The following is a 123,669-nucleotide window of genomic DNA, read 5'->3' on the forward strand; positions in this document are numbered from 1 at the left end:
TCTGTTCGTTCTTACTATATATTGAGGCAGGGAGAAGCCTCTTTTCCATCTAAAATCTTATGTCAAATTAGGGGAATTTTATGGAGCGATATAAAATATAATTTGAATATTCGCAATATTAAGATGTAAAAGCTTTTGGAGGAGATATTATTTATGAAATATGAAAGGAGTTTCGGAGAATCGATTATGAAGATAGCTTATGAAATTTTATAAAAATCTGTTACAGTTAACTTTGGTAACGATATTAAATATATATTACGTAAATGTTATTAAATATTTTTATATAACCACTTGCTGACTTTTCTATGTCTACCGGTTTCGAGACGTACCCGTCTCTTTGTCAGGATACCAATTAAACCAACATGCAAAACCCACTATACACCTTCATCATAGTTGTTGCACAAAAATATAAAACCACTATTTAATCATTTAAACATTTATAAATCAACTCTATTTAATCATTTCAAAGATGGTGAACGGTCATTTACATTTTTAGATGATAGTGCTTTCTATGTTTACTTTTGTATGGGTACTATTGTGTACCATAATTACATGTATACTTTTTTTTATTTTTTTTTATTGTTATTATTATAACTATTTTATTTTTTTTGAGATAAAAGAATTTTATTGTATTTAATATACTTATATTTTGGACCTCTTAAAGAAAAAAAAATCTTTTCCTTTTTAAATTTTATCTGCACACGTTTAATTATTTTTTTTTATCTAAATATGTTATTTATACAATACTGCTGTGTTATAAATAGTATTTATGTAACATAATACTTTTTAATTTAATTTTTAAGTTTTTCGCATTATATTGAAATGTTTATTTTATTTTTAATTTGTATATTTTTAAGGTAAAAGGCACTGCGTGCCGTGTATATGAATAAATAAATATTAAAAAATAATTTTGAAAAAATTTGGTGTGGAAAAATTTTGATAGAAAATTATAATGTTATACTAGTTTTTAAGATGTTGTGAACGAACTGAATAAAGCGTAAATAAATAATAATAATACTTTATGTTCTAACTCAGGTACATGAAATATTACAGTGTACCACCTTTAAAAAAATATTTCACGTTGACACGGCCAGAAAACGAACCCGGGACCACAATCACGATTAGCGAACCACTACAACACGAGGTGGAGCTACCTCCACTCGATTTCAATTTTCAGAATTTTTATCTAAGAGTAGTCGTAAACACTCGTCCTAGGTTCTGGGTCTATTTCACACACGGATCTTTATTCCGTAACCGCCTGCACGCTGAATAAAACGAGCAATGCACATTGCACATTTATATGTGAAACATTTAACAAAAAAAATTATAGTCTTGATATATTAAACAATCCATACAATATGTACAGAAGAGAATTAATAGGCTTGATTCATGCTATTCATTCATAATTCATTTAATCATTAAATCAAATGCAATTTTCCACTCTCGCTTTCCTTCAATCATCCTTCTTTTCCTTTCCACTATCTCCTTGTTTTGTCCATATTTATCTTATTTTAATATATAGTATATTTATTATTTATATAGTTTAAACTTCAAGCCGTCGTCGCTTAATTACAGTATTATTTAGTGAATCCATATAATTGGATGGCAGGCCCTACTATGTATACATTTTATATAGTTTTTTTAAAAAAATATTCATTTAATCTGTACATCTGTTTGTATTCGAAATAAATAATATAAAATAATAAATAAATAAATAGGAAAGATGAAGTAAAAGGAGAGAAGTGTTTAAGAAAGGACATAATAAATGTTTTTTCACGCGTGATATAAACAAATTATACTATCGGAAGACGCAGGAAACATTGAGATAGAAATGTAGAAGACATTTTATCCTAACAGGGGACCAGGCATTGGCCCATTCCACACCATGGTAAAATTCCACACGACGCGATAAAAAAAAATCGGGTGGATTGATACTTATTTTATTACATTTATTTATTTAATGCCAGGCAAACGCGATAATCAGCACACGATGAGGCCGACTATCGATTCCCTTTTGCAGGATTTTGTTTTATTTTATTTATGATTTACCGCTGAATAAATTAATAATAAAAACAGTTTATCAATTTGCAATCTTTGTATACTATGTAAAAAACATCATTCTGCCTAAAAAGGTGCGTAGGTTTTTACGGTCACTGTTTTCAATATGTATCTTTTTGGGTAATCATGTGTAAGTTGGATACGTTCCGACGTTTCGGCTACCATCACAGGAGCTATCTTCAGGGTAAACTGGGTGTTCTGTAGAAAAATAAATGTGTTTAGTTTATGTACTGGTTAATTGTACCGTGTCGCAGATGGCAGATGGCTCCTGCAATGGTAGCAGAAACGAATCCAACTTACACGAGATCATCTAAAAAAGACACATATTAACCATTATGCATGTGTTAAGATTTCACTCATCTCTACAGTTTTGAAGTCTTAAATATCTCTAAAACCTTACGTTGTTTCACGGTTGCATTTCAATCACTTGATATTTTTTTGGAGAAAACAGGGTTACTGCTTTCTTGAACCGGGTTGTGATCCCGTGGTAATGTCGGAGACGTTAAAAGGTCTGTTGTTAACAACCATCTTTAGCGACGGATGATTATCCGTTTTTTGCGCCGGACCGTTGTCCGTCAAATTGTGTTCTATGGGCAAGTCCAGCGGTTCCTAAAAGTTCGGTAAGTTTTCTATAAGTGCTATTATAAGTAAAACTGTGTATAAATTTCGCTCTTCACATTAAATATGCTCAGTAAAGATTTTAAATTTAAATAAAATCTTAATTTTCATGTCAAATATTACAACATGCAAACAATAAGATGTCATGGGTCATAAAAAAATCGTACATTTACTTTTTTACTGTCGAGATTGAGTTCCACAAAAAAGGTAGATCAATTGAATGTGTCCATGTTAAAGGGGCACAAGTCCATATACTCGGAGGTTGAGAAAATCGATAAAAACTGTCTCTTAATTTATTTTTTAAGAGCTTGTCATATTTTTAATTAAAACTCGTAATTTGGTATAAACAAGTAATACTGATTTTAAAGTTTATTAAAAGAATTATTTTATTGGTTGGTTTTTTGATTATACATTTTTTTAAATCCACGGACTTTTTCCCTTTTAACATTTATAAAAAAAAAAGAAATTGAAAACATGTTTTTTTTTTCAGTAAAAAAGTATTAAAATTCGGTGATTACAGTATTTTATTTAATCTACTTCCTGCAGTTAAATATTTATTTAATAAAGAAATATTAAAATATCTTAAATAAAAATCAATAAATATAAAGGAATTCAATATTAAAATAATAACAAATGATTTATAGTTCTAGGTTACCAAAATTTCATTTCCACTTTCTCGTCGGATTCTTCTCTTTATCTCTGTTGAAATTACTTAAATATCCTGCAGCGTGTCACGTTGGATTTTCAAGTTAATATTACTAAAGTGACAGCTGTCGTATTGCCAGAAGACTCATAAAATGTTGCCACTAAATAAGATGTTTTATTCTAGTTCCATTTTAAAGGGGAGCTAGTCAATGTACTAGTCTTCTTTTAACGTGAAACTAAAATCGCTGTGACAATTTTCTCCAAGTAATTTGTTAGATTAGAGCCTTTTTGTTAGATATTGAATGAGGACTAAGGGGATATGTATTTTTTAAATAATCTTACACAAAAATATCAAAATCACCGCAGCAGTCAAAATAGCAGTCCGTTGGTTGTTTTCGCATCGAAGTGTTGTCCTTTGAACAGTGTTCTATGGGCTAGTATGAATGTTTGTTCACGCATCGGACTGTTATCCGTTGAATAGTGTTCTAAGAGCTAGTATGAATGCTTGTTCACGCATCAGAATGTTATCCGTTGAATAGTGTTCTAAGGGCTAGTATGAATGCTTGTTCACGTATTGGATAGTTACCCGTTGAATACTGTTCTATGGGCTAGCATGAATAGTTGTTCACGCACCAGATAGCTGTCCGTTGGCCATTTTCACGCTGGATACGCACGCATTTTTCTCGGCGCGACGGATACCGGCCCATTGGTAGTGAACAACACTATTCTATAGGAGTGTGCTGACGACAGCGGTAAGTAGACGTTGCGTTATTCAATCATAATCTTTACATTAATATCGAACTTTATCACACTTTAATAAACGCGCATTAGGGATATTATTTAAACCATTGATACCTATGGAAATAAACAACATAAATTCGCTGGAAGGAAGTCTACATAGCTTTGACTGGAAATTTAGAAACGTAATCATATTCATATCAATAGTTTTTAAAGTTTCTTTAATCATACGAAAGTATTATTTTAAATAAATTGTCTTTCGTAAAAACTTATGAAAAGTACCATATTTTTTTATTGCGCGTTTTTACTTCATTCAGATGCTATAGCAACCTTTTTTTTTGTCGACATTTGGAACCTGTTGTCCACTCACTTTTCATTTTGAAACTTATACTATAATCATCATTATTCCCTTTCCGCACCTAATGATGCATAGGGCACTGCATTGGTACACCAATCGTAGAGTGTATTGATTATTTTTGTTACAAGATGATCAGTCTTACGCTTCTGGAACCAGTCCATATGAAATGAAATATTCTAGTGGGAAAACACCCTTTTATATAAATATTTTGTATCAATCATGTCGGGAATCGAACCCGAGACCTCTGGCATGGTAGGCTAACGTGCTAACTGATACTATGCACTACATTTATTTTGTCGACGTAAGCTTCTCCGTTGAAATAAACGAATCGTCAGGACTCGTAAAGGACTCCCATTTCTCACCGATCCGTTTACACAATACAAAAGAAGTCGAGGATCTATCTCCGCTCTTCCACAACTGGATTCCCATACCTTTGAATTATTTAAAACTACGTATGATAAAATGCTCTCAAAATTAAAAACACTTCTTTAGGTCAATTCTAAATTCGTAAATATTTATTTTTCAACCAATGATAACATCAATTTTTTTTTTTTTTGGACTAGGAGATCTTTGACATCTACACTGACCTTAGCGTTTAATCAAACTTACATATATATTCAAATTATTAGTTGTATTTTTGTTCGGCACATATTTATCAGTGTTTCTTTTTCTAAGGGGAAACAGAGGGGTTGAAGAAGGAGAAATTGTATGAACAATAAATACCTCCCGGCTCAAGATTTATTACCCCCGTGTTCCGATTCATATATTCCTAGTAGGAAGAAACCACCCCCTTACACTAACAACCCTGTCGATGTACACACCGATACATATTTGTCTTAATTCAGATGGAAGCACCTCTCACCCAAAGAGGTTAAATTGTGACTAATGGTGTTTTGAATATCTTTTATTTTTCCCCTTAGTTTCTATGATCGATAGGGGAAAATGTCTCGGGTTCAATTCCTGATATAATTTGTTTCATTGCTTTTTTTTTTTTAATAAATTATTTTTAATGTACCATTATGGCTGTCACCAAAATTCGAAATACTAATAAAACCATATACTTTTTAACAATCGGGCTAGATGCAAAAAATAATGTCGCTAGATTCTGCCCTATTAACATATACGAGTAGCTAGGCGTAGGAAAATTGCCACCATAAACACACATAGACAGACAATCGACATGAACAATTCATATCAACAATTTAATTAGCAAAGAGGCGACATTATCGAGTCTTTTTTTTAAATCAAAAACTTTTTTCCGAAAACGGAAAATGTACGAAGCCCATATAAACACTAAAATATGTTATATGCAACAACTATGGGGAACAGGAAATCAAAATGACATAAACAGACCACAAAGACAGCCAAATAAAATATTAAAGTTAGCATATGACATACCCTATCTAACAACAACTAAAGAACTTTTTAACTAAGTAATTAAATGTAACTGAACTCTTTAAACTAGAATCCTTAAAATTTATTCATAAATTAGCCACTGATGTATTTGTAGACGAAGAACTAAAACTTGAAAAAAAAATGTACTAAACACGGACACAATACAAGAATATCAGAAAAATATCATATATAACCTTCTAAAACGAGACAAAGACAGTCGAATCTAATAAACCATTTACTAAAGTTATACAATAAACTACCAGACAAAACTAAGCAAAAGACTCAGACAACCTTTAAAAAAGATGTTAAAAATATTATCATTAACAGTAAAATGTGAATTTTAAAATTAAAAATATTTTGTTAAATGTATGTAACCCGTAAGGGTTTATCAATGAAATTTTTAAAATAAAAAAAGAATTAATTATTATACTTTTTCCGTCTGTTTTACTATCTTCCAAAGTGTGCGTATCGAGACGTAAAGCGGGCTTTGTAGTCGCTTGGTAGATAAATACAGACGACCGTTAAGCATATCGCCTTAGCAAGTGTCAAAAAACTTTTAAAATAATGGTCCAGAGAGCACTTTTTGCGTGAATTGGGATTTATTGGAGTTTATAATCGCTTTGAAGTAGTCACATTCTATTATAGAAGCATATTTAAAATATAAATAAGAACTATTTTAAATGTTAATGAAGTAAAGAACGCGGACTAATTTTAGCGGTCATTCATTGGTTCGTTTCGATCATATGATAGTAGTATTTGGCAAGTAGGTAGAACATACCGAGGTAGATACAGATAGTACAAAAGTTAAGTATACCGTCTCGATATATACAGATGAAGATAGGGTTCATAATTGAGGCCCAGGAGGCCTCCAGAAACGCTGAAGATAGAAGCGGATGGAAGCGGTTTGTAACGATGTGCTTCTGCTAACGTGACCACGACTGCTCTGCCAAGAACAAACGACTAGGAAGAAGAAATTTACTTTCATTTTTAAATGATGACTTTGAACAAAAGTCAAACCAGCAAAGGGCAGATTCCAGACATCCCCAAAACATTTTTTTAGACAATATTTTAAAAACGTAAAAAGTAAAAAGACGAATGCTAAAATTTAACCCTCTAAATAGATTTTACTCTCTTTCAATCTTAGAATCAAGTATTAAATAGCGTCTTTCTTCCACTGTACAAATTCGTGTTCTCGGGTACTTTTTCCACGTTAAGAGACGAAGAAATAACATGGCAAAAATTGTGGTGCAAGGACGGGAAGAGGGAACTCGATATAGCGGAAGAATTCTTACAAGATTCCTACCAACGTTACCGCGATTGCTCTGCCAAAATTGAACGAGTAAGAAGAAGAAGAAGTTTTAATAAGAATTGCCCCGATAAAATGCCATTGTTTAATATTTAATTAAATCACGCAATGTTTTAGTACAAAACAAAAAGCTAAAAGCAAAATACTACTTCTTCTTTATTTGATTACTTATTGTTTGATGGCCTATTTGTGTTTTCAGCCTATTGTATATCCGAGAAATACTCCGAAAGCTACTTTCATTTTAAAAATCCTTAAGATTGTTTCTTTCTTTACTGTTTTTGTGCGTGTTTTACAAGAAACTTGTTGGTCAACTTTATCTGCTAATACATCATTTCTCCTTTGTCTCGGGATATATCCTGCGAACCACTTCAGAATCCTACTTATGCTGCGTTATCCTTTCTTCTCGTTTAAGTTTTATAGCCTACCATCTCTCTCAGTACTTGTATTATGTGAGTTTGGGCGCGAATCAGCTCGTTGTGTTTTCGATATCCTTCGAACTACAATGTAAGTAATCCATATACGCCGTACTTCATGGTTTATCACCGTGAACAGTTAAGGGGTAAGAATTTCACCCCCTTTAAGATCTTGTAAAGCATCGTTATCGCCCACTGTTTCCTTACGATCTATAAATGAAAAGAATGAAATTATTACGTACGTTTCATATGCTATTCTATTCTTGTCTCTTTAATAAAACAACTTGAGAAAACAGTAAAAGATTATAAGATTATATAAAGACGAGTCAATAAAAAGTTCATTTTTTCTAAAATCACTATTTCAATGTACATATTCACATATCGTGCGTGTCCCTAACGAGTTTTTTTTTATTTTAATCAAATGTGTTCTTAAATTTAAAAAAAAAAACCTTATTTAAGCCATGATGTAGGAACTATCGTGCTCAGAAACCGGTCGGATTATCAAATCGATATTTATTATTTTACACAAAATAATTACGCCATTATACATAAAATATTTTCATGTCTTATGTTAGTGCTTCAAATTTATTATAATATAGTTTTAATTTTATTGAATATTAATTTATTTCGTAAAAATCATAACATTGAAAAACAAAACAAATTATTTTTAGGCAGAATTAATTAAAGTGATCACTTAAACCTGATCACTTAAACGAATGAATCCTAAAACATTTGCATAGATATTCGTATTCTCTTCTGATGAGTTAAAGCTTATTTAAGTCAAACTTATTTTAATGTAAAAAAATCCTTTATTAAATGAATATCTCAGTAAAGACAAGTGCCTTTGCCTTGCTTTTCTCTTCCTCAATCTCTAATTTTTTCCTCTCCCCTTTTTTTCCTTTTCCCCTTGAAGACTAGTATCGGTGTTATTTAATTTATATGCGCAAATTGCTAGTATTTTTTTAACTTCTATTTTATTTCATTTACCGTAAAATCTCGAGTATAATACGCACCTTTTTTTCACATTATACACCGCACAAATTAGGGTGCGTTTATACTCGACTACCAAAAAAACATCTTTTTGAACATTGAACAAACAAATGTATAGCAGAATAAGTACTTTCGACATGGAATGAATTAGATCAGTCTATTATTAAACAAGGCTTCCTCGAATGTGGCGAGTCGAATAATTTTGACGGTGGTGAGGACGGCATATTATGGAATGATAGGCAGGTGTCATCAGACGAGGATGATGATGGCGATATTTATTGCGACGGCAACAATAATTGTGAAATAGACGCAACAACTCTAGACGAGCTGCATTCTAGTGAAAGTGATTAAAAGTGTGTTGCTTAATTTAAGTTGCATGTCTACCGAATTTGACTTATTGTTTTTTTAACTATAAACTTTAATATATTTGTATTTCGTGTGTTTATAAATATTCATTATTTTTTAAATAAAATATTGAAAAGTTATAAGCGAGTACCATATTCTAATTTTAAATTTTCGCAAAATTCTACGCAAAATCAAGCATGCATAGTCGAGATTTTACGGTAAGTATTTTTTCTCACATACGTTTTGAAGCTAAAACTAAATAAATAACTTGTTAATTTTATTAGTTGGTTGGAATAAATTGCCATTTGGCAACAAGCCCGGCGTATAAACATGCGTGCACAAAAAGTTTAAGATTTTTTTTTAAATACTATATAAAATCGATAACACGTAATGTAAAATTACGTTAACTGAATACCCACAGACCTGCATAATATATACAATGAAAGCATCCACCCCTTTCCCGAAACTGTTCATAAAGACTTGAGTCTTTCTTCAGTTTCGCATATTAATATCTATTTTTTTTTTTTTTTTTTAAACTAATTAAGCGAAAATTTAATATTTCTTTACAATCAAACCGCGAAAATAACAAAACAAATAAACTTTAAAAACTTTCATTGTACCCCTCACTGCAGTATTGTCAGTTTGTGATCAATCAAATACACATGGTCAGCACAATCACCTTTTTCTAATTTCCCAGTATTACAGTGGAGGAATACAGTGTTAGTTCCAAATTGAGACCGCGGCCGCACGCTCCAGATCCCGCATCGGAAAGGAAGAAAAACTTAGTAATACAAACAAATCAATCAAACGACACGAAACCCAAATACATATAGGAAACATTAAAATAATTTTCCCTTTACAACATGCACTCAATCAACAGAAGAAAAACAATACGTATCTATAACAAATCACAGTGGAACATCAAATCATCAAGACACTACCGGCAAAATCCTAACACAGATCCTAACATGATCCCTATCGAACTCAGGCATAATATATAGTATGTTGTACATACAAAGAACATATGAACATCAACGCATGACGCTGACACCGACGCCGACGCCGACGCCTGGTGTCGACGCTGGCGCTGAATAGAAAAAAGAGTTTTAAAAAAAGCACCTTTTCCCAGGTTATACGATCAATATTTTATTCGATTTTTTCATAAAGTCATAATATCTGGACATTCTCAAACAAAATATATTTTTGATGAAACAATTTTGAGCGCAAAGCGTGGGGAGACATTTGCCAGATATTTTTTTTTACCAAGGTAAACCAACACCAACCGTCGTTGAAATTAGAATTTTTCGAAGAAAAAAAAAAGATAAATTGTGGCTTTGATGTACAAATTTAAATATAAATTTAGTTTTGGAATACTTAAGCAGGTAGTGTTTCTTTGTAAGCCCGGAGCGAAAAACATAATTATATTTAACGTGAGAGAAATGAGATTAGGTCCAATTTCTCATATGTTACTCTTTGGTTTTCAACTTACTTCACAACTTGTTTAACATATTTTTTTTTTTAAAAACGAATATTCGCGTTTTTATGATTTACCTAAATATGTAATTTAGAGGCCCACAAGAATTGTGAATGACTTACTATTAGAAAATGGGAATTAAGTTTTTGGACAGAGTGGGATTCGAACCACAGACCTTTGAGCCGTGAGTCCGAGATACTAGCCACAAGACCATAACCCGATGCAGACTTTGACTGTAAGAACAATGGAAATAGAGAGAAATATCACAAATAAATAATATCAATTAATTTTTAATCGTCGAAAAAGCTGAAAGTTAAGTCAAACTATATGTTTTTATTCGATTTTTTCAAATACATTCCAATATTCAATGTAACATTGAGTTCTATTATTGTAATTATTTATTTTTAGTCAATACAACTATATTTTTTATATATTTTTCAAATATTTATTTACCTGTATTTTTTTTACATTATTATAAAAATCGAATAAACATTTACTTATTTTTTTAATAAAACACATATAATTCATGTACTCAAACTTTGTTTTGTTACCTGTAAAGAATGAAAAACTTTTAAAAGAGTTTCTAAACGAAATTATTTTGTTTAGTGTCAGATAATTTAAAAACGGTATTATATTGTTCGTTTGAAGTAAATTTCGAAGAAAAAAGTTTCGAAAATGCCTGGCATGCTTAAAATTAAACATAATACATTAAAATCCATGAAATTTAAAAATATTTCCTAACCACGTTAAATAACATTAATTAATTTTGGAAAAATACCAAAATTTTGAAATTCAAAGCCGAAAATTGTACATTAAATCATTGAATAATTATTTAATCATCATATCATCGAATACCAACGGTTTGAGACGGATTGTCGTCCTGTGGTAGAGTCGCGATCTCACAGATCAGATATTCGTGATAAGAACTTATTTTTGATTAAATTATTTTCCCATTTTCTAACACGATTATTTACGATTAACAGAAAGTGGTTCAAAATTTAAATATTTGAATATCATACGAAAACGAATATTTATTTTTTACTTAAGCTCTTCGCGTCCGGGTTGATAGGAAATATAATAATTCTGCGTGAAATTGAACCAAAATCCTGTGCGAGCCTTTTTGACTCGATAGCTACTCTCAGGTAAAAATCCTGAAAAGGGAAATCGAGTGGAGATAAGTCCTCTTAGTCATATAGTCAGTGGTTGGCACATTAGCCTACCACACTTGAGGTTCCGGTTTCTATCCTTGGGAGGGTGGGCATGTAATATTAATTTTATATCTTAAAATCAATTCCGAATATTAAAATATTAAAATTTAATATGAAAAAACACATGAGGCTCACCCTATCCTGAATTTCATACAGTAGAAAATTACGTTCCTCTCAAAATATAATGTCTAATTTTAAGGAACATTTTTAGATAATAAAAATGAATATAAAACAAACTCCCTCTCTAAAAACAAGTTTTTACTATATTAGAGAGCTGGAAACGTTATTATAATTTATGTTTTTTTTATTTATTTATATATTATCATATTCCATACATAAAATTATACATGTAGATGCTTTGACTATCTAACTAGGGTTATTTACCCCGTTCTAATTTTTAAGTTTGTCAAAAAAATATATAAAAAACAGTAATCAATACATAAAAACAATAAATAAAGGTAAAAACGTGGTGAAAAACATAATAAAAATACAAGGCAAAATAACATAGTAAAAAATGTAGTAAAAACATTGTAAAAAAAATATTTAAAAAAAACAATAAAATAGGTAGTTAAAATAAAATACATAGTAAAAAACAACATATTTAAAACCCAATAAAATCCGTAGTAAAAACAAAATGCATATTTAAATACATAGTTAAAAATATATATGTGCATAGCAAAAAACAACATCTCCAGCCAACATTTTAGCGTAAGCCACAGCTGTCCGCGTCATTCCTCTAAATAACACTCCGACCGACCTTACTGTCGACTATGCCGCATCGGGTTAAACAATTCAGATTTTAAATATAAAACTTGACGCAAATTGTCAAGATTTGGACAGATGTAATGACAATCTATTATAAAGATGGTAATATACCTTATATTTCAAATATAAAAAATGAAATGGGGTTTTTAGGAAGCCTATAGTTATGGACAAAAATACATCATTAGATTCCGTGTTCTGGCAAATCGAAACAACAATACGATTACAAATTCAATTACATAGTACTTACATGCCGTAAGGCGATGCTCCAACGTTTATAACAAACTACTTCTTAGCTTTTGTTAAGCTACGCGTTTATTCACAAATTCCGCTAGTCACGCGCGGTCTTTGCTTTTCAAAATGCACGGTCTGCCGTGGTATTGCCATGCTTGAATTTTAACGTCCCAAAAAATATTATTTTGGACCCGTGCTTAGTTACGCGCTGCTTAAATGGGGCAGGATCAAATATAGTCGTTACAATACACTAAGCAATTTTATTCTTATTTTGCAAACCAATATTATTTTTTTAAATGTGATTTTACACTGCAATATTTCATTGTTCCTGAACTGGCACATGAAACGCAAGACTGATCACCTTACCTTCATGTAACAGAAGATCAATTTACGGTGCATTTAGTGTATCAATGCAGCGCTCTATACACCACACATTGCGAATAATAATATATATTTTTTAATAAGGTAGACAGAAATGCTGAGTTTCATTACAAATGTTTCTATTCGGTTCCCCTAGCGTTTTTTCCGTCTATTATACTTATTATGAAACCCTACGTTTTGTGTATAAAGCAATCATATTGCATGTAATCAATCCGGATTATTTGCTGATATTTACCCCTTAGAAAAATTAAGCCACGGATTAGATATCATTACATTTGAAATATAATATCCGAGACCACGTTTCAAATATATGTTGGCAATTTTCGTACATTTTTTTCTAAACATCAGTCAATAGCCAGGCGGAATATTTATGTGTATTGTAATACCTACATATATGTTGAAAAAAAGTGTTTTTAGTAAACGTTTGTATCGACATTATTTATTTGTCATTTATTTATTTAATTGTTCTATATTAACATATTTACTACAGCAATTTACATTTTTATACAATACGTTAATTGAGTAGTAAAAGTATACACACATATTTTTTGTTTTTGCTGGTGAGTCAATTAAACTGCCTAGCTAAGGATAGCTTCACCGTTCTAAGGCAGTAAATAATGTATTTTCAAAAAAAAATTCTCATAAATATGGTTCATTAAATGTATTTATTATGCAATATATTTGTAAATAAAATATCTGAATGAAAAATGATAGTTAGATTAATTTCCTAACATAAAATTTTGTTTACATGTAAAGGAAATGTATTCCTATAAATTTTGAATTTTACAGGGTTTCGCGTTGTCGATAAAGCAGTGCTTCACAGTCAAAAGGTAAAACATAAAAAAACCAAGATGGCGATATTACGTCAGATTTTTACATGGCCGAAGTAAATAAAGAATATAGATTGTTGGAATAAATCATTAAAGCAAATTGGAAAGCGATTGACTTAATGAACTTAAAGGTCGTTTCTTTGTGTTTTACGGGTAGAAGTGTTCATGGTTTGTTTTGTAATGTAAAACTGATAAAAAAAAACTTTTTTTTACAGTCCAACACAAGTATTTTATTAGTCAATCAATTGAAAGGAATTAACATTTATTGTACGATTTCCGTCATTTAAATATGTTTATGCTTTGCAAAACATCAAGTATTTAATAAAAAATATTTCACTTATGCAAATATTTGTAGATACCTATGAGATTGTGAAAATTCTTTCCATTTATTTTTTTACGTGGCTAGTAATAACACAATAGTATTTTAATACATAAAAGCCTTATATTTCGTTTATTTTGGATTTTAGGAATGATAAAAAGGAGGGTCGATGCATGCAGAGAGTTTGATGCATGCCGTGGACTGGAAATTCTCACTGGATGACGAAAATAAAATATTAAAAACATATATTAAAACAAACGAAAAGCAAAAAGTTTTGCCTGTGTATGTTGAGTAAAAAGTTTTGTATCCTTTTTAAATATACAAAAATATATTTATATGTCCATATATATGTATATATGACCCACAGTATATATGTATTTTAGCAAGTTTATATTTTATATATTACTTCTTTTATTAAATAAAATTAACTTGCAAATGATTTAAATGGGGTATACTCTTGTAAGCTGCGCAAAGCTTTTGATTTAAAAGAAGGTTAATTTGGTAAAATGTATAAATAATTTAAATATAAAAGATAACCAGTCACTCGTCGGGATCTCGAATATTTTATCTTGCCTAAACTTGATGTTAAATAATGTCATTTCATAGAACAAAACAACCAATTTCCTTCGAGTACCTATTAGAAAACTCCAAAATTGATGTAGTCAAGTCCATCAGAGATTTAGGAGTTGTTTTGGACTATAAACTGACATACAACGAGCATATAGATAATACAGTAAATAAATCACTGAAATTAACAGAATATCCTCTGATTTTACTAATGTCCGTACAATCAAAACTCTTTATTGCTCAACTGTTCGCCCTCTTCTTGAATATGCCTCAGTGGTCTGGTCTCCATTCTATGTCAATCGCATAAATCACATTGAATCAGTCCAACATCGCTTGCTTCGAAAAATAGCGTGGATGCTCGGACTAGAGAGAGATAATTATTCTTATGCTGAAATAGAGTCAATGTTAAATATTTCTAGTCTACAAAAACGTAGAACTAATATTGACTCCATATATATGTTCGGCATACTAAATGGTATAATCGATGTTCCATCATTACTGGGACAAGTAAAATTCAATATTCCGACTCGTAGATTGAGAAACAATGAAGTACTGTTCATCGATCAGCATAGAACAAACTATGGCCTAAATTCTCCAATGACCCGCCTTTGTCGTATTGTTAACTCAAGACAGGATCTGGACTTTTTTGGTTTAAGTTTACAACGATTTAAACGAGCACTAAATAAATAGTCCATATCTTGTCTCGATGTCCCTTATGTTTGTCAATGCTTCTTTCTTTTTTCTTTAAATGTTTTAAACTACTCTTTTATTGTAATATTTAAACCTTATAAATTGTATACATGGACAATGTCCGTTAATAAATAAATAAATAAATAAATAAATAAATTGCTTCCGGGTTAAGGGAACGATATTATTATTTTCGAATGTATTTGGTAGTTACAAAAATATTGTTGATTTTGAAAGAAACTGAGATTTCTATAGATTCAAGTTGAGAAATAAAAATATTTAGATGTTCCCACAACTAAACGGCAAAAACTAAATAATTTATTTTACCCAAACTGCACACGATTCTATAATATTAACAAATTATAACAAAGATGGAGAACATTTTAGGGGAGAATTAATGAATAACCTTTTGACGTTCGAGCCTTGTCAACAAAGAAATTAAAGAATGTTGTCAAGCACAGGCTGTTTTAAGGGGGTTATTATTGAGTCTCAGGAGTATTTGCAGGACAATTCAGCTTGGTAGTAGATTCATGGTTTCTTATTTTGTTTGATTTAATTATTTGTGTTATATTGTTCTTTTTCATTTTTTATTAATTGTTGTTTAAATTTTCCGATCGTTAAATTAAATCACATCAGTTTAATGTATTGACGTTTACAAGAAGTTGAAGGAATTCTATTTAAATAAATAAAAAAATACAAATTACAAATAGTTACAAATTTCAACCACGCCTTACATAATCGTAAGTTCCCATTTTACGTTTAAATTATTTAACTATTTTTAATGAAATAACGTACTGTTTAGTACTGTGTTTCATGTCCTCGGCACGGGATTTTCCAGTGAGGAACGTATAATAACCAAATCATACAGATTTTTATAAATTTGAACTTTACCATGTCTTCCCTTTTTTAGGTACTTTTTATTTTATTTTTGGAATATTTTTTTTAGTGTTTAAATTTTTTCCCCTCTCCTTCTATATTCTTAATAAATTAATGTGAAATTTGTAATTGGCCTTACTTTTTAAATGTGTTTTCTTGAACCGTGAGTTTGTTAAAAAGACTGTTTGATTTCCATAATAAATAAATGAATTAATAAAGAAATAAATAAATATTTTTAAAAAAATAGGTGTACGATAATACAATATTTAGTTTTTTTTTTTTAATATTTACGTTCTCATAATTTACCTAAATATTTCAATTTGGGGGACGTTTTCAACGAGTTGTAAATAACTCACTATTAGAAAATGAGTATCAAGTAGCGGGTTTCGAATTTCGGACCTCTGTGGCTTTATTTTGTGATTAATACGTTTCGTAAATTAATTCTTACCATAAAAAATCAGTCAATGGTAGAAACTTAATCTTGATGGAGGGTGGGTATTCCAATTATTTAAGTTGTACTTGTTTCACCCGTTGATGGTTGCAAAAACTCCAAATTCAAGGAGGAAATAAAAAGTATATTAGTGAATAGAAATGCAATTTACTTGGGAACTATAGTCACACTATAATCCAAGCTACCTTCACTTAGTTGAGATTTGTAACAATATATAAACATATTACAACAGAGACAAGGAACATTTAAGAGAGGGTAATATAGAAGTCCAGGCATCTACAGGGCTTATGACCTGTCAATGGCTGGTTTAAGTGGCCACTTTACACACTGTGTAACATTCACCATTCTGCCTATATTTGAACATTTTTATTCCTTAAATTCTTTCATCTGTTGATGTTTGTGAAGTTAAAGAGCTGAAACCTTTATTTATGCGAATGAGATTCATCTAATTGAATTATTTCACCTACATACTAGGCAACGCCTGAAAATATTATTTTTTCAATTTCTATACTTCTTAATGGACCAGGTAATTTATCAACAATATTTTGAGTTTGTCCAAATTTTTGTAGACAAGGAGAATTGAAGGAATATAGATGTTCAAATATAGGCAGAATGGTGAATGTTACACAGTGTGTAAAGTGGCCACTTAAACCAGCCATTGACAGGTCATAAGCCCTGTAGATGCCTGGACTTCTATATTACCTTCTCTTAAATGTTCTTCATCTCTGTTGTAATATGTTAATATAAACAGCTCCCCGGGGAGTTGAATCCAGTCCTTGTCTACAAAAATTTGGACAAACTCAAAATATTGTTAATATATAAACATTTATATTTTATGTATATCTATGGAAAAAGTCTATTCTAAAACGATTAATTGTGTAAAATATACCTATAACTATTTATATATATATATACTCGTACACAATATATGTATATATCAGACCAAACTAAAATTGTAAAATGTCTTCCTGGGCAAGGATTTTCCCGATGAGGAATTCAGTGTTAATTAAATTACATAATACATATTTTTAAAAATTAAATACATACAATTGAAGCGCAATTATCATTGTTATGTCCCGATAAGTCGGTTACAATAATAATTCAGTAATAAGTTACAAAATTCCGTTTTAAGTCGGGACTCTTCTGTATTAAAATAAATACCATGACACATCAATATACAAAAATACATCATAAAAATGTATACATGTCAAAAAATACAAAAAAGACAACATATATTATAATACATGGTGTAGCAAAGTTAAGATAATGTATCTAAAATTTTTATTTATTTCTTTAATAATTTTGTAATTCAATTTATCAATTAATTTGATGTTAAAAATAAAATTCAATAAAACAGTATTGATTAATAAATAATTTTACGTTTCGATCAGCAATAGTTAATAGTAAAACCACAATTGTCACGAAGTTTTTATTTTTATATGTTTATATTTGTAAAAATAAAATAAGTGTTCAGTAGACTCAAATCAGTGTTTGATTTCTAATTATAAGTTTAAATATGGAGTTCTACAAAATAAACACCAAATCAATAAATAGTTAATAGTATTCATGTGAAGGAAATAAAAGTAGTATTCATGTGAAGTATTAAATAAATGAATAAAATAAATGAATAGCTAGTAATTTACTATACAACTCGTCGAAAATATCCTCCAAAATTTAAATGTTTTGATAAATAATAAGAACCCAAATACTTCTTTAATATTTTTAAAATAATCAATCTATCTACACGTGCTAAGTTATAGAATCAGTAAAAATTACCTGCATAGACCAAATTGCTTTCATTATCGATCCGGGGGATTAAATATCGTTGCAATCAAATTATTCATCCGAAAATTTATAGACTTCCCCTAAAGTTGGTAGCGACCGCCCTCCAAAACCCGAAAAGTTACCCCTAAAAGGTACATATTCGTTTTTCATTAGACTTAAACCATTTCACTTCTACTTCCTCCGACCCTAGCAATCAAAAATGAAAATACGAGCACCTACCTGAGTTCAAAAAAATAATTTTTCACCACCCATAACATTTCCGGCGTTTTTTTTCATAAATGTGTAATTAATTAGCCAATTACTTATATTTTTTAATAAGTTTTCCAATCCCACTTGTATATTTGACTAATCAGCGCTTTCATTCTATAACCGAAGTTTTCACACTGAAACGAGAAAGTACTAATAAAATTGGTCAATTAAAAAAGTTGAAGAGTGCCAAAGTATTTTAATTTATAACTTATATGATAGTATTAATAATTACAATAAAAAAAATGAGCGCTACGGGAAACTAGATATAAAAAATATTTTCTTAAGCGCGTTAAAAATTAAAGTATTATATTCTACGACGAATCTTTTTGAAAATGTATAAAAAAATGTTTTTTCAAAAACAAACTACTTTGACAGACGTCCCTAGTTGTTCCGAATCAACCAATGATAAGAGTACCGTGATATAAATCATATTTAGTTTAGATATGAATAACTCCTTAGGAAGGAAATCCAGCCAGTCTGCAAGCATTTGGACATACTCAAAAGATTGTGATATATTTCAGGTTTACGGGAAGTCATTTCACCAAGCAACAAACAACAGCAGTGGTGCTATTCTGAACCGCTCTCGCGGAAAGAAAACAATTTTATCTCGTGTATTTACATACAAAATACGCGAGATCATAGTGTTTTCTGCGGCCGCGAGAGCGTTTGGAATATCACCCCTGACCTCACCAGAGAGACGTCTCACGCGGAGTAGTAATTTAAAAAATCATAGCGCCGATAATCATCATCATTCCATGTCCACTCCGTAGTTGGAGCATATGGTGTCCACAAAGAGCCCCCTGCATCTCTATCAGCTGCCAGCTCCTGTGCGTCAGGTTCGCGTTTCGCAGTTCTGACATAAACTGCAGACGAACAGTCAGCAGCGGACGGTCAGAACGTCGAGAACCTGATGCCTTGTAAAGTAGACAAGCGTGGTTAAGGCTCTCAGGAGGCAACCGCAGTATATGGCCCAGCCACCCGTATCGCCTCCGCTTGATGACATTATTTCATTCTTAACTAAGTCAAAACGAGCGCTAATAATACGATGCATTTTTTTAATTGGCTCGGTTTGATAGTCAACAAGTATTAACAAATAAAAATATGAATGAAAACTGCTGAACTTTTTCATTGAAACGTCAATAATAATAACAAACCTCGAATTAATAATTAAGATTAGTTTTATCATTATGGCTACTCTCTCAGGTAAAAATTCTGAAAAGATAAATCGGCGAGAGATAAGTCTGCCTCATAAGCGCTAACGCAGCACGCATAAGTTTTCGGGTTCGATCCCCGATGAGATCGACGTGCCATATTTTATAGGTGACGAGCTGAACCCGGCAATGCGTTGCTTTTGCTAGATTTGAGTACATACCTACTCGTTTATATATATATTTTATTTATTTATTTATATTTTTCTCTTACAAACTATAATTAATAATAAAAATAATGTGACCTGACTGGGGTTACCCGTTACAATATACTTTTTTGAAATGTTTTTACATTTGAGAATAAACAAAGAATACTAACTTAATAAACAAAGATAATTAACAAAATATTCACAGTTTTAAAAACTAGGTATATATTTATATTACAAAACGCACAATGAAAATAACAAAAACTTAACATAAGCCATATACTTGTGGAGCAGTTGATTCAATATTGGTTTGGGCGAATGAGACAATTCATTTTACTTCTACCTAGCTCTACTATCCATTTTTTTATAGCCTTTTAAAAAAAATTCTCGTTACTAATTGTTTTAATAGATAGTGGAAGAAGGTTATGGATTTTAATTGAATAATACTAAAAATCCCTTTGTCCGAAAGTGGTATTAGTTTGTATTAAATGAACGCAATCGATAATTTCATATCAATTATTGTATTTAGCTAAAATTAGATATGTACATAAACATTCATATTTTTGTGTTTCGGATTACATAAATTGTGAGGATATGCGGTGACAGGGAATTTTGATAAATAGGTATTTGAACATTATTTTCATGTTACTGTCTTGAAGATGCCTCCCCGATGTTATGCAAAAAAGACAATTGCATTTCGGACTTTTTATGCTGAAATAAAATACACAAAATCGACGTTTCGTTGTCATGAAAAAAGATGGTGTAACTTTTCATTGATAAGTAGGAACCTTGGTACTTGTTTAAGGTTGAATTTCAAATCTAAAAATAATCAATATTCAAATTTTTCATTTGAGTAGGTACCTGAATTAAATACAAAAAAAATAAATTCCAAAACATAATATAATTCATTTTCAAATTTAGAATTCTCTCTCTCTTCTCACCAACAGGGGTGAATTTTTTTGGGAATGCGATTTTCAAAAATGTATCGAATGTCAGTTGATATTATTTGAATATTACCAAAAATTAAGTTAAAAGAAATAAACAGGTAGAAATTATAAGGAATTTAAGGAAATAATCTGATTGGGATCTATTGAAAACGAATGTTGTTTGTAAACATTCAAAAACCAATATTCTTTATGCACTGAAAAATAACATTTTCACATATTTTTATTACATGCATTCTCGCCGAATGTAACCCTGGTAATTGTAACAACCTTTTTTCTGCTTAATAAATTGAAGATTTTAATAGCTTTAAACACGCTCGTAGCAAAGATCTACATTTTGCTGAAAACCGCACGTAAATCAGTCCAGTAGCTATTCAGTCCATCGAGGAAATACAAACGAACATTGCTTTTTATATATACAGATAGTGAAAATTATCATTATTCCCCTATCCGCACCTAATGGTGCATAGTGAGCATTTCAGGTAAGTACTATGAAATATTGCAGTGCACAACCACCTACTAAATCAATACTGACCTCGCCAGGAATGCAACTAGGAACCTCAGAAATAGTAGGCAATAAATGTAACAAGTAGGTATACCACGAGTCAGACTAAACTGAACATGAAAAAAAATCCATCTAATCAGTGAAATTTCATTTCTTGATAAAAGTTCATTGTAATTACAATCTCCCCACGATTTCCTTTTTCAATATACTAAGGCTAACCAGTTATTCAAAAGCACTGGTTTAGAATTCAATTCTACGTATTTCACAAACAAAACTAAATGACATAAGATCGAGTACTGTAATAATACTATCTATGTTCATGGGAATAATAATTCTTACATTGTAGTGAAATAATTCAAAATGATATTTGTTTCACAGGATGTAAATAAAACGAATGAACGGATTATATTCACTCCCACTCGAAGTAATGATTTTATTGGCTATTAAGAGGTCATAGGAGCGGGAAACTGTTTGTTTAGTCTCAACAGTCCACAAATAAGGCGCCATCTTGCTCTAGGCCGAAGACAATCGAAAATGTCAATAGAGTTACATAACGAGGGTTTAATTAAAAATCTAACGGAAAGATATCTTACTGTAGATATTTTAGAAAATCTTTGCAGTAGAACGGATACCGTAAAGGACTAAAGGATATGTTATTAGGACAACCTTAAATAAATTGAAACAATAAAGAGCGTCGGTATTTTATGTAAAATAATCTCGATTCAGCAAAATAAATTAATGTTGAAATGAAACTCACCTAAACGACGTCAAAATCCTTGAAGACACAAAATGTTTTAGATACTAGTGATCACTAAACACCAAACACTAAACACAAAATTAGCGTCTTACAAAAACTGCACGAAAATAGCGATAAACAAAAAATATAAAGAGAAACGACACTTCACCTGCAAACAAAATTATGTTTGTAATTATTTTAACTCACTATTTTCTTTCATTCTTTGGCATTTGAGCAGTGATTGTTCGCACACTATAGGTACATATTGACCATTGGCGTGTCTCTATCGTTTTGATTTTTTTAATAAATTGATTCTTATGGGAGCTAGGATAATCCAAAACCCAAAAAAACGCCCAGTTTTATCTGCCGTTTACGGACGTACGGAATAGATTTGGATAAATTATTTTGGAAAACAGAAAGAATACCAACACCGAAAATTTTACTATAATAGTTCTTTCTAAAAAAAAACATTAAAATCGGTTCAGTTTTTGGGTGCGAAATCGAAACAGCGATACGTCGATTTTGCCGATTTTATTTATGAAAAAATTGTCCGTCGCGTCGTACAGTTGTCTTTTCCGCATTGTACCGGGGAGACATCTGCGAGAGAGTGGCAGAAAGACAATGTTTAAATACCTATTCGTCAAAATTCTTACCTACCAGAAGAATTGGTAGTAAGAAATTATCACTTTGAACACTGCGTCGCGCGTCGCGTCGTCGCTCCGCACCGCCATCGCCACAAAAAAAATGCGTGTTACACGTTTGTAGAATTAATTGTCACAGTTCTTTGATTTTGGTGCCTTTAAATGTAGTGATATGTAAACCAACAGGCATTGCGCAATCAATATGAAATATTTTTAGTAAGAAAATAATTTTATATTTACTTTTAATAGGTAGGTACTGATAATGACGGTGATATTATTTGTTTTATTCGGTTGTAAATTTTGTCAAAATTAGTCTTGAAAATTATAAATCACAAACAGGTTGATAAGTTGATACAATGAAGATCATTTTCTTTTTTATGTCCAAATTTTCATACGAATAAGTTTTTAATTCATACCATTGGGTAGTACTTTGTACCTTGTAGGTATATAAATTGTATTATTACCTAGTATTTTTGTTGTCTGTATTGGATAATGTTAGGGGTCGAAACTTCCTTTAATTAAGCGTACCCATTATTTCATTATGTAGGTAGTATGTAGGTACATGCAATTCTAATTATTAAACACAATATTAATCTTATTTCGTTCCGATGCAGTGTGAGTTTTGTTTTAAGCTGTTGATGTTATTATTGATTATTATGCATTTTAATACTTTTGCTTAAATAATCCTTTAAAATTTACTAGTTCGCCTCTCCTCTTCTGCCAATATGGCATATCTTTTAAAGATTATAGATGTGTAGGAACAATTTCGTAGGTATTCATACTTTCATTTCCTGATCCCATAACTGTTATTAAATACGAATCATTTAGTAACTCTCCAGACGGAAATACAGGATTAGGGAGGAGCGTGGAGAAAGGGCAATATGGCCAATTTACACTTCAATTTACTTGGCTCGTTTCACGTAATGACGCGTTTAAATTAAACTGAGAATATTTAATTTGAAAATAAATATTTTAGGGGGACAGAAATGCCTGCGACGCGACTGTTACAGAAACATGTCGAGTAAATTTGATTTTAAGGGGAAAATAAAATGTATATATATATTTATCACTTATTTTTATTTTCGTTAAATTTGGCTTAAGTACCATTCAAACCATAAGTTATTAATCCAAATATACCTTTGTAATAATTTTCCGTATCTAGACCCATGAAAAATAGAATAGTTCTGCCTGTGAAATAGAACCACTATCCCGTACGAATGTTTTAAATCGATGACTGCTCTCAGATAAAAATCCTAAAAAAAATAATTGAGTAAAGATGAGTCCGCATTACGATGCAGTATACTACGGTAAAGCGGTTGGCTGTTTGCTTAGCAAGCTTTGTGGTCCCGGCTTCAATCATTAGGAAGATCGACATGAAATGATTGTTTTAGAGGTATTATTGCACTTCAATACATCACTGTCTACCTATATTACCAAAGAAACTAAATTATTTTCTATAATATAAATATGAAAATGATGGCAGTCTGCATCTACAAATTTACATTCTATTTTATGATATCTATAAACTGATGAGTCATCATCAACATTCGGACCTGATGGTGCATCTCTATAATCTGTAACAGAAGGATAAGGTAAAAAAATCTCTTAATTGAGGTATCAGCTCAGAACATTAAACTGTTGTACATTGAGGGGAGATCCTTAAGCCCACCATCCACCCTCAGCTGTTATAGAGTCCTGGGGGAGGAGGATGCATGGACAGAGGCCTAAACGTCGTCTCCACCCCTCAGAATCCCCTCAATCTCTCTGTTTTTTTTATTTAAAAAATATGTATTTACACAAACAATTTACATAAATAAACGTATCCAAATATACAAAAACAATTTCTTAAAGCTAAAGTAGGTAACACAACAAACATAACTTACACAACAAACATAATTAAAAACACGAAAATTTACAACGAGAAAACGGCTTTAAATAAAGAAGGACTTTCTGGGCGGTCAGAGGCACAGGATCCGAATACCACCCCCGTAAGGGGAGGACAAAACAAAAGAACATGTGCGTTCCGTTGGGAAGGAAGCACAGTTCCAACTGAATTAGCATCCAACAGGAACAGTTGCCTGTCCCACCATATTTTACCCACCTAGGCGCCCGCACATCTGAGGAGCTCCCAACGCGATACCTAAGTCTGGACAAACTGACGGAAGAGTGTAAAATTCGTACTGTTGGTCATCAGATCCACATTCCACGCTGGTCGCATGACCCCTGTCAGACCATTCAGCATCTCATCTCTGGCATCATCCAATAGCACTTAGTGCCACAGGATGTGTTCGGCCGATTAATGGCTATCTCCGCAAGCACAGCTCGAGACAGGGACAAGTCCAAACTTATAAAGCTTGTCTCTAAACTCCGCATGTTCCGAAACCATTTGTGCGGTATGATGGTCATACACCCAAGAACTTACTACATATCCTGTGTCTGATGGAAGGTAAAAAAAACCACGTCCATCTTCCCGTACATGCCCATCTATTCTGCCGTTGATTGAGTTACGCCTCGCATAATATCACATAGTACGCTAAATCTTATCTCGCAAGGGCGCAGCTCAACACCAAAGTATTTTATATTCTCTCCTCTCTTTACAGAGCGTTTTACTACTACCTCTTTTGTCTCAAAATCTATCGGGAGAACTCCTGCAAGCACAGGAAGAGTCTCAGACGCCACAGCCCGATATGCAACATAGATATGAACATTAAACTGTTGTAGTGTAAAACCACATTTCAAATCAATGTTTCATGTCAATCTTGCAAGGATTCAAACCCGGAACCTCAAAGCAAGATAAGTGAACGCGCGAACCACATACTTCGAGATGGACTTGACTCCACTCGATTTCATTTTTCTATGACGTACGAGTAACTATGACATCAGAAACGCTCGTCCAAAGTTCTGGTTATATTTCACATAAATTACTGTGTGAAATATAACCAGAACGTTCGTTCAGCCCGGACATAGACAAAACAAAAGAGAATTCATGTAAATTACCAAAGTATCTATTTACCCCGATGAAATCTTTTTGACGTAAGAACTAGATATATATTTTTATATAAGGTACACATTCCAATGTTATCATTTTTGACAGAATTTGGCATAGATTTCGGCATTTTTGAAATTTCAGAAAATATTCTCAAATTTATGTTTGCAAATTTTTTACATTTTATTCCGAAATCCAATACTTGAAATTTGAAAAAGCCATAAGAGTTCAATAAAAACATTTTGTTAACCAGATAAGTGTATTCTGACATTTTTCCTCATTGACACCTGTGAATTGCTTACTCCGTAAAATCATTTTATTGTGATTCTTGCAAAGTAAATATTGCACCATTATTTCACCATGGTTTGTCATGAGTCATGACTATAAATGTATTATCATCTGACCACAACGTGACCACAACTGCATAAGCACAACCAGTTACGGACGTTTTGGTATGTTAATTCACCGAAAATTTTCATCCGGGTGTATTTTTTATGCAACAAATATATTAATTTATTAGTGATTAGTTAACGTCTTTGAGGACTTGTGTGTAAGTATTAAGTTTCATTATTTATGTGTAAATCAAATTGAAAAAAAAATGCGTAAGTTCATATTCAGAAAATGGAATTCAGAGTTAAAAGAAGGTATCAATTATTATTTTAAAATGAAATATCTAGTTAAAGTCAAAATCTCTGGTTAAAGTTAATATTGTTCCTTTTTTAGTGCATATTTCAAAAATATGTGTGGATGGTGTGAATGATTGATTCTGAAACTTTTATATTTGTCAAAGTGGTATTATCCTTAGGTTTTCTCAGTTGTACCATATATCAACTTTATTTTATACTCACCCTTGTACTGATGTATTAGAAATAATTATTACAAACTAATTTATACAAAAAAGAGATACTATCCTGGAGATATGATCCACGTTTAGCAGATTAAATTAAATTAACTTAATTTTAATGTTTTATGATGCATATTAAAATTTATGTACTGCATAATTCAAATATGTTTCTCTTAGCTCCAATACTAGGAAGTAAGAAGAAAATAGAACTCTTTGGATATAAAACACATAAATGTTTGCAATGGAAAGTACTAAAGAATTTCTAAAAGAATGTTGTCTTATTAAAAAACCTGGGGCAGAACCAGCTACATTAATTTACGATGAACTTCTTAACAACAGCGATCGGTTCCCCATTAATTTTCCGATCCAAACTACCAGGTAAATATTATAAGAAACAATATTATAATACATGCATACTTTTTTAATTCTGAATATCTGGCCTAAATGTTTATCTGCAACCATAGAATTAAGAATAGTCTCTTAATTCTATGTCTGCAACTTTCATTTACAGCATAGAATACCCAGGCTTGAGGGAAATAACCTTTAATCTTTATGATCTTACTAGGAATTGAATTTAAACCACTTTTTTGTGCCTAGACTTCGCTATTACATTCTCAGTGGTTCTCTATCATTATTGAAATATCTGTCAAACTTTATTAGTTTGTTAATTTCTAACAAAGCATATTATCCAACCAATTGCTTATTTCTTATGTTTCAATACCTTTTATTTGTAGAGTAATTAAGACTTATGTGTTGTAATGTCTGTATGTTTCTGTCTCCAGGCGAATGAAGAATAGAAAAAGCTTTGTGTGTGAAATAGAACTAGAACTCTTGATGAGTTTTTTCGACTCAATGGCTGCTCTCATCCTGAATAAGAAAATTGAGTAGAGATAGGTCCGCTTCGTTATGTAGTAGTAGGCGTGTTTGTTTGCCATTCATGAGGCCATTTCAACTTGTTGAAAATGGCCCGTGAAATGAAATATTTTAGTAAATCATAAGAAAGCAAATATTTGTTTTAAAAAAAAACATTCTTTTTCAATATTGAAAATCCTTATTATTTTTTTATATATTTATGCTATGCTATATTTAGTTCATATGGATCCTATTTAAGATTAGGAAGATTTAAAAAAGCCTATAAAATGTATTCCCCTCTTCACAGGATTTCCCATTGCATTATTACCAAATGATGTTTATAATTATGTTAAAAATTGTTAATCAATACATTGTTTAATCATTATTTACTTTACATTTCATGGCTTATAGTATAGTTTTATTATAAAACACATAAAAAATATTATTCCAGGTGTAAAAATCTGCGTGAAGATGTGCCAGAGTCAACTTTGCAAGAAAATATTGCATTCACCTACCCACTAATCCATGAAAAGGTTTTACCTTTATTATGTAAATTTCTTCTCTACAAAAGGTATATACGAGTATATGTATATAAATATATTCAAAATGTAAATGCAGATTATGTGTTATTTTTTTTATTTTATTTAATGCACAAAATAGACAATTTTACATAGACACAATTATATGTTTTTTATGTCCCGACTTTAAATATTTATTTACATATTTAAACAATATACAGGTAATCAAAAACAGTATGCAAAATAATCAAAACAATATACAAAATAATAATAGAAAAATATACAAAATAATAATAGAAAAATAAAAATAATAAAAATTTATAATACATGTCGAAAATGGAATCAAAAGTTATATAATAATACGTATGACAGTGATGACATACACATATACGATATACGTATATGGATAATAATGAAAACAGCAGCGATGTTATGCATTTATTCCCGAAGCAATCTCATACAGTGGTCTCTACCCCTCGATACAATCCAATTTTGGATCTTCATCTTAAATATAGACGTTGTTGTGGAGAACTTAACACACCTAGGGTTATGTTAGAACATATTTAGCTCTTAAATGACTGTGCTAAAAGATCTCTCTGCAAACGATGCTGTAACGTCGTCTTACATTTAGCAAAAGATGAAGTATTTTAAAATACAGGTATTTAAAAACACTGATATTTGTAAACAAAGATTACCGTGTATAATTATTTATCTTAAATTTCACAGAATTTTTTTTTTTTTTTTTATTTGATTTAATAGCATAATTATACATTTTTACAATTTAAAAAAATTTCACTTGTTATATTTTTACTAAAACTAAAATCCCACCAAGCCACTTTTTGTAGCTTGTTGGTGAAGATTATATTTATACTGACTTAATAATATTATTTACATTTACAAAAACAATGAATAACATCTAAAAATTAACAGCCGGAAAGATCAGAATAAACATGTTTATACAAATAATAATATATAAATTTATTTTTTAAATACAAGAAAATACATGAAAAAATAAAATATTTACACCTAAGCTACTATTCATATATATACTCTTGATCGAGTAGCCACTCTCTTATTTTGCTCTTGTTACAATGTGAGTTAAATTTAAGTTCTTTTGGTAATAAATTAAAAATTCTAGATACTAAATATTTGAGAGTTCTATTTCCATATTTATTGCATACTTTTGGTACTACCAAGCCATCATTAGACGTGAAGCGTGTATTATGGTTATGTTTGAGAGGAAACTTGAATGTATTACTATGAAATTGTTCCAAAATGATGCAAAGCCACAGTAGTCCTCGAACAGGCAGAGTTTTGATTGTTTTGTACAGGAGATCATTATTACTTCTTTGTTCGTAAATCTCTGCAGGTACAATTTGCTTAACTATAGAATACTGTAGACCCTGGATCATTTTAATATTAGTTTTAGTCGAATGTCCCCACGACTTTATACCATATCTTATTATTGATTCTACTAAAGAAAAATAAATAATTTTAAGAGTGAAGAGTTAAGAGAGAGAGAAAAATAACAATATTATTTAGGCCTGTTATAGCAAAATACGACTTAATTATTTAAAAAAATAATAATATATAACAGCTTGTATTCTAAGTAGACTCGTGTAACATGTCATGTAAGACGCACCAAGAGTTAACAGTGACTATTTTGAATTCAAACATACCTTAAAAATTCGTAAATGGTTTATCACAGTCTAGAGTTTAATCTATAGGTAGATTAAAATTATTTTTTAATCAAAATGTATATATGATCAACTGGAGCTCGGAGAGTAACTTGTAACAGTCGGTGTTAGCCAACTAGTCAGGCTTTGTTATCACGGCAGGCCCAAAAAATGTCAAGGCAGGGTGAATTTTTTCACATTTTATACACATGTATGTATGTATAGGAAAATATAATTTTCATCATCTGACCGCACATCATTTTGCATAGGGCGCTGCAGTGAAATGTGACAAAAATGATGAAATATGAAATATTGCAGTGAAGAACGTTTTTAATCAATATTTCAATGGTATTCCGGAGATAAATACTGAGCATTAACTGTATTAAAAGCATTCCGCATGTTTAATTTATATTCTAAAGGACTGCCAAATAAACCAGTTTTGTGGTATTCCGCGATATATACCATGAAATGCTAGTTCATTTATGGCCAAAAATTGAGAAAATTGGGTATCCAACTTTATGTAATATCTATGGTGTTTATATGTGTCGTTGTTAATATTCAATGAATAAATTAATTAGATTATTTTCATCTCTTATTAGAACAAATGTTCAAAATAATAAGTTCTGACTATCGGCTAGGGCAGGCACAAAATCTTCCAGGACAGGCAGAGCCTGACTTGGCATACCCCTGGCTACGGCCCTGCAACTTGTGTTAATTGCATGCTAGTTCATATTTATTAAATGGTGACGCAATCTGTTTGTCATTTTAGAAAACATGGATCGGTTAAAGAACAAGAATTGTACAAAAATATGGGAATAGAAGCATTTGTAGAACGACTGCTACTGAAAAGATCTGTAGTTTTCTGTGGTCCAAGAGACTTCTACCATCTTATTAATGGAGAAACAGGGTAGGTAAATATTTAAATACAGTATTTTGAAAACAGGTGATGAAATATGTTTTGTCAGATGTAAATTTTTTTTTTTTATTTTCAATTCATATCTATGATTTTGTCATCTGAAAAAAACTCTTATTATAATTTTAATTCAATTTACATGCAATATGCCTAGCCCAGTGGTTGGCAAACTCATTAGTCAAGAGCCAAATTTATTTTCTTATAAAAAGGCTACCTCAAAGCCAACGGGCGTTATTATGTGGTGGAAGATTTGCATATTTTCTCTCTCAACTAAAAAAAATTTTAATTGGCAATAATTGACTAATTGTGGTGACAATCTTGATTACCAATTCCAAAATATTGAATTTCTTCTTGAGATGTCTTTGCTCAAAGCGCTTTTTGGTGAATGATGCAACAATAGACAAGTATCTTGTGATGATAGAAACAGAACTTTTTCTCTTTCCAGTCGCACTTTTTGTCCCATCTGTTGAAATTAAAACAATTTTATCAAATGTAAGAAGATGTTTCTCTGACCATTTAATGACAGTGTTTGCAATATCCTCGCCACGTGTTTGACCTTTCAGTGGCAATGATCCTAAAAATTCTTCATTAGGACCCGTTGACAAAATAAGCGAAGAATGAAATTTGGGTTGTGTGAGCTGCACTCAAGTGGCTTAAGAGCCACATGCGGCTCGCGAGCCACGGTTTTCCGACCACTGGCCTAGCCTAACCCAACCCTTAATTATTTACTCAATGTATTATTTACAAAATAATAACACACAATATTTTTTTTCTTACTTATATTTCATTATCAAAGCATGTACGATTTCATTCTGGCGGATTATCAAGCCAGATTCTAGATGTCACATATTAAAAATACCTACTATATACCCTCTAGATTTTTTTCCATAAATTTAGTGTCAAATATTTTATCTTTGTAGAATGTTTGGTTGGCAAGAAGTGGGCACGGATAATGAAAAGGCTCCATTACTGTTAAAGGACTGTTTAAGTTATCATGAAATGAAATTATCCGCCATGCTCTATGTATCTGGACCAACAGTATTCATCAATGATGGGTCTAGGATAAATATGGGTGTGGTAACTTCTGACATTAACAGTATTGAGAGATTCGGAATCATAATAGGTATGTATTGTTCATCATTTTGATTGAATGATTCATTCATTTAAATATTTATATTACATTAACTATAGGTTTGATTGGACCGAGACTTCCAGTTCGAAATGTGATGGAATTTCAAGAAATGTTAATTAACAAAGAACAGAATACATATTTAAATGGATATGGCAGTAAAAAAAAAACAGGATTATTTCAAAAGTATGATCAAAGTAAATTTTTATGGAGAGATATCTGGGCTGAGTTTTATAATGTAAGTTTTTGTGACAGTGTACCCACTCCTTTATTCACAATAAGTTATATTATATACAATATTTTGAGTTTTTCCAAATGTTTGTAGACCGGCCGATGACAGGTCAGACGCCCTGTGAATGCCTAAACTTCCATATTCTCTTCTCTGAAATGTTCTCCATCCCTCTCGTAATCTATTTATATTATATTCCATTACATTTTCGTCATTTATGTGCATAGGTCAATAATTGAAAATGAGGAAGTTTTAAAAAAAAATTTTTAATCAATTATCAAACTCTATTTTTTATATATATAATGATAATACGATACATATGTACATGTGTCAGGACGTCTGTATTCATAAAAGATTGACAGTTTTTTGTTACTAATGAAGCGAGGTAATAGGTATAATATTTTTAGGTCCCCAGCTTAACGTATGAAGATGCCTTTAATCTTTATCATGAAGAAGACTCAAAAGTTGAAAATAAACTTGCAAAGAGATTTGTTTATGACAGAGAAACCTTTTTCGACAACAACGTATATTCCCAACATATATCTATTGCATTTGACTGTGCACTTCTAGAAGCTAACAAAAGAGGCTCAAATCAAGGAAAAACTGCGTATCTCCATATTGTAGGAATTGGTAACAATATTTTTTAATGTTCTTCATTTTTAATGGCCTTTTATCTTTAAATGTTGAAATGATAAATAAATTATTATTGTATATTATATATATATACACCGCAAGACAAATAAATTTACGAGTTCTCAAAAAAAACTAAAATTGACATATAATGAATTATTCTTGATATTTAATTAGTTTTTTTAATATTGTTTGACATATGTGATGACTACTCGTTATTTCAAGGTTAAAATAAAAAATCTTACTCATGAATTGTACTTAGAAATTGCCATTATATATCAGGTATCAGATTACCCGAACCTTAGAGACCCATAACGGTTCATTTATGGTCGAGTGTTTGTGATGGAATAATAAAAGACATGTTATTTTTTAATTCATATTTAAGAAGTAGGTTCTTATCGCTTTATTTTAAATTAAAGTATTTTACATTTAAACATATTTATAACATTTAAAAATATTTAGTACTTAGTGAATTCACCTTTATTTTTTATAACATGTAAAATTCTATTATTTAGAGAAGCGTAAAGCGAATCTAAAATTTCTGATGTTATTTCTTCTTCCCAAACTTGAATTAAGTTTTTTTTTAATTCCTCAATGTTTTTTGATTTTTTTTTCCCGACTTTTTTTTTCATAATCGCCCATAAATTTTCTATCGGGTTCAAATCAGGGCTATTCCCGGGCCACGTCAACGATTTTAAGCCAATTTTCTCCTTGAATTCATTGATCTATAAAAAAACAATAAATTATTTATCATGTGGTCACAAAATGCGTTTAAAAATATATATATTTGTACTCACAGTGCGGGCTCTATGGCACGGCGCAGAATCGTCCTGAAAAATTGGGTCCGCGGTATACTGCGTAATGTCCTCGATTGTTGGAATAATATGTTTTTTTAACACTTTTTTGTACTGAATGGCATTCATCGTACCCTGTACAAAATTTAGAGGTCCTAAACCGTATGCTGTCATGCACCCCCAAATCATCACGTAGGGTGAATGTTTAACGGTTCGAGTGACGCACGACGGATGATATCTTTCCCCACGTTTTCGTCGAACTATCTTTCTGCCGTCTGGACCAAAAAGGTTGAATTTTGATTCATCAGAGCAAACAACATTTTGCCAATCCTCCAAGGTCCAATTCTGGTGCTCTTTCGCCCAATCCAGTCTAGCCTTCTTCATTTTGTCCGTGAGTAATGGTTTCTTTGCGGGACTCCGTGCTTGGAAACCATGCTCCAACAGCCGCCTGGACACTGTTTTTACTGAAAATGTTGATATGCTGGTAGACTGCACCTCTGCGTGTATTTCAGGTGCCGTTAAAAATCGATCGCGCATAACAATTTTTTTTATTAAGCGATCATCTCGGGCAGATGTCACGCGCCCCCGTCCGCTTCCTTTTTTCCGTTCTATGGATCCAGTTTCTTGGATTTTTTAAAATAAAAACCTCACTGCACCTTCTGAATACCCAACTCGACGAGATATTTCACAATTAGATATGTTTTCTTGCGACAATGTGATTATTTTGGATTTTATCGCAATCGACATTTGCTTTGCACTTTCCATGATTGTTGTGTTATGTTCACTCAAACGCGGGTAAAACAAGACTGTTGAGACATTTTAAAATGTAAATATTGTAGAAAGGTGACACATAGTGTCCTTAATTTATTAAACAAAAGAAAGAGGTATCGATAAAGGATTTCTTAGAAAAAGGGTTCAGTAAAGTCAAGGGGCGCGGTAGCAGGTAAACTCGTAATTTTTTTTGTCTTGCGGTGTATATTGTATTGTGGAATGCAGATAATACTTTTGTTGTAGGTTTGGGTGTTTGGAGAGCTTTTAAACACCAAGACAATATATTTGTCAAAACGTTTTTGGAAAGGATTAAGTTTCTTGCCCATCAGCTGACATGTGTATCAGATGTACATTTTTCATATATGAAAGATATAAATGAAGGTAAATTTAAAATATTTATAATAACCCTAGTTTTTTTTTTATAGATGATTTTATGGATTCTAGTCCTAAAACATTACCGGGAAACCTGAACCTTCTATTGTAAAGGAATTTTATTCCTTTATTATTGAAAAAGTTTACTTTACTTCTCCATAATCTTTAATTAATTTTATTGTTACATGCCATTCATGTTTTGTGAGAAAAAAGTCCCTGTTTGCTGTCTTTTAGGAATGGCATTAAAAAACAGAATATTTGATTAACTATATTACCCATTTTGAAGCTCCATTTCAAACTACTTAAAGACGTATGTATTTTACAAATGTATCCAACGTATCCTACCTCTTTTGACACAGCGCGGAGATAACTGTGACCAAGCAGTCTTCTCGTAAGTTGCAAGTTGCGCACAGAAAGTATGTAATGCGTTATGCTTGGATATTTGTAACATACCTAATTAATTTACATTTATCTTTCAAAGATAGTAAATAATTTATTACAAAATACAATTCGTCATCTTGGTAACACATATAATTGCTAATTCAATAAATATTTTATTTATAGAATTATTAAGTGAATCTGGAATGGTTATAGAAAGTACTGGCCATCCGTGCGGTAAGAATAATGATTTACTATCTTGATAATATGCAACATTTATTTTTCTTTTTAACTTTTTTTTACTGGTTATTCAGGAGGGATAAAAGTCCATTTATCAAATAGACAACCGTCTTCTAAGTTAACTGGTGAGAGTGAAGGAAAATTGTTGGTAGAAACATATGCGTGGGATGGAAATGCACAACCTGGAAATGAATTTTGGTAACTATCTATCAGTTTTCTATGGTGGTATTCTGAATCTTTTCTCTAGAAGATCCGCCCTCCTCAAATTAACCACTCTCTAGAGTGGTTAATTTGAAAAAACTTCTGCAATATTTTAACAAAGACAGATCTTTTGTAAAATTAAGATTAGAACAAGATAAAATACTTGTTTATCAAAGTAAACATTGTGCGCTGTGCAATATACCCATATAATTGCTAATTCTACAAAAATGTGTTTGAGCTATTTGAACATTAAACTGCTATTTCAATTTATTTTATTTACATTATATTACATCTTAATTCGTACTTATAATAATGTTAAAATAGCAATAAACCTTTCGTAGAAAAACTCTAGAGACATGGAAAATATCAATATCCAGAGTAATATTGTTCAACATAAATGCAGTTTTTTTTTCATCTTCCCGATCTGCTCCTATCGGAGGTTGGCGACCATCACTTAAAACTCCTCTCGATCCCGGGCCATGAAGATTGCTGCAACTGGTATTCTAAACCACTGCCGGATATTCCCGATTACGATGTTCTTTTCACATTATATAATGTTTTGACTTGAATTCACTAACAATATGAGGCAATGAGAGCCATAGAGGCTAAGCAACATTTGACAGCAGCAACGTATGTTAGATGAAAAAAAGATCTCGAGTTTTAAGCCACACTAACTTGAGCGCCAATATTAAAGCTGGGAACTAAATAAATAAAAAAATATGTTTGGCTAATTTAAAGTTTCACAAAAAAAGAACGCCAAAGAAACATAACTGCCAAATTTATGTTCTTTTTTCTTTTTACGTTTAGAAAAAAATGTTACATTCGTAGTTTTAATCATTTGGTATTTAAAAAAAAACCAAAGTCATAAATGTTGGGAAAGAATTTTCCCATTTTTTTTTTAAAGGAACAACCCGCTAAGCCTCTATTTTGAGGCTTGTCAGCAGGTGGGATAGAGGGGATACGGAAGGAGGTAATGAAAAATACACCACAACCGCCAGACCAATTGAGAAAAAAATCTTTCTTTGATTTTTTTCTTGCAACTGGTGAGAATCGAACCCGCGACGCCAATTTCACAGTTGGCCATCTAACCAACTGTGCCACGGCGCCTGGACAGTCTAATGTCACTTAAGTTTTTCTAGCTCTTTGCGCCTCATATAAAGATTTTATTACATGTAGGTAAAGTGTGCTATTTACTAAAGTATTTTATTTTTAGGGATGGAAGTCTACAATCTTCTGGAGACCCAGCAGCCGCATGTTCCTCTCAAATAGCTGAGCTCCATAATTCACACATTAATAAGAGATTTGTTTGTGGCAAGAACTTGCACATTGCTGGCAAATCTGGTATTCAGCACATAAGTGAATATGTCAAGAATCTTTTGTAATGTAAAACAGTATTATTAGTCTTTCTGTCAAAACATTGAAATTAAGAAAATCAACTAAAATGTAATTTCGAAATGAAACATTTTTTTAAAGTTTCTAAGCATCATCATTCCCCTTACCGCACCCAATGGTGCATAGGGCACTGCATTAGTACATCAACCGCAGCGTATCTTGATCATTTTTATTTATTTATTTAAAACTTCAAGTATAAAGACTTTGGCGGACTTATTGCTAAAAGCAATATAATTTTTGTTACATGAAGGTAAAGATGATCAGTCTTACGCTTTAATACCAGAGACTAAGAAATATTCTAGTGTAAAAACATCCTTTTAAATCAATATTTCATGTCAACTGTATCGGTAATTGAACCCGGGTAGGCAAACACGCCGACCACTACACCATGAGGCCGACAAAAATAAGTTTCTAATACTAATTATTATGAATTAGTGGTATTGTATTGGATTAAATAGCCCGTAAAGAAATGCTGACTACAAATAATTTAATAAAGCAGAAAGCAGGCAGCATTCAAGTGCAAATGGTTAATATTTATATTTTTTCAACTAAAAGTATCAATTTAAATTGCTTCATTTATATGATTTTAAATGACATATTAGGTAAAAATATTTTAATGAATTCAAAGTTGAAACATAAATATAAATGTATTTAATACATGTTTTCACTGCCTAAATAGATATAAATGTATATGTCTGTATGTAAATTAATGATTAGGTTAAAAACCAAAATAAAATTTATACCAGTTTACAGGAGTTATTTTTGCAACTTTCTTCCTCATTTTAGGGAACCATTTTTCTCACAATATGGTTTATTTGGCAAAATATTTTATTAATAAATACAAAAATTTGCATTGATCAAATGACAAACATCATGTGTTAAATTTTAGAAAATGTGTTAAATTGTTTGAACGAGACACATTTCCGCCTCGTAGAAAGGATCTCAGATTATATTTTCGGCAGCCTGTAAGTCAAAGTACGGTCAGCCGACAGTGCCAACTAGGAGGTCATAAATCTTCTTCTGTATTCTTCGGCACTATAATTTTCTGGCACCTAAGTTATACAACTTTTTATGTATGGATATATTGGTAAGCAAAATGAAAAACAATGTTTTCAAAACTCTAGTCCATAAATGGATTACTCAAAGGACTAGACAGGAAGCTGAGAAATAAGTTTCATATATCAGAATATAATTTTAATTTCTCGAAAGTCCTTTCTCATTTTATTAATGTAGGTATGTTTTAAAATCTTTTTTAATATTTCTTTTGAATTTTTACACAACAATTGATATGAAAATATGTACTATTATGTATAAAATCAATAATCACTGACACTCCAGAACGTGCCTGCAGGCCAGTGGAGTGGCTACATCAATAAATAAAAAGGAAATTATATTGAATGTACCTGTGAATAAACATTTTTTTAATAAACTATGTATTTGTGTTATTATTATTACAGGCCAGGAGCCCAATTACAGTGGTGAATCACATCACAGAACACCCAGGCTTGAGGAAAATCACATTTGAATTTTTGTGTTCTCACCGGGAATCGAACCCGGAACCTTCCGTGCGTGAGTCAAGCGCCTTGACCACTACACCACGGAGGCCGCCATTGTGTTGTATATTGGATTAAATAAATAAATTTTAAAAAATCTTAGATCCAGTAAAGATCTAAAGGGGAAGTGCAGAGTAATTGGACGTTAAACGAGAGTGTTTACTGTTTTGATAAATATTTAATTTTTTAATTTGCACGTATTTATACTAAGCTACAAAATCTTATCGTACAGTTTTATGAGGCATGAGAATTGTAACGGTCCCCTTTTTTTCCATATTCAAAGCGCACAATGTAAAAATGTGCCTGCTAGCCGACGTAAAATCCACAACCCTTTTTACCAATCCCTCATTGCACAACTGAGCACCAACCAGAGTCAGCGTAAAAGGGTCGTTTATTCACTATGTATATTCTGTTTCTAGTGTACATGATATTTTTATCAATAGATTTTTTTAAAAAGAAATACTTGCATTCTTATAATTTACACAAATATTTCAATTTTAGGGCCATTTTCTTTTAGTCGTAAATAACCGTGTTAGAAAATGGGAAACAAGTTGCGGTAAAGCGAGGTTTGGACCCCCAACCTCTGATCAGGAGTCCTCAATACTACCAACAAGACAACAACCTGTCACAATAGTTAAAATTAACAATAAAACGTTAACTAGATACTAATTATTATATATTGATTTCAAAATATTATAATAAACAATACATTTACTCAATCACTCGCAAACGAGTGGAGGCGTATAAAAAAAAAAAAAAAAAAATACATTTACTATAAACTCAAGAGAGGATGACATTATCAGTAAAATTAAGAAAGTGGTGGGCATTGATAGGCAATGGTTTGTAGCGAATGGACAATTAAATAAAGGCTTCGAAAATTTAGAGTGCAAATGTTAATGGATGCAAAAAACAAGGAAAGAAAAAAATCCATGAACAAATCCAACAAATATTTAAAGATGGACATTTTGTTTCTATTTTTTTACTGCAAGAGACCCAATTACAGGCTTGAGAAAAATTTCTATTCATTTTTGTGATCTCAAAAGTCAAAATATTTGGAATGCTGGCATGAGAAGATGTATGAGAACAAAGTGGTGTAGCGTTTAGGAAAATATTATTTTTGTTTAGTTAGGATAATTTGCAAAAACATGAAGTGAACAACAAATCGACCACGGGGCGTACTAAGCTCTCTATTGGCATTCATCCTCTACAATTCTTGAATATATTGTTATTTTTATGTTTTCCAATGAACTTATTTTGTCAACATTCATTATTTATAACTTTAAATATTTTTTGTTTTAATAACACTTTTAGCAATAATTCAAGGCAATTTTTATTTTTATTAAAAAATACATGGCAGTTAGTTTTAAGATCACCGAAATTTTATGATTTTTTTGTAAACTAAGTCATTTTCAACATTTTGTCTGAACAAAATTTGTTTGAAAATAATTTTCAAATATGCTGTGAAAATATTAAAGGACTAAAGTTACTAGCTGAACAGCCGGCGTTGTTTTGTATTGGGATTGCGTTTTCGTGGATATTTAAATGTTGGATTGGGTCTGTCAAACATGTTGACTTTATGAACATTGTAGCGGTGAATTTTCATTGTAACTTGATGACTAAATGCTTTGTCACAGTCGGGACAAACATAAGGCCGTTCACCTGAAAAAAACACATTAAAATCAATCACAGAAACTTCTGTTACATTTTAATTGGGAAAATCAAATACAGGTAAACGTCGTTTTACGCCGGGGTTCCGTTCCGAGACACCGGCGTAAAAAAAATCAGCGTAAAATAAACCCAAATATAGTGGAAGATATAAGGTTAGGTTCCGTGTCAAAATTCTAAGAACAATCCAACATGTTTATTTAATAAATATCCTATATATATTCCAAATAAATTATAAATGTATTTTATAAATACAGTTTAAACTCGTTTACAAAATAAATGATAATGTCTTGATATATAAAATGATTTTTTTCATAATAAATACTAACTCACCAGTTCGTCAGTACTAAATTAAATTCTCACACTTTTTTGAAAAAAGCATTCAATTTAATTTGTTTTGATTGTTACTTCCTTTCTTACAGAATCATAGCATAAACTACAAATATTTTAATATTCTTTTAATTTTAATAATAATAAAATAAAAAATATAATCATACCTTTTTATTTTTCTTAAAAACAAAACGAAAACTAACTCAGAAACAATTTCACACACACAATAGGCTGATCGTATACACGGTTATAGAATAAAACAATGTGTAAAAGTGTGTCTGCTATTAGAATCGCGGCGCCTACTGTCGTCTGGTGTCGGCCAAACCGAGGAATCCCACCTCCACCAACCGGCGTAATTGTAAATCGGCGCAAATCGAACCGGCGCAAAACGACGTTTACCTGTATACTATACTGCATTTTATTTTTTAAAGAAGCATTTGCATTCTTATGATTTACCCAAACATTTCGATTTTGGGGCCATTTTCAACGAGTTGTAAATAACTCACTATTAGAAAATGGGAATCTAGTTGGGCTAGAGTGGGGTTCAAACCTCAGACGTCCGATCCATGAGTCTGCAACACTAGGCACGGGACAGCAACCAGATACAAATATCTGATTCGATTTTAATTTTAAATATTTTATTTGCATGTAATATTTGTGTCTTAAACATTCAAATATGATTATTGTTGGGTAGTAGATAATTATTGTAAAAATAGAATATTGTTAATGCATTATATTGGTAAATTGAGTTTAATATTTAGAAATTAAATTTATCATATTCTCTTTCCGCAGCTAATGGTGCAGCGCTTCTTGATCATTTTTTTGTTACATGAGGGTAATAAGATGATGAGTCAAGTCCATGGAAAGTGAAATATTGCGGTGATAGCACTCCTGCCGGGAATCGAACCCAGAACATCAAGCATGGCCACCTACACTACTACTCATTTCTAGCTGAGAGTAGCCATCGAGTCGAAAACATTCATCCGGGATTCTGATTCTATTTTGCACACAGAACAGTTCCACCTTTACATAGGTACAAGCAGAACTTGCATAGCTAAATAGTTTTTAAATATTGTTGCTGTAATGCTAACATACCTGTATGTGTTCGTAAATGAATTTTTAATTTAAAAAGCATTCCAAACTCTTTACTGCAATATGAGCAGACGTGGTGAACTTCGTGTACCATTTTAGTATGCTGACGAAAACGAGAAGCCATAATATTTTTACCACATTTTGGGCATATTTTATATTTTTTAGCACAGTGTACTTCCGTTATGTGCCTTACGAGGGCTCTCTTAGAGTGTAATTTAGACCCACAGGTGTCACAAATAACGCCAGTATTAGTTTTATGATGCCTGATGATGTGTGCTCTTAATTTTGGTCCATTGTGAATTTTAAGCCCACAAAACTGACATAGTAAATCTCCATGTGCCAGTGTTGCATCTACATTGTGTTCCTTTACCTGGTGCTTCGATAATTGTGATATGTATTTAAATTCAACCTGAAATATTATTTGTTTTATTTAGTGACAAACACTTTTAGATTACAATTACAATGTAAGATAAATACATTTCAGTTTAACAACATATTATGTATATATAGATGTTAAAAAGGCCAAGCTAATGCACCATAATGTGAATTTTGCAAGAGTAACCTCTCCTTAATCAAAGATTTTTTTCAAATGAAAAATTCTTTACAATCATTCAATGCTAAAATACAATCGAAAATTGACAGTTTGACTTTCCTTTTCTTTTTTTACATATTTTACTGATAATTTATAAATACTCTTTAATTCAATTTTGCTTTTACTAATAGCTGAGAGAACCCATATAATCTACAGTTAGCTTAGCTAAATGTTTTATTCATAAGACTTCTTGTGATTTTTTAAACTTCTTACATTATTGATGGTAAAAAGCATAAATAACTGAAGATTTTCAATGAATGAAAATTGAGCACAGCTTTTTTTTCTGAATAAATTTTATAACAATGTAGATAAGACAGATGTTATTTAAAAACAATTAGGGCTATGTATGACAAATGCCAAAACAAGATTTTAATGTAAACTTAAACAACAATTCATAAAAATAAGAACATTGTATCAGAGGGTTTTTGGTGTAACTGCCAAAATTTACACACGATTTCCCATTGTTATAGCGGATTCTAGAATCTAACAAATTAGAACAGGCTGAGCCATGTTAGATGGAGACTATTATAAACAGAGAACACTATGTTTTAATTTTACATTAATTGGTTTTATATAGATTCCCTGTTATTAAGTATGTATATATATTTTTTTACAATAAATTTATAAATAAAATTTTAAAAATAGGTTTGAGAATTGTTAACTAATTGTATTTTGTGATTTAATTTGACTTCTGTAAAGTATCAAAGATTCCTCTATGTCAATCTTTTCTATAATCTATGGTTTCTAGCATTTTGGTGGCAATTTGGTATGCATGCAAAATATCGCAGATTCAGGAAGTAGATTTCTAAAATGTCTCAAATGTTTTTTTTAATCATCCAATCTGATACACCGTACTGTTGCAATTTGGCATATACATCTCATGGCTCATGGGTGTCAGCAACGCAGCTTAAAATTATATTTTTATATTTATAATTTACAAAACTCATTTGGATTATAAGGTTTAAATTAAATTCAATTAGTCTCCTATATAACTTAAAGTAGTTAGGTAAATCATTGTAGTGTCCAAACATTTGTAGATAAGTATGCAAGGATTTCACTCCCTGTGGTGGTATTCTGAATCTTCTCTAACCCCTAAAGAGTGATTGATTTAAAAAATAAAATGCGACGACACTTTGCTTCATATAACAGCCACACTGATGATTAAATGTCAAATGGTGTATAAAACTGCTTCAAAACTAATATATTTTGGTCAATTCAACCTAATTAAGTATTTTGTGTAATGCTTAAGGTGGCAATAATGTTCTAAATTAAAATCATCGTGTTTTTGATATCACATGTTCATATTTTTTTATGTTTGATCATCAGTGTGGCCATATATGAGCAAAAATTAGTCGCATGGAAAAAATAATATCCTCAAATTAACCACTCTCTAGGGGATAGAAAAGATTCATAATTGCACCCCTGGGGAGTTTATAAAGATTGATAGATACATATATTACGACAAAGATGGAGAACTTTTTATAAGAAAAAATGGCTAGTTTAAGTCATCACTTTGAACACCGTGTAACAGTCACCATTCTGCCTATGTTTTCTTTAATTAGTCCATCTCTCGATTTATATGAAATAAAAAAGCTAAAACCTTTATTGATGTGGATGTATCATATAATAATTCGGATGGATGTTCATCCGAATTATTTCAAACATCTATTTTTTTTTCTTAGACCAGTTGGTTTAATCAACAATACTTTAAGTATGTCTAAATTTTGGTAGACAGGTACTAGATTTCACCTTTCTCAAAAGGGTTTTCCATCTCTGTTGTAATATCTTTCAGTCAGTGCCATTTTTTTTCAAATAATATAATAATCATAACACCCTTATCTGCATCCCATAGTGCATAGGCCACTGGATTTTGCTTAACTTTTTATTAATATTTTTGTTAAGATGCAATTCATAAAAACTCCAAAAACTTACATTACAATAAGAGCAAATATATTTGTCATCTTCAGGGCTATATTTCTGTTTGTTGGATATCCGTTTGTGGGATCTGAGATGTTTCTTTTTCTCTGATTTTTTGTAACATACCATGGGACACTGTTTACATTTATACACATACTTTTTATTCTCTATGGTCACTAAAAAAAAACATTTTTTTAAAAATATGTTAACAAGTTACACAAAGATGGTGGGAGAAACATTGTTATAGTTTGAAACTCGCTAAGCGCTCTTAAAAAAGGTTTCATGTTAATTGCCGCAGATCATATTTGCATACATTTTAAATATTTTTTTAAATTAATAAATAAATTTGACAAATATTTTTGAATGACTTATTTTTGTCGTTTTTGTCTTCTTTCAAGTCGGTCGCTCGATGCTGAGGATCGTGATCACCATGAACACTTCTGATTAGTCTGTTCCACTCCAGTCTGTCCTCAGCCCAAAGAACCGACTCATCAAATTTTAGCCCCGTAGCCACCTTTATTTGATCAATCCATCTATATGGGATTCTACCCCGGCTTCTCCTACCTTCAACTCGGCCAGACATAATTGCCTTTTCAGCAGCAGCCTTCTCCAACACCACATCTTGAATGCATCGAACTTCTTCTTCTCCTACCATGTTTTTGGACATTTTTTTCTCTTAGGATTCACTCGTATAAATACATTTCATAACTTTATATAAATATTGTGATTTTTTTATTTTTTTGAATATTTTACTTCCGATAAGACTTGTTGGTGGTTTGAAGTAAATCTTATTTGACCAACATAATCCTGGATCTATGTTTTTTGTAGAGATACGATAATTCCTCCTATCATATAATTACTTAAGTTTCAAGTAGGCTATAATCATACGTCTTTTGACTACCAATGTCTTTCGGTCTGATGACTATAATGCCCGCCATTTTCTAAATGACAGACACAACTTTGACATCTATTTAAATAAAACAAAAAATATGATGGTTTTTTCATTTTCATTTCCCTCTTAAACAATATACAGTAATTCCCTTACAGCATTTAAGATTTTCGTTGATAATATCAATTTATTTCAATTGATTAAAAAAAACCATTACAATACTTATACAACAGCGTAGCTTAGATTCTTATTTTGACAGGGACTACGAGTTTTCTGTTTTTAAAGCGAGTGATGAATAAAAACTATTGTATTTACATCATGAAACATAAAAAATATAAACGATTTTTTGCTTATGTAAAATTGAGATTTTTCTCACAATAAATTTGATGGCAACAAAAATATATGGACAATAATTACCAGACTTTTCCAAAGATACATCTTCATAATTCAAATCGGAGTTATAAAAAATGTAATCGTCTTCATAAATGTCCTCTTTTAAATCATTTTCAGAATTGGTTTCTGTAAAACTCTTATTTTTAGTGTAAATGTTTGCACTTATACTTTGTTTGTGTAAATCTACATTTCCAATTTCTTTCAACTTTTCATCATTCATTAGACACATTTCTTGGAATTTCGAGAATATCTCTAACTTAAACAAACACTTTCGACAAATGTAAATACACGGATCATCATGCGAAACTGTTATTGAACAACATTTATATATTTTATCATAGTAATCGTGACAACTTTCCCAGATTGATGTAGCATCACACAGTAATATACTCTCAAGACATAATCTGCAACTCAATTCATCAGGTCCCAATACAAGATGCGTTCCGAGTTCTCCCTGTAAAAGGCCATCGTAAAATTAAGAGTTCCGTACATAATAATAATACAATTTAAAAATGAAACAATTAGACTTGAATAGGTAAATACATTTACATCATCGTTTGGTGGATTTGAGTTACTGCTTTGAATATTCGCATTTTGTAGATTTCCATCACTTACAGAATATTTTTTTATAGTATGATACTCTAAAATACTGATATCGGTCATGATACTCTAAAATACTGACAAACTGAAAACCCTTGCAACTGTCAAAGCACAAATTACTCGTCCCGTTGCCTGCGGCCTCGTCAAAAACGTCAGTTGTCAGTCAGTTATTGTCGTTACTGTCATAGATCATCGATGAATGATAGTTTGTCTTAGTTGTCAAAACAACGATTATAAATTTTAGTTTGTGGTGAATTTATTTTTATGATTTTTGTAACTAACATTTTGTCTATATTTGCGCTTTCTCATCTGTACTTCATTGTCTGTGCTTAAATCCATAGATTAATTTGATGAGATCTGAGCGAATCAGCAAATTCTAACCTAACCCCTTCGCTTTTTTCCGATATTTGTATTTGGTTTCACAAAAATGTGCATTTACGCTGGGCAGTAATACACTTTGCCTTTGTGATTTCATTATTAGTCGATACGTGCTGAAAATGTTGAAAATCGTTCGTTGCCAGAGTAAATGCCTCAGTGTATATCAGACGTTTGAGGTTACAGCTCAAAACACACACAAATTCAATTATTTCAAAAGAAATCATCACTTTTGGAATGGAAGGCAGCAATATTATCTCTGTACAAACTGGTCCGTCTTAAAAAAGGAAAATGGTCGCTGTGCGCAATATTCAGCGCCCCTCATCAATAAACAATTCGCCGCTGGTTTCGCCAATTCTACACTACCCGATATTCCTGAGCCTCCCCCCACTATTTCAGTTCCTGATATTGTAGAACATGTAACCAGTTTATCGGCTAATGGAGAACCCACATTAGCTAGCATGGGTTTAGGCGGTTGGAGTCCAGTTGGCATCGTACAAAACTCTCTAGAATACTTGCACGTCACTTATGATATTCCTTGGTGGGGTGCCATAATCATAGGTACAATTTGTGTGAGATTACTAGTATTCCCTATTGTCATAATAGCGCAGAGAAACAATGCGCGCATGAATAATAACTTGCCTCAAATCCAAGCGATTCAGTTAAAAATGACCCAGGCTCGACAAACGGGTAACCAATTGGATTCCGCACGCTACGCACAAGAATTGATGCTATTTATGAAGGAAAAGGGTTTAAGTCCAGTTAGAAGTATGCTGGTACCTTTGGTGCAGGCACCGTTCTTTATTTCTTTCTTTGTGGGTCTCCGAAGAATGGCTAACTGCCCTGTAGAAAGCATGTCAACTGGAGGACTCTTTTGGTTTACGGACTTGTGTGTTCCTGATCAGTTTTACCTTCTCCCTATTATCACAAGTCTGACTCTGTTAGTGACTATTGAGATTGGCGCTGAAACTGGACGCATGAATGCCAACAACATGGTACTGATGAAGTATGGATTACGCGCACTGCCAGTTATCATGTTCCCCTTCATCATCAACTTCCCGGGAGCCATATTGTGCTACTGGACTTCCTCCAACTTTATCTCCTTGATTCAAGTATCTATCCTGAAGATACCCAGAGTGAGAGAATATTTTAAAATTGAAAAGATCATCCGGCACACACCTGATACGCTTCCTATAAAATCAAAAGGTTTCGTAAAAGGAGTAAAAGAATCTTGGACTAACATGAAAATAACCAGAGAAATCGAAGACAGAATGCGAGTGGACGAGATGCTGTTTAATAAGGCTGGGAAGGGTCCCCTGCAGAAAACCTACAAGTATGATCCAACAAAGCATCCTGGAGCCATTAGCGCTAAGAACAAGGACATATAAGCTTAACATCTTCAATAAACTTTGTATATAACTTTATTAAAAAATATATAATGGTAGTTAATTCATCAATTATTTTAATTTAAAAAACCCTTTTTAAAGCAATTTGCAACTTCAGTTATGAATATTATGGATAACTTATATTATAACACATGATAAGGGATTGCCAAATCCAACAAATACTTAAAGATTGATGTCAGAATAATCAGTGTGCATGTAGTGTGGCTTTCCAACCTCTGCCTACCCTTTTAGAGAAACTGCATGTTTGTTGTTTTATATTACTTTTTTTAAACATTTGTTTGAGTGTTTTATTCCTTTCTAGAGAGATTTTCTAAATAGAGAATCTCTAGAAAAATATATTTAAATAAATATCTCTACATGCACATGATTTTGATTAAATAAGTTAAAAGAGTAATGACCATCATACAAACTGAATGGGAGTCGTAAAGCCGCATGAATTTTTTAAGTATTTGTAATTCATATATATGTATATATCAATAAAAAGTAAAACACTTCAATACAAATTAATGCAATTGTTTAATATGATAATAATTATTTACATAAATTGAAAAAAACTTGACACTCTTGGTAACATTGTATGTTTATTATTCATATAAGGAAATTTTCCCGTATTACTATTACGTACGTACTAGTACGTAAATTTAATGTTACTTTTACGATTTTCTATAATAAAAAGCCATTCGATATAACATTCCTCTTAAGATAACCAGCATTTTTTAAAGCTCATAGTTTTTAATTAAATCATATATTGCTAGAATATAATATATAGCCTATATTGGTAAAAAGATCACAAAATGAATATTCAATAAATATTGTTTCCTTACCCTTTTTGGAATATATACTAGTACATGAAAACAGTGCAAATATTTACATGCATATTCAGGACCTATTGGTGAATGTTTTGAAACTTTTTTCTAAAAAAAAAGTAGGTACTTAATTAAGATTTACTTCAAATCAATATATTTAACTGCACGGCTACGAAATATTTACAGATAAGTAATTTTGTTATATGTATAAAAAAATTAATAACCTAGGTCTTCCTGATTTTTTAATGAGTTTAATTTTTCGCACCAGAAGAGACTCAATTTTACTATGATGAATCGCAGCAGGCTTGAAAAAAACACATTTTAAGCTTTATACGTAACTGGAAATCAAAGTTAGGGTCCCCAATTAATATGGGAAGTTAACAGAGTTATCTACACTTGTCCATAAAGAAAAATCTAATTTTCTGTACGAAAATACGTATATTTGTATGATTTTTTCGAAACATCCAATTACAAGTTACCAACTAAGATAATTAAAAAATTTATACACATTTTTACACAGAAAATATGATTTTACTAGAGACAATTGAAGAAAACTGTTAATTTTGCATTGTAATCGGGGCCCAGAACTTTAGGCGTGAGGCAAGTGTCTTAGTTATTGGAACACAAGAGTAATTTTATAATTTGCACGGGCAATAATTATTTTTAGTTGAAATAATAATAAAAAAATGTATTATGACATGCCTGTATGGCACTGCTTTGAGCTCATTTAAAATATTCATAATATAATAACATTTTCTAATGCAACTGACTTATATACCAGTATCAAGATGAAGAGATAATGTGTCTTAACTTTTTACAAAATTACAAGTCAATACGGAATTTGTTTCTACTTTTTAAAAAATGAAACCCTTCGCTACTACTCTTATCTGTCACCACTCCATAGGTTGGTTTTCTTGATCTATCACTGCTACAGGAAAAAAAACAGTTATTTTGTTCAATTTAACAAATATATCAAGAGTATTTAATAACATACATATATGTATATTGTAATGGAAACAAAACAATTTCATTTAGCGATGGGACCACACCCCGTGTAGCGCACAATTGTAGTACTACATTGTGTTGAAATAGGCAGTGTGCACACTTTTGGCTGTGTGGACACTACAAACGTGTTACAAATTTAACACAGTGTGGCATATGAAGATAGCCCCGAGGTGTAGATTCACAGTACCAACCTAATAATTTTGTTTTGTGCGAGATAATAAATAACAATAAAATTATGATGAATAATATTGGAGAAGGCAATTCGATTATTACACGTTTGTAGTGCACAATTGTGTGCGTGGGCACATTTTAAATTATATGATTTCCCATCGCTAATTTCATTCTAAAATTGTGTTTTGTGGAACAGATGTAATTTTCCTACATACAGCGCAATATTTGGAATTTTTCTAAAAAATATAGGCAGAGTTGTTTATGCTCTTCTTTAATCAAAGATTAAAATATTGTAATGAAAGGATTTTTTTCACTAAACAGGTGTTTTTCTGTGAATGTATTTAATTGGGTAGTCCATATAAAAGGCAATCCATATAAAAAATATATATATTAAATTCTTAGCTTTATAATTCCACCTTAATTGTCAATTACTAGGATCAGACAATTTCATATGTTAAAAATGGTCAGTAATGATAACTAGCCTGATTTAAAAAATATTAATCCAAGTTATTTATAAATTAAAACAACAATGTACATAAATTATTTATTAAACATCTATTTACACATTTATGTACCTATCTACCAGCCAGATAAATATTTTGAACTTTGACATTTTAGTTTTATGCATAGCACTAGATTAATATAATAATTTAATACTGACAATAGATTAAGTAACATTTTTAATTAAATGTAAAAAGTGTACTACACAGCACGTGTTAAATAAAACTTTGCGTTCTTAACACAACACTGGCATAAAAAAATAAATTATTTTGTTACATCAACGTGAGATAAACATTTAAGAAAACAATGATTTAAACATGAAAAGAAATGTGAGCCAAAAGAAAATGTTTAAATTCCAATCCTCTGTGGCTTGGATCTAAAAGAGCCAATTTTGTAAATCGCAATATTACAGGAGGGTAATTTTTCAGCCACTTTGTGGTGTTATAATGAACTGTTTGAAACAAATATGAATAAAAACACATTATCACACATTATGTATGTGTATATAAAAAAGTCATTTATGTTTTTTTCAATAAACATTGCCCCTCTACAAAATGGTGGTCACATAAAAATGAAATCTGACATTGGCCCTTTTAGGTCCAGGCCACAGAATAATCGATAGCAAAGAGTTATATTCGGTAAAAGTTATTAAAAGAATTTTCATCTTGTTTTGTAAAGTGAAATACAAATTTGAAAAAGCAGTCCTACTTAACAAATAACACATAATTTCATGTTAACGTTCAGAAAATCATCCGAGATAGAGAAATAATAATAAAATGTGTATTATGAAATTATAAGGAATTGTCATAAATAATTGTAATAAGATTATTTAGTACTCTTCTCTCATGAGAGCTAACTTGTGACAAAACAAGGAGCTAAGGGACAAAATTGGGGACCTAAGGAAAATAACATATAATTTTAGTTTACATTACATCACATTTAAAAAAATAAATCTTTACATTCTTTGATTTAGCAAATATTATCATTTTAGGGCTATTTTCAGTTAGTTGTAAATAACCAAGTTAGAAAATGGAAAACAAAATGTGATAATGTAGGATTTTACCTCAGACCTCTGATTCAACGACCTCAACACTGCTACAGACACTTCAGCGTATCATAACTTTATTTCATATCATATACAACTCTCACCCTGATGCTATCAAAATCGTACATAACTCTCGTTTATATTTATCTCCACTGTATGTGAGCGAACAGTGCCCCATATAATGTTTACACTTTTAATCAGTGCGATATTTTAATTTTAAATGAATCGTTCATATCTAAAATTGTCTTACCCTGATCTTATTTGTTCTTTCAAGATATGTATGGAACACACACACACACACACACACACACACTGCTGTATTCCCATTTGTTGTTGCTCAATTAACTATCTTTTTTGCTCACAAATTTAATGTTTTGCTAGCAGAATAAATCATTTGAAGGATACTTCAATACTTAAAAATAACAATGATGTAAATAATGTTACAGATTTTGGGGAAACTTCTGCTTTGAAGAATTTCATATGCATATTGAAACCATCCCCCTTTTATTTTTGGATTAAATTTTAATTCATTACATGTGATATAGTAAAACCACTATCAGGTGTGAACAAAAATTACAAATTGATTAATAATAAACAATATTAGTCATTCTTAAAATGTAAATAAAACATAAAATACATTTTATGAATTATTAATATTATCATTAAGAAAAATATTGAATTTTTTCCAAGCTTTCATTTTTTGTGGTTGTATTTTGTTTTAATCATACATGTTTATAAAAAAACTTATAATGTATTTTATTATAACTAAATTGACCAAATGAGTCCGTAAACAAATAATATGTATTAATCTTTCAATAGTATTTATTTATTTAATAAAGAAAATAACAAAATAATATAAAAAATAATTATCTAATTTTATAATACTATAATATGTAAAATAAAATTTTATTGTATAAATTCATACTAGTATTATATCAAATAATAATCTTTATTTTTCAGTGAACTTTAAATTTCAAATCAGCCTCATGGTTTATCGTTGTGCCTTAATCTCAAATTCTTATTTTTTTATTTTTAAATACTATATTATGTACCTACATTTCATACAGATCACATTGTATGGCAAAGTCGGTGCTACACTCTTCAAAAATTATTATAGACACGACATGTGGATTTGTATGGATGTGATTAATTTAATTAAACGCAATTTATCAACAGTAAATGAATAAATATAACAAATACATGTTTAATAAATAACAAAACTATGGGACATACACACAATGGAATAAAAAACCTAAGAGGACAAAATAAAACAGAATAATGAAAAATATAATGAACACTACTAATAATCAAATCCAATGTAATAATTATGAAAGTTAAATTGAACAATATTTTTTTAATCAAATTCAACGTTACAATATTTGAGTTTGTACAAATGTTCGCAGACAAAAGACTGGATTTCACCCCCTTGGGAGTCATTAAGATTAACAAATTACAACAGGGATGGAGAATACCCTAAATATAATGAAACCAACTGGTCCAAGAAGAAGTTTAAAAATTGAAAAATTGTTTTCAGGCGTTGCCTAGTAGGTGAAATAATTCAGTCAGATGAATCTATTCACAACAATAAAGGTTTCAGCTCTTTAACTTCACTAAAATCAACAAATGGAACAATTGAAGAAATGTGGATGTTCAAACATAGGCAAAATGGTGAATGTTACACAGTGTGTAAAGTGGCCACTTAAACCAGCCAATGACAAGTCATAAGCCCTGTAAATGCCTTGACTTCCATATTCCCTTATTTAAGGTATTCTCCATCCCTGTTGTAATTTGTTAAATTCAACGTTGTTTATAAAAACTTTACTAGCAACAGTCATTCATTTTTCCATTTCTCTTGTAGTTGTTTTAAATGATCATAAGCTCTCACACTAATATTTAGACTTGGCATAACTTCATTCAAATAATCTTCTCCAATTAAACTTAGACCTCCTAATCCTAGATATGTATGTAAAGGGTCAGAGTTTGTATCGGGCCATTTGGAAAATCCGCCAACTATTGAGTCTTGAGTGTCTAGAACATATTTCTTGTTTGATTCAAAATCTGTCAGCTCAAGTGCACCCAACATTTTAAGAGTGGCGCCGATCCAAAAACTGTAACACGTATCCACCGGTTTGTTTGGTCTTCCTTGGAATCCATCAACCTGTCTGTTGACGAGCCACCGTTTAAGACCATCTACTTGTTGCGTGGACAGTTTATCTAGTTGATCACTTAAACTTAATGTGGCGATTGCGCAAAATGTTGTGCCTCCGTGTGACTCTAATTCTGGTCCTTGACTAATTCCATAGTCATAATTCTAAAATAGTAAAATAGAAATCAATACAAAATTCATTTAGCTCTTGATTTTTTTATTAAGTGGTTAAGTATCAATAGGTATATATTAAATAACCAAATAAAATGAGGAGCAATACATCAAATAGTATTTTGTCCACATTAGTCCTTTTCTTTTAAAACTGAAAAAATCCTCGAAATAGCGTAGAAAAAATGTACAATTAAACAAAAAGATATACTAACTTTTATTTTAGGAAATAATTAATGAATAGTTATGGACAAAACGTGTTTTGACGCAACCACGTGGACAAAATACATTTTGGTGTGACTCAATGGGGACAAAATGTATTTTGAATAAACCACTTTTAAGAAAATGTATATTTTATTATCAAAAAGCTGTTTTATGGTGAAAATATTTTTTTAAATTATTATAATTAACGTAAAATATGACATCTGATGATATTTCAATAAGTTACAACTGGGTAAACACAAATTATAAAAAAGAAGTCAATTTGATTAAGTCCGGGTTCTTCATCTAAGCAGTTGCATCAATACTCTTCATTACTTTTATTGCAACTGTTATTCTTATAAGTATTGAGTATTCCGCGTAAAATTGAAATTCACATTCTTATCTCGTAGACAGTAATTTTATGAAGTCTTTTTTTTCCAAATTAAATTTTATTTTCACTACGAAAAGCAATTCTTTCAGGAATGTCTCTTTAAAGCGTATTGTCCTTTTTGTCATTGATAAATATTTTCAGGTAGGGTCGTCAAATCGTTGGCTACAATTTAATTCTGACATCAGGCTCGCCTGTTTTTCCAACTCTGCGTAAGAATATTTTTTTCATATCACTGATACCAGATTTCTTTGTCTAAACTTCTAACTTATCCCATTTCTTTATGCATGTATCAGTATACTGTATGTTAGAATGATTAATTCATTTTTCCTCCTGATTCATCAGCAAAATCGCTTACACATGGACCAAATTCATTTTGATGTACCCACATAACTACCCAGCTAACTTTGAACATTATTTTATGTGTGTTAAAATGCGATGTGTCCCCTGTCTGTCCTTGTCACAATTTTTTCAAGTATTTTGATGTCATGTAAAAAATTGAAGTACAATGAATAACAGTAAATAATTAAATTTTTCTAAAATCCCGGATTGATTTTTACACAAGGTAACCTATTGAGCATTGTTATTTTTTAGTGTACTTTTTATGGTACTTTGTAGAACATATCCTGCGTGTAAAAAGAGGTTCCAGTGCATATGGATGGTGTTATGCAAAAATGTGTCAAGCTACAAAATGGAAAAAATCTGTTAGTGTTAGAACCATGATCTAAAACTGATATTCTTATTTTGAAAAAACAGTTTAATGAGTTTAAACTTCACAATTCTCTGTAGTAATACCTCGATGTGTTAACTAAAAACCACGCAACTGGACTAAAAACAATGTAACACTGCTTTACTGTGCTTAATGTATTGTTGGGAATAAAGATGAATATGTGGCTAACATGATAACAATATTGCGACAATGTGTTAACCCTACAATATACGCTTTCTTTGCCAGAACTGCCAACAACTTTTGTTTATTACAAAGGGCAGTTAACTTTTTTGTAATTAGGGAATTCATATTGTTAGTAAATCCCAAGGTATTTTTAACATCCGGTTTAGAAAATGAAGCTTTTATTTCAATTTCATTTTTTACTTAAAATTTTCCATCACAATAAAATAAATTCTATTGATAATTTTACATTAAAAAAAATATAAAAATTATAGATTTACATATTACATATTTTGGGAAGCAACATTGTTTAAAACATTTTTGAATTATTGTAAAGGTAATAGTTTTTAAGGTGTTCTGTAAAAATGTGTTATGCAACTTTTTTGTTAATTTTTTATATTTAAAAATAAGAAATGTAAAAATTTTATCACCTTTTTTCGTTCTGTTAAGTAATTTTTATATATTAAACTGAACAGCCAAGCTAAATTGGTTATCATATTGTTGAAAAATGCGCCTGATGTTAAACATCAATTATAAGGTTGAGGTTGGCGTGGTCAAACACATTTTTGCATAACCTCATGCATAAAATTGTTGCCAATATTAATTACTTAGACAAAAGTTTACTTACAATGCTAGTGATTATATAATTTGTAGCTTTCTCCACATCAAATCCTGACCAGTCATTCAGAATATAACTAATGCACGCTGCACAATACAAAAAACGCATGTCTGCTTCTGTTCCCGATAATGTTGCAGAATAATTCCCTTCTGGTTTTTGTAAGCATTTTACTCCTGTTAAAAATGCTTCATGATTACAAACACAATTTTAAAATGTGGTAATTTTCAATTTATAATATATATAATTTTTAATTAATAGAAAAGATTTTATTAATAAGGATTTAACGCTAATGCTGCAGTTTTTTTTGTTTTTTTTATCAAGTAGGTATGCTTATTTCAGAAGACAAATCCAAGATTGAATACAAGATCTTGACTATGGGTTCTTAACCCATTCAGCGTGTCCCAGAAACTTTTTTCTGAAATCAGTTTACTCATCTATATTTTATCAATCCAAAAGTTGGTTCTCAGGGTAGTTGTACTTAAGAATTTGGATTTTTTATTAAGTACTGTTTTGTTGGTAAGATTATTTTTCTGTATTGAGCACACTGCATTAGTGCCTATGTTCAAAAACTGAACTATTGATGGGATAAAAATGAAATATTTCAATATTAGAAAATAGTGTATAACTAACCAGCTATGATGGCTTTTCTGTGAACTCTAGAAAGGTCATCTCCTAAAATAATAAGACAGCAAAGTCCTGTATAAGTCATAGTAAGGTGACCGCATCGGTAATTTTTGGTACAGTCATCCAAATCTATGTTCAGTGTAGAGGAGCCTTGAAATCCACAAACACTCATATCATCATCTAAAAAAATATATACATTAGGTAATATAAAATTAAAAAATCTTTTTTTCAGTTCAATGCTGCACAGTAGTATTTATTTGTTTTAAAAAATTAAACAAGGTTATGTGTGTTGTTTATATATACAAGGTACAATATATATATATATATATATATATTGTACAATACATGCAATAATATAAAAATACATTATGTTGGAAATAGATTTCCTTTTTGTTTAAGGAATAACCCACTAAGCCAACTGAGAAAAAATATTTCTTGGATTTTTTTCTTGCAACTAGCAACGCAGGTGTAAAAAAGAGGCAACATGGGTTTAGGTTCTCATGAGGCATGCGCAGCACATGTCCAAGCCAGGTCCACTGCCTCATCCTCAAGAAGCTCATTATAGGATGCTGCTGCGTTCGTTCTCAGACTTCAATGTTAGTTATGAAATCGAACCACTATGTGCCTAATATTCTCCTCAAGCACTTACTCTCAAAACTCAGAAGTTTTGACGTTTTGAGCTTTGGTAAGGTGCCAAGATTCGCACCTAAATAGGACTACTGGCATTATACCAGAGTTGAATTATCGGCATTTCGTTTTGACTGAGTATAGACATGAGTTCCAGACAACACGCATCATGTTCAAAGCTGCTCCAGCAATTCCTAGGTGTGTTGCTAGCTCTTTGTGCATGCTTTCATATTATCAGTTAAGTGAACGCCCAAGTATTTAAAGCTGTCAACTTTCTCAATCTTCTGCCCATTATTATAGATAGGTTGATTAAGGTCAGGACAAGATTTGCTGCATATAATCTGAGTCTTTATGGGGTTTAATGGTGTTAAAACTTAAATATATTTACTGTTAATTAAAATAAGTGCTTTCTTGTGGCCCTTTTAAGTATACTATCTTTTAAGTAACAATTAAATTTACTTAATGCTAATTATTATATCCCTAGATAGAGAATTGAACATACTAAGGAGAGCAACTGGTAATGATCTTTCACCACAATAATTATATAATTATGATTATTTTAGATATTATTATTAATTTAGAATTTCTAAATTGTATTAATTTATCAACAATCGATTTTGAAAAAATACAGTATATTAACAGGTAAATGCCAACTTACATATTTTAGTGATTTTTGACATTAATTTATAAGCGTTGATATCCTTTTTACTAATATATTAAATTCTAGGCTGAATACATAATTACATATTTTTAGCTTACCTTCATTTTGGGGTAAGATCTGAAGTCTATAAATCCATTCAATTATATTTGTTGATATATTTGGTGAAATAGACGACAGGGCCGATAGCGATTTTAGCAAATCCAAGCCCGATATAGAAAAAAATGCCAAAGTCAATCTGAAACAATTACTTTATTAGTTTAACTGAGATCCATTCGAAAAATTTGACATCTTTTTCTTGCATCCGTTTTTCTCTATATACCTAAGAAATTTAGAATAATATATTATAGCTCACCTTGTCGTATCATGAGAAGATAGACCCGACGGCAAAACGTTTAAAAGTCTTAAAAAATATTTTACGTGTCGTTTGAGAGCTATGTCAGTAATTGTTTTATCCATTTTCGTTCTATAACCTTAACGCACTAACGCCTACGCGTTTGAATCCAATTGGAGAAGTTTATAACCAAGCTAAATAAGTGATAATTAATTTGTGAAGATACGCGTTCATCATTTAGGTAGATGATTAAAAATGTCACCCCCAAATGAGTCAGATAACGTTAGAAGAACTTTGATATTCCTAACAAAACTAATTAGCATTCTAACGTAGAGCAATGTCACGGACACAATTTTGACTTTTGACAATCACCTCAAATTTTGACAGATAAATATTCTTCACCTCTATACTGCCGGTGTTGAGAATATTGGAATTACCGATCATCCATTAGTGATCTATGGTTTACATCAAATTGCATTTCTGACCCGATTTCATACATCCTCGAATATTTGCTGGTATGCTCCTATTTTATAGATTCAATCATTAGAACAATGATTAAAAGTAATATGAGATTTATAATCCTCTCAGCAAATTGGCTTTCGAGGCCGAGAAAACAAAGAGGAAACCAATTATTTCGTTCCAAAATAGATAGCAAATGCAAAGTTGCAAAGGAAACAAAGTTATCAGCTATACAAAAATGAAAATAATTTCAAATTAACTGTCACTTTACTATTAGAAAAAGGGCTTGATGATAATAATTTGATCATTATTAGTAAAATAAACTTGTTTTATTATGATTAATCAAAAATACAGTTTATGCAGAGCAAAAAAAATCGGCTGCTGCAACCGCAACGTAAATACAAAATAGCAGGTTTAACTTCCTGACATTTCAGGATTTTTTAAACTTATATTGCAACACTTTGGGCGATCGACGCAACCCCCTTCACCATTAGTGTGTGTTTAATCAATTTAATGTATTCCCTCATTCCATAAATATTTTATTTTACTTGATGGATGGTTCTGTTCGTAAAACTTGTTATGCAAGCGTGTCTTTAATTTATTCTCACTCCCCCAGAATAATTAAATTATGATTATTTCATAGTGCCTTTTTTAAGTTAATTCTAATATCAGTTAGTGTCTAAAATATTTCAATCAATGCATTTATTTTCATCTAAAATAACCAGGTATTCATTGTTAATCACCAACCATGCTTAATAATAATATTAGGAAATAAAACAGGTGATGTTTGAAAACATTAAAAAAGGTAGTTTTTGTTTTTTGCAGTTTCAATAAATATTTCAGTAAATAGAAATAGAAAAATGAAAAAAACGACATCAATATTTTAAAAGATAAATAATTGAATTGAAATTTGGAAAAACCCTAAAATATTTGAGTTTGAAAATTTAAATAAAATCGTAATTCAGCTCTTTCAAATATTTAAAAAAACAACAGATGGTACCTTTTGCCATAATATGACTACCGAAATTTCGCCTTTATTTCAAACCACTCAGAACTCATAAAACGGTAACGGTGATCGGTATTTTTATTAGAACGCCACACTCCATGATCTGTCAGCTGTCACTGACATTAAAAGTTTAAATAATCTCTGGTCATATTTGTAATTTTGTGATTTATTAAAAATCAAAATAGAAAACAGGATACAGGAAATTAAGAAAATATAGTGGTTTTGGTTCATATTATTAAATTGATGGCATTGCAAAATGCGGAACCTCCTATAACTGCTAATATTTGAATCGCTTTTAATTAATATTCAATTGAAATTGGTTTTATAAAAAAAATAGTCATTGGTACAATTATTATTATTATGGAATTATGTTGGATAAAAGTTGCAGCTGGGTAAGTGTCATTCCTTTTGTCAGCAAAATTTTTACTTAGCAAAAATACAAAAGATTTTCAATTTCAAACGGAAGTAGTTTCGATTATTGTAACCTCTCCATAGAACATGAATCACAAGACTGAAATGTAGACCCTAAAGTTAGCGGATGCACCACCAAATGGGTTTGTCATTTTGGTACCCATTACCTCATTATGTACAGTGTTTTTATAGTAACTTGTGAGATAACATTTTTATATTAGAATTGTGTTAAATTTCAGATTGCAAAATGGAATTGAGTTAATTAACAAAACTGATAAAGTCAAGTTTGACCAGCTTATATCTCATATCGTAGGAGCTATTGCTGGAAAAGCAGAAGCAGGTCTCTTTACTGCCGATGAACTTCTTGCTTTAGAAAAAGTTTTGAATCTGGACACCGACAATGTCACTCTATTGATTAAAAGCATCAGACATATAATGAAGAGAATGGTAAAATTCATAATGCGCCCGAGCTTCATTTTGAATGACCTCACAACTGTACTCAAAATGAATGAAGATAAAGCACAAATATTTATTGACAATTATAAGATCCTTACTAAAAAAACGATGGAAGAATACAGCGTAGCAAATATTGGTAATATCGATGAAGTGACTAAAGCTATGTGGCAAGTTAATCTGGAGATGACGTCGAGCAAAAACCAACTGGAGCGAAGTACGAGTATTCTATTCAATTTGGAAACTGGTGAAAGTGAAAATAACTCTGAACACTGCATTGAATTTGACATTGATGAATTGAAAAGTTTTCATTTACAACTGGAAGTCATCCAAAATGAACTAGATGCAGTTATCAACACATAGACTATGAACATAACATCAATATTACAATAAATATCGTCAGTTAACTGATAAAACCCTCTAAATGCATTATTGCCTATTCTGAAAAAAATCTATTTGACTCAAAAAAAGTATTTTCCAATCTTCGTTATGCATATTTTGGACATGATACATACCACATGAAACCGTCTTAATTTCTTTAAATGGTTTCATTTTTTGCGATTTCAAAAACAATATCTGGTAAATACAATTAATGGTTTTCAATTAATTTTTAGTTGTCTTTTATTCATAATAACTTTGAAACTTAACCTCGGAGGATTTTATCGGTTCATGAAGCTCAAAAAAAAATCTCAAATTTTGTCATTTAGAGAGTTTTATGTTTTTATGCCGACAATATATTGTGTAAATATTTACTATCAAAAGGGTAAAAAAAATATTCATATTTGTATTTATTATTGTTCAAATAAAAAAAAATTCAGCAAGTTTTTTATTAAATGTAAATAATAGGGAAATATCACATACTACGAATACCGATAAAAATATGTGAAATGGATTTAGAAACAATAATTATATTTTTATAATCAATATGGATATTGTAGAAATATGTTTTCATTCTTAATTTTAAAAATAAAAATGTTGAAAAATACGCCTTTACAAAAACGCCATATGATTGGTCGTGACGTCACAAGCCGCTTTCGTCTTCAATGGCTGTTATTTTTGCATACTGTTGGTACGGGTTGTCAATGTCGCGTGCGTTTTATAAAGGATTTTGACGTTGTGAATTATGTATTAAGTTATAAATGTAAATTATAATTACTCTACAGTGATAAAGAAATAATTCAAAATAATGGAAGACGGAATTTCAAAAGCCCAATTGGATAATTTGCCGAATGATGATGCGATTATTTTAGCGTCTTTTTTTGCTACAAATATGCAGTATAATAGTGCGAAAATTCAAGGAATCAAGGCTGCAAAGTAAGTAATTGTTATAAATATTTATAGATTTAATGTATTTATCAATTATATGTGTTGATGTTTGACATGAATCATTAAAATAGTATCTTAAACATTCCCCGAATACAAGTGTCATTCTAACCTCGTTTTGTGTTAGGAAACCAGTTGGCATTATAAATTGTTGATATATTAAACACCCTAAACTTAAAAAAACGAAGGCATGTAAATATTTAATATAAAATAATATCGATGTGTATCAATTATTATGTAAAATATTAATTAAAATATTACTTGACAAGTCATAACCTAATTTTTGTTCCCGATGGTTAAGAACGAAGTTTATGCTTATTGTATGTGTACATTTATAATCCGTGTTCTTCCTAAAATGTATGATTTGCTTTTTAAATCCATACTTATTATTAGCAATAATGTACTTGGCATCAGATAAATGTTATATTCAAGACATGAATGTTTATAATATTTTATTTTAATCACTAGATTGATAGATACTAACGATTATATATTTTTTTACACAGGTCGTCCTGGGAAAATTATGGCAATAATGCAATTGGATACGTGCACGTTCAACGAATTGGATTAGTAAAAGCACATGTCACACCGGAGCACAAAGTACGCCAAATTCTGTTACTTTGATATGAAATGAAAGGGAGGAAATAGTGGAGTCTTGTATATGTGAAGATTGTCCAGCGGCTCAAGGTTAGTAGCAATGTAACAAAATGTTCATCATCTGACTTGTTCTTTGTTTTGAGAAAGCAAGAATATAACTGTTTTATTGTAATTATTTTTGACCTGTCTTCAGTAGTAGTATTCAGAAATATCTAATATATTTTTAATGGGCAACTAAAACTTTTCGGTATAAACAAGTATTTTGTCCATCATATTAACTTATTTAATCTAATATCTCAGATTAATATTTTATAATATGAAGAAAAGAAAGGTGTAAAATGGGTGCAAATAGTTCTATATTGAAAACAACAGTATTTGACGCCTTTTACAGTTTTTAAATTGCATACCAGCTTTTAAAAAGGAGTTAAAAGATTTTTAATCCATAGAATTTCAACAGTTTAGCTAAAATAAAGTAAGATAATATCAGAAAAATCCTCTTTTTGAAATATATACCTTGTATATTATAAGCAAAGTAAAAAATTATGCAACTCCCATATGAAAAAATCCATAGAATTGAACTCCAGCATCATATTAAGATGGTATGACCAGTTATATAAAAGTCAGTAAAAATACTCATTTATTTTCAGGAGGTTGCAAGCACGCTGTTGTTCTTTTGTCATGGCTTCATCGTCGAAGTAAGGAACCAGGAACAGGAGGGTGAGTGCTGGGAACAGAGTGAACTGTGAACTTAAATTAACCTCGGCAAATAAATGTTTGCCACAAGAAGCAAAATTATCAGTTCACAATGGAGTCCTGGCCCCGACTCTGATGTATGGGAGCGTAGAGTAGGCTGAAATGTGATCTCTCAGGCGAATGTGTACTGAAACTATGTACGATAGATGCACAAATGTCGATATCCGTACATTATGTATTGCTGTGGTAGGCATTATCGACAAAATTAAGAAAGGAGATGTGCGTTGGTTTGGATATGTAGAGCGAATGGACAGCGAAAGAACAGATAAAAATATTTACAATGTGAATGTTGATGGATGCAGAAATAAAGGAATACCGAGAAAGACATGGCATGACTAAATTCAACAAATACTTGAAGATAGACATGTCAAAAGTCATCCATGCAATAAATAATATGATGTTATGAACTATAAATACTTACGTAGAACTGTCCTGTTTCCCAAATAAATTTAATTAAAAAAATATTGTCAACGTACCCTGTTTCTTCTTTTTTATTTATTCTGATTGTTTGTAATATTGTACCTTTTTTACAAAACAAATAAAAGCTGGTTTTGTCAGCATTGAAATTGAATTGATTTTTTAACTACTTATTTCATTTCTCTTTTACTTGCAATCAATCACAATTGGCTGCGATGATGGTTGTTACCTCTTAAAATATCTGAGCGTGGTCCATTAAGTTGAACTCTATAGCAACAAATGCTAAGTAAAGTTTGCTGTAATGGTCAACGTGGAGTAAAAGATTCAGTTTGGATATCATTTTTTTATTTCAAGAATATGATACGGTCATAATATGTATTAAGTACTGTTTTTTTTTACGCCCAAGGGGCATTTACAAAAAAACATACGAGGAAGAAGTCCAGCAGTGCTCGATCTGGACTGTAGGGAGGGTGAGGCAACCCTGTGCTTGGTCAGAAACTCCCTCACCAACAGCGTGGTGTGGCATGGCGCGCTATCGTGGTGAATCTTTCAAGAATCGGCGATGTCTGGCCTCATGGGGAAGACGTGTTTGTGCAACCTGTCAAGCACGTCCACGTAAAAAATGGCATTCACAGTCTATCCAGGGGATACGAACTCCTTGTGAGCCATACCGCGACGGTCAAAAAAGGAGATTAGCATGGATTTGACCCTTGACTTGCTCATTCTGGCTTTCTTTGGACGCGGGGAGTTGTTGGTGTGCCACTCGGTGCTCTGGTGTTTGGTCTCCGGGTTGTCACTGGTTATCACATTGCCAAGGAAATTTGGGTTTTCTTGGACACAGTTTCGAATTTCCTGGGAAATTTGCACACTTCACATTTTCTTCATCATTTAGGACTTTTGGCACACTCATGTTATTCTCCAAATACTTTTCCAACTGTAATAAATAGAAACCCTTAAATGAATAGCAATATATTATTTATACACTTGAATAAATATCGTTACAATACCGATATGATCCGAGACTCATTGGATAAATAAAAATACTCGCTATGAACGTGGAAAAGTATAATATATCGATAGCGTAGCGACAAAATAAATTTTAGGTTATACGAAATGTCAGAATTTCCGTGATCAATGACAAACTAAATACGCATAAAAACAAACGAATACTTTAAATAATACTTACATTAAAGTGATCTTCACAACAATAGATAACGGATTTGAAAGTAAACATCCTATTTTTCTTTATATCTCTTCATAGCGAAGGACTATTTTCTTCGTATTGATGCATCTTTGGGCACATTTAAAAACATTTTTTCTGGCGTTGTCTTCAAAGTAATCCTGCATTTGGGTACTATACAGTATTAAAAACCCTTTATTCCAGATATAATGCAGAAAAAATAGTTGTAAAATCACTAATATATGTAAATAAACTCGGATGAAATAATACACAACAGTTTCTGCATACAAAAATGGCAGAACGTCAAACTTAAATGCGGCTTGTGACGTATGACGGGCGTGGCCTATGAAATGAAGTGTTTTCGCGGGAATTCAAAATAATCAATTTAAAAATATTTTTTATGCTACTAATAAGTGCAAAAAAAATTTTTTTTTGACTTTGAAGTATTTCATTTCCCCTTATTAATTCATAATTGTAAAAAAAAAAAAACGTGATATTTCCCTATTATGATTATCAAAAATATGTTTTATTCATTACTACCTAAACATAACAAGTACTTGATGTTTTTTTTTGATAAGTTCACATTTTAAAATTATTTTTGGTATCAATAGGTTCGTTGTTCTTATAAAGTGTGGAGTAAACATCGGTTCTGCGTTGTTTTGTGGTTGGAATTTGACTACGGACCTCATCAACCACAGATAAATCTATAAAAAATAAACAAATGAGAAAATAACATGTAAATTTTCTATATATATATCAGTCACAATAATTAAAATGTTTTCAATCTTAAAACACAATTTAGGCAAAGGAATTGTTGCGCGCTATATGGGCGCTATGTGAATATACAGTATTCATAAATATTTTGAACAATATTAATATTAAAATCAAACACCGATTTGAGTCTTCTCAAAATCGTTCATTTTATTTTCAACACATGAACAAAAAATCGGACTATTGTTTCGCCTTGTTAGGGCATTTGTTTTGAAAATGTCCTAACAAAGAGAAACTATTGTCCAAACATTTTGTATTTGTGTCAAAAATAAAATAAATGATTTTAAGTAGACTCAAATCAGTGTTTGATTTTAATATGAACATTATAATATGGGGTTCTAAAAAATAAACACCAAGTCAAAAAAAAAATATTTTTGACAAATTAAATTTTCTACGGTACCCGAAAATAAAAGCTTAACAAATCAAACAGTTTAGTTGAAGGACTATTTTAAATAACAAAAAGGCTTTTCAAAATACTTTAATTTTACATAAATAAATGTTCTTCTGAAATAATTGCATTGAAAAAAAAAATAATGTGACTTTAATTCAATATGGTCCCCAAAATCATACTGATTTATCTAATCAAAAAAAAAATATGTTTAAAAAATAATCAAAAAAGTTGCACAAAAGTGATTTTATTGTTATTATTTATACAAGTTTTTTTTTTACTTACTTTTTTTTTGCACCACAACAGGCCAGGAGGCCCAATTACAGTGGTGAATTACGACACAGAATACTAGGACTTGCGAAAACACGCATTAAATTTTTGTGTCTCACCGGGAATCGAACCCGGAACCTTCCATGCGTGAGTCAAGCTTCTTGATCACTACACCACGGAGGCCGTAAAGTTACATAAAATATTTTAATTTTTAATTATTTGGTAAAGTATGTGTGCAGTTATGTCAATAATTATATTTTATGACTGATATTTTAAGATGAGCGAAAAAGTTGCAGATTATAATGGGATTTGTTAACCAGTTTTAGCGGAGTTTTTATATGCATTATTTATATTTGTATTTATTATACAAAAAACTGTGCATAAAAATATGCTGATAAATAATAATCAATTTCTTACCAACGTCGGCTATTAACAATTCATCACCATGATCTGCTTTTGCTATAATTTTTCCCCATGGATTCACAAGTGTGGAGTGACCCCACGCTATGTACCCCGACCCGTGAACTCTCGCGGGACTAACAATGCCCATGTATAACTGAAGGTCGTTAGCTCGAGAACGAGCTAAGAGTTCCCAATGTAGAGGGCCAGTGGTCATATTGAAAGCACCGGGATAAAGTAACATATTGCAACCTGAAAAATGCAATATTTTTCCCATATTAAAATAGTAAATAGAATTTGATCAGTGAGAGATATTTACAGAAGAAGTTACAGAGATACTTCCAAAAATTGATAACTATTTATTTAATGACATACACCACAGAACGACATAGAATTACTAGATCCTCGACACAGAGACAAATCAAACAAATACATTTATTTATATGACTTTCCTTCAAAGGGACTATATTTATTATTCATAAACGCCCAGACGGCTTTTATTATTAACAGTTTAAATGTGCATAAAATATAATCATTATTATGTTGAGTAATTGTAAACAAAGGAAGTAAGGAAGAATTAAAAAAAATAAAATTTGAAAGTTAGAGAATTAAGATCATGGCCATTCGGCGGATAGGACAGCTGATTTATTTGCAGCAGGAGTAGTGACAAAAAGACTTGAAAATATTTGCTTTCATTTAAAAACAAATGGTTGGAATATGCAAGTCTTTGCATTTACAGGCCTTAAGACCTGCCAATGGCTGGTCTTTTTACTTTATACTCTGTCTATATGTCGTCGCCAAATAATTAAATCAGCCCTTAGTCCGAAGGCTAAACTTTCATTAAATGCCGGCACTTAATTGAGTGGCTAACAGACGCTTGGCCAAAATGTTCAAAGCAACATTTTACAAAAGGGCTGAACATCGCTTAGCCTCTTTTATTTTAATACAACAATAACAACTGTTTTATTTATTATTTTTATTTTTGTCCTGTTAGGTTAGAATAGGTTGAGTTAAGTTTAACAAAAAAAAATACTGTCTTTTACATCACTTAATTCAACCATCCTCACCTAACCCGGTGGATTTTGGTTCAGCCGTGTTTGAAAAGGGTAAGCTTTCAACCAGCCAATAGATTGAACAATGAGCTATCGTAATTCATTAAAATCAAATCATGAAGCCATTCAATTGAATGCCGGCATATAATGAACAGCCTAGCCGTCCTATTGAGCGGCCGATTAAACGATTTGGCGGCAACATATATACCATTCACACTGGTAAATATTACATTTTTTTAAACATTTTCAAAGTAATAAAAGTTTATGAAATACTGTCCGGTGAAAAAAAATATTTTTTTTCTAATTATTAGTAGCATAAAAAATACTTTTAAATTTGTAATTTTGAATTCCCGCAAAAACAGTGATTCCATTGGCCACGCCCCTAATATGTCACGATTCGTGTTTATTTGTTTCTGCCATTGAAATTTGTGTAGAACAATTTCATGAATCTTGATGTCACAACAACCAAGGCCAAACATGTCGCGTTTTTCTACTAACATATTTTTTATTTAATTAATTTGTTACATCTAAGTATGAAAACATTTCTCTACAATATCCAAATTGATTTTGAAAATACAATTAATTATGCTAAATCCATTTCATATATTTTTATCGGTAATTGTAGTATGTGATATTTTCCTATTCAGCTATTTAAATTATTAGATTATTTCATCTCTTTTCTTCATACAATTTATACAAATTCATTAATTACCCATGTTTGCGTAAACTCTTGCCATTTCTTCAAATCTCAAATCGTAACAAATTCCCAGTCCAACTTTAAGGGAACCAATTTGAAAAGTATTCAAAGTATCTCCAGCTGATAACACTTCAGACTCTTTGAATGTTATTTTACCAGGAATATCAATATCAAATAAATGTACCTTAAAAAAACAATTGAAATGTGACATTTTGTATGTTTTTAATATAGTTTTACTTGAACATCATCTAAAATTAATAAACGTACAATAAAAACATTATTTTGAATTTTTGAAAACTTTATACAAATTAATTAGCGCATTTGCCTAACATGCGCGCTTGAGGTCCCGGATTCAATGGATTCGACAAGATTGGCATGAAACATTTATTTGAAGTGATTTTTAGCATAAATATTTTATAGCCCTGGAATGAGAAAATTCAGTGGTTTTTTAAATATTCTTTTATTTGTTAATAGACTATTAAACTAAGCAAAAAAAATGTTTTTCAATTTTTGTATATCAGCGCTACGATTTTTTAAAGTTTTGTATTTCTGAAATAACTTCGCATGTGAAGTCAGAGGTTCTCTTCCGCTTATTCTCAATCAGTTCTGTCCATTGGTTGATTCATATGAACTAGTGACTTCGTTCAAAGTAGTTAGTTTTAATTTAAATGTTTTTTAAATTTATTTCAACAGAAGGAAAAAAATATTTTGAGAAGGGAATATGGAAGTCTAGGCATTTACAGGGCTTATGACCTGTCATTGGCTGGTTTAAGTGGCCACTTTACACACTGTGTAACATTCACCATTCTGCCCATGTTTGAACATCCACATTTCCTCAACTCTTCCATCTGTTGACTTTTGTGAAGTAAAAGAGCTGAAACCTTTATCACGTGGGTGAGATTCATCAGGCTGAACCAAATCCCCTACTAGGCAACGCCTAGGTAAAATGTTTTTTATTCTTTTTTTGTACATTTTCAGGAAACTTTGCCATACAATTGAATGCTTTAATTTTTACCTCGCGCTAAAAAACATTTATTGTATCCAATTTCCCGTAGGGCTGAAGTATCTCAAAGTAACAAATGATCTATTTATGCTTGATTTGGTGCACCAATGCAATGCTGCTCTATGCACCATTGTGTTTAAACAAAGGGATTGTGACAAAATAAAAATAAACCCTTAATCCAGTCGGAATAAAACAAAAAATAAAACGGAAAAAATGCCCTTGAAAGGATTGTGACAAAAATAACCTATTTAAATGATCTAAAATAATAATACCTTTCTGTGTTTTGCAATAAGTGTTCCTTTGTCATCCCAAACGGTACATGTGTTGTATAACTTTCCTTCACTCTTTTCGGGAATGGTTCCTCCTACAACAACCAATCCAGTTTCTCGGGCGGCTTTGGATAATGCGGTGCATGTTTCTCCTCCTGGGATTTCCTCCGAATATTCTTGGAAGAATTCTAGAAAAATTGAAGATATCTTCGTGATTTCAAATATTCCAGGCAGCCAACTACACTGATGAGTAAAAAATATTTACACTTTTTCAGTGCTGGATGTCGTGTTAGATTAAGCAAAATAAGACATATTTTATACAGATATTTAAAAACAAAAATTTAAATCATATAATATTTACTGTTTAATAATCTATTTCCCGTAATTTGTAAAAATAATCATATAATTTAGGCTTGTTATAGTCAAATACGACTTAATTGTTTAAAAAAAATAAGAAAAATAATACATCAAGGTTTGTATTTTAAGTGGACTCATGTGAGATCACAAGGTTTAATAAAGCCTGCAAAAAAGTATGTGACAGTTGACCAAGTTTGGAACACTCGCCATAATAATTCATATTTCAATTTTAACTTTAAAAAAAATTTAAGCTTAAAATAAGTATAGTGAATAATATAAGATTTGTCTAAAGCAGGTTTTTAACTCATCGTCTCAGTGGAAAGCCCTAAGTTAAAAATAAGCTTTATAACAAACGTTTGAAATTTTTTGACGGTCTATGGTGTATTAAAGATGCTTGACTCACGCACAGAAGGTTCCGGGTTTGAATCCTAGTGAGAACACCAAAATTAAATGTGATTTTTCACAAGCCAGGGTGTTCTGTGCTGTAATTCACCACTCTAATGGGTCTTTTCAAATTTTTTTATCATTACTATTTTTATATAAGCAAAAAATTATGATAAGAGTAGGTATTATTATTTTTTCTGTGTGACGTTAAATTAATTGTCTAAAATGGTTTAAAGTATGCATATTTTAAATTGGCTGACAACAAGACATTTTGTGACCTATGGAACTAACGGTTAGTGCGACATACTTTTATGCAATGTTTGTTAGAAGCGCACTCAGTGAGAATAATGTGTAATGTATAAGTGACATGATCCCAACTGCAAGCTATTTTGTATGTACTGGATGCTTTTTTGAAGGAAAAAGAACTAGGACAAAAAGCAGTACATGAGATATAGGCGCATCAGCAAAAGCTGCCTGCCTATAATGAATAATAATAATAATAATAATTTTTAAACCTTAAAATTATTAATGAAAATTTTATACACTGATAATTACATCATTAGAATCTTAAAAAACCGATCTCAATATTGAATACATTTTCAAAGTTATTCCTGATTTTTGAAAATATTTATTGAGCCTTCTGGCATATTGGGGTGAAAAAAAATGTTCCGATAATCAATATTTTCTTAAGGTTTCATTAACGCTGAATAAATGTCAGCACTGCAACAAAGATATGTAATTTTTGTTAACCTATAAATTTCAAAGTCGTTTTTATCATAACTATGATTATAATGGCATAGTTTTCACCACTAAGATAACAATATGAATTCTATTATGTAAATAAATTATTACCTGCATTTAGATAAGTATTTAAACTTACTTGTTCCATAAGGAGAATTAAAGCATTCAGGGAGTGCGACAAGTTGAGCTTCCATGGATTTAGCATTATGAATTTGTTCAACGGCCCTTGCGATATTCTTTCCTTTGTTTTCCCCCACAGCCATCTGAACAAAAGCAACACGGCATCCTAGAACAAATTTTTACCTTAGTAAAAAAAGTTATCTCACATCTTAACATCTCCTACCTGCTTTATAAGTACACTGGAACCTAGTTTTGACTCAGACCAAAAACTAAATGAAAAGTTTTTTTGGACATTGATTTAACAATGCGTAATAGTAATATAGTTATATAATGGTTGCTACATAAGTTTTGAGATATGGCAACAACAGTATGAATATGTCAAATCTGACATTGTCATCGTAAAGTTTGCATTTTTAATGGTAAACGTACTCAGAACGTTTTGTCTTACGAGTGATATTTGTGATGTTTACATATACTTGAAAAATTATTGATTTTATTTAAAAAATGGAATTAAATTGTGAACATTTTCATGCAATGATTTTCTATGACTTTCGACGTGGATTAAACCAACAACAGTGTGCCGATCAACTTGCTGCGACTTTTAGCGATGAAGCACCATCTCGAGCCACCGTGTTTCGCTGGTTTTTTAAATTAAATCGTGTTCGTACTTCGTTATAGGACGAATTTTGTGAAAGTCGTCCAAAATCAGCTGTTGTGCCAGAAAAAATCGATGCTTTGCGTGAACTGATATTGCAAGATCGTCATGTGACATAACGTGGGACTGCAAACATTCAATATTCCACTCGCATACATTCAAAAAGATTTGTTCACGTTGGATACCGCATAATTTGATAATCGCTCAAAAAAAGGCTCTTGTCGCATGTGCAAACAAATGTTTAAAAAATTCAATTGCGGTGCTTCAAAAAACGTCTATAAGATCGTGACAGGCGACAAATCATGGAACTATGCATATGAACCCGAAACTAAACAACAATCGACTGTATGGGTCTTTCAAGATGAGCCAAATCCAACAAAAGTTGTCCCCGCACGAAGCACTTCGAAGCAAATGGTCGCCTGTTTTTTCGGAATAACTGGACGTGTCGCCACCGTTCCATTAGAGCAATGTAGAACGGTCGATTCTGAATGGTACACAACCATTTGTTTGCCAGAAGTGTTCGGAAAAATAAGGGAAACCAATTGCAGATGACGAATCATTCTCCACCACGACAATGCAAGCTGTCACCCATCAGCTCAAACAAGTTAATTTTTGAGCATTCAAAACATCGAATTTATGGGTTATCCGCCGTACAATCCTGATTTGGCACCCAATGATTTTTTCTTATTCCCTCATAGCAAAAATAAATTCAACGTCTTTCGACGCCTGAAGAAGCGGTTGACATGTTCAAATCACATGTTTTGGAGGTACCTCAATTGGACTGGAAAAAGTGCTTCGAAAATTGGCTCAAACGCATGCAAAAGTGTATTGATCTTCAAGGAGAATATTTTGAGAAACAATAAAGCCATTTTCGATTATAAATATTTGTTTTTACTTGTCTATCTCAAAACTTAAGTAGCAACCCTCGTACTATTACATGTTGGAATGCCCTACAATTCTTTTTTACTTACTTGGCGTATAATATTATGATGGGTATAGTGAATAATATTTTTTTATGATTTTTTAAAAGAATTTTTATGTCATGTTATTTTTAAGATACAATAAAAAGTAAACAATCACCTATCCCCCCTGTAAAAAGACGTTCCAGTGTATTAAATATTTGACCACAAAGTAAATGCTTTAAATGCTAATAATTAATTATAAGTACTCGTACTTAGATCATTAAGCGATGAGGATTAAATTATACGTAAGAAAATATCATTTTTTCAGTAGTATTACTGCAATATTTTTTTCCTCAAATTTATATGTTGCTCTCCTGTATGTGAGTTGCTTTATTCGTTAAGCGTGTTAATATTGAAGTATCGCATAGCCAAAAGTAATTCCCGCCTAAGCAAGTCGCCTAGTGGTAATTTTTATGTTTACTATCTCCGCTCATAAAAACAACAAAGGCAAAATTAAAGTATTTTTACTTCAGGTAGCATCATCTTGGTGATGCAGAGGACACTGCATTGGCACACCAAAATAAAACGTATCTCAATCATCCGCTACATGAAAATAAGGAAAGTAAAGGTGTTATTAGTCTTATTTGCCAGTTCCAGGGGCAATAAAATACTGCAGTCTAAAACATACATTTTAAACAAATACTACACTACAAGGGAGACTTATCTATACAGGATTTTTTTTCGGAATTTTTTCCCAGAGAATAGCCATTGAGCTGAAAACATTCGTCCAGGATTCTGATTCTATTTCACACACAGAACTGTATTAATTTTACAGATTTTATCAGTATACACCAGGGTAATGCCCAGGCATTCAATTGGTTAGAAAGTTTTTTTTTTAAAACTCGATCCACATTACTAATTATGTTTGTATTCACATTATAATTCTACCATTCAAACAGATTTAAACTTTTCCTAAGTGTCGGCTTGAGCTGCATAGTATAAATAAATACAAAATTTGCAGCTTTCCGTGATTGTACTGTTGGCTCGACATTATTGTTACATGAATATATTATATATAAATCAATAAACTTCTAAGAAAAGTATCAAAACCTACCGTCCTTAAAGTTACTGTCAAGAGTATTCTTTATTTTTGGACAAAATCTGGGATGTGCGGCGTCGGTGTAACTAATATCTTGATATTTTGACTCCATTTCAAATAATGTTTTTTTTATTTTAAGTATATTGTACAATTCACACTAAATTACCTCGCAAAAACATTTGAAGCAGGCAGGACAAGTGCTCAAAATCAAAATGATAAAGACCAAATATACCTATGCTTAAAGTTTACACAAGAGACAAGAAGTAAAAAATAAACGTAAATTAAACATAATTAACACTTATTAGCTTTTCGTTATCAATGCAGATTTTTCTAGATTTTTAGTTATCAAACCTGCCTTATCTATTTGAAATTTGACGTTTGACGTTTGACTTGACTTTGACACATTCCATGACTTATCAGTTTACAAAACTGTGCAAGGGTAGCGTTAAAAAACTAAAAATGATCAATAACTTTGCAATTTTTGAAAAAGTTTTATTTTATAATATTTTCGATATCAGGTGATCTTGCACTTTTTAAACAAATGGGGTTGCAGTCTCATGGAGTGTCGTGGACTTACGAATTGGATATCTATAGTTCAAACTCCACTTTACTATAAATTGACTCCTATTTTCAAGCCCAGTTATTTAGCAAATGAAAATAGCCCAAAAAAATATTTGTCTGCCTACCATTTGTTATCTGTGTATATTATAAAATGTATTCATTATTAACTTATACCTTTTGGTGGGTGGTGAGCGCATTTGGTCACGATTCCCAACAATTTATTATTTTTTAGTCCCTGTAGGGATATAATTTTCCTTTAAAGTTAATAACATTAAGATGTCCTACAATTAGAGTAAAATTCAGTACCCTATGCACTGGTATTGCTTTGACTTTTCCTTTTACAAAAAAACAGCAGTACTAAAATAGAATGTGATGATACCTTAAATTGCTTTGTTAGCAGTGGCTAACAAAGCTGGACAGTGGTCCTTCCATGGTTTTGTTGTTCCAATGCTGTCATCTCATTGCAATTTTTAAGTAATATGTAACTTGTTTTTGGCTGATATTATCATGGTAGAAATAAGCCTCAATAAAGAAAAGAAAAAATGTGTATAAAAACGTTATATTTTTTTTGCGTTCTTTTTTCTCGCTACTGGGACATTGCAAAACTACCCACTTATGATTTGGTGTTGTCAGCATAAAAATCAGTTGTATTTCGGATTTTTACTATTTTTGGACAGACTTTAATATTTTTTGTAATATTATCATTGACATATTAATACATAAACATGCCCTGAGCCCTCAAAATCGATGACACTTAACTCATGTCCAAACGCTCAGCCAGGCCCAAGGCATATTTAGTCATTTTTCGACCGCCAGCTAGGCGTGACGTTTAGAATTGAAACAAAAATGCATACTTTTGCCATGAAAACGTGTAAAAACCTTTTGGATAAACATAGCAAAAAAGATTGTTTAACTTTTCATCGGTAAATATTTGTTCATGAGTGATTAACATTAGCTTAAAACAATTGATATTTTAATATGTATTTTATTTTATTATTATTATAATTTTTTTGTTTTTTTACAAAATGCATAAGAGGTAAAAGAGAGTATTCAAAAAATACAGAGTAATTACATAGCAGTGAAATACATTTTAACAGTAAAAATAGTGAACAAAAAAAAATCCCACAAAGACATGGTCTGTTCGTGGGTAAACAAGAAATGTTAATGAATTTTTTGCTCTTATAATAAATAGACAGGTATAATATTTTTGTGTAATATAAGAGAAAAGAAAATATTCTGTAAAAGATTAGAAGGTGCTTTTTTATTTTAGAGTAATTAAAAAAGGAAATAAAAATATAAAAAACACAAAAATATTCCTTATTATTAAAGGGCAACATAGAAAAAAAGAGTTAATATCTTTAGTTTGAATCTAGGAAAGTGCGTGTTTTTTCAAAATGAAAATTTTGAAAGTTTGGGATCAATGAAATAATGTCGAACTACACCTTGTGGCGCAATTGCGAAGATCTTCTTAGTTACAGTGATGCACTGATAGGAATACGTTTTTAAAATGTAATAAACGTGAGTTAATACTATATTTGCTTTCCCCAAAATCCTGTGAAAAGAAATAAATGCGTCGAAATTAAGAGAAATTTAAGGATATAATGTGATTGGGGTCCACCAAAAACGAATGTTGATTTTTAACGTTAAAATACAAACTTTTTTGAACCAAAAATGAGTATCCTCGAATTTTAGTAGCATACGCATGATAGTTGAATGCAGCCCTGGTGTAAATAAACAAACTTAGTAACTATGGGTGCATTTTCGTGTCACTACTTTTAAAAAACATTTTACTCTCTCTTTTATATGTCAATTTAATTTAACAATATATATATATTTTTTTTTTAATTTTAAAATTTTAATTTTATTTTTTGCACAACAACAGGCCAGGAGGCCCAATTACAGATGTGAATCACATCACAGAACACCCAGGCTTGAGAAAAATCACATTTATTTTTTTGAGTTCTCACCGGGAATCGAACCCGGAACCTTCCATGTGTGAGTCAAGCGTCTTGACCACTACACCACGGAGGCCACCTTGTTATTATAATATTATTGTCATCTGCTCCCGGCGATACATTTGGTGTACCAATGCAGTGCCTGATGCTCCATTGCGTGCGGATAAAGGTTTAATAATGATGATTTACATCGAGATATTTCGAAATTACTGATCATATTTACGTACTGACAAATTGAATATAAAAAAAAAATTGTCCTCCAAGAATGAACTAACTTTCATTTTTACCTTAAAAATATCTGTTTTTCAGTAACAGCGAAACTGACCATGCCTGGACGCACAAAAAATACAGTTTTTTATGTGAAATATAACCAGAACCCTGAACTAGACTTGATAACTTACTTGCAGGTAAAAATCCTGAAAAGAAAAATCAAGTGGAGGCAAGTTCACTCATAGTGTAGTGGCTGGCGCATTCATCTACCATGCTTGAAGTCCTGAGTACGATTCCTGGTAGGATGGGCATGAAATATTGGTTTTAAAGGTGGTTTTGCACTGCAATATTTCATTGTTCTTAATCTGGCACCTGAATTGTAAAATTGATTCACCTTACCTTCAATGCAACATAAATGATTCAGATACATTCTAAAACTTAAAAAATCTGCATTAAAATAATATTTACTGTAACAAAGTCAAATGAATTCTCAACATGGTATGTTGCTCATCATATTTTTTATTCTAAATAGTATGTATCAAAAATTTCAGGTATAATAATAAATATATTGTATCAAATGTGACATTATTATGTATATGTACGTATCTTCGTAATTTGTCATTGCACAAATTGGTAAGGTTAAAAAAACCAGTAAATTAAATGAACACAGTGAAATGGTTAATATGTTTTTTATTTCCTCTATAAGTATAATATAATGTAATATAAATCCTTACTTCTGGACCTTACAACTGGAAATGTAATTTTGAAACAACGCAGATTGTTTTGGTAAAATTTTCTAGAGTATCAATGTTTATGCTCCATGAATTACAACATTTCTCATCTAAACAAATGGTACTATGTAAATTACACAGGTTATGTTGCAGTCTTTAAATTAAATTATATTCTTTATAAAACAAAAATATTAACGGTTAGGGAAGGTCTAAGTAATTTCAAAGATTCCGTACATCGCCTACAAGGAAATAATATCATATGACATTTTTGAACAATTTAATTAAAATTTAGTAAAATTTGAGCCATCTTACATCTGTAGTCGGTTAATTTTCATATGAAATTAAACTATTGTACAATAATATTTTGAGTATTACCAAATGTTGATAGACAAGGCAATGAAAATGTTGGTGGACAATGTTAATTTTTACTCTCTTTAAAATGTCCATCCGATGACTTTAGTTGAGGAAATATGGATGTCCAAACATAGGCAGAATGGTGAAAGTTACAGTGTGTAAAGTGGCCATTTAAACAAGCCGATGACAGGCCCTGTAAATATCTAGACTTCTATATTCCCTCTCAAAAATGATTTTCCTCTCTGTCGCAATAAAAAAAAATATATATTTACATTGAAAAGAGGCCAATTTTTTCCAAGACATAATATTATGTAGTACTAAACAAAATCTCATATGGATGTTTTAGAATTGAAACTGTTTACTTAAACACTTCCCAACAACTCTATAAAAGACTTAAGAAGATTTTAAAAATATAAAAAATCTGTATGCAATGAGGAACTTCAGCCCTACGGGAAACTGGAAATAGTAAAAATATTTTCTTGTGCGAGGTAAAAATTAGACCATTAAATTGTAAGGCAAAATTTCTTGAAAATGTACAAAAAAAATTATGAAAAATATTTTAATAAAAATGCACTACTTTGATCGACGTCACTGGTTCATATGAACCAACCAATGATATGATAGCTGTGAAAGATATCCGGTTGGCTTACCGTCAACGAACCAATCGGAAGAACTAACAGAGAACAATCTCTGACGGCACACGTGGAGTTATTTCAGAAATACAAAACTTTAAAAAATCATAGCGCTGATAATACGATACATATTTTTTGAATATTTTTTGGGCTTAGTTTAATAGTCTATTAACAAATAAAAAAGACGCTGAACTTTCTCATTGGACTGGATCTATTATAGAAAAAAGCACCAACAGACAGAAGTAAATATATTTTTCAATATCTTTAATCAATAATTTCTAGTGTGGGAATACCAGTAGTTAAATATTGCTAAGTACATCCAAATCAAAGAATGATATATCGTGGAGTAATTACTACAACTAGGTTACTTCAAAATCAGCATTTTTTAGTAAACCATTTCTTTGTATCCTCCTCCTTGGATGCTACAAATAGGCAAGTTGTGATTCATTAAAACCATACTATAATGATTTGAATGCATGACTCGTCTATTTACAAATGCTACAGCATTCATGGAGGAGGATAAAAAAAGTGTTAGTGAGCAACTCACAAATGCTGACTTTAAAGTTACCTAGTTGTAGTAATTACTCCGCGATATGTACCTTTATATAATGTATATAATTAAAATGTTGAGATTTTTCAAATGGCTCTTATTATATTTCTATGATGTTTAAGTCTATTTGAAGTTTGGAATCTTTTTATGCTTTAAAAATATTAAAGTTAAAACAAAACAAATGGCCTTCATGTGCCGCATATCAACAACGAACTTGTATAAAAGTTTTTAACATATTTATACATTTAAAAACTTATTGAGTTTTAAGGCACAAAATTTATCAGCAAAACATTGAAAGTGTACAATATGAAACAATTCTAATTAAATACTACATTATTATACTATTTTTACTGTGATCACAAAAATATTGAAAGAAAATATTTATGTCTTGAAATATGTTTACTAATACAATATTGCCTATCGAATATATTGAAATTAATTACACATTTCTGTAATAAGTTTTTTTACACAAAGAACATAGACACATATTTAGCTTTTATTCTGTCTTTGATGGCACATAAATTAATGCCTTTTCAAAATAAAAATATTTAATACAAAATGTGGAAACTTATTTACATTTTTTGTGTTGTATATTTTACATTGTACACTACTGCATATTTAAAACAGTGTGGTAACGGTTTTATCTCGGTTGAACGAAGAAGTTCAGTGCTACACGAAATTGGATATAAAAAATATTTTCTTAAACGTGGTAAAAATTAGAGCATTTAATTGTACTGCGAAGTTTCTCTAAAATGTATGAAAACAATAATAAAAATGATCTGCTTTAAATGAGGTCACAAATTCTCCTAAATTAACCAACAATAGAGTGTTGTGATAGTCTTCCGGCTTCCGGGAAGCTAATCCATCAATCAGAACAAATCAGAGTAGATAAGTGACGTCACGTACAGAGTGATTAAAAAATTGCAAAACTTAAAAAAATCATAGAGATGATAATATGATACATAAAAAAAATTGGCTGAGTTTGATAGTCTTTTATCAAATAAAAAAAACCACTGAACTTCCTCATTGTAAATAATTTGTACATACATAGTTATTGCGATAATTAACATGGTGGTTATACTTGCTGATTTAAGCCTTTCTAACTGATATGCTGATTGAAACTTATTTTAGATGCAGTTTTGTTACACATGTTTAACTCTTTAAAAAACATAAAAATACAATTTAAAAAGTTAAATATTAACTATGCATAGGTCTATTGAATAGGGTTCATGGTCAAAAGATGCTAAATTATATTAAAATAGATTTAATGGTGTAAATACAATTATTAAAAAAATATTGTTAAATTATATCTTAACATTTTATTTTGGTATGTATATATGTATTTTATATTTGTTGACTTTTTTTGATAAGGTAACCATTAAAAAATAGAACTGTTACTCAAAATAGTACTACTGGTCATATACCCTTCAACTAACTATACAATGTAAATTTCATGTTCTGCCAAACATTTTATTTGAATAGATAAAAACCCAACGTGTTGTGTTAAAGTTTAAGATCACAATATTAAAATCTTTTAATTCTCAATGTTTTTAGTAAATATCAGTTTTAAAAAAAACTCAAAATCAACCAGCATCATATCTCTATTAGGCAAAAAAAACATACATATTTACATATTATTACAAAAAAATTAAGATATGCTTTTAAAATAAAAAATGAGATTAATCTTTAAAGTTTTATTTCCCTTGACAAATGCAAGCATTTAAATAATAATAATAATAAAAAACAGTGACATCAATTGAGACATTATGTATTATATTTGTTTTTTCACGTGTGTTCTATCACATCCATAATAATACATATATCAGGCATTTACATAAATATTTATATTAGTAATTCGATTCTGTTTTCACCTCATGAAAATAATAAATTTAAGATAATCATACTTAAGGGTGCACAATTATCTTTAAAAAATACTGTAGTGTCATCAAAAATAATAAACAATTAACAAATAATATAATTTTTAATGTAGGAAAGTTTTCAGTAAAAACTATTGAAGCTAGAAATATGCGACATAATTTGTTTTGGTCCTAGGATTGGGGATATATTACCAAGAAACATATTTTAATAAAATAATGTGACAGGATTGGTATCAGATAAATTATTAAAACTATTTTAAGCAAATAAAGACTTAAATACCTATGTAATGGTTTTAAAATTAAATAATGGTCTCAAAGATAATAAAGAACAATAGGTCTAACAAGTATAAAATACAATTGAATTTTGATTTACCAAGAATGAATCGCTATCACGGGAGTTGTTGACAAAATAAAGACACAATTTTTTATAGATATTAAAAAATCGAACTTTATACATACATACGATTATTAAAACTACGGTCATATTTTGTCTATGTTTAGGTGCCTTCAACTGCTGTCATCACTATTAACATAAATACAATGAAATATTTTAAATTGACTGCAGAAATGATAAAAGAAACGTTTTTCGATGGGTACAGATTCTGAGCATTGAATAACTTTACAGTTAAAAGATTTTTTTACATAATTATCTACATCATATTACCAGATTGATAAACTATTTTGAGCATTTACTCGGTAAATCAAGAATCAACTGCAGTAAAACACACGCCACTATACTGAAGGCTTAACTTTTCTTAAAAACTTATTTAGATTTTTAAGTAAAGTTTTCCACGTAATAATAAAGGTATAATATAATACGTAATTGTATAATGATTTGGTGTATCACTCTTATCTATGTAACTATCAACTATTTTCCATACTCTAAATAAATAATGTCTTGATAAGTATGGATTAGTGGTGTGATGAATCAAACTACGTATGTATTATATATTATATTTCGAGAGAAAAAGATGCACTAACCATATATGTAGCTACCGAATAACGAACATGAAACAAAATATACACATTCAAGTATAACAGAAATGGTACAAGATATTTGAAAAAGTAAAAAAAGATTATTTTATAGGTGCATATCAGACTTACGTCAAGGTAAAATCAAATTGAATTCCCTATCAATATTTCAATTACTATGCATATTAATTTGACCTTAAATATAATTTGTTTATGGTATGTGTATACTATATAATTAAAATAAGTTTTTAAATTATAATGTTATCTCAGTTTAAATTGCCAATAAAAATATCTTATCATAAAATTTAAATTTGGACCAGGTTTTTTGTTATACCTGAATAAAAATGTAAAAAAGAAATATAATTTATGCAGTAAAACTAGGTGACGTAAATGAAAATAAAAAAGGGGAGAAATCTTATAATTAAATCCATAAATGATTTCAAAAACAATTTTTTTGTACTACTCTTTCTTGGAATATTTTTATCATTAAAATTTCAGACTTCAAAAAAATAAGATAGACAAAATACTTATAGAAGGTAAACAATCTTATTACATATAACACTAATACTAATATTTTCTTTGTTATATTTTTGCTTTGTACTCAATTGAAAATAATTAGGTATGCCTAATATACTTTTTTATGAAACAAACAATCTAATTTTTTATTTTTTTTAATGAACCCAGTATATATTTAGAAAATATTAAAAGATAATTAAATTTAATGAAGAAAAAGGTTATAAAAGATATGATCTAAAAGGTTATTTATAAAAAGTTGTTACTTTATACTATTGTTAAGTATAATTTTATTTTGGTATGGTAATTTGATGGATGAAAAAATATTTTATTTAATTTTTTCATCTGAAGGTTTCACTGCTACACTGTATAATATACAATACTGTATATATACAGTGTGGCAGTGAAATACTGTATATATTTCAGTGAAATACAGCAGTGAAATACTGTATACAATACTGTATATATATGTAATCCTAAGTAACCCAATTTGATATAAGATACCCCTTTTAGTTTAAAAATAAAGTCAGAAAAGTGTACCAATGTGGCAAACTGTTATTAAATTGAAAGAAGGTGATGATTTAATATGTCAAATTCGATCCACAGAATATTAAAAAATACAAAGCCCTTCTCATTTAACCCTTTATTACTCAACTTCTCTAAAATAAAAAACACCAGGTGTATTGATAGGTTTCTGCAAATAATGAAACACATATTTTTTAGTTTTTCAAAATGAAAAAACGGTAGAAAATTTGAGTGTGACATATTATGTTACAATGCCTCAAAGTATTCTCAATCGTCAAAGAAATATGAACTATGTTTAAATAACTGTTTTGCTTATTTTAACGAAGTAATGTACTAAACAAAATATGTACTAAATAGCAGTTATAAATATTTTTTAATATTTCAAATATGTGTCCCTGTTAGTTTCATGGCGGTCAATCTCAATTGAACTTACTAGCAATCAAGATCAACATGTAATTATCCGTTGATGAGAAAATGTCCTTTAATTGCATTGAATAGTAACATTGATTTAAAATGAACTTTGGTGTTTATTTTGAATTTTGTAAGCACTGAAATAGTTTGTAATAGAACTGTCAAATGATGCTATCAAGGGTTAAGGAATTTTTAATATTCACATTTGTTACTGACAATTTTTGGTGGAAGTTCATTTTCATTAGACGACAACTTAAAATTTTCATTAAATACTATAAATAAAATAAAAATACTGGGTGCACACTTGCTTATAGAACCAATTAGCGCTGAGTATAGAGTCTTAAGATACCGTTATGAAAGCAAATTGATAAGTTGTCTAATAAAAAGTAAATAAAGAAGCAAGTTATATATTTTCAAAAAAAATACAAAGAAGTAATATACAAATTGTTTATCTAAGAATTTAAACCTAGACTCGACTATATTAGCGCCATAGTAAAATCTCACTTTCAAATAAAACTAAAAGAAGCATGCTATTAAATTTCCAAAATCAAACATCTTATTACCTATATTTACTAATGCGAATGAATAAATATTATACTTTATATTGCGGATAATTATGTAATTAATAGAAAATCAAAAATAAAACATATATTTGCAATAAACTTTTGAAAGCAAATCAACATTTATAGATTTATCTTCATAGTTTAATATTTGAACTTCAGTATGTAGTATATATGTAATATTATACATGTTTATGTTTTTATAAGGAAGTACATACGCATGTTGTTATTCCGAATTGGACATGTATTATGATGACCCATTAACTAACATGTATGTCCACATAATAAAACAGATAATATGCTAAAATGTATACATGCACAATATAGGAATAAGATTTGCAACAATTTTCTTTCATTCCAAATTTGCAAGAGTCGGAAGATGATCAGCAACCCCTAAAATGGAATAAAAAATATTTTTTTAGCTGAGGTAAACATAATCGAAATTACGATAGGTAAAACTTGTAGTTTGCTATTGTAATTGAGCATCTTGGTCTGATGTAGTGAAAAAAAATGTTTTAGAATAAACGTTAACGGTTAACAATGATAAGGTTGTTCAGAAGGTGGTTTGAGAATGGACGCAGCAGCTCCCTATAATGAATGTTTTGAGGGTGCAGCAGTGGACTTGGCTTGGACACCTGCTGCAGATGCCTCAGGAAAGATTTAACCTTACCATTTATTCACACCTAGGGGCTCCCACCGATGCGGGATTGATGTGGGATTGATGTGGGAGGAGGCGAGAGTGCTGGCTAGCTATAGGGTCTTCTGAAGGCATTTGGTGATGTCCACATCCGCTCCGAAGTGGAGCATGTGGACATCACCTCCATGCTCTACTTTGGAGCGGATGTGGAAAAAGAAGAAGAACAATGATAAGTATTGCTCTTACCTCTAGTCTGGTCCATTTAGCATAGATTGTGAGTCTAGCTGCTGGTCACTTATATCCAACCCATCTGTAGAAGTGGAGTCCGGCGGTGGGGACATGTGGTGCTCTAGAGAAGGGACTCCGATGAAAGGAAAGAAGGCTCCCACAGTTGAAGGATGTGGACATTTGACTTCCTCGGCAAAGTTATTCTCTTTTGTACCGTTGGATTTACGTATAGAACTCATCGATGACAGCTTATCTTGTAAAATGTGAATCTGTATGAAATAATAATATTATTACAAAAAATATAATCAACTAACTAACCATCATCATTTCCTTATCCGCACCGATAGGGCACTGCATTTATACTCCAATTGCAGCATATCTGAATAATTTTTGTGTTGTTCTCTCAATATGAGTTTTTGTGTTCTTTCATAGATGACCCCAAGATACTTAATTGTCGAAACACGCATGAGTTGGCGGTTATTCATTGCGTATCTGTGATATTATAATGTATATTTTTACATCCCTAAAATCAAGTACTTATTTTGGTCGATGGTTACCCATTTGCATATTTAACCATATAGCGATAACTGTTCAAAGTGCCAAGCGGCAGGTTTTCGTACTAGTGATTGGATGGGTTTTCTGGAAACGTACTAAATCTATAAAAAAAAAAACATCAAGGAGTGGATGAGTATTAAATTAAGCGAAATGTAGTCACAAACAAGACCGTGGAACATCAAATTTGGCTTGAGTTCATTATATTTCTATTTTGCATTTTATAGATATTCTACCATTTATTTATATTTTTTATTGGCAAATGCAAGAATTCAATATTTTACTGGGTGAAAAATTATATTATTATGTTATTTATGTGTCAGATGTTTTTTACATTCATAAATTTGTATGGCACGACTGGGTTTTATTTCAAGTATTTCTTGATCTCATGCGCATTTTACAGATAAATCTAATATATTTTTTTGTCATTTGGTAATTGCAATTTTGTTTTATTCTCTTTAAATTCTTTGAGGGTTTCAGGTCTCTTAGCTGAACAATGCTAGTGTGGATGCAGTAATGATTATCCTAGATTGTCTTTTTTGTAGATATAGTGCACTGGAGCAGATCTTGTAGAAGATTCTGGAGAGACCACATAAATAGAATGAGCAGCTATAGACTGGTGTCCATAGCAGCCAAAGAATTGCCTTCCATACGGCGCGCACCTGGAAGACCCCCTAAGCGATGGAAGGATAGTTGGGCCTCATCACGGGAGACTGAGTAGTCTAAGTAAAACAGATCATATCTACAAGAAGACGAAGAAGAAGTCTTTTTTCTTTCTTTTCATCTTTTTTTTCTTTTGGATAATTAAGTAGAACAATCCTTTGGAGGACAATTGTTTGATTGTCCTGGATTTTTTCTTTTCCAATTTTTTTTTATGGTTGAAAAGAACAATCCGTTAGAGGATAACTTTTTGGATGTGTTGGTGCTTTTCCACCGCATTACTGTGTCATAATACGCAATGCTGTAGTGAAATATAAAATTACGCATTTTGAAATATTGAAATACATTTGGTTGATATTACTTCAGTCCAGGATATTATTTATTGAAAGCGCAAGCAGTCGACTGGGTTTCTATTTCCAAGAATAATTTCAAGTCATCGGCAAATGAAAGAAATTGCGAGAAGTTGATAACAATGTTTGAGTATGTCCAAATGCTTGCAGACTGGCTGGATTTCCTCCCTAGGGAGTTATTCATATTTAAATTTATTTAAAATTAAAATATGAAAATTGTTTTCAGGCGTTGCCTAGTGGGTGATTTGGTTTAGCCGGATGAATCTCACCCACGTGATAAAGGTTTCAGTTCTTTTACTTCACAAAAGTCAACAGATGGGAAGAGTTGAGGAAATGTGGATGTTGAAACATGGACAGAATGGTGAATGTTACACAGTGTGTAAAATGGCCACTTAAACCAGCCAATGACAGATCATAAGCCCTGTAAATGCCTAGACTTCCATATTCCCTTCTCAAAAATGTTTTCCCTCTCTGTTGAAATAAATTTAAATTAAAAAAAAAAAAAGTTGATAACCTTCACTATATCATCTATGAAAATGATAAAGAGTAGTGGACCAAGGTTTGACCCTTGTGGTACTCAGGAATAAACTGAGAATGGTTTCGATTAAAATATTCTGTTTGAAGTAAACTGTTTTCTATTCTCTAGGTAGCTAATGAAAAACATCACTAACAGAAGAGAGAAACCAAATTCTGTTAATTTAACTAGGAGTATACGGTGATTAAATATGAGAAGAACACTATAGCATCGGAATTACTGCGTTTATTTTACTCAATTGATTTCAAAGAGTGATGCAGTTTGTGGTATACTCGCTCAAAAAAAAAGTAGAGATAGGAAAGAGTTTACCTAAGAAAGATAAAAAATGTGGTTAGAGTGCATTTATAATTCAAAACATCCAAATTTAGACTCAGATATTGTACTTCTGGGGATGTGGCTTTTCTACAAACATTTCAACATTGTAAATATTCTAAATTTATAGCAACAGAGAGTGAAAACATTTTTGAGAGGGGAATATGGAAGTCTAGTTCAGCCAGACGAATCTCACTTATATCAATAAAGGTTTCAGCCTTTTTACTTCACAAAAGTCAACTGATTGAAGAGGTGAAAAAATGTTAATGTTTAAACGTAGGCAGAATGTTGAATGTTGCAGTGTGTAAAGTGGCCACTTAGACCAGCCAATGACAGGTCATAACCGGTATAAATGCCTAGATTTCCATATTCTTTTTTGTAAAAATGTTTTCCCATTCTGTTGCAATAAATTTAGATCTTAATAACTTCTAGGGAGTGAAATCCAGTCTGTCTACAAACATTAGGACATATTCTTGACATTTCTAATTCAAAATATTCTTTTAAAAAATTAAACCTCTTTGTCGATAATGTCTCCTCACAGAGTGTCGAACATCTGTTATTTCGATGTCCTGTTTTCAGCTTGCATCGCCATAATCTTGAAGCAGAATGCAGAAAAGAAGGAATATGCCTAACATTGGTGATTGGACACATCAAACTAACCAAAATCAATAATCAATTTTCCTATTTCCCAGAGAACAAATTGTGATTTTTCCAGAATACCGTAGCCTTGTACATGATGTGTAAAGCTTCTAACTACAGGCGTCCCAGGAATACAAAAAAACAAACCTCTTTAACGATTCTCATGTTATGGAGAAGGAACTGGATGTCTCCCGACGCGGGCTGGTGGAGTGGAGGAAGCCAGCGCATGTAGCAGGTTCTCCACAAATCCAGGGCGGGGAGTGAGGTGTTAGGGCAGAGCCTGGTGGGGCCCGGGGCTAGCCCGATGGACTCGGGGCCGGACACCCGTTGCGGGCTGGCCAAGCCCGGTAATCGGATGGCAGAAGGTGGAATTACTAAAAACAAAATTATTTATTTACTTTATTAATGTAACGTAAAAGAAAACACACCATTTTGTATAGCAGAAAATCTTCTTTCGAATGACGTTTCGAATGACCTTCACCATTTTGTTTTATTTTTGATGCTCACTTTAAAGTTTGGAAAAAAACGGACGCAACTCATGTTAACATCTAATACAATAAATAATTTATTTTAAATTAAAATATATTGTAACTAAGTGTAGTTAGCTCTTTAATACTCATTTCATACTCATTCAGTTGTACACAGGAAATAGGTACTACTGACATAACAACAATAACCAATGAACCAAAAATTGGCTACGTCCATTAATAAATAATGTGAACTAATTGGCATTGTGGAATTTTTTCCGTAGACTAGTTTTCTAGCATAGTTATTTAAGACTAACTGAAAACTGAAAATGTTCAACAAATAAAAACATTATAAATCGGGTTGTGGTCCTGTGGTTAGTGTCTCGGACTCAAAGGTCCGTGGTTCGAATCCCACTCTACCTCAATTTGATTCCCATTTTCTAATAGTGAGTTATTTACAACTCGTTGAAAATGGGAATCAAAATGAAATATTTGGGTAAATCATAAAAACGTAAATATTTCTTTTTAATAACAAAAAAACAATAATGTAGAGGATATTAATTTATTTTAATTTAGATTATTATGATTTGTTCTTCACAACATAATATGTTATGTGAATCAGAGCTTGAGATGAGTTTTAGAGTAAACGACAAAAAATTGTCTTAATGTTAATACAATATTACCCCTATTGCTTTAATTTATAAAGTAAATCTCACTACCAAAGTTTTGTAACAAACACATATACGAAGGTGTGTTCAGATATTAACGGGAATTTTTCAACTTCGCGGGTTTGAAGAGTCCGATTATCATATTTTTTTATTATGTTGGTATACAAGCCCTGAAGTATGCAAAAATTTTCAGCCGCATTGCTTACTTTGTATGTGGCAGACGCTAAGGTTAGACGTGTTTTTATGAGCTCTGCATTTTTTCTTGTTTAAAAAAAATGGATCAAAGAATTTTTATCAAATTTGTGTAAAAAATTAAATAAAGTGTAACAAAGTGTGTGAAATGTTAACAAAGGCCTATGGTGAGTCTGCTATATAAGCCTTTCCAAGATGGCCGTGAAGACGTTGAAGATGATGAATGGCCCGGACGCCCCAACCGATGAAAACGTAAAAAAAGTGCATGAAATGGTTATGAGCAATTGCCGAATCACAATCAGAGAAGTAGCTGATGGTGTTGGCATATCGATTGGCTCAATTTTTTCGAATGTTTTGGGTATGAAATGAGTGGCAGCAAAATTTGTTCCAAAATTGTTGAATTTTGAACAAAAACAGCGGCAAATGGAAGTTGCTCATGAAGTCAACGACGATGCAGAATTACTAAAATGTGTTATAACAAGTGACGAAACATGGGTTTACAGATATGACGTCGAAACTAAGGCTTAATCGTCCCATTCTGGATCGCCAAGACCTTGACAAGTGCGGTCGAACGTGAAGGTAATACTCACTGTGTTCTTCGATTTTAATAGAATAATGCATCATAAATTCTTGTCACAAGCTTGTTTGTGAATTTTTGGCCAAAAACAATATTGTAACAATGCCCCAGCCTCCATATTCACCAGACATGGATCCGTGAGACTTTTTCCTATTTCCAAAAATAAAGTGAACCTTAAAGGGCCGTCGTTTTACAAGCATAGATGACATAAAAAGCGCATCGCTGAAAGAGCTACAGGCTATTCCAAAGATCGAGTACAAGAAGTTTTTCGAGGATTGGAAGAAGCGCTGGCACAAGTGCATAATATCTAATGGGGACTATTTTGAAGGCGACAACATTAATGTAGATGAATAATTTTTTTTTTTTTTCAAAAAACGAAAATTCCCATTATTTTCTGAACACACCTTGTACGTTATATAGTTTTACAGCTTAATTTTATATTATAAATATATTGCATTTTAAATAAAGTTCATTTAAATTTTATTATAATTTTGATAATTTTACTTCCAATAAAGAAGTTAAGTATTTGAACAAAGGTGAAGCCAGTTAGTAATATAAAATTAATAAAAAAAACAGAGGGAGATTAATATTTTTTACTTACCAGACTTTGGAGGATGTGTTGGGTGAACTGGAGTTGTATAAAGAGGATTATAAAAGTACTGAATTTCCTCTTCAGTAAACTGCTCTCGCCAATCCCACACCGGGCGTAGATTTGCATACTGAAAAAAAAAAACAGATAATAAGAATGTTTTCGTATTGTGAATTAATATTTCCCGAGCCCAGGCAGGATAAAGAATACAGTCCGGTGTATGAAATAGAACCAGAACCCTGGACAATTTTTTTCGATTCAATGGCTGCACGGTAAAAATCCTGAAAAAATAAATTGAGTGGATATTAGTCCACCATGTAGTCTAATGGTATGCGTTTTTTTATAAAATTTATATTTGAAGCACTAACTTTGTAGTTAATAAAAATATAAAACAACCTTGTTTTTAACCACTTATTTTTCTACCGACCGGTTGCAAAGCTACATAAGCTTCTTTAGCTTTTATATATGCATAACTGAAACAAAAATGTATTTACCATATTTTCGGATCATAAAACGCACTTTTTTGCTCTGAAAATTCAATCATAAATTGGGGTGCGTCTTATGGTCCGATGTGTCTTATCGTCCGCAAAATACTGTAATGTCTTAGAATCTGACCCTAGATAGGCAGTTTAGGTGACTCACCAGCAAAAAGAAAAAAAAAATGTTTGTATACTTATTACACATTAAACCCACTTCATACTACAAAAACAAAAATGTAAATTGCTGTAAAAAATACATACAAATAAAATAAATAAATATGCAATAAATTTATAAATTAATGATGTGTAACTAAAAAAACAAATAAAAACCCGGTAGTCAGACTGTGGGGACCAGAAAGTGAGAGACTAGGATATGTTGTTGTCTATGGTCACAGTGCCCAATGGACCTATATAGGGGCGCGCAACACGTCACTGGCCCTTCTCTGCCTCCACCAGTATTCAAATTCACTTTGAAGTATTCTTTGTTTAACCTCTGTATTTTCGTGTGTAATAAACCAAAAATCGTAAGTAACTTAAATTATTTATTTATTCCTTGAGGTTAAATAGATTAAATGCATTTAATCATATGTTTTTACATAAAATAACAAATAGCTACTATCTAGTAGAGTATAATAAGATACTTCTACAAGACGAAAATATACAAATAAAAAATTTACTTTGGACATTGCGATCTCTCTGTCTCGGGGGCAGTTGAAGAGGAAGGTGTGGAAGAGCTGGTTGTGTGCCGAGTCCCACAGGGTGGCCAGGTAGGCATCCGTGAACTGAAAGGACGAGGGAAACTGTTGCAGCAGCTGCCAGCAGCAGTCCAGGAACAAGAGGAACACGGGAGACATGGAGCGATCACACTCTGCAGTGTCCGACTCATCGAGAGCCAAGTGACCGAGTCTAAACAAACAAAAGTGGTTAAGGTTAGGTGGCTAAGGTAGGGCGAAATGGTACAAGAGCCTTCATTTCATAAAGGCATCTAAGCAATGCCTACTTCTTATTAATTTATTTTATATATGAATTATACAAAAAAAAATGTACTCCCAGGCTCATACAAGTTAATTTTGGGACAGAACATAATAATATACAGGGTGTTATTTAAACCCTGTCACATCCGAAACCACGATGATCAGTATGAGCAAGAAGACATATTAGCATATTTAAAAAAATATTTAGAACAAAGAAAATTTAAAAAAAATAAAATATTTGAAAAAACAAATGGTTGCTTACTTCTGCAGGGGTGAAGTGAGGGGAGCTCGGCGCAGTGTCAGACTCCCCCCTTCTCCCTCCTCGTTTCACCCCTGCAGAAGTAAGCAACTATTTGCTTTTTGGATATTTAAAAAAAAAAAAAATTATTCGTTCTAAAAAAATTTTTTTATGTGCCAAAATCTCTTCTTGCTCATACTGATCATTGTGGTTTCGGATGTGACAGGGTTTAAAGAACACCCTGTATAGGTAGTGTTATACAATACACAACATTGAAATACATCAAATTAAGTATAACAATACGTGATTGGTGTACCAATGCAGTGTCCTATGTACCATTAGGTGCGGAAAGGAAATGATGGTGATGATATAATGATTAAATAACAAGCTTAAATTTCGACATTTAAATATAACATATAGGTAGTATTACTTAAGAACATTGTCATTTTTTTAATGTTCTGTAGTACTCTGGTAGCCTGTTGTAATTACCACTACTATACCCTACTTGATTATCATAAAACATATTTACAGCCTTCGGAGTCAATGAAATTGAGGAAAAGTTAAGTGCTTGGATTCGTCACGCGTCGTTGTAAACATTGTTACATTTCATAGTGCATTTCATCATCCAGTGCCCGAAATTGAAGAACATTCACATCATATCAAAGGTAGGTGTCCATTCCATGTTCCTATCCTTTTTACAAATATTCCCAACCTATCACAAAACTGAATGAAATTAGTTTTTCCATAAAAGTTCGTCTTTTCGTTAACATTTCACAGGTGGAAGAATAACCTTACCCACAATAGTGGGTTTCAAAATAATTGCTTTTAAAGTAATTTAAGTGTTTTCAAACAATGCTTGGAGTTTTTTTAAATATTTTGTTTTCTAAAAAAGTTGTATTTGCAAGTTGCAAGAAAAAAAAAATTTGACGGATGTTTCCTTGCAACTTGGGAATTAAACCCGCGACACCAGTTTCACAGCTGGCCGTTTAACCAACTGAACCACGGCGCCTGTCTTGGTGTTGTTAACAACCTAGAGTGACCGTTTTTTATGTGATGATAGCTAAAGCATGCAGTATACTAAATATGCATTAGACGGACAAACAACGTAATGGACGTTACGTTGTTCTTCCACCTGTGTCCTCATTAACATCAACACACAGTTTATCTGCATGAGAAATGTGGGTAAAGCATTGTGTATGAATACGATATGTATCTACAGAGCTCTGCCTATATCCTACATTCGTCCCTCATAGACTTCAGATATATTCAGCCGATCCGATAGTATAATATCACGTTGGGGAAAAAGTAATTTCGTATTTTGCGCCCTTTTTTTTCCACTAAATATATCTCGTTCATTATTGTTCACATCGAATCATACGATACGGCGTTGTAAAGGTGTAAGTGTATACTACAAGCGCTTCTTTGACAGTAATACTGGGAGCTCGGATGGGAAGTTCTTAGGCATCCACCCTATAGTCCGGACCTGGCACCAAGTGACTAGTACCTGTTCCTGTTTATGGCCAACGCGCTTGGGGGTACAAATTTGACCTTAATAGAGGTCTGTGAAAATTGGTCGTCCGAGTTTTTTGCCAATAGGGACAAGGTTTCTACGAGAGGGGCATTATGAAGTTGGATTCTTGCTGGCAACAAGTTATCGAACAGATTTGACGCATATTTGACTTAAATCTGATGATTGTTACACTTTTTTTAAATCATTGAAATAAAGCGAAAAATACGAAATTACTTTTACCCCAACCTGATATTTATTTATTGTATACTGTAAGAGGTCTAGGTATGATGATTGGCAACAACAAGATAACTACAGTACCTGTATACTTACATATTCTGGCAAGTTCATTCCACGATAATTTCTTCCAGAATTTACAACTAGAATTAACAGTCTTTTGAAATAAAGAAGTATAACAAATCTGGGTTATTTACTTCTAAGCTACAATTAGCTAAGTACCCCCTCACATTACACAAACCATCTGTGCAATGAACCAAATAGTTAGTAGTTAAAGAATCACTCAAAGAATACCTTCATCACCAAAGGGTAAATATATTTTTATAATAATGAGATTTAGACAGTAGGCACTGCTTAAACACCCCAGTGGCAAATTGGTTAGATACGGCCTTGAATACGAATGTTATATCTGATGACATCCTAATTTTGATATAATTTTTCGAGTTTCTGCACGTATTTGAAGAGACCACTGTATGAGATTGCTGCGGGAATAAATTTACTGTGGCAATGTTTTATATACTCGTTGCTTTTCTTGTTTTGTCTTCTAGATTATGTATAATATCTAACTACTCCAATTTTGTATAGTATTTCTTCTTTTATTATATTATTTTTAAGTATTCAAAGTTATTTTTTAGTGTTATTCGATATTGTTATTGCACTCATATAATACGTTATTATTTTTTCCAAGTTAAATGTGATGGCTTAACACGGACACAGCCCACAAAACCACAAGTTCATGAATATAATATGTAAAATGTAACTTAATTTTAAATAAATAAAGGAATACAAATACTATGGAAAAAAACTGTAAAATTGATATTTTTGTTACATTTCTACTTGAAATGAAGAGTTTTAATTCATTAAGTTTTTGAATTAGTGAAGTATTTACCTATCACAAAATGGGTGTCCTAATGCAACCCATTCCTTCTGTATGAGAGATTGGAACCCCTTTATTGTCCTGAAGTGTGTATCCAAAAGGAGTTGAGTCAGAGAAGACACCACTGCACAGTAGTCCATTCCATCACCTAAAAATATTTGTATGAAAAATACATGAATGATCTTGGGGCCTCTTGACCTGTTGTGGTACTAATAAAAAAAATATAGACAATTTAACTGTTATAATTAAAACATTTTAATAAATCTATTTGATATTTAGACAATTAACTGCCAGTTTAGGTGATATCAGCTGTCATCAGCTTACTTAAGAAAGATTTAATAAAAAGCACATGTTTTATAAGTAGAGTCAGTTTTGCATAATTTATAAACTTACCTTCTTGTAAGACAACTGTTATATTTATAGATAGACTATCAGCCGCTTGCACGGCAAGTGTCAAACATTCTGATACATATCGCAGCCATCTTGTGTTGTCCAGTGATGAGTAGAATTTACTGTCTTGTTCCTGGAATAAAATATAAAAATAAATAGCATGATGTCTTAATTCGAAACTCATTTTAGGTAACTAACGTACTTATTGAAAAGTCCTATTAACATACATGTTTTACAAAATAATAGTATGAGCTGGGATAAATAATAAAACAAATATTAATAAATGTTTCATATCATGGTCAAACAATTGACTTACCAATATTTGGACAAACTCGAAATATTGTAATTGACATAAATTTTGTTTATCATTCCAACAAAACATCCCAATCTTACACCAAAGTAATCCAGGGCTGGTATTATGAACACGTTTATAGCGCAGTATAGCGTGTACTTACATATTAAATGCGTTCAGAATAGCAGCCCGGGTATTGATTGAAATTTATAATTTGAGTACAGTAAAACTCCAATTATCCGGATTAATGAGTGCCAGATTTTGTTGCTTTTGAAATAATACGGTGAGTTGGAATCACATTAAAAACTTACTTAAACATGTCTTGAAAAACTTCTCCTTTATTTTATTTCCTGATAACGATCTAGATATTTATAAATCCAGATGACCGGAGTTCGGATAAACGAAGTTCAACTGCATTAATGAACCAAGTTAGTACTTTTATTATTATTTATTTAATTTCTTATACATAATACATATTTGTACAACCAATCGATAAAATAAAAGTGTTATTTATATAATTTAAGTTTCAAAATGGATTCTAAGAGAAAAATAAAAATAAAACAAAATGAATACAAAAATAGAAATATCAATATTTATATAATAAACGAATTAAAATCAATGCTAGTCTTCAATAGGAAAGGGGAATAAAGAGAGGGAAAAGAGGTAGAGACTAAGGAAGAGAAGGGACTTCAGGTGTGATTTAAACAGAGATACTGTGGAAACATCTTTGATAGATGGGAGTTGATTCCATAGTCGAGCCGCATGAACACTACACGAGTTGGAAAAAAAGAGGAATTGTGGATGGGAATAACGAGTGCGCTTTGAGAATAAAAACAAAGTTATAATCCATGAACTGATAAGCGTTGAATTTTTTCACAGAGGTATAAAGGAGCGTTAGGACTATGAAGTACAGCAAACATAAGTGAGAGGATGTGATAGTCTCTCCGGTGTCTAATTTTGAGCCATTTCAGTTGTCTACAATAATCAGATATCTGGTATTATTTCCTAAAATCAAATATATACCTAATGCATGTATTCTGAAGTCATACAAGTTCAACCTAATGAATAATTCAGTCAATTACTATTATAAAATTTTTCCTTACTGTTTTTGAATCAGTACATTAAATTTTCTAAAAAGATACCAGTCTCAAAGATTTTGCGAAAGCGATGAAACCGGCAACTGAATATTCCAAATTTGTGAATTTAAGTATCGCTCGTCTTTTATTTTTATAATAAAAAAAAACATTAATAAGACCATAATTATTATGAAAATAATTTTATGTGAATATAAATTTAAATAACATAATTTGTACGTATTTTGAATGATACTTTCATTGTGTATACAAAAGCTATGGAGAAATCGTATAACATTTTTTGAATTGCATCATTGACCACTGCATTGATTACTCATTGTGTCATTGTTGTCTGTTCGCTGAAGTACTAAAGACAATTATTGGAAATAAACCATTGTGTGTTTGTTAAATGTTATTCAGAACTCTTCGAAAATATTAAAAGTATGCGGTTCTCAATTTATTATGTGTTAACATTTAATTTTTATTACCATTGTTGAGTTTCTCAGTTAAGAGGTGTGATTAATGTGTTTATAGACTATAAAAATAAGACAAATTAAAATATATATATATATATATATGTATGTATTGTATTATCATAGCCATGATTTTTTAAAGTTTTGTAATTTTGAAATTACTCCGCCCGTGATATCACTAGTTGTCCTGACTGGTGAGTTGGCTTCGCGGAAACCGGAAATCTATCCAACACTATAGTTGATTGGCAAGAACTTGTGATGTAATTCAAAATACAACAATGTTTTGAGTATGTCCAAATGTTTGCAGACAGGCTGGATTTCCTCCCTGGGGAGTTATTCAGATCTAAATTTGTTGCAACAGAGAGGGAAAACATGACAGGTCATAAGACCTGTAAATGCCTAGACTTAGAGATTCCTTTCTCAAAAATGTTTTCCCTCTCTGTGGCAACAAATTTAGTTGAAAGCAGTTTTTTTTTTTTTAAGAAATATTTGCGTTATTATAATTTACGCAAATATTTAATTTTGAGGGCCATTTTCAACGAGTTGTAAATAACTCACTATTAGAAAATGGGAATCAAGTTGGGGTAGAGTGGGATTCGAACCACGGACCTTTGATCCGTGAGTCCGAGACACTAGCCACGGGACTACAATCCGATTCATTTTAGTTCATTTTTATTAATTTTTTCACACATTTTTGAGAAAATTCACAATTTTTTTATTCAATATTAGAAAACATTTTTTTTATATGTAAATTTCCATAGTACTGAACTTCCTTCCTGTCAATCAAAACAGCCAAACCAGTTTAATTGAAAGGATATATTTAACATTGAGCTTTGAACAGTTTGTTATAGATAGCTAGTCGCCGCCCCCAGGTTAAGAATTTGTGTTCTGATGTTATTGTAAACTAAAAATCAATAAAGCAGGAGCACAAAAGAAGCCACGAAAAGTTAAACAGAAAACATCATATATGAACAAAGATACATAATATTGATTGAACACGATTTCAAGATTTTCATTCTCAACTGCTAATTAAGTCACTATACAAAAAATGAGATAAATACAAAATAAATTATGTTTACTTAATTGGTTTATAATCACGTATATTCATGCTGTGTAGCTTTGCTTTGCAGTTACTTTGCTTGTTTTAAAAACAGGTATAATGTTTTATTTTTTTATCGGGGAAGGGATGCTAGTCCGAGAAATAAAGGATTTATTCAATTTTCAGATTATAAAAAAAAAAAGAATTTTTGGAAAAAATTTATTAGAATTTTTCTTTAAGTTTACCATTAGGAATGTTCCTCTGAAGTTTGTAGGTGTTTAAATAAAATTTACCCAGAATGCAGCGAGAGTGGTCGGTGCACACAGGGCAGAGAGTCTCTTGAGAGAGGGGGCCAGAGACTGCGCGGAAGAAGGCAGCCCAAGTAGGCGGGGGGCAGCCTTGGTGGGATGCGCGCGACGAGCTGCCTCCAAGAGAGTGGACTCGGGGGCGTGGGCCGGGGCGGAGCCCCCCCCTCCGCTCGTTGAATATAACTCGCTGCACCGGGCTAGTGCCGCGCCTTCTGGACCACTCCAAACCTATGAGTATAACCATTACCGTAAAACATAATATATGAGAAAAAAATACACTTTTTGTACTTGGGTAAAGAGCAATTTGTTTACTACACATTCTAACGGTCAATTTATTGAATCTGGGCAATATTTTTATTGCTTAGATTCTATGTACCAACAGTTTACATCTGTAAACTGTCAAATCTACGATTACCTACGCCTATATTACAAAAATATAACTGTAAAAACACTTTATGTTTTAAATTAGATAAATACATATTTCCTACACCAGCACAGTTTTCTATTTCCATTTTTTTAGAGATTTTCGCAGATGTTTGCGAATTTTTGAAGTTCTTGATCAACAATTATGTATGAATATGATAATATATTAGAGTAGGCACTGCTTATTTGCCTACATGAAATGCACGCCACTAATGTGAGGAATTGTCTTTATTTTTTTAAATAAATACAGTAACTTACCCAAACAGGAACCCTCCCTTTCCTGAAGTGTCGGGCAGCTTCAGCTAATTGGCAGTCCAAGACTGTACCTGGTACAACCAGAGAATCTCCAGCTCCACTGAAGAAACTATCCTCAGCAAGATTGGCTCGAGATATACGCCAACTAAAATAATATTTAAAAATCATTACATATTACTTACTAAGTTAATTTTTAATACATGTATATTAAGCACATAAGGTGTGCTACATTTTAACCTCATATGCTAAAATATATATCTAAACTATGGTGATTATTTCTACTTTTGAGATGTCCTGTCGTAAAAAAAAATGGTAGCAGAAATAAAAAACGATGAAGCTTTATTAATAAAGCATCACCAAACATTTATAAATTAAAGCATTACCAAGAATTTATTACGGGAACAGGAGATTCATAAATTATTAAAATAACATGATATACATTCATTACCCAGTTGCAAATAAAAAATACGGACGAAAACAAAAAGTTGTCGCAGGAGATGAAATTAACTGTTCACAATGGAATCCTGGTGTCGACCCTTATTTATGGACTTGGAAAAACAAGGATGAAAATAAGCTGAATGCTGTCAAAATGCGACCTCTTAGGTGAATGCATGGTATAACTATGTATGAATGATGCACAAATGTTGAGATCCGTGCATTATGCAGGGCTGAGATAAGCATTATTGACAAAATCAAGAAAGGAGTTCTGCAGTAGTTTGGACATGTAGAGCAAATGGATGGGGAAATAACGGCTTAAAAGATTTACAATGCAAATGTTGATGGATGCAAAAAATGAGAAAGACCGAGAAAGACACTTGAAGATGGACATGTCAACCCATTCTCTTTTCAATTCTAAATATTGTCTCTGTCAATTTGAAATGACTTACTTTTGGCAGTTGGTTCTATCCATCTCCTTTTTCCAATCATTGGCTCTCATGAACATGTTGAGTTCCGCAAGTTCAGGGGCGGGATGGTAAGGTTCACGGTACTCGTAGGCAAACAGCAGATCATGGCGCCTTGGGAAGGCGTGGTGGAGTAAAGAAGCAGCTATTGCCCGCCCCTGACCAGACGCTGAGAATTTAAATCCAAAGGAAAGCACTCGCATGTTCTGCAAACAAATTGGTTCAGTAAATAAACAAAGACAACACCTACAAAGATTGGAATAATTATTTGAAAATAGCAATTTTAACTTTATATTCATATAAACATTGATTAGGAATGGAATGAAATTAAATAAAATAAATTCAACACTTTGTTTTAAGACCACTTTACTCAAGTGGTTTTAAAACGAAGTGTTTAAATTATTATATTCCACAAGTTTAACGACGATTCAATAAATAATAAAGTAGAATATTTTTAATTTTATTATAATAGCACATAAAAATATTGAAATTGTATATTTTTTCATTACTTTCATTCGATTTTTGGTCTCTTTTTTTTGCAATAATTCTGCTTGATTATTTTTTGTTTTATTTTGGTTTTTAAATCAGCGACCTTTTATAATTATAGATATTAATATTTAAATAATTTAGTACTTTTTAATTAAAGTAAATAGACGTCTGTGTTTGAGAGTATCTTTATACAGCAAAATGTGTCTTTTATAAAGACTTATGAAGAGTTGTTCCAAACATCACCGAATTCATTCATGTGTTTCCATAAATTTATGAACACAACAGATATGAACAATGTTTTGAGTATGTCTAAATGTTTGTAGACAGACTGGATTTAATTTAACTTAATATTCATGTGGCGGTGCATCCTCTCGGCCTATCCCTACAGGGAAACGGCGTGATGGTAGTAGTTATAGTAGGAATTGAACAAGATAATTTTCACAAAGATGTTTGTATTTTGTGTGGTGGATACATACCTTACACAGAACTTGGAGGCCTTGCACTCTCCTGGGGAGGGCTTGGTTTGGGCGTAAGGCCCGTTTTCTGCTACGAGCTCCCTCATCTCCACTACTCAGCTCCACTACTCCTCCCACGAGGCTCAGGGGAACATCGTGAGGACCCAACACACGATTCTGCTGCCGACATCCCCCCAACACCTTAGAAATACAAATTACCATAAAGATTCCATACATACGAGTATAGACGTATTATAAGCAGTGCTTACCCGCTTGATTAACTTATCATAAAAGTCTTACAGAATTCAGTAAAATCTGAAGATCAATGATAAATTCTTCAATGCAAATGTTGATTGTTATGTATGAGCTACACAAATTAGATTAGGCAAAAGTAGTGCCATGTTAATTTTTTTTTTCCATACTAACTATTAACTATGTGTAGCACTATCTCTGGCACCGATAAGGTCAAAATATATTTATCATTATTTTTTAAAGTTTAATTTATTCAGAAAAAAATGTAAACATAATGTTACAACAAAATATAAAGATATTTATATTAAAGTTTCCCATTAAGTAGAAGAAAAAAATAATCTTGTGTACTTAAGTGGTAGTGACGTCTTACAATGTCTTCTCTATTTTTGATTAGTAAATATTATTAATATGCAATATAAATTACAAAAATATATACAGTGTTTTTAATGAGTGCTACATATTTTTTTTTTTATGAATAAACATTTTTACTTCTCTAAAAAAATATTCCTCTAGTGTTGTTCTGTTGTTGTTTTTAATTTTACAATGAGGAAGTTCAGTGTTTTTTTTTTTGAATTTTTTATTTGTTAATATACTGTTAAACTAAGTCAAAATTTTTTTTTTTTAATTTTTATATATCGTATTATCGGCACTATGATTTTTCAAAGATTTGTATTTCTGAAATAACTCCGCGTGTAACGTCAGAGGTTCATTTCCGCTTACTCTCATTCAGTTCTTCCTATTGGTCCAGAAGCGACAAGCAGACCGGAAATCTTCCATAGCTCTCAGATCATAGGTTGATTCACATGAACCAGTGACGTCATTTAAAGTAGTGCGTTTTTATCAAAGTATTTTATATTCTTTTTTCTGTACATTTTCAAGAAACTTTGTAGTACAATTTAATGCTCTAATTTTTACCCCGCGTAAGAAAACATTTTTTGTATCCAATTTCCCGTAGGGCTGAAGTTCCTCATTAAGATATTACCAATTATATTGTTGTAGGTCTTGTACTTATATTTCATGATGTAGAAAAACTACTATGTACCTATGTTGTCTTTATGGATATGAAGTAAATAATTTTTTTTTTTTACTATTATAATTAATTTTTGTATTTTTTCAACTGGTAAAATATTTGTTTTGAAAGCATTGTGATATTTTGCCTCTGTTGCTCCAAAACATTTTTGGTCATCTGTTATTTTGTATTGTATGCTAAAGTTATGGGCGTTGATGATGATTTTTTAAATTCTATATTAGCCACAGATTTTTTTTTTCATGTTGTTTATATACACAGGTGTTTTGTTTTTATAATGAGGAACTTCAGCCCTACGGGAAATTAGGTACAAAAAATTTCTTAAAAATGTATGAATTTTTAAAAATACATTTTAATAAGAATGCACTACTTTGAATGACATCACTGGTTCATATGAACTATCCAATAATATGAGAGCTTTGAAGGATATCCGGTTTGGTCATTGTAAACGAACCAATCGGAAGAACTGTCATAGAACAACCTCTGACGTCACACGCGGAATTATTTCAGAAATACAAAACTTTAAAAAATCATAGCGCTGATAATACGATATACAAAAATAAAAAAATTGTCTTAGTTTAATATTCTATTAACAAATAAAAAAATAAAAAAAGACACTGAACTTCCTCATTATATTTTGTTGAAGGCATAAGCTATTGAAAAATATATATATGTGATGTGGGGAATATTTTAAGAGAGTTAATTAACAACTTATTTTACTGTATCCTCTAAAACTCATATAATTTGTATGAGTCAGATTATGTAATTGCTCAAAAATCAGAAATATACATATTTTCATATTACCTGATCATCTGAAGTAATAAAAGATAGCTTATAGTTAGTGACAAAAAGAGATCCGAATCTTCCTTTTTGCTGTTCACTGACTGGCGCAAACATCAACACATTATGAGCAGCTCCGATCACCAACTCTCCTGTGAAAAAATAAACAAAACATTGGATCAGTTCATTTTTTAAATGGAGGATTTTTCAATATTTAACACAATTTTATTTATAAATACAGGAACCAAGTTCACTAAACATTAATGTTTTGGAAAATATGTTTAATATGGTCAAATACTCCTTAATATATCGATGTGCCCTGCGTAAAGTGCTCTATCTGCAAATCTATTACATATTGTGCTGGAGAAAGCTGAAAAGGTTTTTTCATGTTTTTATTTATTTATTGTATTTACAGCCAAAGCCAATCACAATAGTTATATGAAGAAACATATCTACACGAACTGAACGAAACTATGTAGCAAAGACAAACAAGGGCAGTGAAATAATGGTGTATAATATTTTCAAGAACACGATCAACATATAAAACTTCGAGCTAAGCTATGTCAATCCATATTCATCCCACACAGTGTTAACGGCGAAAGATCTATTCCAAAGAATTCAAAGTTCTGTGATGAATTGATTATTCTACACATTCCTGACATAGGGGCATAAAAACAAAGGTTGCTCTTAGAAGATTTGATAGATAGCAGATTTTGACTTCTGGTGAGTTGGGAACATAAAAAGAAATTGATTGCAACAGAGATGGGACATCAATTAAAGTATTAATTATTTTGAAAATGCATATAATGTCAATCTCTGTTCCGTGTTTCTCCAATGAAGATAGATTAAGAGATTGCTGTGTTTGAAAATAGAAATAATTACCCCAGTAGAATCTGACCAACCATATTATTCATTAATCTTTGTATCTGAACCGTATAAGTCTGTAAATTATATGTTTTTAGTTTCATAAGTTTATAGATAAAGATTGTATACTAATACAATAACAAAATATCTCAAAATTGTCAATTAAGCAATTGGGGGATTTAACGTACAACTCATCGATATAATGTTTCATTTTAACATACAGTCCGGTCTTCTAAAATTTAATTTTACATGGCTAGTTTTTTTGTAATAAGCATTTTTATTTTCCAAAAGCCAATTGAATATAAATATATTTGAATAAACAGAATAACAATTTTCATGTTTATTATTTTTAACGTAAACAACTCTTACTATTTTTATGTTGTGAGAAATTTTATGTACTTTTTAAAAACATTAGTAAATATTACGTTTACAAAAAAAATAATTAGAAAGAACAAACTTAATTAATTAATTAATTTTTAATGTGCGTACCTGATAGTAGCTTTGGTTTTAACTCTTCAATAGGAATATCTTTGCCATCATTGATCTGAAATGTAATGAAAAATGTATAATCAAATTTAGAAATAAATGAGTACATATTATACTAACTCGTATATTTGTATTATATGAAGCGTGAAGGTTGTCCCTAATCAAATAATTACCTTGAAGGACGAATCTTCGAGGCCCAAATAGCTTTTGAAATTATGAACCAGCTTTCTTTCGTTCATGTTTACATTGACTTTAGTCACAGATAACAATAACTTTTTTCAAACGGGGATAGAAATCCATCACTTACTAACTTGATCTGACATTATGTTTACTTATTATGCCGACTAACTATTTTCTCAATAATCTAAAGCATTATATTAAAATTTGACAGGTAGATTTCCCGTATTTTGATGTCACACCCGTATTTGACAACTAAATATTCGATGCTTTTGATTGAATTTAACAGACTGTTAAAAAAAAACTCAATAATTTTGTTTTGCACAATAATAGTAAATAAAACACAAATTTAGGTGAAAATATTGTAATTGTCCAAATACTCCAAATGTGACATTTCGTCGATTTAGGTTAATTTGATGTTCATAAAATACATTTTCTATTGGTAGATGTTCATATATGCACACTACAAATGTCAATGAAACTTGTAGTACTTATCTACTCCGAATGAAAACTTTCGTAGTGCATCTGATGAGAATTTATTTATTTTCAACAGTTTATCAAAGTTTAAAAAATCGTGTCTTAACTGCATTTTTGGATTTCTACTCGATCTCTTTTAAATTTATAAAATAGGTTTCCCCCGTAATAGAACTATTTAAAAAAATGTGTTTAACATCAGAGGAGACCAACGATGTATTTTTTCAATATTTGTCACGACTGCCACAAGTTACAGATTCTAATTTTATTGTGCGTGGGAAAAATCCATTATCTTGCGACTCCCGACTTTTGGACACGGAATAATAAGGCGTGCTCAGGTGCTCACTAATATAGAACAAAAAAAGAATCCACCATCAAATTTAATAAAATAAAGCCTTGTTTTATTTATTTTATATTATACTATTTTTTTTATCGTGGTATATTTTATTATTTAGAAAGATGATACCTGTACCTACACTAGCTGTATAATATTTATTTTATTTATTCTTTTTCGTTTTTTTTTTTGCGCACCTAATGGTGCATAAGGCACTGCATTATTACACTAATCGCAGCGCCTCGATATTTTTTATTACTTGAAGGTAAGATGATCAGTCTTACGTTTCAGGTGCCAGTTCAGAGACAATGAAATATTTTAGTGCAAAAACATAATTTTATATATCTCATGTCATGCCGAGAATCGAACCCGAAATAGGTAAAGCGAGTGTGTTTCTATGGTTTCCTCCGGCTCACCGCTTGATTCTCCTTCTAATTCTTTTTTGTGCCTTTTTAACCTCGCTACTGCGGTGTTCTAGCCAGAAATATGCTTGAATATTGATAATCACCCCAATGACGATGCAATGTCCCACTAATGATTCAGCCTTAAATTTGTACAAGTTTTTTTCATTAAAAAAATGTTCACATTTCTTAAGTACCTACATAGATTTAACGCAAAAAAAGGGGAAGTGGGTAATTTTGCAACACATTATATTTTAAGTCTAAATTAATATTCAGAAACTACGAGGTACTGGATTTTATCCACTCATCAGCATCATCATCATCATCCTTCCATTTTATCAAGAATATTGTTTTAGCTGCCTATTTTTTTATTGTTTAAATTATCACATTATTTTGTAAAACTTAAGTGAATACATATTATTAGATGGCATATTTTCTCTCTTTTATTTACTTTTATAAGTATAACCATTGCAAACGGTGGATTCATCTGATTGTATTTTAAACAAACAAAATTCGTTTGTTCAAAATTTGAGTTTTTATTTTTGCACAAAATACATTATTTTCTAATAACACGCCTTACTATTAGGCAATCCTGTATCGAGGGTAAATTATTTCCAGCGTCGCGTCGTAGCTGGGGTCATTAGCGCCCCTGGCAAGATTTGAATTTCGCGCCCCCCAGGACTTACAACGACGCTTATTATTCGTCCAATGTCCCAACTCAACACGGGACTTTGGTCCCGTGGAGTTGGAATTTGAGTTCCAATAAATAAAAGACGTGGCTTGCTCAGATAAATCAAATTCTCATGTCTGGTCACGTCAGAAGCAGACGCAACCGATGGGCGGTTATGACAAGATTAATGAATGTGGAAGAAGTTAGTAACGTATCTACAGATTGACGTGAGTGACGGTCTATCCTCTCTGCCCACCCCTTCAGAGAAATAACGTGATGGTAGTGTAGTAGCAGTAATTTTACAATAAAAACCGAAATTCGACCAGGATCAGAGTTCCGAGGTTCGCTTCCCGCTGTACCTACAACAAATTGATTCCTATTTTCGAACATGGTTATTTACGACTAGGTAATTTGAAAGGCCACAAACTATTCCGATAAAATATAAGAGCGTAAATATTGCTTTAAACCTATCAATTATATTATTTTAATTGCACTTCAATTCAAGGCAATTTGTTATTTAAATATATAATTTGTGTCCATTTGATTTTATTTTCCCTTTATGATTTTGTTTTTTGTTGTTAATAAATGCGTCAGAAAAATACACAAAAAGGTGTACAACTACGTCACTTTCATTTTGTGGAAAACACACATTAACGTTTATTTTTATAAATAGTCCACTTGATGGAATTATTTTCAAGACTGTGTTTTGTCATTTTATGAAACGTTAGCTTTACACGGCTTGTTTTAATTTGCGAAAATATTCTAGAAGAAAATAGAATGAGTATTGTGTTACAGTCGAGAGAACCATCAGCAGAAGATGTGAAATTAATCCAAGAATGGCTTCGGAGTCAGCCTCATCTTCCAGATCATATGGGTAATTATTCGTATTATTTAAATTATTTTTAAGTGATCCTCAAAATACGTAATAAATATTGTAATATTGGGAATTTGGTTCCTTGCATGTTTTCCTTTCGGTGTTCAGGCGGATGAATACAGTTCTGCTGTGAAATAGAACCGTAACCCGGGAAGGCTGTTTTCGTAAGACTGATCACCTTACTTTAATGTAACAGATTATTGAATTATGCTCATATAACTTACCCGAGTATCAAACGTATTAAGTTGTGACAAAAAGTGTAAAAAAAATAATTGACTACTCTCGTGCAAAGTTGAAAAAAATCACATGCGTCGTTGTTTTACGCTCATGACGATATACATATATGTGTTTGTGAAGAAATAAAAAATAGGCTTTTTGCAAAATCCAATATCTGGGCATCTAACAATTATGACTAAGGTATGCCTATAATCAAGGACCACTACTAAAATTCAATCCTTCAACTGGACTGTGCACTTTTCAGGTGCATTATTTTGTTTTCACTATTGCTATAAATCAACGTACCTACTCTCTTTTTATAAATAAATCAAGATTACAAATACACTATCTAAATATTTGAGTACTTCCTTTCTCCTCCTTATTTCCTTCACATCTCCTTTACTCTCTTCGCATCATAGTGTAGATTTTTAGTTAATTTTTATTTCTATAAATAAAATGTATTTAACTACTTATCGCAGTGAATCTTGATCATTTTTGACAAATTTAATGAAAAATTATTTGTTTTCAATATTGTTGATTTCCGTTCGTGCTGCTACTGATATCCTAATCAATCTTCTGAACACATCCTGTAGTATTGTCCCTTTTCTCCTCTATAAATACCGAGTACAGCTTCTCGCTACTATTCGTGGCCCTGTTATTGGATGTCCTTTCGCAACAGATCTGGTGGCATCCAAAAACTTATGGTCTTTTAAAAGTGTTGTAATTATTTCGGTGTATTGATTTAATCCAATCAATTCATCAAGCCAGTGAAGAATTTCTTCCCCCTTTTTCTCAATCCAATGAAGTGCATAACATTATGTACTTCTGGATGACCTTCTTCTAGCACAAATATGCTAAGGCCGTAAGGAAACTTATGTTTTCAGATGCGTTGTGCGGTATGTGGTAAGCAAGCTGCACCTTGATCATTGACACATTAATACACATAGACATGCCCTGAGCCCTCAAAAATGATGACACTTTACTCATGCCCGATCGTTCAGTCATGTCCATCGCGTAGTTACATGTTCTTAGACCGCCAGCCAGGCGTGACGTTTAGAATCGAAACCAAAATGCCTGCTCGTGCTATGAAAGCGAGTAAAAAACCTTTCGTATTGTCTAACTTTTCATTGGCAAATATTTGTTTATGAGTGATAAACAAAGCTTAAAACAATTAATATTCACCATCATTCCTTTTCCGCATCTAATGGTGCATAGAGCCCTGCATTGGTAAACCAATTGTAGCGTATCTTGATCATTTTTGTTTCATGAAGGTAAGATCTGCGCTATCTGTACCTAAAAGAATGTGGATATTATTGGTAGAGCAATCTTGCTACTTAATCGCATCACCTCGGATGTCGACATATTTCACGACAGTGGGCCTTCCCATAGGAAAGCACTTTCTAACTTTTAATTTTTCTTATTACATTTTGTTATATAATTTTAATAACATAACTATCTACTATAATTTGTGATCTATTATTGTTATTAGAATGAATTGGGTCTTCTTTCTGTAACGTTCTAAATATCTGAATAAATAAATGAAATGATCAGTCTTACGCTTCAGGTACCAGTCTATAAAATATTATGGTGTGAAAACATTTATATATTTGTCACTTTAAATACATATACAATAAATATACATATAAGGGTGGGCATATTGCCTTAAGGCAATTTCTTCCTACCTACCCAAACCGTTCAGTTTGAGAAAATTATAAATACATGGACATATTGAATCCCACAATTTTATACAAAAATTAAAAGCAAAGATTTACAAAAATAAAAATATATATAAAAAAATAACACTATACTATGAAGAGGGGAGAGGGGATGGGAAGGAAAGAAGAAGGATAAAGGAACAATTTAAATATTTAGATAGTCACATTTCAATCTTGACTTAAATGTAAATAAAGAAGGGGCGTCTCTAACATTAGTGGGTAGATTATTCCACAATCGAGCGGCTACTACTGTGAAAGAGGAGGCAAGAAAATTAGAGCGATGACAGGGTATTAAAAGGGTTCTCTCGTTACTAGAACGAAGAGATAGTCCGTGTTGTGAAAGAGGTTGGATGAGCTCTCTCAGATAAACAAGCGAAGTGGGACTATTTAAAATATTGTGAAGAAGTGATAAAATGTGAATGTTTGTTCTATGTCTGATACTCAGCCAGTATAGTTGCGTGCGATACTCGGTTATGTGGTCAAATTTGCGAAGATTAAAGATATAACGAATACAAATATTCTGCGATCGTTCTAACTTATCAAGCAATTCAGAGTTAGCATCTAGATAACATACATCCGCGTAGTCAAGGAGTGGAAGAAGTAAGCTCTGGACTAATGTTTGCTTTACATTAATTGGCAAGAAATTCTGTAATCTTTTAAGTGAGTGCAAACTGCTATAAAGTTTACGACTAACTTCGTTAACCTGATCGTGCCACCCTAAATGCTTATGAATGATAATACCTAAGTTTAAAACAGCCTTTTAAATAAATATTTCAAACCAACCATGTCGGGAATCAAACCCGAGACCTCTCACATGGTAGGCAAACGCGCTGACCATTCACGAAGCCGACAGCAAACAATTAATATTCTAATGTATATATATATATTTTTGTAAACACCAAACTACGCCTAGCGGCGCAATTGCGGAGCTTTTCTTACTTACAGGGGTACGTTACCTTTTTAATATATAATAAATGTGAGTAATCATTATTTTTGGATTCCCCAAAATCCAGCGAAAAGAAATAAATGGGTTGAAATTATAAAGAATTGCATAGCATAGGTTATGTGTGTAATTATACATAATATATGAATATGTGTTTTTCAGTAAGCTGCTCGTTGTATGCTGATGATGCAGTTCTGTTAGCAAGCAGCAAGGCTGATTTGCAGCAAATAGTCTCTAGAATGTATGATGTATGCCTGGTGAGTGAATTGGCGATGAACGAAAGTTAGTCAAAAGTGATGGTATTTGAAAGGGATAGTGAGGTTACTGACTGCATAATAAATGTAAACAACGAATCTCTCGAGCAAGTAGAAGAATTTGTGTATCTGGGAAGCATGTTTTCAAGAGATGGAAGAGTAGAAATGGATGTTGAAAGAAGAGTGAATGCGGGCGACAAAATGAACGGAGCACTAAGCACAGTAATTTCTAATAAAAATATGTCAATCCAAGCTAAACTGGCAGTGCACAACGGAGTTTTAGTCCCAACACTTATGTATGGAAGTGAAACATGGAACTGGCAGAGGAAAGATGAAAGCCGAGTGAACGCGGTTGAAATGCGATCTCTTAGACGAATGTGTGGAAAATCAATGTATGACAGGGTTACGAATGATCAGGCGAGAGTGTAAATCTGAGTCAAGTATAATTGATAAGATTAAAAAAGGGTCTCTGAGATGGTTTGGTCACGTAGAACGAATGGACGACGAAAGAATGGTAAAACAAGTATATATGGCGAAAATTAACGGCAACGTGAGACGAGGACGACCAAGGCAGGCGTGGCATGATCAGATAAACCAAAATCTTAAGTCTGGTCATGTCAAAAGCAGACAGAACCGAAGGGCATATATGACAAGATGTATGAATGTGGAAGAGGCTAGGATTGTATGCCAGGATAGACGTGCGTGGCGGTCCATTCTCTCTGCCTACCCCTACGGGGAAATGGCGTGATGGTAGTAGTAGTAGTTGTATACAAGTAAGTTTATATTTTATTTGCGTTTTCTTTCTTTAAAAAAAATAACATTTTAATTTTTATTAAGTATTAAAATGTAATTGCCTAGCTTGGAAGGGGGTACGTGTCCTTGTAAGTTGGCCAAAGTGTTTAACAAGAAATGTATAAATAAATAAAATAAATTTAAGGAAATAATCTGTTTGGGATCCACCAAAAACGAATGTTGATTGTTAACGTTGAAATACAAACTTTTTTATATCCCAAAAATGAGTATTCTCCAATTTTTGGTGTCATATGTATGATCGTTGAATACAGCCCTGGTGTGAATAAATAAACTCAGAAACTATGGGTAAGTTTTCGTGTCACTACTTTTAAAAATATTTTACTCTAAAGGGCGTGTCTGTGTATTAAAATATGTCAATGATCTTGATCATGTTTTTTGTTACGTGAAGGGAAGATGATCAGCTAGGTGCCAGTTTAGGTATTATGAAACACATTTATAAACATTTCATGTCGTCCATGTCGGGAAACGACCCTGAACCTAAATTATGTTTTTTTTTCAGATGAGACATTTATTAGAAAGTTCCTTTACAGATGCAACCATAGTCTTCAAGTCACCAAAGAATATATCGACACGTTTCTTTCAGTAAGAACTCATTTACATGAAATTTTCACAAACAGAGATCCCCTTTCTGATGAATTTCAAAATGTTATAAAAGTTATGTAAGTACCAACTTTAAATTATTTAAAAAAATACAGTACATGTCATGCGCCGACGTGTAACACATATAGACGTTATTCCCAGTAGCGGCGTAAGGGTAGGGCGCGGGGGGCGCTTCAGGCGCCCCATTTTATCCACTCGCTCATCGTGCGAGTCCAACTTACACGTAAATTTCCTAAAACTAGCGACAAACTCGTTATAGTGGCCCACGATGAGACTATAACTACTCCAAAAAAGTCATTTGAAGTGGAATTTTTCTACAGCCTTTTGGACACTACCTTAATTTCACTCCATGAAAGATTTGAAAAGTTAAATGAGTACTCAAAATCTTGGTTCAATATAAAAAAGATTCCGAAAAAACCAGACCTTCTCAAACTCTGTGGTAATTTCCAATTGAAATTAACAGTAGATTCTAAATCCGATATAGATGGTTGTATGTTGTGGGATGAACTCATTAGTCTGAAATCATTTTTGCCTGATCAGAATGTGGTTAATCCTGTCGTTGTTTTGAATTTTGTCAAAGATCGTTACTTACAAGAACCGTGCCCAAATTTCTGGATAGCGTTGCGATATTGATCACTTTACCTACCAGTAACGATTACTAGTAGGGAAAGGAGTTTTTTTAAGATTAAACTGATAAAAACGTATCTACGATCGACAATATCTCAATCTAGATTCACAAACCTGGCATCTTTGTCAATCGAAAATGAAATTGTGGAAAACATAAACATAAGTACGTGTAAAAGAGTTCATTGAAATAAAGGCTGGAAAAGTATAAAAAAAATAGTTTTTTTTTAAATAAATGGTTATTTCATTATAAACCTTGCCTTTTTTCGTATGGGTTTGATGGGGTGGAAGATAGGGGGCGCCGTAGAAATCCCGCCCAAGGCGTTGGTAGCGCTAAAACCGGCCCTGGTCCCTTACTAGGTCCCTTACTAGTCGCATCAAATATTTACCTAAAATGAGGAAGTTCATTGTTTTATTTATTTGATAATAGACCATCAAACTAAGCCAAAATTTTAAAATATGTATTTTTGTGTATCGTATAATTTTTTCAAGTTTTGTTATGAAATTACTCCGCCCGTGACGTCACGAGCTGTCGTCGGGGAGATGTGCTGACATTTGAAAGTAGAGCCCCGTAGCGTTAAAATACAATAAACTTTTTTTAAAAAACGGGCACTCGTAAACCAGAAATCCATCACAACACATATCAAAGCTGTAATTTATAGCTAGATTTACAAGAACTTGTGACTTAGTTGAAAGTTCGCCCTCTTCTTAAATATGCCTCCGTGGTCTGGTATCCATTCTATGTCAATCGCATAAATCACATTGAATCAGTCCAACATCGCTTGCTTCGAAAAGTAGCATGGATGCTTGGACTAGAGAGAGGTAACTATTCTTATGCTGATATAGATTCAATGTTAAATATTTCTAGTCTACAAAAACGTAGAACTAATATTGACTCCATATATATGTTCGGCATACTAAATGGTATAATCGATGTTCCATCATTACTGGGACGAGTAAAATTCAATATTCCGACTCGTAGGTTGAGAAACAATGAAGCAATCAGCATATAACAAACTATGGCCTTAATTCTCCAATTACCTGTCTTTGTCGTATTGTTAATTCAAGACAAGATCTGGACTTTTTTCGTTTAAGTTTACAACGATTTAAACGAGCACTAAATAAATAGTTCAGATCTTGTCTTGATGGCCCTTATGTTTGTCAATGCTTCTTTTCTTCTTTTTTTAATGTTTTAAACTATTCTTTTATTGTTATATTTAAACCCTATAAATTGTATACATGGACAATGTCCGTTAATAAATAAATAAATAATAAATAAATAAATGAATAAAAGTACTTAATTCATTTTTCTTATTTGTTTTCATACATTTTCGATAAATATTATAATTTGTACCGCGTGTAAGAAAACATTTTTTGTTTCGTACACCATTTTGTGAAAAGAACCTAATTATATTGTTATGGTATTTGTGACAATCAATATAGTGTAAAGTTTCCGCAAACCAAGTTTTGTAAAATTTCCATTGAAAATAAACGTAAAAATGGCATTTTAATAAAAAATTGTAAAAGCAACATCTATGAATAATAAGTTTCATATTTTCGTTTAGAATTACCTTTATAAAAGCTTTTTTAGTTTTGGCCAGTCATGTTTATAAATATGTAGCACAAAAAATATTACAAGGAAAAAAACAATATATCATTTAGAATATAAATGAATCATTAAAATAAACGAGTAAAATTATACGCATAAAATTATGAAAATAAAATTTGCCTTGTATAAGACATTAATATATATATTTGAAAAAAAAATATGTTTGAGAGTTAAATATTGTTTTTTTTTTTATCGAGAACTGGAATCTATAGTGTCCTGAAATTATTGAATCGGTTTTAATTTGCATTGTAATTAATTAAAAATTAATATACCTATGTATTTATTTCCTTAAAAGATAGGTACCATGTATTTATTGTTGCTGGGTTATTCCAAATCATATTTTCATAATTCATCGTTTATTATTATAATAAGGCAAAAAATTGCAACGCTTTTGTTCTATGTAGGAGAGCGAAATGGCATCTCCGTTGCGCGTTATAACTCTGAAGGATAAGGATTAATTTAGAACAACCGTTTGATTTGATTACATTTTTTTGAAGAAGAAATAAATATTGCGCTCTTGTGATTTACCCAAACATTAAAATTTTGTGGGCCACATTCAACGAGTTGTAAATAGCTCATTGGATCAATATTTTTTTATTATTTTTTTTGGGCTATTCCATAAAACCGTTAAAACGTTATTTTTTCCAGCGACGCAGTGAGAGCTCCTGATGTAACAAAAGAAAATTGCATGATAAGCATCTATCGTTTATTGGATCCTAGACCAGAGAAATATAATATGTTTTCTACATTGAAGTATGGATACATGCTCGCAGATTTAACCATCAAATTCGATCCGTTATTTGATGGAGAAATATGCATCTTCGATACGCAAGGAGTGACTATGAAACACTCCACTCAAGTAGTGTTATCTGCTATAAGACCCATTTCAACATATTCCCAGGTAAGTTGAAAAATAAAGATTCATTTACTAAAAATGAAAATACCTTAGTTTTATTGGGAGTGTCATTCGCTAGTATCTGTTATCCTAACAGCGAGGAATTGATTTATTCTGATTGATAGGAAACGCAACTGGGATACGAGAGGATTTTTTTATATTTTACTTTGGGCAACAGCAAATAACACGATGACGAAACGAAAAGATTGAAATGTTCTCTTGAAAAATTGAAACTCAATATCAAATGTCACTTAGTATATAGTTTATCAAAAATTCTAATGAAGTTTGGACAGGACAACGTCTGTCGGGTCCGCTAGTATATGATAAATATTTTTGGAAAAGGCACAAGGTGCTGACACAGAAAATTTCTTTCTGATACTTTTTCTTTAAAAAAACATCAAGATCGGTTCAGTTTTGGGGTGCGGAAAACGGAAAAATGAACCATTGATTGCAGTTGAAAATACATATTTTGTCACGCCTCAGAATACCTCTAACCTTTAATTATTGAGGGGGATATAAGCCCACCATCCACCCGCAGCTGTTACAAGTATTTTTGGTAGATACTCAAGTATTAAAAAAATAGTTCCACTGAGTGATTGTCTGTGCCAGGGCAGATGACGTATACAGTTCTGTGTGTGAAATAGAATCAAAGTCCTGGACGAGTGCTTTCGACTCGATGACTACTCTCGGGAAAAAATCTGAAAAAGGAAACCGAGTGAAGACTCGAGGTGTTTTTTTAAAATGGATGTTGCAGTATTATTGACCTTTTTTTTATTACAATAAACATAATAATAAAACAGAGTATTAAAATAATAAAGCATAATTACATAGCGATGAAATACATATTAATAGAAAAATAGGAAACAAAAAATCCCCCAACGGCCACATTGCTTATAATGTAGGTACAAAATTTATATTTCACAAGTGGATTTTATTTCTTGGCTATCTACGAGTATTTTGAGAGGTTCCTGAAAACGTGTTATTCAGATGGTATAAAAAAGTTGGATTATCGTCTTACTAAGGGTGTCGAAGTAAAAGGAGACTGTGTTGGGAAATAAATGGAAATAAAGTTTTTTTCCTACTTAGGTAGCTTCATTTTCAATCCGCCCCTCGTATATCTAAGAAGTTTTAGGAAAAGAAAGACATTTCGGCTGTGGACCTTTATAGGAACATACATCTAGTATACATCAGTAGGCCTTCCGTTTCACTTAAAGAGATCACGTCATTTTGTCTGCTGTTATCATTTATTGTTCTTATTACCTGTACTATCCGAACCAGAAAGATACTACCTCTTATGATAAGTCATTGTGACTTATTACGGAATGGATGTGCCTTAGATCCTCACCGAAGCTTTTGCATCGCGCCCCCAAGTTATGTATTTCGAAGTAAAAAAGGGGGGAAATGCACCAACAGAATCACCTCGAGGTATAGTGTAAGGCTTATTTGCCTGCCTGGGAGGGTCGACATGAAATATTGAATTGTAAGGTGGTTTTTAACAGCGATATTTCACTAATAACTAGTAAGACTAATAACCTCACCTTCCTGTAACATACGATCGAGATATACTGCAGGTATTTTACCGATGCAGTGCCCTTTACACCTTCAGTCGTGGATTAGTGTTTAGTGATAATGATGAAGAGTGATAATAACTAACATTTTTTTTTTAATTTTTAGGCTGGTCTGCCGATAAACATATGCCAAGTACACGTTCTGAACACCCTTTCCATTTCTGATACACTTTTCGGAATGTATAAACATTTGTTACGGGACGATCACAAAAAGCGTGTAAGTAAATAAAAAAAATATTTCAAAAGCATTGTTTCATATACTTAGATAACATGTAACTGTGCAAACCACCATTAAAAAATTTTTCGATGCAAAAACGATTTACGAAAATAAAATCGATATTTTGTGAATTGAATTTGAGAGTCAGCACATACATAATTAACTTTGGAGGACCGTCATCAGAAAAAAATGTTCATCGGATTTGAACAAGCGACCGGGTCAGAAATGCTTTTGTACGGGAAACTCGTGAAATCGAAGATATTGTGCACTGCAGCAGATCCCGTAGAAGATTCTGGAGAGACCACATAAACAGAATGCGCATGCGCAAATAATTGCCTTCCGGACGGCGCCCAACTCGAAGACCCCCTAAAGCGATGGAAGGATATTTGAACCTCATAACGGGAGACTGAGTAGTTTAAGAAGAACAGATCGTCAGATCTACAAGAAGAAGAAGATTTAAACACTTTTTACTATAAAACTTCATGAAATTTATTTTTAAGATTAGTTTTTTTATATAGATTCAAACAACATTTTAAATGATACGATTATTATTGCATTCTTCTTCTTTGTGTGCCATGTCAGAACTCCTCTGCCATCACCCGGGACTCGGAGCCATTGCTTGCTTGCTTCTCAGCATGTAGCGATATCCTGGAAAGTATTACGGAAGTGGTTTTCCTTTGCCTTCTCCAGGAATTTTCTGTTGGGCTAACCTTTTAATACTAGGGGTGTGAAGAAAAGGCATTTTAAACGCGTATTTATGTACCAAATACACGCTATCAGAGCGATCTCTTCGAGCGCAATTCCGTTCAGAATACCGGCCCAGGTTGGTCTCGGTTTCGTGGCGCCAAAGATTCGCTATACGCTCTCTCCCCGTCTGCTATGACCCTGTTTACGATGGTGGGCTGTCCTGGGATTATGAAATCCAGTTGTCCTTCCATCTATTTGGCGGCCTTCCTGGTAGTCTTCTGCTGCAGGGATTTTCAGACTTAATGATTTTCACCAACCTCGTATCTTCCATGCGGTCCACACGGTCCCTCCAAAAGTGCCTTCTGCTTCTTTCCCTTCTCACTTTGTCTTCAACACCACAGACAGACCTTATGATTTGATTTTTGATCCAACCCTAAGAGTTCTGCGTACGATGGAGCGCAGGGCTCTCATTTCTGCTACTCTGAGCAGGCTTTTTGTCTTGTTGGGGTTGGCTCTCATTTAGATCCCGTAGTTCATGATGGGTAGGACGCACGTCTTATATATCCAGACCTTACTTTCAGTGAGTGTGTGTTTGTTTCTCCAAAAACTCTGTTACTGTATGCACACAAACATTTTTCTCTACCTTCCATAACTCATTACACAAATACAAGAGTTACTAGATACATACTCCACCCTGATGCTGCAAAAACAATTAAAAACGAATACAACTTTCGGCCAAAGAGGATTGGCCTACTATTTGGGTAAAGGACAATTAGTAAGTACTAACAATATAAAATTGCTATTAAGAAATGGATAGTGGAGGTGGGTTGCGCACGGATCGATGAGTGGATCAAGCCAAATAGGTAAAAATTTGTGTCCTGTTTATGAAATTTGGTCTACAAGTCTATATGAATTTGTTATGTTTTTTATGATTATTTTAGTTTATATGGCCCATCATGTTTAAGATGATAATAAGGTTAATCAGATTAATTACGTATTTATTTTCTTACTGTGTAAACTATGTTAAATAACTAATTTAAGGCATGTTTCATTATACTTACTGTAAAATGTTTGCCTTGGCACGGGACATCCCAGTAAGGGAACATTATTCTGCATAAAAAAATTAATTCAGAATTGTAAAAGTATAATTAAATAAATAAATAAAGTGTCCCGCAAGCAGCCAGCTTTGGCTGTGATTTTATTCGTCTGTGCTCGTACTTAACTATATGGAGGCTTCCGTGGTGTAGTGGTAAAGACGCTTGACTCACGGACGGAAGGTTCCGGGTTCGATTCCCGGTGAGAACACAAAAATTTAAATGATAATTTTCTCAAGCCTGGGTGTTCTGTGGTGTAATTCACCACTGTAATTGGGCCTCCGGGCCTGTTGTGGTGCAAAAATAAATAATTAATAAAAAAAAATAAAAAAATAGGTCACTGTTGCTGGAGATCTCTAGGTATCTTTGCTTGATAGGTACATTATCGATAGTCAGTTTGTATCTGAGTGGCTTCTTTGATATGGTTGAGCACTGGAAATCTATTATTACAATGCTTTAATTATGTAAAATCTTGATTTACATTCCCTGCTCTTTCTTGAATACATAAGATATTGTTTTGTATCCGACCAGTCGGACGATATTGGTCACGAGTCACAACGTAATCCGGTCACTGGTAAAAAATCTGCCTAAAAGTGTTCAAAACCAACAAATATTCTACTTCTTATTATGATGATTTAATGCTTGTTCCAGGTACACTTTCACAGGCCAAATTCTACAACATTGTTCGATTTCGTACCAAGAAATTTAATACCTTACGAGTATGGGGGAACAGCAGGATCCATGGAGGACTTCAAAAATACATGTATCGATAGAATTATTGACAAAAGGTATATTTTATTGTTTTTTCCTCTTAATAGCATTAATTGCCAAATAATTGATTAGTCGTGTGCGAATTTGGAATCGAAAATCGAACTTCGCTCAATCACAACTTTTATTATAATTTTATCACAATTATTTACGACTTCTGTACCTTGACCTCCATACGAATTTGCAAACGGCGACTACGTACAGTATAAATTCTATACAAAATTAACACTCGCAGCAACTATTTTTTATCATAATTCCTAACAAACCTGTGGTACAAGATAACACAAAAAAGTTTTGTTGTGTGTTTTTTAGGAAATTATATCATATATTAGCTCGGATAATGAACGCTGCAACGCTGTCCGAAACGTCACTTAATTTCAAAACAGCATTAGTATCTTGAAAAAAAAAAAAGTTATTTTTAAAAATTATACTAGGCAAAGACAAAAAATAGTAGGTACTTCTGCCACTAAAGACAAATTTCGAAAAGAAATACTAAAATTTGTTATAACCTAAAATTTATATATTTTTAAAATTAGGTTAAGGTATTAGTAAAAAAAAAAAGTTTACTTATTTAATTTTACAATACGCCCAAGGTGCATTTACAAGAAATATACAGGTAAGTCCAAATATAGTAAATAATAATTTTAAAAATAAACAACGCTTTTTTGTAAACATGTAGAAACGTGAAAATAAAAAGTGAAACATTACATAGTAAAAAAGAAAAAAATATGGATATACGAAAAGTGATTGGATTAAAAAGAAAATTGTAAATAACTTGTAAAGAATTGAAACAAAAAAAAACAAAAAAATATACATATATAGGTACGTTAAAAAAAATGGTTTTAACGAATTAATGTTGAAAACAAATAATACAAATTAGTTTACAGTAAGTATATATATAAGATAACAATGTAATACATGGTACACAAAAATATTTTATACATTAATTTCAGAAAAAGATAGGATAATAATAATACACATCATTATTTTTATTTATTTATACTTTTACATTGTTAGTATTCTTTTTTTATACAGAATAATGTTCCCTCACTGGGGTGTCCCGTGTCGAAGGAAACGTTTTACAAAATGTAAAATATGCCTAAAATTAGCTATTTAACAAAGTTAACATAATAATAACAATAAAAAAACGTTTATTGGATGATAGAAATAAATATAAAAATGTTTACGTGGATCAAGCTGTGGTAGGGCGCGGTCTGGATCTTGGACCTCTCTTCCGTGAGTCCTCAACATTACCAAGGGGCCACAACCCGGCTGCATATTCGTAAATACCAGACATCCGTTCGGAATGTTCCGGAATCCACCCGAAGTGGCTTTGTAAATAGCAGACGCGTGTCGGATTGAGATACTTGGCGTATAATTCACCCCAGTAATAACCGAAATAAACCATTTTTTTTCAAAATACATTTACGACGTAACCGAGATACTACAATGAAAACTAGAATGCTTATGTTGAGTTACGTTAGCAGCCACTACTCAGGGGCGATACAGAGGGCGACGGTGCTAATTCATAAAGAGCGCTCGAGTGATTCCGAAACATCCCGAATGGATAACGCGTCGGGTTGTACATATGCATACATACATAGGTTGCAAATATGCAACCCGGTTCGGTTTCCTGTTCAGATTTACCTTCTGAATTGCTGAGGTATATTAGTAAATCATTTAATTTTTAAAATATTTTGCATGCATTGACAGTTAAATCATGGTTATATCATTAGAATCTTATTGAATCGTATTGCTTTTTTAATCTTATTCCTGATATGTGAAAATACCCAATTAACGACTTCTATTTTATTGATTACAGGGACTTCTTTTTGAATGAAGCAAATTGGAAAGTTGATGAGACAAAAAGACCGGGAGAGGAGAGGGCTGAAAATCTGTTGAATCAGGGATCTTTTAAGACTTTGGATATAGACTAGATTTAATTTAGAATGTATAGGGTTTTATAATCTAACAGTTTTATTGATTAGTTATTTCAATTAGGACTTTAAACAAAATTGTGAAATCGCTTAATTTGTTTTGTTTATAGAAAGTACTTAATCTGTGCCAAGAGTGGCGTTCCAAAAGCGGTAAGCATGGTCATTTTAATATTCTCAGTAAATTTTGAAATTCTCATTCTGTGTGTAAAATCGAAACAGAATTCTGGACGATTGAATTCGACTCTATCTACTCTCAGGGAAAAAACCTGAATAAGGAAATTCAGTGGAAATAGGTCCACCTCACAGTGCAGTGGTCGGGACGTTCGCTTATCATAAGTTCCCAGGTCCGATTCTTGGGAAGTTCTACATGAAACATTGATTAGAAATGTTGCTCTCCACTGCAATACTTCCTGTTTCTAGGCTGGCACTTGAAGCGAAAGGCCGATCACCTTAGCTTCATTTAATAGATAATCAATAAACAATGCATTTAGTGTACTGATACACTACCCCTATCCACCATCGAGTAAGGACAGGGGTGTGATAGCGATGAAGTGATTTTACACCAAATAAATACTTCGTTAAATTGTTTAACCTTAAAACTCACGAAATAAGTGGTTCATATTTTATTTATTTATTTATCGACGGCCGTACCCAAATTATATAACAAAGTTTAAAAGAAATGAATTACAAGGTATATATTGAGTAATTCGTAAAAATTGTACTTATTTTAATATGAATACGAAAAAAGGTTTAGTCTTATCCACATTTTTGTATTTGATATCATATGTTTTTACTCTTATTATATTTTTAAATTATCCCTGTATTTTATATAAAATTCAATATATAAAAGTGTTTTATTTAAGCTTTGGTCTACTTATTTAAAATCATGGTAACAAAAATCCAACAATTATTTGACCTCAATATTGTTTAACATAGCTTTCTGCGGTGCAATTGGCTCTAAGGATTTAAGCAGCTCTCAAACCCCTACACTTTACACGATAAGTATGGATTCAACTGGAGTATAACTTAGTGGTTTGGGTTCCACACTATGAACTTGGTCAACTTTCATTTAACGTCTCACAAGAGAGTACTTTAGGGCTACTATTGTTTTTTTATATTGATGAACTTTGTCAGTCCCGCAGTCAAGCAGTCACTTGGACAAATCATTTCATTTACTGAAGATAAAAATGACAAATCGCACAATACCCTCCATGGCTTCTTTTTTGACATAGTTGGGATTCTATATCACCAATATGCTGAATTTTTTAGTTAATTGGATCTGAAATTATTGCTGTCTTATTGGCAAATACTTAGTTTTAAAAAAAACCCTAAAGAAAAAAGTCCAGTGGTATCAGGTCGAAGATTTTGCCGGCTAATTGATGTTTCCTTTTTAAAAGATAATCCGACCTCTGAACTAAGATCGCAATAGAGCTATTGTATCATTCGATGTGTGGCAAGTGGCACCGTCTTGTCAAAATCTTACATCGATGTCATCCATATGACGAAATTTGGGTATTGAAATGGTAATTATGCCACGATAGCGTTCACCATTCATCGCTAAGCCGGCCTAATTAAAAAAAATACGGTCCGATAAATCCGCCAGCCCAAAAATGGCATCAACCTGTGAATTTTTGTTGTGTATTTGCTAATTTTATTTAGAATACAAACAGACGCACTGGTTAAATAATTATACATAGAGAAGATTAAAAATATATATAAAACTAGTAGGCCATCCAATAACATGGATTCACTTATTTGTAATAAAATAAAGCGACGATGGTTTAAACTATTTAAAAAATAAAATGGTAAGTAATTGAGACAATATTATTCACATACATTAAAATGAACGAAATAGGGACAAAACCAGGAGATAGTGGGAAGAAAAAGAAGAATATTGATGAGGAGTAGTAGAGTAGAATGAAAGTGAAAAATTGCATTTGATTTGATGACGAGAAAATGAGAGCAAAAAAGGCAAAACGTCTATTCTCTCTAATTCTGAATCAAGCTTGTTGGTTCTCTGTTCCTATTATGCGGAGCGATAAATTTATCTAGGCTATTAAAATTCTTGTTAAATGTTTCACAAGTACGAGGGATGTAAAATGTTTCCGATGATTAGTTTTAACGCTCGGAATATAGAAAACATCAGACAGTCTAGTTGGTCTGGAGGGGACATGGTAAGCAAGTAGATTAATTAGTTCTGGAAAATCAAATTTATTATTTACGTAGCAGGATCTGATCGAAGATATCTCTTTAATTCAAAGCTAATAAACCTATTGAGGAAAGATTTGGAAGTAAACTATATTTTTTATTTATTTACCTAGATACAATCATAAATCACAATTAATATACGAATTTATTCCCCCAAAAAATGGACGTGCGTGTGCCAGTTTTTTTTCCTTTTTTGAAGGAAAGGTCTGTGATTTTGTATTAAGTAGTTATAAAAATAAAACATTTAAAATATGGCGTCGATATGGCATTTCGCAAGAATGAATAAAGACTTTAAACTTTTTGCATGTTACATGTATTACAAAATTAATCAATACATCATAAACAAGAATAAACTTTTTTAAGATTCACTATTTAATTAAATGTTTATTAATTTTCACACTTTAAATAAATATTATAACAATACATTTAACTAGATGTTTCTATGCGTGTGGGTACTAGAGTATTAACTAACTGAATCAATGAAGCAAAATGTTACTATTTTATAGAATAAATAAAACGGTGCCTAACCTAACGCGAAGAAAACCAATTTGAAGTCTCTGAGAGAAATATCTCGGGAAAAATCTTTGGAAGCATTTACTTTCAAAAATGGAAGTATAGAAAATTAAGTAGAGATTTTTACAATTGTACGCTTCCGTAAGGCGCAAAATTTTGGTCTGGGAAATAGAACCAGAATCCTGGACGAATGTTTTCGACTGAATGGCTGCTCTCAGGTAAAAAAATCGTGAAAATTAAATTGTGCGGAGAAAAGTCCAAGATTCGCATTACGCTTGAGGCCCCGGGTTCTATTACTAAGAACAGTAACATTTATATCTTGATAAAGGCAATTCTAATTATAAAACCAATATCTTATTTAAAGTACGCGTATTCCACATATAAAATACGTAAAACATTTTTAATAAAACGTTCGTTTTGTTATTTTTTTTTAATTTTTAATTTTCTTAATCTTTGTTTGCAATATGCCCGCCCTTATATGTATATAAACTGTATGTGTGTAAAAAG

At 31.6% G+C, this 123,669-nt stretch overlaps 8 protein-coding genes and 2 long non-coding RNA genes across 16 annotated transcripts; 5 read left to right on the forward strand and 5 right to left on the reverse strand.

The window, feature by feature from the left end:
• Positions 1–26,168: 26,168 nt before the first annotated feature.
• Positions 26,169–37,541, forward strand: LOC148282152 (ADP-ribosylarginine hydrolase CG2909-like). Of its 3 annotated transcripts, none has more exons than XM_088225536.1 (11): positions 26,169–26,307; positions 26,877–27,077; positions 28,003–28,122; positions 30,515–30,652; positions 31,579–31,781; positions 31,850–32,025; positions 32,424–32,646; positions 34,455–34,592; positions 35,148–35,198; positions 35,276–35,399; positions 36,616–37,541. In XM_088225536.1, the coding sequence occupies exons 2-11, from the start codon at positions 26,932–26,934 to the stop codon at positions 36,782–36,784; spliced, it is 1,488 nt and encodes a 495-aa protein (XP_088081662.1). In that variant the 5' UTR covers positions 26,169–26,307; positions 26,877–26,931; the 3' UTR covers positions 36,785–37,541. The 3 variants fall into 3 exon arrangements, with proteins under 3 accessions (XP_088081662.1, XP_088081661.1, XP_088081663.1); XM_088225535.1 differs by having other exon boundaries at positions 26,265–26,405; XM_088225537.1 differs by lacking the exon at positions 31,850–32,025 and having other exon boundaries at positions 26,265–26,405.
• A 2,111-nt stretch (positions 37,542–39,652) lies between these two features.
• On the reverse strand, positions 39,653–46,074 carry LOC148282153 (uncharacterized). Of its 2 annotated transcripts, none has more exons than XM_088225539.1 (5): positions 45,775–46,074; positions 45,250–45,679; positions 43,959–44,119; positions 41,438–41,843; positions 39,653–40,006 (listed from the first exon to the last, which is right to left on the reverse strand). In XM_088225539.1, the coding sequence occupies exons 1-5, from the start codon at positions 45,886–45,888 to the stop codon at positions 39,834–39,836; spliced, it is 1,284 nt and encodes a 427-aa protein (XP_088081665.1). In that variant the 5' UTR covers positions 45,889–46,074; the 3' UTR covers positions 39,653–39,833. The 2 variants fall into 2 exon arrangements, with proteins under 2 accessions (XP_088081665.1, XP_088081664.1); XM_088225538.1 differs by having other exon boundaries at positions 45,769–46,022.
• Positions 46,075–46,118: 44 nt separating this feature from the next.
• OXA1L (OXA1L mitochondrial inner membrane protein) lies at positions 46,119–47,653 on the forward strand. The gene has a single exon (XM_088225543.1). It carries the CDS (start codon positions 46,323–46,325, stop codon positions 47,586–47,588), a length of 1,266 nt encoding a protein of 421 aa, XP_088081669.1. The 5' UTR covers positions 46,119–46,322; the 3' UTR covers positions 47,589–47,653.
• A 5,175-nt stretch (positions 47,654–52,828) lies between these two features.
• On the reverse strand, positions 52,829–58,163 carry betaggt-I (geranylgeranyl transferase type-1 subunit beta). Its single transcript, XM_088225540.1, has 5 exons — positions 57,810–58,163; positions 57,556–57,692; positions 56,176–56,349; positions 55,555–55,718; positions 52,829–53,445 (listed from the first exon to the last, which is right to left on the reverse strand). Exons 1-5 carry the CDS (start codon positions 57,911–57,913, stop codon positions 52,966–52,968), a joined length of 1,059 nt encoding a protein of 352 aa, XP_088081666.1. The 5' UTR covers positions 57,914–58,163; the 3' UTR covers positions 52,829–52,965.
• Vlet (COMM domain containing 10 protein valette) lies at positions 56,900–60,525 on the forward strand. 2 transcript variants are annotated; one of them, XM_088225545.1, is made up of 2 exons: positions 56,900–56,994; positions 59,904–60,525. In XM_088225545.1, the coding sequence occupies exons 1-2, from the start codon at positions 56,966–56,968 to the stop codon at positions 60,478–60,480; spliced, it is 606 nt and encodes a 201-aa protein (XP_088081671.1). In that variant the 5' UTR covers positions 56,900–56,965; the 3' UTR covers positions 60,481–60,525. The 2 variants fall into 2 exon arrangements, with proteins under 2 accessions (XP_088081671.1, XP_088081670.1); XM_088225544.1 differs by lacking the exon at positions 56,900–56,994 and adding an exon at positions 59,345–59,645.
• A 631-nt stretch (positions 60,526–61,156) lies between these two features.
• Positions 61,157–63,361, forward strand: LOC148282157 (uncharacterized). Its single transcript, XR_015822157.1, has 3 exons — positions 61,157–61,431; positions 61,947–62,127; positions 62,685–63,361. It is a non-coding gene; the product is annotated as an uncharacterized LOC148282157 (long non-coding RNA).
• A 30-nt stretch (positions 63,362–63,391) lies between these two features.
• Positions 63,392–64,702, reverse strand: LOC148282158 (uncharacterized). The gene is made up of 2 exons (XR_015822158.1): positions 64,394–64,702; positions 63,392–64,141 (listed from the first exon to the last, which is right to left on the reverse strand). It is a non-coding gene; the product is annotated as an uncharacterized LOC148282158 (long non-coding RNA).
• A 192-nt stretch (positions 64,703–64,894) lies between these two features.
• LOC148282159 (omega-amidase NIT2) lies at positions 64,895–74,177 on the reverse strand. 2 transcript variants are annotated; one of them, XM_088225542.1, is made up of 6 exons: positions 73,661–74,177; positions 70,858–71,004; positions 69,240–69,424; positions 67,980–68,148; positions 66,234–66,467; positions 64,895–65,091 (listed from the first exon to the last, which is right to left on the reverse strand). In XM_088225542.1, the coding sequence occupies exons 1-6, from the start codon at positions 73,671–73,673 to the stop codon at positions 64,967–64,969; spliced, it is 873 nt and encodes a 290-aa protein (XP_088081668.1). In that variant the 5' UTR covers positions 73,674–74,177; the 3' UTR covers positions 64,895–64,966. The 2 variants fall into 2 exon arrangements, with proteins under 2 accessions (XP_088081668.1, XP_088081667.1); XM_088225541.1 differs by having other exon boundaries at positions 73,510–73,927.
• A 9,394-nt stretch (positions 74,178–83,571) lies between these two features.
• Positions 83,572–104,158, reverse strand: LOC148282160 (myotubularin-related protein 10). Its single transcript, XM_088225547.1, has 14 exons — positions 103,745–104,158; positions 103,575–103,629; positions 102,246–102,373; positions 100,184–100,363; positions 99,204–99,424; positions 98,320–98,461; positions 97,624–97,866; positions 94,457–94,586; positions 94,076–94,211; positions 90,908–91,136; positions 89,764–89,881; positions 87,406–87,632; positions 84,229–84,479; positions 83,572–83,738 (listed from the first exon to the last, which is right to left on the reverse strand). Exons 1-13 carry the CDS (start codon positions 103,808–103,810, stop codon positions 84,231–84,233), a joined length of 2,124 nt encoding a protein of 707 aa, XP_088081673.1. The 5' UTR covers positions 103,811–104,158; the 3' UTR covers positions 83,572–83,738; positions 84,229–84,230.
• Positions 104,159–106,273: 2,115 nt separating this feature from the next.
• On the forward strand, positions 106,274–121,257 carry LOC148282161 (alpha-tocopherol transfer protein-like). Of its 2 annotated transcripts, none has more exons than XM_088225565.1 (6): positions 106,274–106,501; positions 110,942–111,101; positions 113,924–114,176; positions 115,845–115,955; positions 118,388–118,524; positions 120,327–121,257. In XM_088225565.1, exons 1-6 carry the CDS (start codon positions 106,405–106,407, stop codon positions 120,439–120,441), a joined length of 873 nt encoding a protein of 290 aa, XP_088081691.1. In that variant the 5' UTR covers positions 106,274–106,404; the 3' UTR covers positions 120,442–121,257. The 2 variants fall into 2 exon arrangements, with proteins under 2 accessions (XP_088081691.1, XP_088081692.1); XM_088225566.1 differs by having other exon boundaries at positions 106,342–106,501; positions 110,973–111,101.
• The last annotated feature ends 2,412 nt before the right edge of the window (positions 121,258–123,669 follow it).

The sequence above is a fragment of the Micrasema longulum genome, unplaced genomic scaffold (assembly GCF_059751315.1).
Source record: "Micrasema longulum isolate JH-2025_06_02 unplaced genomic scaffold, ASM5975131v1 h1tg000371l, whole genome shotgun sequence".
NCBI lineage: Eukaryota > Metazoa > Arthropoda > Insecta > Trichoptera > Brachycentridae > Micrasema > Micrasema longulum.

Coding starts and splice junctions, on each gene's coding strand:
- LOC148282152 (XM_088225536.1), top strand. CDS start 26,932: ATGTTTGCAATGGAAAGTACTAAAGAATTTCTAAAAGAATGTTGTCTT. Junction 32,647..34,454: donor TCTCCATATTGTAGGAATTG/GTAACAATATTT, acceptor CTTTTGTTGTAG/GTTTGGGTGTTTGGAGAGCT. Junction 35,400..36,615: donor CAACCTGGAAATGAATTTTG/GTAACTATCTAT, acceptor TTTTATTTTTAG/GGATGGAAGTCTACAATCTT.
- LOC148282153 (XM_088225538.1), bottom strand. CDS start 45,888: ATGACCGATATCAGTATTTTAGAGTATCATACTATAAAAAAATATTCT. Junction 45,680..45,768: donor CACCAAACGATGATGTAAAT/GTATTTACCTAT, acceptor GGCCTTTTACAG/GGAGAACTCGGAACGCATCT. Junction 41,844..43,958: donor ATATTTGCTCTTATTGTAAT/GTAAGTTTTTGG, acceptor ATAATATTTCAG/GTTGAATTTAAATACATATC.
- OXA1L (XM_088225543.1), top strand. CDS start 46,323: ATGTTGAAAATCGTTCGTTGCCAGAGTAAATGCCTCAGTGTATATCAG.
- betaggt-I (XM_088225540.1), bottom strand. CDS start 57,913: ATGGATAAAACAATTACTGACATAGCTCTCAAACGACACGTAAAATAT. Junction 55,719..56,175: donor CAGAAAAGCCATCATAGCTG/GTTAGTTATACA, acceptor CATTTTTAACAG/GAGTAAAATGCTTACAAAAA. Junction 53,446..55,554: donor ATTATATAATCACTAGCATT/GTAAGTAAACTT, acceptor TTACTATTTTAG/AATTATGACTATGGAATTAG.
- Vlet (XM_088225544.1), top strand. CDS start 59,614: ATGGAATTATGTTGGATAAAAGTTGCAGCTGG. Junction 59,646..59,903: donor TGGATAAAAGTTGCAGCTGG/GTAAGTGTCATT, acceptor GTTAAATTTCAG/ATTGCAAAATGGAATTGAGT.
- LOC148282159 (XM_088225541.1), bottom strand. CDS start 73,606: ATGGAGTCAAAATATCAAGATATTAGTTACACCGACGCCGCACATCCC. Junction 69,425..70,857: donor TAATTCTCCTTATGGAACAA/GTAAGTTTAAAT, acceptor CAATTTTTCTAG/AATTCTTCCAAGAATATTCG. Junction 66,468..67,979: donor AAGAGTTTACGCAAACATGG/GTAATTAATGAA, acceptor TGCATTTTTCAG/GTTGCAATATGTTACTTTAT.
- LOC148282160 (XM_088225547.1), bottom strand. CDS start 103,810: ATGAACGAAAGAAAGCTGGTTCATAATTTCAAAAGCTATTTGGGCCTC. Junction 98,462..99,203: donor GATAGAACCAACTGCCAAAA/GTAAGTCATTTC, acceptor ATATTATTTTAG/TTGGCGTATATCTCGAGCCA. Junction 97,867..98,319: donor AAGGGAGGGTTCCTGTTTGG/GTAAGTTACTGT, acceptor TTATACTCATAG/GTTTGGAGTGGTCCAGAAGG.
- LOC148282161 (XM_088225565.1), top strand. CDS start 106,405: ATGAGTATTGTGTTACAGTCGAGAGAACCATCAGCAGAAGATGTGAAA. Junction 106,502..110,941: donor TCATCTTCCAGATCATATGG/GTAATTATTCGT, acceptor TTTTTTTTTCAG/ATGAGACATTTATTAGAAAG. Junction 114,177..115,844: donor CCATTTCAACATATTCCCAG/GTAAGTTGAAAA, acceptor TTTAATTTTTAG/GCTGGTCTGCCGATAAACAT.